Below are 128552 nucleotides of genomic sequence, written 5' to 3' on the forward strand. Positions count from 1 at the left end.
CATTTTGTCTTTTAAAACTAAATTTCCATCTGCACAGGAAGTTAGGTTCTCGCAACAAAACTAATTGATTAGGGTTAGGAAAAGATCAAGGTCGACATTAACTTTACTAACTGAAAAGTCACATGGCCAGCAGATACCAACGAGTCACATGCCTAACGACAAAATAAGTCAACATTGACATTTAGTTTCACATGGTATATGAACAGCGGTCACCTGGGTAAAAGTCCTGTGTTTGTTTGCTTGTTTGACCCATCCAACTCCTCCCCATCACACTCTACACTAACATTCCTCCTCTTTATACTACATCAGTTGCACGAACCGTCTAATACTGACCTGGATTGGTTTACATTGGAGTCAGTTGAAAGCCTGTTGCATCTCACACAGCTGCTAAAGGGTCACTCAATGCGACGGTATCAGTCGCTGAGGGCCACTGACCAGGCGTCGGTAATCCAAGAGCTGGGAGTGTGAAAGGGTCGTATTGTAGGATGCAGATACTGACTCTCTCATAATTGAATAAAAATAAAGTGTTTGCAAAACATCAAACAATTATTAACCACAAGGGCAATGTAGTGAAAATTGAAACTGACTCAACACTAATAATGAGTGGAACAACGAGTGTCTCTCTGATGTCAAACTCTCAAGCTTTATGCGATGTGATCTCCCACTAACAGAATGCCCCATCTCTTGACAGAAATCCATATATACAGCCTTAATGTAAAAGCCATCACATTATGCTACACTGATCAGGCTTATTTAAGATATATCTTTGCAAAGTGCCCATGCTGTCACCTTATTTTCAACTCCAACCTCGTATTAGTGCATATGTCCCTTGAAAATGGGTTATAGTACAGTAGTCTTTGTTTTAATGACGTAAATAATTCCATTGAAATTAAGCAGTCTTATGATGGATGTCAGCTTCCTTACTTCCATATCCAGTACGAGCCACAGCGTCTATAGGTCAGATTACTTTTTCAAATGGTATGAAATATAAATGAACCAAAGCTTTTTCGAACCTAATCACTTCCTTATATTTATATCACAGTGGCGGTGAGGATGGAGGAATGACTTCCCATTCTAATCATATTGTCATACCCTCAGGTTACACCTTCCATTTTGCATACCAGAAGAAAATGGCTTTGAAAGCGAGCCTTGATATACCCTAAGTGTTAAATATATATAGAAAGTATTCCATTTATTCATGTTCAGCGGTGCATTATTTCAAATGTAAACCTATCACTTTTAGACAAGCCAGATGAAAAACTTGGTCAAACTTCTTTAGTCTGTCAACAAGCGTTATTTCAAACTTTCATGTTTTGACTGATTCTACCCAGACGTGAACTGTATTACCTTAAAGCATCCCGAGCATCCATGAGGCAGCAATTTAGTACGAAAACATTTTCTCTAAATTGTCTCACACTTTGACATACCCATTCTTGATTCTTTTCTGGCCAAAACCCAAGTTTCCATTTATGAAAAATGTCTGGTTAGGGATCTATCATTACGGCAATCACTCTCTCACTGTTGTATCATTTTTCCCAAACATTCACCTCATCTGAAAGCGTGTAGACTGTCCCAGGGCCATTATTTCCAGATACACTATTATTTTACACAAACGGTGATCTCCACAGGCAATCTGCATCTAGCTGTGGCGTGCGTTTGCCGTGGGAATAGAAATCAGACACCTGTCGGTGCGGTGGGAGTTTTTTTTTTTTTTTTTTTTTAAAACAGCTTCCAAGCAGCCAGGCATATCAAAACAGCATAGTGAAAATGTCTCCTTGGAGTAAGAGAAAGTTAGGTTGTAAAATAGGAAAGGTATTATGGTTGTCAGGCACTGGGGACTAATATAACACTCCTCCTTGTTGCCTCCATCATCACTGACATCTGGGACAGTAATCATAACCTAAATGGAATCACCGTGATGATGACAGCTTTTTAGGATTCATCATTTTCTTCAAATACCTGAACAGGATATTACTCAGTCAGGACCAGAGGATCTGTTGAAGAGTGAAAAAGCAATATGCATCTCTCAAAAACAATAAAAAAAAAAAGGTGGGACATTTCTGGTGACCCTAAGGTCTTAGACACAAACGCATTGTGTATCGAATCTACATTTGCTTATCATTGTCACTATCTTTTCATGATTCTTGTGCAAAAAAAACAAATAAAAATCACAAATTGGGTCTATACATCCATTGACCTATTTCTCCCTGTTTGTCTTATTCCCTTTTTAAAAGTCTGTTAAAGGCAGCGGTGTGACAGCGAGGTTTGAGTTCCCAGCAGTTTGGATCAGTCTGTTGTCTAAATATCTCCCTGGAGGACAGTTTCAAATATGTGATTCCATGTCCTGGGGGAAATAACAGCAGTTGTAAATGCCATATTGACGATGTTCTTTTCCCCGGTGTTTTCACCATGAGATCTGGATGTAAAGTACAAGAATGTAAAGAAAAAAATGATGTCGTAGGGTCACAAAATTGAATCCATGGAAACTGAACATATGGATCATGTGAAGACCATGTGAAGAAAAACAGCTTTGTGGCTCAAACAGCATGAATGCACCAAAACACAAAAATAAGTTTTACAAGTTCTTATCCGTGTCCTTTTGTGTTCAATTTTCAATGTATCTCTTTTACCATGCTAAATCACTCCATTTTCTCTTCCTGTAAAAAGTAAAAAAAACTCATTTTGATTATCACCTGACAGCTTGTTTGCAGTTGGCAGACAAATATAATTTGTATGTTGTTTACATTTCCTGAGAATGTGGTTAAGGTCTCATTTATTCATTCAACCCTTATCAACCTCCAAAGGTGAAGAAGATTTGGGCTTAGGAAAACAGTCATACAGCTCCATCTCTCTCCACAGCTTGCATCTCGTATCGTTTTTTTAGAGGGAAATATTGTGCTTTTTACTGCAATACATTTATCTGACACTATTTACTTTTTACATTGAAACATATGATGCAGTACTATACTGCTAATCTACCAGTAGTATACCAAGTATCTGATATTGTCTCCATATTGACGAACTAACAAAACACAGGTATTTGATGAAAATAGAATCATTGCTATAATAATACACCCATCATTCTGCACGATGAGTCTCTTTTACTTTCACATTTAGCTGATAACATTTTTGTACTTTGAATTCAGGACTTTTACTTGTTATGAAGTAGTTCTATACTATAATATTTCTACTTTTACCTGAGGATCTGAGTACCTCTTCCACCACTGCTCGCGGTTGTGCATCTGACCGTTCAGTCTACAGTCTACAGATAAGACCTCTATTTATTCTGCAGCATTTACACTGCTTATATTGCATACATAATACTATTAATTCTTGTTGAGCATCTTATGCAAATTCAATTCCGCCCTTATCTCCGCGACTTCATTAATGTGCAGTTGCATCCATCGTGGCCTACTTCTTGATCAGGCTGTGGCTCAATACTCTTCATTAACTGAACCCTTTTCTATGGAATATTCAATCTTCACGCGAGTCAGGTCAAGAAGGACCACACAGCCGCAGATTCTGATTCTAATCATGTAGAGGAGGACACTGTGCACCCATACTTGTCTAATTGGCTCATATACACACATGTTGAGCAGGTGCTGATAACATCCCACGTGTGCTGTTTTTCATAAGTGCGTGGCTTCTCCACCATCACCTTCCCCCTCGCCCAAGAGAAGCAAAGAGGGCAAGTAAGTGGATAGCCTGCTTGAGATATCCTCTGAGTAATTTCATCATGTACATTTGAGTTGCTTCATTTTAAAAGACCCTTCCCCCCTTCCCCCACTCCACACATACACTATTATATAAAAAACATTATTAGTATTCACCAGAAATTACTAAGGAGAGCGGGAGAGGGTTGCCATATCCAGATGGATGCCCCCTTAAATTGGTCTTCAATTAGTCTCCACCAACTTACATCTTCCAGTTGAATTCTGATGAGCTGATCTGGCAATTTACTCAGCCCGGCTGGAGAGCACTTGGTCCCCCCCCACTGAGTGCAACCTAGCTGCTTTTGAGTATTGTGAACCTTTGATCAGTGTCCCCTTATTACGTATAAAAGCCAATACCATTAAATTCTGCATTGCCTCATCTCCTTGTCCGTAGTACTTTCTCCTCTTCTGTATCAAAGATCATAGGCTCATGTAATGAAAAAAAAAATCCAGTGATGTGTAAAAGTAAAGCAGATGATAATACCTTTTAGTTAATACATCTCACATCTCTCCAGTGCTATTATGAACATGTGGCCTGTGTTCTGTCTCTGTAGCTAGCTACTTCCCTCTTGTGGCCAACCAGGACACAGAGACGCCTGAGACACTTAGCGAGGTCAACATTTTCCCTGTCCTGCTTCTTGCATTTTTTAAAGCAAGACGAAGGGGGATTAGAAAATGTGTATTACACAACAACTACTGACATTCATCTTTAGTGCTGGCTATATGCTCCTTTACCCCCCTCCCCACCACCACCACCACCACCACCCTGTCTCTGTAGAAAGTGGATCACCAGGGGAGCTAAACCCTGCCCATTAACATATAGAGTCTTTATTTAAATCCCATTCACTTTTCCATCCATTTAGAAGAGTAATGCCAGCAGGTTACTGCGATGGCATTGCATGAGGCCCTCTGATTGAGCTTCAATTTGATCATTTTATCTGATTGTGAGGTAAACAGTATCATGATGGATAAGATCTCATTACAATGGGAAAGTGAGGGTTTAATTTCCTGTACATGTTCCATCTTTATTAATGTCACAGGCAGCAGGTCGTCAATTGCATTACAGGCCTTGATACTCCAGCAAGGCATCCTGCTTGACACAAACAAGGCCAGCGAGCCATTTAAGAGGGATTACATTTGGCACAATCCTACGGCCATTTTTAATTTGCTTTCGACGTTGATTCTGCTTCTCGCGGTGTAAAATTCTTTTCAACTTCGAGTATAACAAATGTAAGCATCAAGTCTTGTGCCGTTCAATTAATCTGCACTATTGTTGTCTCCTCCTGATGTCTAGAGATGGCTGCTATGAGGGCGGAGGACTAGCTGATGTAGAAAAAGCCCACTTGTTGTCTGTCAAGAAGGAAACTACAGAAGAAGACAGTGACTATCGCACCCCGACACTGCCCATCCAGTGATAGAAAGAACAGGGGGTGAAAAAAACAAACTTCAATAATAAACCTGTCAACACTCCAATCTGAATACCCAGGAGCCACAACTGTCTCAACTCTCCTCCCCTGGCGATAGACATCATCACGGACCCTCTACTGAGAGACAGCATCTCATCTATCAGTCAGTCACACACACACACACATACACATACACATACACATACACATACACATGGCCACTTCATCACATCATCTCTATTTGTCCCATTATGTCCTTAACACAGTCTAAAATACCTCCGCTGCTCCAGGAAGGGAACTGTGGAGGGTGTGTGTGCCATCAGTGGCTTCATTACTAGCGCCGGGTATTGCCTATGCCTGTCGCTAAGACTCTGAGACAGCCTTGTTTGTTTGTTTCCCCCCGCAGTAATCCTCAGTTGAGGTTTGACGTGCAGCGTGGAGCCTTAGCTGTGTTACCCACAGGCCTCTGGGAGCTGGAGCGCCGTGCCGTGTACAAGGAAAAGAGAGAGAGAGAGGCACAGGAGACTTACACCCCCTGCACCTGATCATTACCATGCTAAATTTATATTGATTGCTGTAGCTTAAGAGCTAAATGTGAGTTATTCCCCCGACGCGGCCCCTGTGTAGGATCTGTGGTGGTGGGCTGCTGGTAATCCAAAGAAACCACAACATGTGCACTGTGTTTGGCCATAGATATGGTAGCAGACATTATACAGAGCCAGGGACCATTTATGTAAACCTCACAACCCCCTTACAGCAGTGCTTTTTAAATGATGGGTTGCTCTTGGATTCCGCATTACATCCAACCCTGCGTGCAGAGACTTATATGAGGAACAGACTGTCCTGAAGCGGTGGGCAGTTGGTTCTTCAAGACTTTAACAGCTTTTTAACTGCCCTTGCTCTGCTGGATAAAGTTGTATGTTTGTGGTGTCTCTCCTCTCCTGCAGGCAGCTTTCATCACACATATGCATATGTGCTTTGCCCTTGACATTATCATCAGCAGATTTGTGCTAGGGGCCCCGAGGTTAGGTTGAAATACTGCTGAGGCTTCTGAGAGAGTGGCCTGCTTTAGAGAGAGTGTCCAAGGGCTAAATACGCACCCAGAGACGGAGGCAGAGGAAGGGAAAAAAGCTCAGTTACTGAACCTAACAGAGCGGCCCTCAGGGGACAGCAGTAATTAAACAGTGATTAAATTAAGGGGCAATGCGGGCAAAACGCAGACTGATTGACACTCTGCTGGCTCTCTCTCTTCCTTTTCCGTGTCTCCCTATCTGGCTCGCTCTCCCTCTGCGGGTTCAGCTCTGTCGTGGAGCATTGCTTTCTATTGACCTCCAATTACTCACCCCACTCTCAACTCTTCAAGGTCCAATTTTCAAAAACTATTTTCTTAACAGTGTTAAGAGCACAGATAACTGCAATTTGTTTCTGAAAAGGCTGAGCTGCAGGGACTGGAACATTGAGTAAAGGAAATAAAAAAAACTTAAATACATAGTGTCTTCCAATACTATCAATGTTTACTTCAGATAAACTACAATCACTCTAGCGTTGCGGCCGGAGTACTTTCAGTCTTTACTACAGATAGACTCACAAAAGTACAATCACAAGAAGCTGCCAGTGATTTAGAAACCGTACTCATGCGGAATCCAAAGCGTGTCTCCCCTTTTTTTCGAGCCTGTAGCCGGGCAGCTTTAGAAGTGCCTTATCAAATACTCTCCTAGGGGGTGGAAATACTATAAATTACCTTTGGTGACTCCTTAAACCCAAAGCAAATAGACAGACAGCAGAGCTGAGCAACAGCAATAAAACCAGCTTTAACAAAACAATCAGAAAAACCAAGACATAGAAATTGCCTCCCTGTGAATCAGAAATTCTCCACACGTCCCTGGCTTACCCTGCTTACCACAGTGCCCCAGGTCCTCGAACACACTTTTATCAACCAGTTATTGTGCATATGAAAATGCATACTGAGGGCCCTTAAACAATCTGTTAAGTCTTCTGATAGTGAGGAAGCTCCTCTTAGTGTGTAATACAAATTCAAATAGCTGCATGGAGATGGATTAAGGGGCAGACAGAGAACAGGGGCCTACTTTAGTGGATGAGTTCAAGATGACAGGTATTGATTAAGTGCTCAATGAGAGCACGCCTATGAAAGGCCAGCCACCACACAGCTCATGAAAGAATCATATAGCTCATACACAAGGCGTTCAGCAAACATACAGGCGTGGAGCGAAGGAGCATATTCTAGCCTGTCATATCGTACGCCAAATAGTTGACAACCTGCTTGGTTTTCAGTGGTCAAAAGTCATTAAAAATGTTATTAAACTTTTCTGATGCATTTTGAAAGCATATAAGTACATATATATCTACTTAACTATTGAAGGAAGCAGACATCAACAGCAAGAAGATGAGTGTGCTTTCGTGGATGTGGCTCTTGCCAAGAAGGACAGAGATTATTCTTTATGCCTGAATCCATTATTCTTTGGTTTGAACAGCGCAGTTTGACACCACACATTCCTCTGCTCCTGACACTGGTATTAGAGGGAAAAGTGGAAGGATGTTTTTAAAGATAACATGTGAATTTAATTTTGTGGTGAAACAGCGGAACTGGGAGACTTAGCCCTCCCGAGCATAAATTGTGTAGTCGGCGCGCGGTTGTCAGGGTTTGTGATGATGCTGTGCTAAGACAGCCGTAATCGCAACAGCACTGCCAGCCTGACCCACCTCATCATCCTTGACATTTAGCACAGCTGTTTCTCTCCCTCTCCCTTCCTCGCGGTAAACAAATGTTTTAACCCTGATTTGTATCAGTGTAACCAGAGGACATGTAGTGTCACAAAGTGTGGAGAACTTCTGAGAGATGGGGGGAGGGAGAAAGAGGCAAGGGAAAGGGAAGAGAAATGCAAGAAGTGAAGGGGGGGGGGGGTGATTGAACATAGGGAAAGCAGTGAGAAGAAGAAGAAGAGATAAAGATATAGGGGGAAAGAAAAACAGAGAAAGAGAGGGAGAGAACAGAGCAGCAGGGAGAGAGATCTGGCCAGACTGCAGCGTAACAGGGGGCATCTGAGTGTAATCTCTAAGGAAAGCTGTCAGGTCTCTGCAGACAATGTTCTGATGGAAACTAGGAAATAAATGCTTCTTAAAGCCATCATAAATATGCAGCTTCCTGCCTTACAGTCACTGCTCAGACCCGGGTCCGAGCTCATTATCCTTCGTCTGTACTGGCAGGTGCGCACGCCAAGTTACAGCCAGGAACACTAAAAGCCCCTTAACGTTAGCCTCAGTGGGATAAGTGGCACGCTTCTGGGGCAGGTTCTTCAAATCAAGACTTTCTTTCCACTTCTTTTTCAAAAACATAAGCAGAGTTGAAAAGAAAAAATCCATACTTTACTTGTGAGGTTATGATTTTTTTTCGCATGCACTCAAACAAACCATAATTGTTCAATGAGCGGTAAGACTTTCAGAGTGAAAACCCAAACATTAAGTATGTATGGTTTCTATTTTTTCCTTTACCGTATGGAACCATGTGGTCTAAAGGTGGATCATATGAATAATCAAACAGTATGGAAACATCTCCAGTCAAACCAAATATGTCAGAAAAGGAGTATTTTACAGACCCATCAACCAAATATTTCCAATATACGATTTGAGATCCATGAATAGCATTGACAAAAGGCACATTTGACTTGATTAACTCTTGACATTTACCTCAATGAATGAAGGCAGCGGTAGATAAGGCAATCACTCCGCTGACATGGTGTAAATAAATAAATATGCTCATTTATCCTGGTCTCAAGATAAAGGCATAAGGGCAAATAAACGCATGAATGGACAACGCCTCTCAGCAGCCAGCGGGTCCATGCCTGCCTGCCTGCTTCCCCTGCCTGTCTGTCTGTAGAGGCTGACAGTACAGCGGCGTGCCCTTCATTATCACCGGGTAATGCTCATCACAACGGCCGTGGCTTTTCTCCATAAAAACCCCAAGTCTCACTCACAATGAGAAATAGGGGAGATAAGGTGCAGGAGACCATTTCTCTTGACATTCACGACGGCAAACTCATCAGTCATGCTGTCAAAGGCACTGGTCCTGGCTAGTTTGGGATTTATGAGAAATAATGATGGGTCGAAAATAGCGGGTAAGGGCTTTGCTTTTACCTTTGGTTTGGGAGTGTTGTGTATTGAGGCACGCTCTGCATAAAACCCAATTTCTTTTGTCAGTGACCCTTGCCCTGTTATCACATCCAATCTCACCATGTTTGGGAGCTTTGGCAGGGCTTGTTTGAGTTGGCGCTGACATTTCCACTTCACTGATAAAAGAGTACAGCAGCAAAAGGTTTATTTAAAAGGGAGAGCATCACCGTGAGCATTAGGAATGGGTACAACTCTCTTTCGATTCACAGAAGTGAGGGTCAAGGCCTCTGCGCTGTTAATCACACTTTAATTCATCCTAGAAAAACAAAACAGCTCTGACTAAAGAACATTAACACTGACCTGTCCTCTCCTGGACCCCATCTGAAAATGGGATGACAACAATAATAGCATGTGTCAAACACTCTTGAATTTCCCTTCAAACTAGTGACAGGCAGTGACAGATGCTCCCACTGCAATTCTCTTTGTAAACATTCTGAGACACACTCCCATTCACGTCAGAGCAGCTATTGTGATGTACCACAAGGTCTATAAATTGAATGTAAATTATTAATTCCAAAGTCATTTGAAAGTGGATTTCAATATTGTTGCAAGGGCAACATGGCTGAAGCATATAGCACAACGACAGAACTATAGATTATAGTCAGCAGGACTTTTAATGGGATCCCTGTGGGACCATACTGCAGGGATGTCCTCAAGCACCAAATTATTAGTCCATTTCAGATGATCAAGTTTATTAATTACTATTCTTAATATATCTTATGAGAGTGCCGGGAGATATTATAGCCTAACTACCTAAAAGCCACAAATGAAATGCTCGACATACATTTACATTAAACATATTAATGAAATACTAGATTGGCTGGGCGTCTGGCTCACCTTTTTTACTTGAAAGTTCATGAACCAAAATGAAGGCCCACCTGCAACAAAAAAGCAAAGTGCAACATTGCTTGTAACCAGAGTGTTGAGAAATGACTGGACATGAGAGTTTTGGGGGCAATTTTAATTCAAGTATGTGAATGAGACCTCTCGACACTCAAGGGGGACTCGGATCTGTGTGGAAATGAAGCCATGAGATTGTGGCTGAGAGGATAGTGGATTGACAGCGACATTAGCCCCTCAGCACCTCTGCTATATCACACTATGGCTCTGTAAAGTAGAAGGACAGGAATAGCAAATTAAATCTTCTTAATAGTAGCAAGGGATGTACAGTCAGGTTGGTTTGAACTTGCAGGACTGTACAAGTGCAGCACATGAAGGGTGGTGTTTTTAGTGGAATAAAATGAAGTGGCACTGAAGTGTTTTGGTTAATGGGTCTACTTCAACCAACTTCATACAAAAGGCACTGCCATATTTATATCAATTTGAAACAAGCTCCTTCACAATGCCTTCTGGCCTGTTCTTGAAACAAGTTCATGGGTCACGCTCCATCCTCTGCTGTTAATTTGGATAGATTTATTAAATGCATCACATTACAGACTTACTCAGTGACAACAGAGTGGGAAAACACTCGTAGCCCGGCTCTGAGAGCACTCTGAGCAGATGGCTTTTGTTGTTGCTTTGTTGATTATTTTTCTCACTGGCTGTTTTTTTTTCTTTCTTTTCTCCAGGTTCAATGACACCACACTGCTTTGCCACAAAGACTAACCTTAATGTGCACAAAGCCAAGTCGGCAAATCTTTGCACAAGCAACATGCATGCACGCACACAGTTTTAAAGGAAGGAGGCGCACAGAGGGAGCAAGGCGTTTTTCAATGCATTTAGATGAGACCTTTAACAAAGGTCCCTAATGCAGATATCAATGAACCAAGGGACTGGGCTATCGGAGCGAAATTGGCTGACGGAGGGATGTCACCCCTGTGCATGAAAAATGATGGATCCCATTTGTAAACTTCTCCTCCACCCTGCTGCCCCTCCTCTCCTCGTGCACACGGACACATGCACCCCCCCCCTCCATCACCTGCTCCTCCACTGGTTATTAAACAAGGAAGCGAACCTATGACTTTGCTGACAAAGAACAAGCGGTCTGGTAAAATTGGCACTTTACTGGCCATCTCAACCGACTGTCAGGGAGTCCACAGAGGACCTGTGAGATTTCAGTGATGACAGAATAGATTAACATCGTGGACTTTGTTTTTCATCTTCCTTTCATTTTCCATACTATTCTCCAAGGACATCAACAAAATGAAACCAATATCTATGAACCCAGCAAACAAACAACTGGAGCTTTCAAAATATTAGATTTTGTGTGTTGGATTGGACAATGTACTGTTTCTTTCCACTCACTCCATGGTTGTGCTGGGCTTGAGAAGCAAAGGCAAAACCTAAATACATCTAGTTCAGATGAACAGATTGCTCCATTACAACATGCACTCTTTACACCCTGAAATAAAACAGATTTATGTTTCATATATACAATCTCTCACTTTTTGAAAGCATGGGGCTAAGGTCTGAATGCAAACATCAACACAGGCCATGCATAATACAACAATTTACAGAGCTTGCAGAAATCACGCTAAGCATATAAAGTGTGATAAGCAACATTATATGCATACTGAGCATTCCTAAGGAAACAATGATATATTGCTAATCATCCTAGAATGAATTACTGCCGTTTTAAAAGTGGTGTGTTGAGTCAAAGGTACTGAGGTTAATACAGGCAAACAGGCATCTCTGCTGGAAAATGAAAACTTCCCAGAGGCATGCGGTGGTCGGCCTAAACGCTGACATTGTGCTTTCGGTGATGGAGTGACTTTGGGAGGGTTTGTGGTCTGGCAGTGTTCAAAGCTGTGCCTTGAGGGTAAGGGGTAAATTTGCTAAGTTAATCACATAATGAGGCCAATTAAGCACGAGAGAACCCAGGTGAAATGGGAGCTGCCACGGAGCCTTGGACAAACGAGGCCCTGCTGATTTCTCTGGACAGAGGCTGGACAACCCAGTTTCAGCTCCGATAATCCTCCACTAAGTATTCACTTCAACACTTATACAGTTTATCTTGTTAATGTATGTACAGTATACTGGATTAAGTGTCTGTATGGGATGAATTAATTTAGCAGGAATGTATACATTAACATCCAGGGAAGCCAAGATTAGGGCTGCGACAAACCAATATTTTCATGATCCATTAATGTGTGGATTAGATATTTTTAAATGAGCAAACATTTACTCTATAAATGTCAGAAAATTCCCATTGCAATCCCGAGTCCACAGTGATGTCTTTGAATTTGTTTTGCCAGAGCAACAGCCCAAAACACTAGGATATATAAAGAGGAGAAAAATGTGAAAAAATAGGTGCAAATAAACTACTTTCTCAATCAGCGTCTTACTGTGAGTAATGGGGTTCTACATAAGGACATAATTGACAAATTTAAAACAGTTTTGGTAATTTCAAAGAGACATTTGAATTAATTGTTTTTGTGAATGCACTTGTTTAAAATGGGGATTAATTGGTTGGGATAAAGCAATACGGATTTAGCAATATTTTAACCAAAATCTGATTATAATTGTTTTTTTCTGCTGCCAGTTTGCAGTCGCTCTGATCAAATCTCATGCACAGAGTTCTGAGGAAGTAGATTAGCTGCATCTAGACTGAGTTTTTCTACTGACAAGCTCCTTATCACCTAGAACACTGTCCTAAATAGAGTGCAGATCTCCGCCAGGTGTGTCTGCAACAACCACTCAGTATTGTTGGATTGAATGAATATAACCAACAACTGGCTAACCCCCTGTCGAGACACAAATGAAGACATTGTAAAACACACTTCATTAAAACTCAAAAACAAGCGGAGATGTATGCAGTCACTCACCAAGATGTCTGCCTACGTAGCAGCGGCTAAATGTTACTCAGCACTATAAGTACTGGTAAGTACCATTAGCTGGTAGCCAAACACCAAAAACACTAAAAGTGGGCTAACTGTTTCCCCCCACTGTGTCTCTGGGCACAATATAGCGACTGGGGGTGGGAGATTCACTCAGCTGTGTTATCAATAGCAGCCCCTACCTGCCGGGGGCCAGGAAAGAGTAGTGCGTGCAGAGTAAGCAGGCAGTTAATGGAAGTATAAAACAGGCAATAAAAGGTGTTTTGAGAAAGTGTGAGTCACCGCTACCACGAGAGGTCCTTGAGCATGCAGCCATAACTGGGCATCCAAAATAGTATGCAGTGTGCTGCAGCAATATGTGAGATAAGCTGTGGACAGACAGAGAGCTGCACATCCACTCACAGACGCACATCCACACACAAACGATCCCATGATCTTCCTGGCGCAGACTTGGTTTGGTATTTTTTAATAATTATTTCAGCACTAGACTGGATATATCTTGATTATGTTCAGGAGTAGTGTTACGCAGTCTGTCACTCAAACCTCAAACAACACCAGACCCATTTCACCTGAACGTCTGCTAAAACTTATCAAATATTTCCTGACATTGCACCAAATCACAAACAAGCATTTTGGTGGCTGGCTTGCACTCGGTTCCCTTGATTGTTACTGCTAGGAAGTGTTGTTGACGAGATTATCCGAGTGTTCGAGCGCTCTTGGAGGATCCACAGGAGGATAAATCACTCTGGCAGCAATTAGACTTCCCTGAGTGCTTCCTACATACCTGTTACTTCACCGGCACAGCAGGCCTGAGGTCAAAGATTGTGAGGGTTATGCACTGAACAAGATGAATGGTAGTGAAACAGTATATTACACTGTATATGTGCCATCCTCTTACACATAAGGGTCCTAAGAGCACTATAATCTTGGAGTGTTGCCCCCTTCTAAACCATTTCTACTTCAAGTACAGATTGAAGGGTTGGAGCATCACGACTACTTGCGTTATGATGCAAAAATGTCTACCTTACCTTTTCTTCAACTGAGAGCTAAGGCCTGTGGGTATAAAATGCAGAGCAGAACTAGCCAAGCTGTAGGGCCACCATAAATGAAAAGTTGTATGGCTGTCACGGACATAACACAAAGCAGTAAGTAATTGCAGAAAGAGCCGTGATTTAAAACATGAATACATGTACAGATATATGGACACTAATGAAAGAATATTTCATCGCCATCAAGGGTTTATAAAAAGGCCCACCAATCCGCCCACCACGATCCACTAATCTGGATGTAGAGGATTTGCCCAGAGTAAGATGGACAAGGGAAATTAAGGCAGGCACATTTACACCAGATCATATTGCGATGATTTGTTAATAAAATGCAAAGCGACAGGCTAGATGTGCGACAGCGACTAAAGCGCGCCCATGATTTAGACTTAATCCATCATTATCCCGCCTTTGAAGTGACCTCGCTGTGCGTGTTCCCTCTGTGACCCAGAAGCACACTCACAGCGTCTTCATTAGCCAGGATGAAACAGAGCCACAGCACACGCAACTTTGATGTCCCGTCCCGTCCACACACACATACACACACATACAGATGCACACACAGGACACCTACTCACACATCACAGATATCCTTATCACTGAGGCATGGAAAAACATTATGGTTTTTAATCAATTATGGCTCTCACCTTTGGGGCAGCACATTCATTACATATGATAGGAGTAGCTAAGGGACAATATTCCAATTGCGTGCCGAGATTGAAATGAAAGAAATTGTATGGTTAGAGGGTAGACAAAGACTGCAATTTCACACAGCCGAACATCGCAGGCTGGATTTACATATGTCCACACAAAAGGCCTACACTGCTGATATTTCACTGATATAATTTATGTGTACCCAGTGATTTATCATCCTTAGATCACTGTGTAGAAATCAAGCTCAGATCTCCTAAAGAGGTCCATGCATGCTGCCAGTAAATGATAGCCGTTATAAAAGTTTACCATGGCAATGAAATGGAACGAATCCATCAAAAAGGCACAGATTGCCATCATGCAAAACGGTGTCCAATCAGAGGTAGTTATGTGCTTGGAGGTTAAAAATAGATAATACACATGCAACACAGGTCTTTGTTAAAAAAAAAATCACACAAATCACTTACAAACTTCCTGTTATTAAAAAAAAAGCAGCCAAGGAAGATGTGCAGATAATTAATTATGATGTACATGTACTGTCAATATACAGCTGTCCAATCAGCTAAACATCAGACTAAACAATAACAGAGAGAAAATCAGTTGATGTTTAGGTACTGTACTGAATCATTGTGTGAAACTAAGCATTTGTAAAACAACAGGTTAATTATATGGGACACTACTTCCTATTTGAAGTACACAATCTTTTTACTACAGAAGGTTAAGTATGGTTGTTGTCAGGGTTAGCAGTAAAAGGCAGTTGGAACTGGGCCACATTAGCATATGGGAATTCAAACTAAGCCTAAATGTCGAATGAATAACTGTTCAGTAAAGAAATACATTTGGTAGCTCCTTGTAAGTAAAAGGTAGATTAGTAAGACTTTATAAGTCAAGTTTTTATAAGTAAATGCATACATCACGTTCACATTTTGATAATCTGATTCAGACTCAAAACTCACTCAAATCAAAATTATGTCAGGTACCAGGTAGTGAGTAAATATACATGTATCTTTATTTTTTTGCAGCAAAAACTGATATTTTTACCACTGATTGGGCTGAAGTTCTTCTTTTCTAGCAGGAAATTATATATTTTTTTTCACAAGCTACTACTTTGGAAATAAATACATAGATGTTAACAAAATAAATGACAAACTATGAAAATGAGTGCAGGTATATTGAGGTGTTCCTACAACAAAGTGTGTGATACTTTAAGAGAGAATCCATCTGTGTACTTGGCACTCAGTCTGCTGGAGTCTACTACTTTACAAAAAAGGTGTGAGCACCCATGCGGTTAGCTCCACAACACACATGTTTCTGCACAGAGTAGAAGTAGATTCGTTTCCCCAGGCAATGGTCCCGTCAGGCCAGACAAGCAGGCCGGGTGTTAAAGTGTGAGCTGGGTACACAGAGTAACAACAGGGACATCTGCACTGGGAATGCACACATCCATCTTACTAAGGACAAGCCAGTCTGCGAACAGATAAAGGAAAAACCAGGGGATGGAGCGAGAAAGAGAGGGACAGAAGAAGTAAGAGAGGGGACAGGAAAAGAAAAGGTAGGGAAGAAAACAGAGATAAAACTAATCTGTACACATATGTGTGCATGCACAGTGTTGGTGGTGGACGGGAGTTGCAAAGCAGCAAATGAGTAAAGACAAGGTGACACTAGACAGAAGGGAGAGGTTGGTATGACAGTAATAGCTAACTAAACTGTCCGCACCATCTGCAGACAGTGAAGGCAGAAAGAATTACATAAACACAATATGAAATCGCTTTTTTTCTCATGATGCTGTGATCATTAGCAGGCGTACAAAAGCCTGGAGTGGACATTAACACCTATAATGCAAATTAGTGAAAAGCTGAAACGTTACTGAATGAATGAGACAAAATCTACATTTAAAACTTAATTTTGCGATCTGCTGCGAATAAAAGCTCAGTAAGAACCTTATGGGAATAATGGCTTCAATTTAATATGCACACGTTTGTTAATAACTCAGTATGTATTTTTCAAAAAAACAGATTGCTACTGTCTTATTTAATCAAGCATGACAGAAGGAAGGTCAGTTGAGAGGACAGCAGTAAGTCTCAGCTCCCACCGTCATGCCCGCTTCATTACCATCTGGATATGACCACAAACACTGCAGTCAGCAATCTAGGTGCAGTGATATCATGTAGCATATCAGTTTGTTTTTATTTTTAGACCATTTCCTCATCACTGTATAATCAGTATATATGGTCTCACCGATACAGCACTCCCCCCCTCCGCTCGCTCTCTCTCTTTCTGCCTCCACATGACGTTATCACACTGAGAGAGATTTCAGCCGTGCTCCCAGCCATTAGCTTCAGACAGTGACCAGCTTCCCAGGCTGGAGAGAGAGAGAAAGAGAGAGAGACAGAGAGACAGAGGGGGAGGGGGCTCCTGGTGGATGATGTCAGTGGCAAAAAAGGTCGTTTTATAACACCACCTGTCCATCTTGTCTGCGAAAAGACTCCATACAGGGCTCAGCGCATGTGGAGATGTCTGTATAAAATGACCTTCAACAATTTTCATTTTACTCACACAACATACAAAAGTTCATAGGCCCTTTTGTCCTATTCAGGCTGTGACTGTGAGTGCCCTGTTCAATAGCTTGTATAGGCATTTGTGGTGCATTTACCTGGATAAAGGTTAAAAAGGAAATGTGTTCTGTATAAACTTAACATCAGAGGGGCTGTCGACAATTCGAGAAATTCTTAATCGACTAATCTGTACATGTGATACATCAGACATATCTGTAAAACTACGTTTATTCACAAGGAATCGTGAAAAAGCACGACTTTAAATCTTTTTTTTTTTACGTAACAATAAGTCATTAAGCACGAAAAAAGCATAAAGAACGACTTATCCACTAAAGAATTCTAAGTTGACCACAACCAAAACGATAAGTCGACTAATCACCTAAGAGGGAGCGGCCTTAGCATCAACTATGAATTTGAGTGGTATAAAGTTAACTTCCCACTATAATCCATAATCACTGCAATGACATCACAGCAAGAGAACAGAATTAGTATGTGCCCATTATTTCAAGACAACTTTGCGGACCCCTCACTGAAACAGACCTGACACACTAAGGGCATCGAGCCTCCTGTCAGAGCAGAATAGCTGATTTGACATCACGTTGACAACAACTGTTGGGCTGCTCACTGAAGCGTTTGAGCTGGTCAGAGTGCTCGCCATGTGAGGCGACTGACGTGTTATTGACAGATGGCCAAGCTCCTGGCCTCCACAGGAGACCTCAAAAACCAAACAACTGCTGGATACACCAAGGTGATCCTCACATCGATATCAATCTATTATTCACATATTTGTGCCGGCTCGTAAAAAGCAGCTCAACTGCATTTCACAAGTGCCAGACCCGTATGCATTTTGTAGGAGGGAGCTCAGCTATTAGCCTGCGTTTGATCCTACAGTTGTGGTGAACTACCTTTCGCACTGTCACAGCGTGACACAGAGCTACGATTAAGTGGGTCAGTGATTCGTATTGTCTGCATTAGCAGCTTTTATGGAAGAATACATCATGTGCACCAGTTTCATATTTTAAGTAACACAGAGAGAGGTCAGGTTTATTCATTTGCAAATCTCTTTTCACACAAAACCGAGGTCAAGCATTAAAACTTTTCTGCATACTAAGTGCACTTGATCTGAATACATAACTAGGGATGGATATTTTTCGTGTGGGCGCCTCAGTTATGGTACATGCTGAAGAGGAAGAAGCAACAGTAGCAATGGTGCTGTAGTTATACAAGCGGCTGTGTCTTGTGGTTCTGGCAGTTCTTGAGGGAGATCTAGTTTATTATTCCTTGTTTAGTTGGCCTCTCTGGACTTTTTTCCTTGAAGTATAAAGTAAAGCACCACTACAGTGCGTTTAATATGAGGTGCTTTGGTTTGCTTTAGTACATACCATCACACGCTCTCTTTCTCTCTCTCATGTTACATAGAAATATTAAAGCTGTGCCCCGAGGTCAACGGCAACAGCCCGCACTGTGCCCTTGTGTTCTTCGTAGCCACCGCTATGAGAGGCGATGATTCATTCTTTTGATCCACTCCAATATCATTAAGTTATTAGTTGATTTCAGTGGATTTAATCAGCATAGTAATTCCCCTCCATGGGAAGATAAGTCTCTCTCAAGAGCAGTTATGCCGTTCACTATGCCTGCTGATTAGACACAAGCCCCCAAAATAATTCATCAGAAAACTGCAAAAAATAATTTATCAAAAGTGCTTCTCACAAAACCCGCTCAGGACCTTTGCTTCTTAATAATTAAACTCCGCAATTAGGCATCTTACCATGCACTCAGTGTGAGGCTCCATGTAATATTCATAACCATACATAATTATGCAATATATTCACTGAAATAAGAGGCCATATATTCACGGTGGGGCTGTCAAGAGGCAAGACATTTTTATTTGGTTTATAACACTGTTTCATCTTATACATGAGCAGCTGGCTTCTGGAGACAGAAGAGAGAACGAGGACGTCTGGTCCTTAGCAGTCTGACACTGTATTCTGTGGCTCTGGTCTTGTAGAGGAAAGAGAAAGACAGAGAGAGAGAGAGAGAGAGAGAGAGAGAGAGAGAGAGAGAGAGGGAGGAAAGGGGAGAGAGAGAGAGATAGGCACTGAATGGCGGTGCTCTCGCCGTGGGGAGCACTAATATCAAAGTCTATCTGCTGGACACAACAAAGACAAACCTTAGTGGCAGCATACATTGACCACAGTCGACACAAGATGCATGAAGAAAGACGAGGCGTTAAATTAAAATGGAGCAGAGATGGGGTGCTGTCTCGGGATGTATTGTATGATAAATTATACATAATGCCCATCCCAGCTTGGTGAAGAACTATAGAAAAAAAAGAATAGTCCCGAAGCCCTTGATGGTGCCTGAAGCAAATAAGCAACAGCAGCGGTCTACAGTGGACACACTGTGGACAAGGTTGGCTTTCATCTCGAGACGCGGTTCAAAGCTACGGGCTACGCACAGAACAAACTGGCAATCAAAGCTAATGTGTAACTGGGCAGTGGTGCACTTCACAGAGCCTGTCGTGTTGAGTGCAGCGGAGATCACACACAGACGCCTCGCTCACATCACAATGGCTGATTTTCAACATATGGTCTTTGGAACTTATTATTTTCACCATGTAAATGTAAAAGAAAAAAAAAGAAGGAGAAGAAGAAGAAGAAGAAACGTATTACTGTTGGGAGCAGCTGTCTTTTGAAGGCCTTTTCATGATGTGTGTATGTTGAATGAGAAGAAAAGCATATATTTTCTTACAACTTTATTGTAGTTAACAAAGGCTGTCATTCTCCCTCAGCGAAGTCATCCCCAAGGATGCCATTTGCTCTACAACGATGGGTGAATGAAGCAGAGGATAAAGATGTATTCTGTATCATATGATGTATTGTAGTGGACTAACATGGAACATTTGATTACGTTAGTGTCACTATTATCACAAAGCTATTTGTGGACGGATTTCATAAGCACTTAATATCCACACCAAGCATCTGTAATGCTTGGTGTGGATAATGTTGTTGTTGTATGTTGCAAAATTGTTGAAACATACAACAATAACAATACAATAACATGGATCAAGCTGTATCCCCATATGGCTGATTAACACTGTGGTGCCCTACTGTATATGGAGCTTACAAGTTAAATCATATATACATTTATATTAATTGCATTGTACATACCTTTTGATTGAATTTCATGTTCCTGCAAAATAGACAAAAAAGAAGAAAATTAAATATATAAATAATACAAAATTCATTTAAGAGTCATACTATCCTCTCAAGACTTGTTTTTTTGTCCCCGTCATATGCTGCACCGCAAAACAATGACCTTTCAGGATATGACACAAATTTACTATCGGTATAATACAGATGTGATTAACATAAATAAGACTTAAAGTCAAATAGGCGTAAAGGTCGTCACTCAGGACTAGACTTGGGTCCGCAAGGTGATTTACAACAACTTAATTTGACTGTGTGGAGTAATTTATCTGCGACGGAGCAAGCCATGCAACTCTGTGAATTTCTTGCGCACGTACAGGCGACAATATGCCATGACTACACACATCTCATATCTACCCAATCAGTCAAGATGCTTTACAACTTCTGTCACAGGCCCTAACAGTTCTCGTAAATTACAAGGCCATTGTACATGGTGCCAATAACTTCTGAAGGAGAATCTCAGCCAAACTGAACCCAGTGGTATCTCTCGCTTTTTACTCATGGAAGTCAAGATGGAATACCCCGGTAAAAGTATATGAAGGAGGTATAGAGGAAGTACTTTGATGGTAGATTTGCTTTTATAAAAAAGGCCTCCTATTTTTCACTCAGCTGACGAATTCCTTTCACGGATAAAAACTGTCCCAAATATTGACATTTTGATGCAAAGCAGGTGGCAGGCAGGTTTGATTCTGTTAAAGATCGCTTGTGTTTCCTTTCACATCCCCTCTTTCCTCCACTACGGCTCCGGCGAGTCTCCTGTTAAGCTTTGCATCTGTGCCATCTGCAGATACACTTTGACAGCTTGGGAATGTTTGGCATGAATGATACGGATTCATTCATAAACAGCAACAACAATATCATGCGATAGGGACAGAAAAACGAGTACGAGGGTCTGGAGTCTGCAAGTCATAATGTGCTGTGATTTATTTCAAATGCCCCCCTGCAGTGTCCGTGGATATTCTGCTGGGAAATCACAGCCAGTGCTAGATCATTTTGTACGGCTGCATCTCAACCTCTAGTGAAGATAATTGAGAGAGAATACATGTACATACGTTAAAAGCATGCACACATGTATGATGAAAAACAAATTGAAGTGAAGTGCTGTCTGTTAGGTAAGTCTGTGCTGAGTCGGTGCACGTATGTGTACTTTTATGATAGAATGGATGGCACGTGAGCGAGGTAGGGAGTATGCTGTTAGTGCAGGATGCAGTGATTTTGCTGGTGCGACACTGACCAGGCGAAGCTCAGATTGAAGGGCAGACAGTGATAACCACATGCAGGGATTCACATCCCGTTCCATTTAGTCACCTTCGGTACTTTCACAGGGAACAATTGGGGATGCCTGACTACCAAAGCCTATGTTTTGTAAGTAATTACAATGAAATTGCCTGAACAAGCTGAAAGGCATATACCCTCAAAAAAGGAGAATGTCAAGTTCACATCACTGCTTTGGTTTGTTTTTTAACACTATGTTATCTTTTTTCCCCCATAATCAAATGTGTATAGCACTTATTTTGTATTTTGCCCGGTTTGTTCTTCTCTAGATCAATCAAATAAAAGTCAGACCATGCAATTCTACTTAGAGTAAGAAGTCATGGAGGGGAAGTAAAATGGATTTTCATAAGGATTTTTATTGTAACAGGGTACATCTCATTCTGTCTGAGTGGTTCCAAATTACAAACGACATGGGAAATATAAAGAGCGGTGAATAATCCCGAGCTCTCCGCGTGGCACACCTTGATGTGCAGGTGCCTTTAATACTAGAATAAGTCATCTGAGATTGGGGAGGCAAAAAAACCCACTCAACCAGATGGTCTCCATAAACCACGGGCGCAAAGCTCTCCCAGATGTTGAGAGGTGGTTGCGGATCCGGTGACATGCAATGTGAGGGAGGAACTGGTAATGCAGAGTGTATTAGTGGTCTCTTTATGGGTGCATTAGGTGCTGCGGAGGGGAACGCGGGGACCTGCCGCCGCTGCTGCCAGTGAGCTACTACCAGGCTTTATGCTTTGATGAACCTACCCTTGAAAAAGCAGGACACCCGTGACCGTAACCTGCGGAGCCTGGAAGACACCTCCCTCTCTTTAGCCTCCTGGAAAACATAAATCAGTTTCTCATATCATCATCTAGTCACATTCAATGCATATGCAGCTCTAATCGGTAAATCTGTCAGCTTTCTCCCCTTTTAGTGATATATCAGATTCGTAATACTCTCCCACATATGCAGTAAATCTCTGACAAAGCCTAGGTTTCTTAAACCTCAAAGACAAAGCTGCATGAAGCAGAGAACTTCACTTGAAAATAGACACAGGAAGTGGAGAAGCAGCTCAGTTTAGGATTGGCTCTGCACTGAAAGCTTCAGTGCATTCCAAAGTGTCATCTCTTCTCTTACCACTAAACAGTGGCCCAGACAGGAAACCAGAATACATTTCCCCAGTTCATTGTCCCCGCTGAGGACTAGCAGAACATCTCAGTCTGATTAATGGCTGTACACTGTCTAATGAACAGTAATTGAATGGTATAATGCAGTATGTCCTTAAAAGCCCAGAGGAGTCGTCTTCCTCTGCCTAGCTCTCTGGAAATGTAAGGCGGTGACATTGTCTAGAGTTGATTATAGTTGACCTTGCATAGGGATATAAGGCCTTTGAAATGGCTAACCTGAGCTTCAGGGAATAGGAGCACAGAATAACAGCTGAAAGACAAATGAAATGGACTTTCATTGGAAAAAGGAAAGGAATGGATCAATGCAGCGCTCAATAATTATTTCGATTTTTGATCACAAAATTCTTAAGAAGAGGAAGACAATTGATCAAACATCCCTAGCCGTATTGGCATATCTAACAATATTAATTAAGAAAAAATGCTTAGCTCACTGGTTGATAAATCAGCCAATATTGTTAAATCAAAACAAATGATAGTTGTAAACACAATACCGCACCAGTGAGTACAAATCTACCCTTGTCCACATTTCCTCAAAGTGTATGACATCTACAACATAGACTGAGTCCCTGCTCATGAAATCAATCAACTCCTTAACAGAGTGCACTCTCAAGGAAAACCCAACCTTCAGAAAGCCCAACAAAAGTCAGTCGAGTGATTATAAGAAAAGCTTTGATAAATGTGCATGGGGCTCCAGTCCGCCATCCTTCGCTCTCCTCCACCGAGATATCCTACCTTCACTCCCAGCGGACATCTCCACTTGGCAGAGATGCTGAATCTCGTTATTCTTTATTTGGCCTGGACCACACAGGTCAATATCACGCACACACACAACTGCCTCACCGGTGTACTGTCTGTAAATGTATTCACTATTTAAATTCAATGCTATAAATCATTTAAAGCTTGGGCTGAAAATGTAATCATGTAATTGAATTTGGTCATCAATATCTCCTATATATATATGCACATGTACGGAGTACACAGGGCATTTCGCACGCACATTTGAGCGCCGGAGTGGGAGGAAATCTGTCCGAACTCAGCTCAAAGTATGAGTCATAGCAGTGCAGTTATCCCTCATTATTATTCACAGCCCTCTAAATGATGAGGCTGCCGACAACGAGGCAGCAACAGTCTGTTTGGCCTCAAAGGGAAAATAGGAGAGTACGCATCAATGATGGTTAGATTTTAAGTTCGGTAAGTCTCACCTGCAGTATCATTATTTCTGGTCCAATGACAACTTGTATGAATAAACTGGAAACAAGAATGAACAAAAAAAATAAAAAATTGCCGCAAAGCAAAATGTTAGTGAAGTAGAAGGTCTTCTGATTAAAAGTGGTCTCTTTACTTTAAAAAAGTTGTTTTAGAAAGTAGCTTTAGACGTCCTTAAAAGCACAGAATTTATTTGGACAATTCTAGTGTAAACTGGATTTAAATGCTAAAGATGTGTTCTGGCATGAGGTTTTCAACCGGAGAGTTTACAGCAATAATCCAACCTTCTCCTTATGTCAGTCTTCTTTAGCTAAAAAAATCAAATCGTGCAGGGCGAGACGATTATTGCAAAAAGTAGCTGAGTCTGAACCCAGGGATTATTATTATTATTTTTCATTATCTAATGTACTTTTCCTGCAATCCATAGCCAATCTGAATCAGCAACATTCCACTATGACTTAAAGTGATAAGTAATGAATTAAGCTATTGATGAGGTCTTTAGCCAGGGTCATAACTGGCCCCCAGAAGTCAATAATTACCCCGATAAGAATATCTTTATTGCAAAAGTGCATACGGCAGCAAAACCATCACGACACCAAAACATTCCCCTATGGTGTAATTGCCACTGCTTGAAATTATAGTTTTCATTAAAACAAAATGTTCAAGGTTATTGATTGCTTAAATAAGACTCAATATCTTCTCATTTCAAAGCCGAATGAAATTGCTTGGAATAGTAATATCACCCAACTATTGTGTGCATTCATCACAGTTATGCAGCTTCATACTGCTGTCCCTCGAGGATTATTAGAGCAAAAATAAGTGTATTTAAATGAGTGTAATTTCTAGGAACCACGGATCCATGCAAAAACATCTGTATACACAGCTCAGCCCTACTTCATCACTGGAAGCGTACACAATCACCAGAGTCAAATACATCAAATACAACCACACACTGTTATGGGGCTCTACTCTAATCACAAATGCACACTTCTATGTAATTTCTAAGCTTCGTGCTGTGATACTTGGAGTATCTGTGACCACAGCTAAGCTCTATAAACTCTATAATACTACATAAAGTTGTACCTGGGGCTCAGGTGTCTTTAATCTTGTGTCTCCAGTACCAGTGTTGTGCCCTGTGCCTTTGTCTCCTTGCCCGGAAGAAAGGCTGCGCTGGTAAATGCAGAGTCCACAATACACAGAGAGAACCATGAAGAAAGAAAATCAGGTTACATTCGAATTAGACAGAAGTATAGTTGCTGGAACCAGGTCTACGTGTCGCTCCTGCAATTACGGTAATGCTGATCACCATAATTGCTGGTTAGGCCGTTTTTATGTGACTTAATCCAAAGGCAAATTAAAAAATTGGACATAATAATACAGTTAAAATGAACTAACTTGAAATAGTAACTACATGAAACTCATAATAAGGGTACTTACATTTTTCCTAGAACCTGCAGGCAAAGACCTCTGCAGAAACAAGCTGTTTGAATCATGGATGGAGGCCTTAGAGGGACTTGCAGAACATCTCCCGTCCACATACTCATCGTCAACTATCTTGGCCTCAACCTGCAGGGAGGGAGAAAAACAAGATCCCCCTTGGCTTACACTGTACTGTACTGCTGTATTGATCTTTGCAAAATATTTATATATTTATGCAACTTGTTCTCCTGAGCATTTGTGAGTCTGAGTCTGAACAGAAAATGATGGTATACTGTGCACTTTCCCATAAAACCCAACTAAGCTGGCTGTGATGTTCAACAACTCCCATGCTTCTTTGTGTCTTTACTGTCAACAGGTTCTAAAAGTACAAGTACAATTAGGAGTACATATTTAACTTAAATGGACTAGATATGTGACCAGGTGGCCTATGTTTGTCTATGCTGTTTTTAGACTGGAATCAATCCTTACTTCCTGTCAGATAAATAGGACCAAACAGTTCAAAGGTTGTATGCTAAAGACCTCCTCAGGTTGCAGTGCTGTATGGGGTTGTGTTGTACCTGATCAATAGGCAGGTCCACCTTCAACTGGAGGTCTTCCTGCACCTCTGCCGCTCCTGCTGTCTCACTTCTTTTGTTTTGTGCATTGAACACGCTGCCCTCTGAGAAAAGCGATTAATCACAATTACCTCATCGGCTGGCAGTCACCGTCTCATTCTTGTGCACACTCATTCTCTCCCTCTCTATACCCCTCCATCCCTCACTGCCCTCTCCCTTTGCCTCTCCTGTTCAACTCCACAAGAGATCAATGCTGCTGTCAAGCCATTTATTTATTTAGAGTGGTCCCACAGACTAGAGGGCCACAGAAAGCCACAGCTGCCCTGACACAAATATGGCCGGCCAGCATGAACTTTCAGTCCAGGGTTAGCTGCTGACAGTGACGGGTTGCTCTCGATGCATGTAGGGAATCGCTTATATGGCCACGTCACAATGTTTTTCCTTTGTAAACAAACTCCTTTTTGTTTGTGGCCGCCGGACGGGGTGGAATGTTAATAATTAAACACACTATTGAGCTTGAATCTAGTGCAATAGCCTTAAGTAATTTGATTTAAATAATAAATAAAAAAGCATGGTAGATCAATCAGTGTTAAGACAGAGGAAAACGTATAGAAAAGTGTATATGGTTAACATCTAGTTAAGAGGCAATCATACAGCCACAAAACATGTAGACTTCATTATGTTTTTTAGTGTTGCATTCCACTGTTGGATCTTTTTCTAAACTCACTCCAGTTAGGAAAAGACAAAAATAATTCTTGTGCCGAAAGCTCTAATCCTGCATCATATTATGCTTGTGATCACTACTCTGAGTTACTTCCTGTACGGAAGGTTCCAAGAGGTGATGTGAAGAAGACTCATGAGCTTCATCTTTTCAACTCTTGTGCCTTTAGTTATGTGTTTCGTGGGAGGAAACCGTTACTTTAGGTGTGATCAAGTGTCCTAAATATGGTAAGAAAACTACCCTCTCGCCTAGCAACAAACAACAGCATCATCAGCATGAGAATGTCAAACATATGAAGGGATGGCAGGTTTCAAATTGTGACAATTAGCGCAACTATGCTACCATATCATGTCATGTTATATGTGAGACAGTACAGGATGAGCCACTCTATCACTGTGAGCAGATGGTAAAAAACAAACATCTACAACTGAATGAGGAAGGAGACACACAATTACTGTGTATTAATGATAAACACAGTTTCAACTGCTAATGTTCAAAGCCACCAATCTAAAAGGAGTATTTTGTCACTTTTATGTGCTTTCGTCAGCGTTATTTGTGATTAATAACTTATTACCATGTTGATCTCCGCATCAGGAGAAATTTAGAGCATTTTGTTTCCCCCCCACATACTTAACAAGGCTTTCTGGATACATATCCAACAAAATGGCCTGATTGAATTCATCTATGATTTAAGCCCCCTTGACGGTGTTTGAAGTCTTGTTCTGTTTAATATTCACAGGAAAGACTGGTGATTCTTTCAAAGAGCAGGGAGCTGGGTTCTGTTTGGACTTAAAAGAACAGGTTGACAATCCAAAGAGAGCTCCTTCGCCTGCCAATTGCAAGTCTTTTTTGTTCCCAAATCACACTTCACTCATATCTCCGCACATACAATCACAGAGGAATATATATAATGGTGCATAAGGCTACATACATGTGTGCCCAAATGGAGCCCTATTCATGCACACACATATACTGTAACCACTTCCATACACATTTAAATTGGTCTTTAAAAGCCAACAGGATTCTTCATAACGTCTGAGTGAGAAAGGAGGTGTTGGAGGGGGAAAAATACAAAGAGGACAGGGGGGCTCGTGAGAGAGAGAGAGAGAGAGAGAGAGAGAGAGAGAGAGAGAGAGAGAGAGAGAGAGACGTGGAGAGAGAGAGAGAGAGAGAGATTTCTATAGAATTGCTCTGCTTACCCCCTGTCGAGAACAGAACTGGGATTCTGGACACCTGCCTCTGTTGTTTGGTTCTCTTCGGTTTGGCTTGTTTCTTCATCTGGCCCCTGGCTGTGTGCTCAAGGTCCTCTCCAAAGCCTGTGTGAGCAAACTACATGAAGAGACCAAAGAGAGGGGAAAAACAGGGGCACAGATTAAGGCGTATTCCCTCAGATTTCTCTGTGATTCATCATCGACTTTTTGCTGTTGTTTAGCAAAGAGGAAGAAGACAAAAAGACAAAACACAACAGGGCCAAACTTGTTTCTTCTGTCTTCTCACTGCTTTTTCTTTTACATTTTCCATTGACCTCAATTTTTCATGAGTTGATATGCTTTGCAGCTCCCCCGTGACTCCTACTGTATTGAATTCATCTGGTTCCAATACATCCCGTGCACAACCTATCAATCACTAGGGAGCGTGGCAAACTAATCATTTATTGATGAAATGGGGCAGCCATGAATTTCTAACTGCATTTGTCTTATTTATCAAGCCAGATCAAACAATGAAAATCCAAACAAGCTTAAAGGGAAAGGGAGGCAGTCGTAGGGAATAACTTATTCTTCAGCAGCAGACAGCAGAAGGTTATTGATGGAGAGGGGAGGGGGAAAGAAAAGGGAGGCTTGAGTCTTCTTAGTTGCATGGTGGGGGAGTGAAGGAACGAGAGAGGAACAGAGAGAAAAACAGAGAGAGAGAGAGAGAGAGCAGTGGGGAGAGTTCAGACTGATGTTCAGACAGCAGGGTACACATCTGAATTAATGCTTCCACAAAAGGCAATTTTCTCCTCACAGGCTCCTCATCCGCTCTGTAGGTAGCAAGGTGAGGTACGTCTCCCTCACAGAGACACAGACATAGAGAGCAGGATAGAGCAGACTTAATGTTACTTTGCAGCAACAGTGCTCTTTACTGCAGCTGCCTGGCTGGATCCCTGGGCTGGCTCAGGGGATAGTGTAGTGATCTCAGGCTTCCACTAGAATACACTTCTGGCAATGGTGTTTGCAAGCTCGCTAACATGGCCTCTGGGGAATCGCAGCGTTGTTTCTTCACTTGTTTGCTTTCTTTAATGCAGACAGAGGCAAAGTCTGTTGATATTCTTTTGAATTTCTACAGCCGTTGGTGGGCCGAGGGAGAAAAAAAGAAAGAAAAACAACAAAAGAGAGAGATTGAAGTTTGCCTGGTTTATTCAGCAAAGGAGAGTTGAAACAGAGTTCACACTCCGTCGCCGCAGTGTCCACATAAACACACACGAGATCAAAGACGGAGGAGCAGCGGCACTGTCGCGGTGGTAAGCTGCTAATACCTCGATTCGTCTGTGAGTGATGTGCAACAACTTCACCACAGGGTTGAAAATCAAAATACATCTGGGCAATCAAAAATTGAACAGCTTGTTTTGCATGTTTACAGCCTGGTGGTGAAGATGTAAATAGATCTTATTTAAATCCACAAAGTTAAATCAAGGCTGTCTCACTCAGGGAGGGGAAAGCAGAGGACGAGGGGGCGCCGCGCAGCCGGGAGAGTACAGTACGAGCAGCAGCGCGACTGGAAACACAGCGGTGGAAAAGCTGAGGTCATCTCGCCTCTCGTTCTGCATTACATATCTACAGTACCGGGTCCTGTGGGAGCAGACAACTGTGTGTATCGGGAGGCCCCAGAGAGAGAGACCAAGAGAGAGAGAGAGTGCTAGAGTTAGTGTGAAGGGGGTTCAGGGGGGGGGGGACCGAGCGGCAAATAATCTGTGGCCCTCTCAAGTGGCAGAGAACAAGAGTCAACAAGAGGACACTGTGATATGATAGCCATGGGGAAAACAGGGGGGGTCCCCAACCAATTGGACCGAACCCTTGCCTATGGTATCAGTAGGAGCCACTCCCAGGGCCGGGTCCTCAGTGAGCAGACGCGCTGGCAGCAGTGAGGGGGTATAGTTTTCCACGGGGCATTGCTACTTCCCCTCACCGATGACATCATCCAGAAGCAGCGGAGTAAATGGAGAGCAGCAGCAAGTCATCGCTGATGTCAGGGAGAGTGCAGCTACTAAAAGGTTTAGTCAGCCTTTCTGGGGCTGTTTTTCACAGAATGCTTCTTGTGAAGTACATGTGAGGCACAATTGCACTGCTCATTATCATCACTATGATATGAGAGTACTTTGCTTTGATACACATCATTATTCTCTTTTTCTCTTTGCATTCTGCAAATTAATCTTCTCTTTATGCGACGTCTACCTTAAAAGTTTCTACCTCATCATGTCTGTGAACACCTAACTCAGCATAAATGCTCGCTCCCGATGGGAACATGGTGTGCTGGAGAGTTTCAATATTACACTCTGCAGAGCCGTCAGTTTAGACTTCAGTGGTTGCTCCAGACCAGATGTCGCAGAAACACACCGCCGCCGGTGCAGACAGGACAGACCGACACCGTTCCCATGCAGCGAGGTTGCAGGAGCAAGGTTACATTTTACACAGCCTCAGCGAGTATGTGTAAAGGATCTTTTTTTTTTTTTTTTTTTTTTTACAGGCATTTCAAAACCAGACGGCTGTTGTTTTGTGAGGTCAAACTGAAATTAATGACGGTGATGACCCTATAAATGTATGTGTAATCATCAGTAAGCTAAACAGCCGACAGATCATGACAGAGTGGACGATCTTTGTCACATGTGTCTTCCCCCTCTGAACGGGCCTTATTAACTGGTCAAATCATGTTTACAAATTCATGAGGGTTCGGACACGGAGGCAAAGGGAGTAAAATGCGGCAGCACCGTGTCCACTGAATAACTAATACTACAACGAGCCGGTGGATTCAAAACACGGCCATAACTCTGTCTCTGTCTCCACCTCATGGTGCTGTGTGAAATGGACTTGGCAGTGTTTTCCTACATTAAGACTGCACCTCAGCAAAGTTTGATAACAGTGTGGTATTTCATATATTGTTTGATGATTGGTTAGATTTAAATAAGATAAGGAAATCTTACAACTTTCTTAACATATTCTAATATATTACTGGAAAAACATCCATTCTGAATATAAATGTAATCAACAACAGATACAGCATATAATGCATGGGGGTATTTTTCTCCATCTGAAAAAAATTTTGGCATCTGCCCCGGCATTGTCATCTTTCATGGTTAGAAAAAAAATCAGATGTCGGACACATCTCGCACAAGCCCCCCCAGCTCCACCTCAACTTGCTGAGTGGGCATGTTCTCATCTTCACCGTGTGATTTGGTGTTGAGCTCGGGCCCACAGCAGCGCAATCCTCATATGGATTCAAAGCACTTCACTGTCTACTTAATCACAATACAAATTGTCCCAGTTCTGGTTTGAATAAGAGATTTTTTTTTTTTTTTTTTGGTTTTCAGTCAGTGAAGTCCCCCTGGTGCATATGATCTGTCTATGAGGCTCACTGCACTTGATCAAGTAGGCCAGGCTTTCTCTGTGGGGATTACCCATCAAAGTGGAAAGCAAAGGTAACTCAATGCCTCCCGCAGACAGTGATTGATGATAGCGCTGTTTCATAACGAAATGCACCCCCACAACAAGTTTCACACGTGGGAAATGTTAATTGAAATGCTGTGTGTGCAAAGATACGCTTTTCAAACGATGATACAACCAAGGTGTTACAGCAATAAACCAGAGGGAGTTTAGGGGGAAAAGATAACAACTGAGCATGTAGCGAGAAAGTGAACAACCAGATGGCAAACTGCACCCGACTCTGAAGCAATAGTGCTCACCATATCCTTTGGATGTCTTGTCTTTTTAACAGCTGGCAGGATGTCTTGGCTGCAAGGGGGGGGGGAAAGGAAACCAGAATTGACAAACATGTATTCTCTTTCCTTTTTACACCAAAATAGGGATCTAGTGTTTATTCAAAATAGGTTGATATAAGCAAAAAACAAAAATGATATGCGTCATACCCTTCGATCACGTGGTTTTCCCTGATTCGATCCCCGAAGGGGATGCAGTGATCATATGGGAGAGCTCTAAATTTTTCCGCACCAACTGCAACATAGTACTGGTTGTTCTCCAGTTCAGCGGGGCCGCAGAGAGGACGTCCATCTAATGTGCAAAGCCTGTGAAATCATAGACAGAAATACTGCAAGTTGGAGCAGTGCTTTGTGATTGTTTCAACTTTGCTTATGAATATCATTGTTCTTGATTTTAAAAAAAGACTTAGATGTCTCAAATGTTGTTTGAGTGGTTCAATTTAATATGAGCAAAAAAATCATCAAAGCACTATTTGCTTAACAAGCAGTTACGGATAAACTCTTCACAACTGAGCACATCACACAAGACATCGTCCCAATCACTAATTAATGAGAAAAATCCATCTGCTCGGCAAAATTTTGCTGCATTTAAACTGACTTAAAAGCCTCCAATAATCATATTTCCCAAATTTATATTAGAGCAGCTAATGCTCTACAGAGAAACACAATTCAGTACTGTGATTGGTGAACTCGTCAACTTTAAGTTCTTGCAATCAGATCTGAGCAATAGGAAGAAAATCAAATACCACGATACTTATGACCATATACCTTGAAAAACATGATGAAGGAAATTATTTGGGTCATGATTTATGTATTTGAAACAAAAAGTACCAAAAAAATGTTTTGTCTTGAGATGGGTCCTATTTTTTTAAAACATGAAAACTACAGGTTGTACATTAGCTTGCCCTCACTGGTACATGATCAATTTTAAACTATATGGGGTTTATAATGTTCTAATGTTAGACATCACCTGTACACAGCACCAGTGCGAAGACGCACTTTCTCTGTGACCATGGCTAAAACATTTTCCCAGCTTCTGAGAGTATATTTTGGGATCCGTATTCGAACTGGAGCAACCAAGACATGGCCGTTGGTAAAAACACTATGAAACACACACAAAAAAAAGAAGACAAAAATAATCATCTAACAGCTGAAAAGGAAACAGGATAAAAAAAACAAAACATTATTACTTACTACCTAACACAGCAGAGACAATTCTCCTGATTTACATCCAGGATAACTTGATCTTTAAATCAATACTCACTTTATCGTGCAAGATTCATTGGTAGTTCTCCCCCAGCGAGCAGAAACTACTATTCTGCTGTGAACAACAGGTTGAATCTGAAAGTTTCCAAACTAGAGGTCAGTGGTTAATAAGGAACGAGGAAGGTGTCTGAATCAACTCAATTGTTTGGCTCCAATCCTCATTCAGACCTCTGTATTAGGCTTCAGCTACATGCAACCTCACACTAAACAAAGCTCTATTTAATAGTATGGTCACACATAACAATGCACATGGAAATAAATGTTAGACTTAGTTTAATCATTTTCAGTCAGCTGGAAAAAAAGAATAGTCTTACCTGTTTCTTTTTCTTTTTCAGTGGCTTCTTGGTTGTTATCTGACAATAGCTGGAAGGCAAACAATAATAAATGACGTAAATGACTAAAACCCAGGATTCAGGTGCTATATGTGAAACCTATAAACACTGATGGAAGACATCTCTCGACTTGATGATAACTATTAATAAAACACAGGTTTTACTGCAGAAGGTCGAATAAAAAGTACGGAATGCTTACTAACTTATTGTAGTGGCCAATTGTCCGAAAAATCCAAAAACAAACTTAAATCAAAGGGCCACTGACGCACCATGGGTGTGTTGTTTACGCAGGCAAAATAAGTTATTGTCCAAACAGAATTCCGTGTTGCTGATGATTTATTTGGTCCGACAAAACAAGCAAACAAACAAAAGAACAAAGGTAATGCGCTGGTAAAAAACTATAGGCCCACCCCGGTGCATGCTGGTCCTATACCTGCCTACTCCTATATGGAACCGCAGGGGCCCACAGTGTTACCCAACTCAAAATAAATGACCAAACCCAAAACTAAGTATACTAAACAACAACAAAACTATTATTAAACTAAACGAATGACCATCAATAGAAAAGCTATCTTAATAAATCAAACAATCTAACCTAAATAAGCAAACATCTAGAATAATTAAACAATATTGCTTATGCATAAAATAACTAAATACTAATATCCTATAAATAGCTCCTACACTCATCTTATCGTATCGTATCATAACGTATCTCATCTTATCATAACGTATCATAACGTATCATATCGTAATCGTATCGTATCGTATATCTTATCTATCTTATCGTATCGTATCATAACGTATCGTATCGTATCATAACGTATCTCATCTTATCGTATCGTATCATAACGTATCGTATCATAACGTATCGTATCATATCTCATCGTATCATATATCATATCATAATCATATCATATCGTAACGTATCATATCGCATCATCGCATCATAATCGTATCGTATCGTATCTCATCTTATCATATCATAACGATATCGTATCGATCATAACGATCGATATCGTATCATCATAACGTATCGATCGCATCATATCGTATCGTATCATAACGTATCGTATCGCATCATAACGTATCGTATCGTATCATAACGTATCGCATCATAACGTATCGTATCGCATCATAACGTATCGTATCATACGCATCATCGTATCGCATCATAACGTACCGTATCGTATCTCATCTTATCGTATCGCATCATATCGTATCGTATCGTATCGTATCTTATCTTATCTTATCTTATCTTATCTTATCTTAACTTATCTTAACTTATCTTATCTTATCTTATCTTATCTTAACTTGTCCAAGACAGCACATTAAACCTCAGCAGTTGACTGTAAACCCAACATTTAGGCTTTATTTAAGTGTATATGAAGGCTATTCCACACCTTAAGCACTAAGGTTAATGCAATATAAAACACATTTTTAAAGACTATGAAGTACCAACCTAGGAACATCCCCATCACAGCAAAAGAAACAAATATTACCCAAACCTACTCCAGCTTTTTGAAGGGCTCGTTTCCGGCTGCCACATAGACACTCCCATGGTTCAGGTCGTCCAGATGCTGGACTGTGTGGCCCTCTCTGGGCGTGTACAGCCTCCTCACGGCCCCGAACGGAGGCTCCACCGCCCGGGTCAGAGACGTCAAGAAGTTGTCAAAAGTTGAAAGGTGGCGTGGATTCACAACTATCTTTCTTCCTGGAAAGAAGGAGTCTCCGTTCTTGTAGACAATGATTGTTTTTGTCGGCGGCAGGTCGCCTCTCGCCGCTGTGCCGGGCATGCTGGGTAAACAAACAAACAAAAACAAACAAACAAACAAACAAACAAACAAGGCTCTTGGTGTCAAAGTGACGGTGTCAGTGGAGCCTCCGGAGACGGAGCAGGAGATCTGATCACCTCCACCTGTGTAGACGAACGTTCATTTACTGTTTGCCTCCAAAACCAATGTCTCCAAGGCAACCAACAGGGGGAATTAATCATTAAATCACATATAGTTTACATTATAATTATTAATATTATTAGTAGTAGTAGTAGTGTTTTATATTAAAGGTGTCCTGGGAAATTTAGTCCAATTTAGTCCATATTTCTGTAATGTCTGGACTTTTACACTTTGGTTTGGTCCAACTATGCTTACTTTTTATCTTATTTAAATTTAAACGCCCCCATTTGTTTTTCTTTGTTTTTGTGCTGTGTATGCTCAGAGGGGTGTCCACTAATATGTGGATGTTAATGATAGCCATTGATACACACCCATATGGGCCAACGAAGCTTATTCAGTTCATTTAGCCCCTTTATAACTCCACTTTCCTTTGCACATTTACCGAAAAACTAACTGGTGACTTGTTGACAGCACTCATGTTGATTACTGGAAGACAAAGTTAGTCCGTCTAAGAGGGCAAGCTAAAACAGCACTGCTAGAGTACAAAAATGATATATCCGCAGTGGATATAGTGAATATAACATCAGATGCAGAGTGTTTTTTGTTTTTTTTTCATTTCCATTCACCGTAGCCATATCTCCCATTTGCAGGCCATTTGTTTCTCACCACAGATTATCTGCCAATGTTAGACAGAGCTGTCCAAATTGTTTACCACAGAAGTAACCAGAGATTGCACCAACAACAATGGCACCTAATTGGTTTATGCCAGACAACTCCTGGTCAATTAAATGCATAATTCATCTCAGCATTAATTATTCATTTCTTAAGGGACTGGTCCTGTGCTTTATTGGGAGAACTGCATCATGCATATTCAAATAGCTCTTCTTAGAGGGACTCAATAGGATATCATCTCAGCTGGGATGCCCATCCTTAAACACAATAGCAGCCCGGGCTGTAGGACAACTTCTATTAATCACACAACTAAACCGTAGAGGATTTTCAAACATGAAAATGCAATATTAAGCTGAGGTATACGTCTTGTTTTTGTCATTCAGCAAACAGGGTGCTGTCGTATTGTTCCCAAGTGTAATTTGTTTATTGTTATTATTTTAAAATCTCTTGTGTTTAGAGAATACATTCTTTTTAAATAATATACATGTCACAGCAAAACTGTCAGTGTAAATTAAACTCTGTATAATGTGTTTAGTCCACATCATTAGGTCTTATTAATTGCTTAAAATAGATTTCAACATTTTCTCAAAGATATATTAACACAGAAAAATCTCCAACAATTAGTCAAAATAAATATCCCTTAACAAAAAAGAATCAAGTTCAATTTTAAGCGTACACAATGTGAAGACATCTTTTAAACAGGAGCCTCTTTTACCACAAAATATATATTTTACAGTATAAAAAACACATGTGTGGATAATACAATTAATGTTGGCTGAATGTGTTGCTGCCACAGTTTCAGGGTCCTGTGGTTGTGCAGACTGGCTCACGCTGTGATGGCTTACTGGGACACTTGAACTCAGCCAGCATTAATGTTAGATCCCAGTGTGACTATTTGTTACAATGCAGTACAACTTTCTTCCAATAGGTGGAGTCAGTCTTACACAGCTGGATGTGGTGTAGCTGCTGCAGTAGATAAATGTAGCCAGCTCAGGGGCAGAAAATAATGCACAGACATGGTCTTTCTTTCTAAAATGATCAATGATTTTTTTTTAGTTTACAACAACCAACACATAACTTATAATATGAATATGTATATAGTATTCAATTCTATGATTAACAGCAAGCAACTGGAAACAAAATCTTTAATTTCATATGTTATGCACAAGCTACAGTCTTCTACATTTGCTTATTTGTCTTGTTTGTTGATGGCCCTGTTTGCAGATATTGCTCTGTGGATAGTTTGCATAACATAAAAACTCAATATATGCCTGGCATGCTGTTTGAAACACTAATGCATCACAAAGTATGAGATTAAGGGTGCACTTAAAATGAGTAAATTCTCATAAAAAGAATGGACTTTTTCGTGAGTTAACAAAATAAATAGCTTATGAGGAAAAGTGAAAAGAAAGTAGAAAATATATTTTGCACAACTTGCAATGTCATTTGTCATTCTATTTACACTTTTCAGTCTAACTTTTGCTTCATCATCTATAGACTCAGGCACTCTCCTTGTCAAATTCACAAACGAAATACATGGTCGGCTGGCACGCCACGTCAGTCCACTCCCCAGAGGCCACCATCTCAGCGCAGTCCTCGTCATCGTAGGCATTGTTGGGCTCTCCCTTTCTCCACTTGCTGAACGTGGTCATGGCAGAGAGATCCACGTAGGTGAAAACCCCCTCGCGGCGCAGGTCATTAATGCCGATGTAGACTCTGTTCAGGCCCGCTTCGGTTATGTACCCTGCGATGGCGGCGTTGGAGCCCTCATCTTTAGGCATGGCCAGGTGCCCTCCCCTCGTCTGACAGTAGAGCTCAGCGTCGGAGTAGCGTTTCTCCTCCTTCACCAACAGATAGACCTTACTGTCTGTCTCTTTTATGCCAGCAACAGCTGCAGGGGAGGGCAGTGCTGAAAAATGAGCACTTGTATTTCTATAAATTTCACATTGACATGCCCAGCATTTGCAGTTCTATGAGGATAACAAGTCAAGCAGTAGCGAGGATACAGAGAACTGATGTTCTTAAAAACACACAAAAAAATCATACCATTTTTGATGAATTTCAGTTCGGAGGAGAGCTGTGCCACAAGAATGTCCATTTCACCAATCATCTTTCTCATTGGTGTGCACTCACACGGAACACCTGATAAGGAAATAATGTGGGGGATTACCACACAGGCGTCTTAATTAGCTCTCAAATTTCTCCAAATGTATCTCTCTAATCTGGCATTAATCTGTTTGACAAACTAAATAACATGGTATGATATGTCACCTGGTTCTCCATTAGGGCCCTTTGGACCTGGATCCCCCATGTCTCCCTTTACCCCTGAGATAAGGAATGTAATATTAATTAAAAAGCTTGATATATTCCTAAACAACTATGTGAAGTACATTTCTGTATTTTTCTGATTACCTTTCATTCCACTTGGGCCCACTTTTCCATAATGCCCCATTATGCCTTTCTGACCTTTAAGTCCAGTTTGACCTGAAAAGAAAAAGAGAGACAGAAATATTTTGTTTCAATGCTATCTATTTAAAAAGCCACATGTTTCTAGTTTCTGCTCCTTAGCAGACCAGAAATGTTCAATGAAAATAACTGAAATGATTAAACTTCTGCTATAGGTAAATTAATTAACATGTAGTCAGTGTAATCTCTTTAAAAAGTATGTGAACACCCTCCGCTCCTCATTACGGTCTTCAGTAAACACTTGTCCACAGCAGTGAACTCCTAAATCATTTCTCCTCCAACCTCTCATCCAAATGTAAACACTTGGCCATCTCTGGATGGCCTGGTAGTGATGTAACAGTACATTATCAGCCCAAGCAATGTGATCTTTACCCCAGTTCTTTTTTGTTTGTTTCAGCTTAGTGGTAGCGCTGAAAATATGAGGAGATGCGTATGTACTTTGGATGAATGTGTAATGTTTCCCCCTCCATTTAGAAATAAAATATAATTTATACCAATCTCTCCAGGAGGGCCAACTCTTCCTGGTCTCCCCGGTGCTCCTTTTTGACCTTTTTCTCCTGGTTCACCTTTTGCAGTAAACAAAAATAATAAAGAGAAGAAATTAAGAAGACAGATTCAATTTATTAGATTTTCTATGTATTTTGTGTGTAAGAACGTGTGTAGAATGACTTGCCTTTGAGGCCAGGGACAAGGATCTGAACAGTGCAGGACTCCTCTGTCAAGTGCTGTTCATATGACAAACTCAGCACAGACATTAGTAATATGGGCAATAATAGCTTCTCTCCTATCATCCTTTACATGGGTTGGTTGGTGGGCTTTACTGAAGGAATAAGAGAGATTAAGAAAAGAACAAACCTTTCACACATCATCCAGTTTGCAGGCGACTTAATTCCTGAGAGAACACGCCCTACTGCTTTAAATGAACATCCCATTTTTATATTTTTAACTAAACCACAAATATTAACCTAAAAAGAGCCATGCCAAAAGCATACTTCCTTTATCCTGAAAAACATTTGGAAGTGGCAAAAAAACAAACACATTTGAAGCCAAAGGTCAAGAAATTCATTGTTTTTATCCAATCCAAACATATATTTTAGATGAATAAATGCATTATAGAAATAGTTAAGGATGAATGCAACATACAGAATCACAGTTGCTTAATCCAAAACTTTATTTTTTTTTGTTACAAACTTTGCAATGTCTATATATATCAACAAACCCCTGAAAAAACACAATATTTCCCAGAGGTTTAACAGTATACCGTGTTTCAAAATCTGGCTTTCCTACCTGCAGAGATGTTTCCAGACAAAAGTAGAGAAGGATAGCCAGCTTGTAAAGACTTGCAGGAGCTCTGAACACTGGTGGTCCTACAGAAACATTTCATGTTCCTCCACAGGCAACACAGAATGTGTGTGATAGGACATTCGTAAACAGTTCACAGATAAAGTCCGAAGAATCTGGGGCGCCACAGATAATTGGCTGGGAAAGTAGTGGAGTGATTGACAGCGGAGGGGCCCGGTAAATACACCCACTCAACTTCAAGCTCCATCAAACATTTAGAAACTCATTTTTTATGAAGTGCCTGCGATTTCTACCATGTCATGTCATTGATTTGAAAGGACAAAATAACAAGTTGTTTTAAAAAATAATATACCACAGGAGTTGAATGTATTATGTACAATTTTAATTGGCCTTAACCGTAAATCTGGAGTCTGGAGTCAGTGGGTGAGAGGAGGATGAAGGCCAAACTCGGAGCCATCCTGGACAATCCCTCTCACCCTCTCCATGAGGAACTGTGGCAGCTGGGCAGCTCATTCAGCCATCAGCTCATTCTGCCAAAGAGCAGGACGGAGCTTCAGACGCTCATCTGTGCCCACTGCCATCAGACTGTACAACAACAGCGGAGACCACAGTCTGTCAACATGCTGACCAGCCCCCCCCATGTGGATATACTGTACATTTTTATTCCTGTTCTATTTTTTTTATTTTGTTGTATAGTATGTGTATGTATTGTCTGTGTAGTTGTATAGTATGTGTATTTATTGTCTGTGTATTTATTGTCTGTATTTATTGTCTGTGTAGTTGTATAGTATGTGTATTTATTGTCTGTGTAGTTGTATAGTATGTGTATTTATTGTCTGTGTCTGTGTATGTATGTGTATTTATTGTCTGTGTAGTTGTATAGTATGTGTATTTATTGTCTGTGTAGTTGTATAGTATGTGTATTTATTGTGTAGTTTTAGTATTGTATTTATTGTCTGTCTGTGTAGTTGTATAGTAGTATGTGTATTTATTGTCTGTGTAGTTGTATAGTATGTGTATTTATTGTCTGTGTAGTTGTATAGTATGTGTATTTATTGTCTGTGTAGTTGTATAGTATGTGTATTTATTGTCTGTGTAGTTGTATAGTATGTGTATTTATTGTCTGTGTAGTTGTATAGTATGTGTATTTATTGTCTGTGTGTGTATTTATTGTCTGTCTGTGTAGTTGAGCTGCTGCAACACTTGAATTTCCCCCATGGGGATCAATAAAGGAATATAATATAATAATTCTATCTCCATGAGTCAATCCAAGTTAAGCATTTGGGATTTAACATGAATACAATGCTTTGCTTTTATAACAGTTCTGCCACTATTATTTCCCCAGAGTGCTTAGAAGAGAAACAGATGAACATCTGTATCTCTTCTCTTCTCTTTAATCCTCTTCTCTACCTTTCAGGAAACAAGTTCATCGGTTTGGGATGTGGCTTCATATACAGATCTGCTTGTCCTCTGTGTGACCACCTGAGGGAGCCATTGTCCATGCAGGTTCATTATTGGCCCTCCACTGGCCTGGAACTTAAATGCACAATTACTCATCTTTGTTTTCAGTCAGTAAGAACTATGGTAACTAAAATGAAAATAATTATATATTTTACTTTCCAGCCTTTACATCCAATTTTTGACTGAAAATGAACAAGTAAACAAACGGTGGATCGTGAATAGATGATGTTGGTAGAATATAAGATGTAATGTAGTGCCACAAAAGAAATAATTTGATATTGCCAAGTGGTGCTTGTCTGTGTCGTGTATTATTTAAGACGTCATCCAAATATTCACTTGGACTTTTCACTTAGCGAACAAAAAAAAAGTCATCTTAGTGTTTACATGCTGTCATCTAGTGTCAGTAATCAGATATGGTCCAATGCAGGAGTATCAAATATCCTAATTAGATTTACAAACCCAGTGGTGGCTTTCAATGGTGGATTAGATGTCTCCTTCAAAAATCCCCCCAAAAGTTTTAGATTACCTGCCTCTCAAATATTCATGACTCTCAAGGCAACATTTGCTGTCTTTTCATTGCAGCCAGTGAAATGAAAGTGGGAGGTGTGCTCAATTCATCCTCAAACTCCAGTTTTATGATTAAACAACAAAAAAAATACTGTCTATTCTATGACAATAAAGTAATATATCTCACATTGACATACTGAAAAATGCATGTAGGCTATTATGTTACAACATAGTCACGTGTATACTGGTTTAAAGAGGTTTAAATGTTACAGTGTTGTGTTGTATCTTCCTGTGAAGGGAGGGGGGAATATGTTGGTGATATTAAAAAGTAATTTAGTTTCCCATCAGTGCTGCTGTTTGGCTTCCAGACTAGAACACAGCCAGTAAAAACAACCTGACACAGGATCTTACGAGCAGCACGTCAACGCACCTTCAGACCGTGTACAGTCTGGATGACGTCACGTTGCTGACCGGAGCGCCTGTCATCCAGAAAGCTGCGTCCGTCCTGTCCTGTCCTGTCCTGTCCTGCACCGGGAGGACAGACCGGGAACACAGGGACACATTTGCATCCACACGTCCGTATGAGGGACACCCAACTCATCACGCCCTCATCCTGCATCATTTGACACCCTGAACGTAAGTGTTTGTCTAACTTTTATATTATTAAATAGTGAAAAAGGTGAGGATTTGGACTTTAGGAATACTTTTTTAATATCTTTACAAGTGTGGGAATAAAGTGAGTAGCCTGCAGTTACTGTAGTTCCCTGCGTTTCCTGATTGTAGTTTTGTTTAATTATTAACAAGCCTTTCCTGCATTAATATAGTGTCACTTTGCCCACAAACTCCTACCGTTGGCATAATGATCTATTTATAAGGGACAACTGGCCGGTTGTACAGAAGAAGTTGATGTTTAAATCCATTTCATTATGAGGTTGTCTTTATTTTATTTTATTTTATTTAATTGTCTAATCTGCTCTGTGTGCTTAAATCTACAATTTCCATGTTTGTTTTTCTGAAAGAAACACATCTTTGAAAGTGGCTGTACATCTCTGTTCATCTACTTTAACCTGTCCTTTATATCCAATGCTTTTTCCATTTCCCTTATGCATGGTAGGGAACAGGAAACAAGAGGCAGGAAACAAGAGGCGTGTTTGTGTGTCCTGCTTCTCTTTGAGCCAGTGTCCATTCATTTGTGTGTTCATTTAAGTTTCAATCTCTCTGTACTGCACGTTCTGTTTCTTGGTACATGAGACACCTTCCTGATTTGCATTATCTCGCAACTGTTCACCGACCTTTATTTGTTGGGCTTGAAGCGTCTCACCTCACTGTCTGGATTAGGGTCAAATACTAAGAGGATTTAGGGCTGCAGAGTCAAAGTTACTCATGAGGGACTGGTCACTGTATTCTTGAGAGTAGTCAGCAATGTAAACATCTCCCTAAGTGATTTACCAGATTGTTTTGAGGTTTTCTTTGAAAGTAGCAGTAGAATCCCAAAGCTCTCGGTAAAGTGAGGCCTGCTGTATATTACAAAGACAAATGTGTTGTCGTGTATGGAACTGAGTCTGCAGTAGATCCCCATATACTGCCCTTGGTGTATGACAAATATATTATACTATTGTGTCTTCATTTTGCAGTATATGGGATATTTGTGTACTCATTTAGGCTTTTGAAGGTCATGTACTTTGTAACTGAGGGTATTTCCTGTGTGGACATAATGTAATTGGACTTAACATAGTAGGGAACTGTGGGAAAGCTTTGTTGTTACTAATCTATCAAAGACAGTCTGGAAGATCCCACGTAGCCTTGAAGTTTGAAGATAACAGACTGGGCAGAGTCCTCTTTATCCTCCCTCTTTCTGGTGCATTGTTTAAACTCCTGCATATTTTTGAATGTGGTTTTGGTGTTTGATCATCAAATTACCATCACCGCAATTTTGAATATGGCATCCATGCAGTCTAAGTTACTGAAAGTTACAGATGGGGCCTTTTCACCTGTTGCAGCCAGCTATGGCAAATTATGTAGAATCAGAATTGTGTAATGGCTTAAATGACTGTGCTTTCTAGTATCTTTTTATATACAATTCTGTTATTATGGATCCAACAGATTGCTTTTATTAGTTTGCTTCTCAGAGATTCGTTTGAGTTTTTTAATCAGTTTCTGGCCTTCATGCTGGGTTTGCCCTTGTGACGTTTGAAATAATCTTCTTACTCGGCTGTTGGTCAACCCTGGGCAAAGACATCTATTGTAAACAACATATTTTACATTCACCCTCAGTTGAAGCATTTATAACATTCCGCCCTGCTTTGCTCCCGTAAACGTTCATTTACATTGGATGCAAGCTAGGTTTACATTTGTTTATGCTTATATATACTTACATAAATAAGTTATTAAATATTTAATACATTCTTATATCTGCTTCTTGTGCATTAGAACAGTACACAGTTGTTCTCCAAATCATTCTGTTTTGTTAAAAAGTGACCCGCATTTTCCTCTGCAGTAATAACACATTGGATGACATTTAGAATGGTTTTGCTGAAACAACAGCTTTCTATCAACTGTAGCCTATACCTCCATTTGAATAGGTGCCTTGTAAACCTTGTGTTTGTAAGTTAGTGGAAGTTGCTGTAGCGTATTGAGAAAAGCCAGATGTAGGTGTATTGACCAGACATGACCTTCTTGATAATAAAGTTGTAAAGTTCTGATTGGGGTTATCACTGTAATCACTCACATGAAAGCATCCATCTCTTGTTTAGTGATTAGTGGAAGACCCTGAGAGACTTTCTGAATATCTGATTCCACTGTATTGCATCATAACTTCTTTGCAGTCAACCATTTCCGTGTCAGATGAGCTTTATAAGAATTATCACAAACAATATCACGCATATTATGGAACACAAAATGTTGAATAATGCAGGATCATTGTGGTCCAGCCTCATCTAGATCCCAAAAAAAAGACAGAAAAGCAATGAGATGGTCTCTGCAGGTTACCATCTCCAATCTCTCCCTTGGTTGGAGCCACCATTAAGCTGAATTGATGTACCTGTTGTACCGTGAGTCCTTGCTGAAGGCTACATCAGCACTTTCCAGCACCTATCCATTTTGACATTTGACCTCAATCCCTGAAGCTAATGGGATACTCTGGCATAACGTCAGCACTTTTGCTTTGAAGAACTCTTTGTTTGTAGGATTAACTGTCAAGAACCCATTATGACACGCATGTGAAAATACTGCTTTCACATTTGACTGATGATGCTCTGACATTGTCAGTGACTGATTAGGACAGGAATTATTGACCTCGGCATCTAACAGGGTCCAACTGTCCAATTGCAATTTTAATTTAAGGTTGAATGTAAAAAGCTGGTCGTCTGGCTGTGTATGTCAGGTCACTTGGGGTAGTGTTGTCCTCACTAGAGATTGCAGGACTCATGTCCCAGCAGAAAATCCTCTCTTACAAGATCAGTAGGAGGAAAAACAGGTTCGTGGAAAGCGAAGCAGACAGCGGCAGCCGGTCAGTTCCTGAACACATCATGCAAATGAGTGAGGAATGCCACAGTAGATCAGTTTAACAATGAACTCTTTCTCATCTTTTGTTTTTCTGATGTCACTTATACGCAACTACTTTGACATCAGTCTCCATGTCAAGTAAAAGATAATGTTCACAAACATTACAAGATATGATTGTGTTATTAACAGGATTTTCATTAGGTACCTTGCTTGGTAACTAGTTAAGAGTTTGTATGGTATGAAGGTGTATGAAGGGGTTTGGGAAAGTACTGCCATGCAAATCAGGATCATGTGCTCAACAAAAAAACCGAAAAGTGACACCTAAAAATGACCCTCACATAGGATTAATGTTTTCTCAGTTGTTAAATTAACAGTGCCAACTTTTGATTGTCAGCTGTGAAGGAAAGGTGAGATACATATAGTGTAGCTATAGAAGCCTCAGGGAGCAGCTTAGAGTGTGTTCGAAAAATGCAAAAATGTGTACTCTTCTTTGCATATCTATTTTCATGTTCCTTCTCTTTGCCTTTCTGTCCCTTTCCCAGTTGTGTGGTGGTGCTGATCTGGAGGTAAGCCATGGAGGATGGGAAGCCAGTGTGGGCGCCCCACCCCGCCGACGGGTTCCAGCTGGGGATGATCGTCGACATAGGAGCCGACACGCTCACCATAGAACAACTGAACCAGAAGGGCAAGGTGGGTCATCACACACAAACACACAGGCAGTTAAGACACAGCCCGTCTTTACCTTTACTTGCAAAGTAAGTCTAACTTGGGAAAGTGTTGAGGGGCTGGTGCTTGTTTTCCTTTGTTGCTCTGAGGCTCAGTTGATTTAATTGCTTATTCTTTGAGTGGTTCACATAAATTGGGTGTTGTTTGCCTTAATCCCAGGAGGCTGCTCACAACATACGCACAAATGTATACATCTATAAGCTCATTTTAAAGGCTTTCATGGAGAATTGCAACGCAATGTGTAAGAAATGAAACGTTCTTTTCTGTAATTATATCGCAGTCTGTCTGAAGTGCGATTTTGGGTGGAATGGCGTCAACACAACAATGTGTAAAATGTGAGAAACACGAGAGACCACATGTACAGAGGCATGAATAAATAAAGAGAGCAGCAGCAGGTGCGCTGATAGTGTTGCCTAGGGAGAGCTGTTCATTAGGAGGTAAAGGCCACCTGTTACACCTGAGCCGTCACGTGTCCACAGCAAGCAGGCCTCTGATGTTAACAACAGACAGTCGCCACTGCTTTAGTCTTGTTTGAAGTGTTCTCACTACAGCTAATGTATAGACCTTCCTCACTGCAGACACTTTGGTGTGATAAAGAAAGCAGTGCCAGCGAGCCAGCATGCACAATACAAGGGCCCTGGCACTGGAGCAGCTACATGAAATGCAATCTTTACTAGCATTAAGAGTCAAAAAATGTTTGATAGTTTTACATTTATCTTAATCTTTTATTCAGACAAGCTTTTGTTTCTCTGATAAAAGCTCATGTTCAGTATGAATTCCATGCACTGCAAAAATGTCTCCCCCTGTTAAAGTATCTGCCACTGTAGCCAGAAAACCTTGTGTTTGCATTGCAAAACAGTCTAAATTTGCTTCAAAACTTTTTTGACAGAACAATATTAAAATGTTTCTAAGATTGATACTGTGCTTCATTACTATCTCAAGATATCACCAGTTACAAGAGACCTGTTGAATTAAAGTTGCATTGGGGATGAGCAATTATCTTACCCAACTGACAGATAATGTTGCATAATGTTAAGACTCTGCACCAAGGCATACATATTTAAAGTTGTGCTACACTGGGCTGGAGAAAAACGTGAACGAGTGCAAAGTGATTCTCATGATCAGTTTATTACCAGGCATAAACTCTGTCCAATTCGGTGAGAGAATGAAAGGCCCACTGAGTGACATTTTTTACTGCAGGGTGGAGCTCATTAGTGCCTCAGCCTGGCTGCCTCTTCTTCTTTGTCAATTTTATTGGTTTGGACATTTGTCACATGGTTGTTATTGTGGATGGGCATGTCATTATTGAGCCAAGGCACACAAAGCAGATTCTGTTTATGGTGATTGCTTGTATGTGATAATAAACCATGCATCATAGCACAGACTGGGGCCCATTCACACACACACACACACACACACACACACACACACACACACACACACACACACACACACACACACACACACACACACACACACACACACACACACACACACACACACAAGCAGTGTAATGAACATGTAAAAGGAGTTTATTATTAAGATATACTGTAGGCAATTGATTTCTTTGTTGTGGGCACACATTCAGTACATACCCTGGGCCTGTTTAAATGTTGAGTGTTGAGTTTGGGGTGTTTTTAATAAAACGTGACTTGTTTGGTTCCTACAAGATCAGTATAGAGCACCATATCTGTCTCTTTTCAACACACACACACACACAGCACACTCACACACATGCACATACACTCTCTCACTCACTCACTCAGGTGTTCAGATCCGGTTTCTCTCCCACCAAATTATTCATTATGCTGCCATGTCTCCCCTTGTTTCTCTCACAGCCGGCTTGTTCCATTGAGTTTATTTCCATTAACTCAGACTGTTAAACAATACAGTAAGAATATCAGTAACTAATTCAGCCTGGGAACATGTCACACCAAACATCATTACTGTGATCTTTAACCATGATGAATGATTCTTGTTCATGCATTCTTGCTAAGCTTTTTATTATGTCTACTATGTCTCCCTTTTTTTGGATGCTAATAAACACGTGTTTTTGTGTCATAAGCTTTTCAAAGATCAATGAATAATCTTGCACATAAAGTTGGCAGGGAAAAATAGAAAGGCAGCGCTACCTGTAACGTGCCTACTTATCCTTCAGGTGGCATCATGTGAATGTTATAATAAGGAAAACTGTTTGTGTTGCAGACCTTTCTTGCTTTGATGAACCAAGTCTTCCCAGCAGAAGATGACGTCAACAAGCATGTGGATGACAACTGTAAGTCAACACAGAGTCAATTTTTACATATATTTCCCCCCCCCCAAAATTATATTTTAATCCATCTTCTTTCCTCTGTTTTCAGGTTCCCTTATGTACTTGAATGAAGCCACCCTCCTCAACAACGTCAGCTTGCGGTACAATAAAGACCACATCTATGTATGTTTTCTTCTACTTCTACACTAGTCTGCACCAAACACAAGTTTAAATCCGTTGTTTATGTGCCCTTGCAATGGCTTAAAGTCACTGCTATCCAGTTGCATCATACGTAGATACAGTAACAGGCTGGAGGACAGCAGGAGAGAGGATCCCTGCCCGTGTTTCCCTGGGGAAAGTGGCAGGTGTTAAAGAGGGAAGGGTCACAAAGTCAGACTGACAAACCCAATTCTTATCCGAGACCTCACTCAGGAAATGAGGGACAGCTGGTAGATGGGGAGAGCAAGACAGGGCAACAAGTTAGCAGCCGTCACTGGGCTTGTCTTCGCCTCTGTCGTCTCATTATTCAATAATTCATTTGTGTTTTTGCTATTTATGAACTTTTTCTAAATGCACTGAATCTGTATTTATATCTCTTACAGACTTATGTGGCCAATATCTTGATAGCTGTGAATCCTTACTGTGACATCCCCAAACTTTATGGCCCTGACTCCATCAAGTCATACCAGGGCAAGTCACTGGGAACTCTGCCACCTCACGTCTATGCTATAGGTGAGAGCGCACACCTTCCAATCACTGTTAAGTAATGTGGTAACCGAGCCGAAGTGATATAACTAAGAGAAATAGAGTTGTAATTGAAACAGTTTGCTTTTTATTGATATATTTTTGTTTTTGTTTTAGCCGATAAAGCCTACAGGGACATGAAGGTTCTCAAGATGAGCCAGTCCATCATAGTTTCCGGGGAATCTGGTGCTGGAAAGACCGAAAACACAAAGTTTGTTCTCAGGTACGAGTTGACAGGAATCATCTTTCATCCCATTTTCATCTTCCCTCCACCTTTGGGCTTCTGCCTTCTGATTGTGTGTTCACTGGATATAAAGTGGTGTTGCAAAATCAAAATCCCCCCTCTTTTACCAAATATTTCACCGCAGTACCCCATTGAGAACTACAGCTAATACTTTGAAACACTTTAAAATGGTTGCAATGCTGATAACAAAGCAGAAATGTAGCTTCTCTGCAAGGGAAAGCTATTGTAGGAATCTTTAACATGTGTTAACTGTGCATTTTTTTGTCATTTTAACTGTGCTTATCTCCTTGCGGTACTAAACATAATCATCATACTTGATGTCATCCTGATTTCATTCCTGCCCTATAGATATCTCACCACGACATATGGAAGTGGTCAAGATATTGACGATAGAATTGTAGAAGGTAATACAATAACACCCCTCAAAACTATCAACTACTAGTACCTATCAGTACTGTATGTATCATATGGGGTTTGGGATCCTGATTCTGTTTCATTCCATTTCCCATCTCAGCAAATCCCCTTCTTGAGGCCTTTGGAAATGCAAAGACAGTCCGGAATAATAACAGCAGTCGCTTTGGGAAGTTTGTGGAAATCCACTTCAATGAGAAGGTAATAGATCCTCACTGATCTCATTCTAGGTTGGTCTGTAATTTGCTTCGTGTGGCCTGTGAATTTTAAAATCAGGTTTTAAGACCGATCCTTCCCTCGTGTTTCCAGAACGCAGTTGTGGGTGGATTTGTCTCCCATTACTTGCTAGAGAAGTCAAGGATTTGCATGCAAAGTAACGACGAGAGGAACTACCACATCTTCTACAGGCTGTGTGCCGGGGCGTCCGAAGACATAAAGAAGAAACTGCACCTGGACTCTCCGGACAGCTTCAGGGTCAGTGGGATTAGACAGACACCAGGGTCTGCAGTGTAGCCTGCATACGTTGAATATACTTATGATTCAAAGGTGAAATGATGATGTTTTGAATGAAACAGAAGAGATCATTTTCAAAGATGTTTTTGTATTTAAATATATGGACTTTACATTTTTGTTCTTCAAGTTCACATTGGTTGGCAGTTCCATGGAAGCCCACTAGATGTCACAGAAGCTTATTTATAGTGAAGTCAAGAGGTCCTCCCTAGTGGAATCAAAATCCCCTTTGTGACCAAATGCTTCTCAGTTGAATTATTTCCCTTTTGAATACAATAATCAACACAGCAGGAGCAAAGTCAGAGAGCATAAAGGTGTATACCCCGGCATTTATTTTCCTCTACATGCTCTACAAAACAACGCTTAGTGGAACAACAAGTAGCTAAAGCTGCTCCCCTTGATGTTTATCATGGTATCATTATATCAGGTCCCCTAAGTGACACCCACATCAACAGAGGCAATTACTTTATGCGATTCACTACTAGTCATCTGTGGAGCAATATTGGAAGAGGACAAAGTGAATCTTTTAGATGATGAAAATCAATACAAATATCCCCACTAGGTTTACCGCCACAAGTGAGATGCATTTATACTGTGTCTGAATTTAATTTATCAAAATACTGATTATGTTTGAATGCTGTTGCTGTTTTTTTATTCTCCGTTGCAGTACCTGAACCGAGGATGCACCAGATACTTTGCCAGTAAGGATTCTGACAAACAAATCATGCAAAACCGCAAGAGTCCTGAGGTAATATGACGTCCTGCCCTGTCTGGCTTTAATCCCTCAAACCCGACACATGATTATTTTGTTACATTTGCCTAGTGTATGTCATGCAGCAAATGCAAAGAATGTAATCTAATGCAACACTTTTTGATTCTCTCCTGTGCAATGAATCATTTAGATCCATTATTCTTTTCCCAAAATGAGTTGAGTTAGCACAGACTCAAAGCAAATCCCAGACACATATTCAAGGAAATCAGCTGCAAATGTGAGATCATAATGCACGAACTGGTCAATAAGAATATTTCATGCCAAGAAATTAGTTCAGGTCTATGTATTTGATAAATTATGCATGGCACGAAAAAGAACCAGTGCCTGCAAAGCCTGCAGGAGATGTGTAATTAATATGATGAAAGAATTAGAAGAATATGTGTGACATGTTGCTCTCTCAGGGACTAATTATACATGTTCATTTCACTTCTTGTTTTCTAGGATAGAATAATATCTTCTTTAATGCCAATCAAAGTTTTAGGAAAATCAGGTCAGATAGTGTTTTACAAAGGAGGTGCTTTATGGATTTACTCATGGGTTTGCTTAACCTAGTATGTTAAGAGAAGAGCAATGATTATTTTTATTTTTTTTACCTAAGAGACTAATCATTACCTCCATTCTTTGTTTTCTATATTAAATCCATTCCTACTTGTGCGTTTGCAGTGAAATATTGTAATCACACTGATTTATTTTAGATTGGCTGTGCTTTTGATCTCATTGTCATCCTACCAGATTTTCAACAGCCTTATGTATTAACCTTTGAAAACAACATGTAATTACGTCTTGAAATATGTCATGGTTAAAATCTGTTCTCATGTTCTATTAACCCTTTTTAGATTTGAAGGAGGCATTTTTTTTTACCACAGAATTTAAATAATATAATGTGCTTTTATTATAGATGTCAGTTATGTATTAAATGTGTAAGTTTTTTTTTAACAACTATTTAACAACAAAATATAACAATAACAGTGACTAATAACTTCAGGGTTGATGCTCTATAAGCTGTGTGGTTGAAATGATTAATATGTTGCTAATCAAGTCATTATCGTGTGTCTATCCTCCCATGTGTCTGTGTTATTTAGGACAATAAGGTGATGTTTCCTTTCTTACCAGGGCTTTGTGCTCCCTGCTCTTTATCCTGTGTTTTCCTTAAGTAAACACTGAGACTCTCAGCTTTTACATGCTGCTGTTTATAGCGCAAACAGGAAATGAGGGTGCATGCTTCCTCTTTGTCTGCATGTGTCTGCCAGGTTTTGGGGTTTGGGCTGGATGGTGCTTGGATACAATACAAAGGATGTTTGCTTACTCAGCTTTTTTCAGTCATAGAATACAGGGCTGCACAATTATTGTGTATTTTTTTATAGTTCACAGATTGTTAAAGTTTGACATTTTTCTTTTGTTATTTTGAAAAGTTGCAATTCAAACATTTTGTTCCTCTTAATACAAAAACTGAACGGTTTCTTTTCTTACAGTATCATCAATAGTATACATTTAATAATAGTAATACCTGTGCAGCCCTTGTTTATTATTACTGTATGATGAAACTTTGATGCTAGTGAATATTGAAGTGTGACTGACATTTCACAATGCATGTCTGTTTTTCTGCCTTCTTCATCCCTGAGATATTGATAGTAATTACATTGGCTTTTTTCTTTTATTCTATAAATACACTTGGTCTTGGCTTTAGTTCATAGTGTTTGCTGTGTGCTGCTGGTAGATGCTCTTTCAACACATTGATGTAAAATGTTTTCATTTGCTAAAAGTTTATGTGAACATGTCTCTTTTATAGTTCAGGCTGTTGGGTCCCCCCCCCCCAAATTCAATTTTAAAACATGTCTACATAATATTTGTGATCATGATTTAAATTGAATTCTCACTGGTCTGTCTTTTTTTCCCTGACTCACTCATGGGTTTTGTAGCATCTAAAGGTCGGTGCTCTGAAGGACCCTCTTCTTGACGACATGGGCGACTTCAACAGGATGTGCGTGGCCATGAAGAAGATTGGTCTGGACGACAATGAGAAGCTGGACCTGTTCAGGGTGGTTGCTGGCGTTCTGCATCTTGGCAACATTGATTTTGAAGAAACAGGAAGCTCCTCAGGTTAGAAAGATGCTGTAATTACAAACATTTACAACATTTTGAGAATAATCTCTGAGATTTCCAATACTTTGGTCCTGGCCTTTTTTTTTTGTGTGTGTGTAGTAGCACTCTTTTCAGACACAGCTTTTCTACTGATAGAAATAAGAAAGAAAATCCTCTTTGCCAGAGGATTTTTTCCCAAAAAAGAAAGAAAGAAAAGATGTTATCAACGATTTTGTTTTTCAATAAATGTCAGCAAATAGAATTCCGCAGATGTGTGTCACAAATATTAGATTAATGTAAAATATTGAAGAATACATGCTGTCCCTGGATGTCAACACTATTTACTCTCAAAGGATGATAAAGAGAACCTCTGTTACCCTGGTAACCATGATCCTTCTCTCTCTAACTTTCTGGCTCATAACTTCTCTATGTGTCTCAACGATCAAAGTCTCTTTGGAATGAATAAGTATACTTTCAAAAAAAATTTAAGGAGAGTTTCAGAAGTTTCTCTCTGACTTCGCATTCTCACACACATTTCCTTACACACACTTAACCTGAGTGCCAGCTCTATATTAGGCATTTAATATTCCATTCACAGCTAAAATATTTCACCCTTCATCTTCCACCTATGACTGTAAGAAGTATGTCTTACATTTACAAGTGTTGCTGGTACAAAGGGAAGTAATTAATCTTGCATATTTTCAGAACCACACACTGAAGTAGGATGCTTTTGTTAAGGCTTGTGTGTCTTACTGTGTGTTTCAGGTGGTTGTGTCCTGAAAAATCAGTCGGGCCAGACTCTGGAGTACTGTGCCGATCTGCTGGGTCTGGACCAGGATGATTTGCGTGTCAGCCTCACAACCAGGGTCATGCTCACAACAGCAGGGGGTGCCAAAGGAACAGTTATCAAGTAAGAAAAAGAGCACTCTTCAAAGCGCTTCGGATATCTGTGACTCTTTGCATATGTATTGCACATATTTTGTTTTTGTTGCACCTTAAGAAGTCTCTGTCATAGTGAATGACAACTGAAGTCTTTGTGTGAAGGCTGTACATCCATGATAGGTCTAAAAAGAGCTATTATCCTAGACAGAGATTAACCAACTTGAATGTATTTGACATGGACAGTGGCAAGGCAGTTGTTGCTGTACTTATTGGGACAGTCCTGCAAAGTATTACGATTATCCTTATTGTGCAAGACAGTGACCTTAAACCCTGACCCTGAATTATGTTTTTTATGGTTTTATTATACAGAGAATATGAATGGTCCTATTGTTCCTTGCAGGCAAGTCTTTTGTGTCTCCGTCTTAATCACTCACAGGAGTGTGGAGAGAAGCCAAAACAAATTGGAATTTGCTTTAGTAAACTGTACTATATGACTGTTTGTTGATTTCTCGCAGGTTAAGTTGAAAATGTGGTGCAGTATTACTGGCACTGCTACCGTGTACTTTGGTGATGATGTGGTGTGATGGCGCCAGGTTCGATGGATTAATATTTCAGGAGGGCCAGATGCTGGCCTGGCCTGAAAGTGTTTTCTCCACATAAATAATTCAGCCTGTATCTGAGGAGGCAGGCGAGCATGGCTGCAGTACAGTAAAGCGCCCGTGTTTGGGGAGCAGGTGGAGCGAAGGGGGCCTGGCTTTGTCATTAAGCCCCAGACAGATCCACCCTACCCCCTAGAGAGTTGAGGGTTACAGAGGGATTGGTGGATGTGATTGTATCGGGGATGAGTTGAGTCTCTAACTAGTGTGTATATGAAACATTGCAATGGATTAAAATGCCTGTCTCTGAGATGAAAGACCTTGTGTGCATTTTAAGTTTCACTGCATACTATCATAGTGAAATGAAAAAAAGAAAGCCTATTATCTGGCTGAATAAGCTACCTTAGATTTAGCATAGGTGGACTATTACTGTTTGAAATGGATGAGAGGTTTTTTTTCCCTTTTCTTATGAGGACTGGCTGGGGAGAATATCAAAAGAAAAGTAACAAAAGCCAAACCTTCTCATTTTGAATTCACCTTCCTCCCAGCTGGGACACGCGAGTTGAACTCTGGGTCACTGTGGAACTGCACTTTGACCACAGAGTCCACCCCTCTAAATATTTATAATAAAATGTTTTAAAGTGCCATTACAGAATGTAGTAGAGTTCAAGGTTCATGTTTTAGTTTTAATACCTCATCTTTGGCTCAGAAACCCTCATTTAAAAATGATCGCCATGCTTTACTTTGAGATCAAAAGGGGAACTATGCGGCATAAAAGTGTCACATCAACACAGTAGAACTTTTGCTGCCGCATGAAAATTGGGTTAATTAGGAAAAAATACAAGGGGGGTTTGTTGGATTGTCTCACACTGCCCCATTTTGTGTGTCCCTCCAGGGTGCCTCTAAAGGTGGAACAGGCAAACAATGCCCGCGATGCCCTGGCCAAGGCAGTATACAGCCGCCTCTTTGATCATGTGGTCAAACGAGTAAACCAGTGTTTCCCCTTCGAGACTTCCTCCAACTTCATCGGGGTGTTGGACATCGCTGGGTTTGGTAATAGAATGCACTTAATGTTCAATGAGACATGGAGGTTTAAATTAAACTTAAAATGCATTTTGCACATCATTGGTTCGTTAGAATTCAGTCCACTAAAGAGACACTTATCTGTGCATTATGTTTCTTAATATAAGTACCCTAATGCATACACACACACGCTCCATTACCAGGGATCCTGCTTTAGAATTAATTTCCCCAGACTGCACAATCAACACAGGCTGCTCCTTTTGTTTTTTTCTCTCTCTCCTCTTAGAATATTTCGAACACAACAGCTTTGAGCAGTTCTGTATCAACTACTGCAATGAGAAACTGCAGCAGTTCTTCAACGAGCGTATTCTGAAAGAGGTGGGTGAGCAGCGTGAGGATTAACGTGAATTGGTGTGGTTTGCTTCTTTGTCCTGGGAATCCTGCCATATCCAGTCACTCACAAGCCAAACTTTCTGACTGTTTCACAGACCTGGAGAAGCAGCTGGCGCATTAAGCTTCTCTGTCTTTCCTCGTCTCTTGTTTTCGCACTTATATTTTCCCACTGTCTCTCCTGGGCCCTCTCATTAGAAGGCTAACTTCTTGAGGGGCATGATGAGGCATGTTTCTCTCCTGTGATCTCTGAGCGTTATTCTCTGCCAAGGTCTCCAATTAATGTGCCACGAATCTGGTCGAAGCCTGTTTCTCATTATCTAAATTGAGTATTGTCTTTTTGAATGGTTTTTGTTTGTTTGTTTTTTGAGGTTGATGATATTCTGAAGCCACTCAGAAAAATGTAAACTCATTTCATATGAGGACATTTTTAATAATCTGTTTTTAGTTTTGAGTTTTGACGCTCTGCCTTGTCTGTGCAGGAGCAAGAGCTGTATCAGAGGGAAGGCCTGGGAGTGAATGAGGTGCATTATGTGGACAACCAGGACTGCATAGGTAAGTGCTACGCCAACTTCCCTCCTACAGTAGCAGCCTGTTGATCCTGAAAAACTGCAGCTTTAACATTTCACCATTTCCCTGTCACTCCTGAAAAAGTTTACTATTCTCCTGATAAATGTCACTGTTGAAAATGAAAAGATATCTCAGCCTTGCATACTACATAATAAAAGAAAGAAACAATGCCGGACTTATAAGCTGATGAGATGCTTGACTTGAGCTGGTTTCAAATAGCCAAAGGCAAAGGTGTGTTTGTGTATTGATATCTACATATTTCTGTGCCTTGGGTGATCTTCGTGAGTGAAAGCAGGACCATCGAGTGACACTCAGGGACATCATTAAGATGAAGTGTTGCCTTTGAGGGCTTGTGCTGCAAAACATAAAATATGTGTGTCGGCTGTCTGTTCAGCCCACACACCACAAGTTTACTGAGGTTGGTTCAAGTGTGACATCAGCTCACCCACATGGCATTCATTTGGGCCATTACTTGTGCTCTGGGCTACACGTCAGAGCAGCGGAAATATACCTGTCAGGGGGACAAAAATACCAACTTCTCATTATCCACGGCGATGGCATATCCCTGTGTCTGAAGGGAGCAGGCGTGATGAGCATTTGTGGGTTTTACGGCCTCTATTTTGCAACAAAACCTGTCCTCGAGTGAATTTTATTTTGAATTAATGGGATGAAGTAGTCAGTGTATCGAGGTGAAGCAGTTTGATTTGTATTTCAAAGGCTGTGATTATTCAGGTGCGAGGTTAACTGACAGCCGTGGATAACATTTATGACTTGCAAATGACCGTTTGGGTTGGCCATTAATTCACTCATCAATCTCCAGGATTTATGCACAGGTGCTTGTTCATGCAAATTTTTTTGCTGAGGTCCTTGGCTGTCGGATTATATTCCAAACAGCATGCTGCATGAATAATTCAGATTCATGGATAAATGAGCATCCTGATGAACATGTTTTGTGCTTTGAATATTCACATACAGAAAGAGTAAACAGTGGAAATTTCCAATAAATGTCATTTTCACAAACAAATGCTTAGTGCTTTTCTAATTTCTGTATAAAAATGGCCACCGTGTTCTGCTGTCTCTAAAAACATCTGTGAGCATTAGATGATAGGTTATAGTGGCATTTTCGACATGAACAAATTTTGTCACTAATATTTTAGACATTAGGATATTACTTATACTGGTGTGTCCCTGTACATTGTAGAGCTGGACTTGACTGAACATGAATCATCATTTTATGTAGCTGATACATATATATAATTGTTGTTTCCAGACCTAGTGGAAGCAAAGCTGGTGGGAATCCTGGACATCCTGGATGAAGAGAACCGTCTCCCTCAGCCTAGCGACCAACACTTTGCACTGGCTGTTCACAGCAAGCATAAAGACCACTTCAGACTGACGGTGAGACCTCTCAGACGTGCTCTCCCTCCCTCTCTCATCTTTCACCATGCTTCTTATTCCCTCTCTCCTTCTGTCTTTGATTTTACTCTTGTTTTCTGCTATAATTTTCTTTCTTTGTGCACAGATTTCTTTTATTAGACCAGGCAGTGGTGTGACTGCACACTGGTTTTGTCATTGTGATCTATAGTTTTGTGAGTGACGCACAGGCCCAGTCCCTCCCTCTGTCTCTGTCATTGTCGCTATTGTTTGTCACTCTGCCTGTGTCTCTGATTGCATGAAATCCTTTTAGAAATGTAGCCTTGATACAAATTGTATCTTAAAATTAGAGATTGGCTGGCTGCACCTACACTGAGTTATTATACAAACAAAGTCTATTATATACATTTATTAGGGTGAAAAACATTAATCTAAATCTAAAGTGCTTGAATGTCCTGCCAGCTCACACTTCTGCTCTACAGTTTTCACTCTTCAATGATAATTTTGTATGGTTCTCCTCACTGAGAAAGCTAATGGAGCTTAAAAGTACTGGCTGCTACATTTGTTTTCCGTAATGGATTTTTTTGGAGTCCTTTATCATTCTTGAGCCACATAAGATGAAAATGGCATTATAAATCTATCCCGTCTGCATGCAGTTATTATTTCCTTGCAAGTAAACATATTAAACAACTACAAATGACCCAGTAGATAGCTTGTGAGCATGTGCATTACATAGTTTTTGGCTTATTTGGTTGGATTTCACTCCACTTCATGGATCCAAACGTTTCATTCTTAAAACCAGCCCACCTCATTCAGTAATGGGGTCGATAAACAAGATTCTGCTGTAGAGGTGGTGATGGATAAGATAAGAGAGAAATCAATTCATATGAGTTTTTGCTCCGTCGTGAAATATGATTTGCTTTCTTCTTTTCCCACTTAGGTTCCCAGGAAGTCGAAGTTGACCATTCACAGGAATCTCCGGGATGATGAAGGCTTTATCGTCAGACACTTTGCTGGAGCAGTCTGCTATGAAACGGTAATTCTTAACACAGATCTTATTATATAGGGATGTATGGACTGGCTGGCCTTCATAAAACCCAGTATTGGAATATTTTTCACCAGAGACCTCTAGTTAAAGTGTGTTCTACTGTTACAGTTACATAAGATAGTGAAGTTATTAGCAGTTAAAGATAACTAAAATCCCCTAAAAACTTGACTAATCGTTCCAGCTGTAACACATTTGCTGCCCTGGTACAAACGACACTACACATCATTTATTGTGTGCTTTGTTGTTGGGTGTTGTTGGGTGTTGTTCGCTGCAAGGATTGGGACATTCCTCATGTGGTTTTGCATTTCTTAAATCTGTATAAAAGTCTGCCACGGCTACACATAAAGGTATGCATTTGTGTGTGTGTCCACAGATTCGGTTTGTTGAGAAGAACAATGATGCCCTGCACATGTCCCTGGAGAGCTTAGTGTCTGAATCGAAGGATAGATTTGTTCGGGAGCTCTTTGAGAACTCAATCACCAACAAGGACTCCAAACAGAAAGCCGGAAAACTCGGCTTCATCAGCGTCGGCAACAAGTTCAAGGTCAGAGTTATTGTTACACAAAGGCCCTGAGCATTCAAAAAAATGCTAATTTTCAGTTTATGATAATCCTTTCAAATCACATATAATGATAATATTTTCATACTAGTGATTAATTCACTGAATTGATGTTGCAATAATTTGTGTTATTGTGAATTCTAACGTCTTTTATTTTCAAGGACATGTACATTTTATTTCAAATAGCGTAATATAATTGAACACACTTTTTTACAAGTTTTGCCCAACTGTATTGTAAATAGTTCAATACAAAGATGCAACACATAAAACCAAATTAATTTTGATATTTGGTTGTTCAGAAATTTTGCAAAATGTATAGATGCAATGATGTAAAACTCACTTATGTGCTGCTTACTGGTATTTAAAAGTGTACAATTTTGTAAGATAGTTCACAAAACTCCTTAATCTTTTTAGCATCTTTTCAGACTTTTCTATCTCTAATCTCCAGTCCTTTTCTGTAACTTTTCACCTTTCCACTCTTCTTCCCATACTTCTTTCTCCTCCCTATTCTGGGTTCCCCTCCCTTAGATTTCTTCCAGCCTCCCACCTCTTTCTTCTGAGAAAACCTTCCTTGGTGGATACAACTGGATAAAGTCAGCTTGAGGTATCATAGAGAGGAGTTAGAAAACGGGAGGATTGAAAAAATAGGAGGAAGAAAGAATTAAACCTTCTCACAAAACTTTGTGAAGAGAGCCAGAAGTGCATTTACTCTCAGCTGTAAGTCTTCTGTTTCAGCAGCAACCAAAAAATCTACGGGAGTTATTTTTATCTCTAATTTAGCTTCTTTGCTTTCATCACTAATGCACCAGACTTTGACTCAACCACAAATATGATATGTGTGTTTCAAAAGGCCTCTAACAGCTAGAATGCGTTATATTTAGAGGAAATGTGGGACTTCTTCTTTTCTACAGTCGGTAACATGTTGAAATACATATCATCTGTCAAAATGAGCAGTCTGTGAGGTGCAATGTTAAATCTAAGAATAGTGTTAATATCTTGAATGACATCAGCTTGAACACAGACAGTGGAAAAGTTCAGTCTTCGTATTATATGATGAATCTCATGAATCCCACAAGCGCAGCTCATGGAAAACAACAACATATCTTCATCATCATCATCATCATCATCATCATTTTGCAGACGACACATAGATTTATAAAACGATATCACCAGGTGCCTATGGTCCCATTCAAACAGAGTAAATGTATCAAACAAATCAATGTTTGGATGTGCCAAAAACTTCTATCGGATTTTAATCTTCTTTTTTACTTGGTTTTAATCCTTCTAAATCCTATGCATGTTTCTTTTTATATTATCTTTCATATTGCCCTGTGTATCTTTTATATCTTGTCTTGATGCCTTTTACGTATTATGGAAAGCAACTTTGTGTTGTCTTGTTGTTGAAAGGTGCAGTACTTAAATTTGCCTTGCCTTGCCTGTTAACTCTGGTTTCTCCCTTCCTCTACCTGTGACAAGGAGGTGTATCATTGCTACATCATTTGAAATGTCTGTCTGGGCTCCAACCTTCATCACAAATATTAAAATCAAATCGACATACTTTTCCTTTCTTCTGCTTGCACACACAGACTCAGCTGAACCTGCTGCTGGAAAAGCTCCGCAGTACTGTGAGTAGTATGTCAGTTATATGTCAGGTCCATTGTATTTTTTCTGGAAATAATTTTTTCCTTCCTGCTCAGAACTAATAAGCACTTATTATTCTTTGTGTGCGTAGGGCTCAAGTTTCATCCGCTGTGTAAAACCCAATCTGAAGATGGTCAGCCACAAGTTTGAAGGAGCTCTGATTCTCTCACAGCTGCAGTGCTCAGGTGGGACCAAAAACAATGTACACCATGTTCTGTAGAAAGTTGTTATATTCACAATTTATTATTTTTCTGGATGAGTTATCATACTAATGATCTCTTCACACAATTTACCTTAACTGTTAGTGGAGCAATTTAAGCAGGTTGACCCCACTTACAGTATATTCATTGAATTCTGGAGAAGGATACTTGCACTCCCACAAACACACACATTAGACTTTGATAAGGTACTTGTCATGTATGAAACCGGATAGATTATGCTGTATCTACACTAGCAGATTTCAGCCTGCTTAAATACTCATAATGTTCCTCTGATATATTATCAGTAGTGGACATTTTAAACCTGTTGTTCTCTTTGCTTGTGTGTAAATCTTGATTAGGAATGGTGTCGGTGTTGGACCTGATGCAGGGCGGTTTCCCCTCCAGAGCCCCCTTCCATGAGCTTTACAACATGTATAAACAATATATGCCTGACAAGCTCACACGCCTGAATCCACGACTCTTCTGCAAGGTGGGAGAACATAAATGTAATAGTTTTCTGCTTAACTGGAGAAACACAAAGTGTCCTGTTGGTTTAGGATACTTATGATATAATTATTATCTATTTAAAATAAAGCCTAATTAGTTTAGCAAAAAGAGCCTATACCCACACTGACCCATTTGGGAAATGATTAACTAACAACAGATTGGCGCGCTACATTCTTACTACAATATTGCTGTGTCACTGATTGTTTATTTGTTCCTCTGTAGGCTTTGTTCAAAGCTCTTGGACTAAATGAAAATGACTTCAAGTTTGGACTGACCAGAGTGTTCTTCCGCCCTGGAAAGGTACAGAGGAGTCAACAGAATATATTATGCATTAATGTTACATGTCAATGTGCAGAATTCTACCAATATACTTTAAACTACAAGGACCATAGCTTAATTTGTGTTTTTGTGTTGTTTGTGTCGTTGCGCGTGCATCAGTTTGCTGAGTTTGACCAGATCATGAAGTCGGATCCAGACCACCTCGCAGAGCTGCTGAAGAAAGTCAACCAGTGGTTGGTTTGCAGCCGTTGGAAGAAGGTCCAGTGGTGCAGCCTGTCTGTCATCAAACGTGGGTCGAACAGCAGAGCTTGTGATGTTTAACTTAAGCAGCCACGATATGAGAATCTGCTGTGTTGATTAGAAAGTATTTTGATTGGCTTCCTGCTTTTTTAGTGTATTTTAGTTTGTTTTTAGGATTGAGATCAGTCAGTCCTTTCTAAATAGAGAGGTGACACTAGTAATAAAAACATATTGGCCTCTCCAGGTCTCCAATACGCCTCCATGAACACATCACATGAGATTTCTACACAAACTGCAAATAAACGGAAAAAAGAGTTATTTTCGTTAGTAAAGCTATCTCACTTCCCGGTGGATGATGTATAAGATGCTTTGTCATTCCCTCACAGTTTATTATGTAGCTCTGATAGCTATACTAAATCATATTTCACGCTTTTCCATTCATTCTGAAATATTGAAAGCAGCAGCCTCTAGCAATATTGAATAGTACTCTAAAAGCGGTTCCTTGAACCATTACACTCTGCCAAGTTATTGATTTCCACCATTTAACAAAGTGCAGGCTGGCTTCGGGTTATTTGTGTAAAAGCATCAAATGAAATTACATTAGAGTTATAACAGAACACCGCCTCTGCTTGACCACAAATTTCTTACATAAATGACCTGCGGAAATTTATGCCCCTGGTCACGGTCATTAATTTCTTTCAACACCTCATCTTATTATCGCAGTTTCATTTGTGTGTGTGAGTGTGAGAGCGAGAGAGAGAGAGCATGCATAGTGTACATATGATATGCACTACAACTTGCCTGATCTATATTACCCAATATAGCAACATTAGCTGTAGCAAAATGTACATTTTACAATGACATTTTCTCATGCCTTTCTGATATACATAATTATATATAATCTTCTAATGTTTTATATTATATTTAAATCTACAATTAAGCATTGCTTAATTATTTCAATGAGATAGCATTGGTTTTTGTAGATGAGCATCTTCATGCACTGAAGAATAAATAAGTTTGTAAATGATCTAAGAGTTGCAATGATGAACAATCTAGAAGCAGATGCAGATGTGTTTTCTTGTTTGGGTCTTTTCTGTTTCTTTTTTTTGCCTTTATTAGAGGGATATAGAAGAGAGATGACATGTCACAACTATACGTTGTTTTATACATCTGTTTGAATCCTCTTTCGGTTTTTTCCTCCCCGTCTTCAACAGTTAGGAACAAGATGCGTTACAGAGCTCTGGCCTGCATTAAGATTCAGAAAACTGTCCGCATGTGGTTGTGTAAGAGAAAGCATAAGCCACGGTGAGTCTCTTCCCCTGGCCAACTCACACACATTCATCATTCATCATCTTTTTGTTTGTCTGTGCCATTTGCTCTTATTTTTTATTTCACCCTTTACTCTCTCATGCCTTTTTATTTAAACTGATTCACGCTTGGTGGGTTTTGATGGCTTTCCCATAGTGAGCATTTAGGAGTTCAAATCAATCTAGAAAGTCATCTTTGGAGAAATGATGTCTCGCTGCACTGCTTTGGGAAAAATTGCATGTCTTGCTGTATTGGGTTGCATGTATTTTGAAAAATGGCTCTAGTGGAAGCAGCCATCCAGATGATGAGTTTTTTTAGATAGTTTTTCAGAATCAGATTTTGATTGTGATTGGTAAAATGTGATGCATGAGAAAATGTTTTATACCCCCGTACACAAATGTAGTTCAATATAAAGGGTGCTTACCCAAACAGTAATTTATCTATTTTTGGTTAAAAGTAAATAAAAGAGGAAAAAGGTACCTAAGGTCCTCTAAAGTTTTAGTATTTCAGAGTGAACCAGAAGGTTGTCAGGATGCAGTTTCTTTGGGATTTAAAATGCTCAATATTGGACATGGCATTTTTAACTTTGCCAACTGTTATTTAAACACACACACCTCTCTGACCAATGATGTTTCTCTGCTAGCCTCTATGACCCACAAGCTAACAGTCAAGTGTGATTTGAGACTGTAGGATGGTTTGGGTTAGCTTGTCCTCCAAAATCCCATTTGACTGGAATCATTAATGTAAATATTCCTGTGTTCAAGATAAGCGCTCAAAAATGTTTTCACGTTTTACAGGAAGAGAAAAGAGACATTGTTGACATATAATTGGCTTAAAATATAAAACATAACTTAAGTTTGCATGTCTCTCATATAGCATCGATGGTATGGTCAAGGTTGGAAACCTGAAGAAACACATGGAGCGGTTCAACAAGGTGGTGAGCGGTCTGAAGGAGGGCAAGCAGGAGATGGCCAAACAGGTTCAGGAGCTGGCTGCCTCCATAGACGCTCTGTTTGCAAAGATAAAGGTGAGTCTGTGTTCACCTCCTTCCTGTAAACCGAGGTTTGATGCTCTGGTGATTCTAAAGCTGCTCATGTCAACCGTTTTCTTTCAGGTGCTTTGAGCTTGATAGAGTGTGAGCAATGAAACATGTTTCTCTGTTTCTCTGTGTGTTAATCGGGGGTAGATTTTTTTAGAGCATGTACGTATCTTGCTTTAAGCATGACTTCCTCAGATTTGTGTGGTTTTTCTACATCTACACCTGTAACTCCCCGGCACAACCAGTCGTCTCCTGTTCTACTCTCCTTCGCCCTTTCCTAAGTGTGCTGTGCCCTTTTCTCATTCTTTCTCTCAGAATCAATATTTTCAATCGCCTCAGGATAAAAAGGAAGAGCTGGGCGAAGAAGAAATCTTATCCTCTCCAATAATATAACTTATAAAGACTGCTTTGCTAAATTACCAAACTTGGTTAGTGATCTCCCAGCTCTCCCTTTGCAATAATCACCGGTCTTATTGGACCCTGCAGGTACGGCTTATCATCACAAACACATCAACATGCTATCCAGACATCAGGGCACTGACTCCCCAATAGTGTTGAATTTCTTGAAATGTTGTACTCTATAGGTACCTGTATGCAATCCACCGATATGATTAGGGTGCTCACAGAGTGAAGCACCTTTCTCTGCCCTCTACCCCAACCAGCCTCTCCCACCTCTCAATCTTCCTCTGTTAGCATATTAGCATATGTCGACAATCATTGCATTTTAAGTGCTTAGAAATTGCTTCTGGCGGGTCTGTGAATGAATAATGCATGGGATGCCGATGGCTGTCATTTAGACCATGGGACAAGACCATGTCATCTTCTCTCCCTGTGCCACAGTTAGAGACTCACTCTAATGAATCTTCACAATACGGTGACCTCTTCTCCCTCCCGATGATTGTCTGACAAGCATAGTGGGGAATTGAGCATTGTGGCTGCAGTGTGTCAGTGTATTTCCTCGTTGCCACATGAGAAAGTTGTGCCATGGTAACGGTGGAGTCTGTGCCGAGTCAGGCCTATAGTGGCCTATCCCAGAGTGACTTCTGGGATTGAAAGAAAGCAAATGCAATCCTGAGTGAATCTCGTCAGTTTTTATTGTGGATAAACATCTATAAGTAATTGTGTAAATAAAAAGTATTTCTTCATTTTGAGACCTGCCATTCTGATCTTTCTCTTGACCCCTAGGCCACAGTGATGACCAGGAAAGAGATTGACACAGAGTACCAGGGGCTGGTGAAACGCTCAGAGCAGCTGCTCTCCTCGATGCAAAAGAAGAAGCAGGAGGAGGAAGAGGGCGAGAGGCTGAAACGCATCGAGGAGGAGATGGATAAAGAGAGGAAGACGAGGGAGAAAGAAGAGCAACGACGCAAACAGGAGGAGGAGGACAGAAGACTGTAAATTATGGTTTGGGGGGGATTATTAGTAGAAATTATGGAAAACATTTCAAACTATAAATTCTCTGTCAGTCTTAGTAAAAATGTATTTTCTCTAAACATTTTAGGAAATCAGTGATGGAGCTGAAGAGAAAGCAAGAGGAGGAGGATAGAAAAAAGAGAGAGGAGGAAGAGAAAGTAATACAGGTTTGAACCACCTTTACACATTATATGTTTACTTTATGGTCGACTGTTATAATGTCCTGCTAAAACATTAGGAGGCCCAGGGCAGGTATTTAAAAAGGTGACCTGGAAAATGAAAACTAAGTTGTGTATACTGCTTTCTACTTTAAGTAGATTTGATTTATTTTAGGTGCACATATTTATTAACTCATGACTCACTGAAGTCTCTTCTAAGCTTCATGTTTACTTCAGATAAGGTAACCGACCTTTACACTCATAATCACATTCAAGCAAGATGGTTTCCTAGACTTAATCCTAATCCTAGACTGAGCTTGGACTTCATTGGATCGGTTACTACAGTATAATGAGCAGTATTGTTTGTGAAAAAAGAAAGCCTGTCACTGAGTTATTATGATTTCTCCCCCTATTTCCAAGTTTTAAGAAAAATGAAAAGATATGCTGACAGATATACTGTGTTTATCACAGGAAATCTTTTCAGCAGAGTTCAATCAATTTATGAAATTAAAGTGTTTGTAATTTTTTTACTTAACATCAATAGAGCTAAAACGACGAGTGAATTATTGGCTCAGTAAATCAACAGAAAATAATTTTGATAATCAATTAAAAATGCCAAAAGATCACCGGTTCCAGCCTCTGGACATTTGCTGGTTTTCTAGGAATCTCTGTCAACATTACTGTATTCTGACCTCAACTACACACCAGTGAACGTTTGTGGCTGTGTATTGACAAAATCTGTCTACAGACAGAAATATAACTGCCTGGCAAAGTACCAAAAAAGTAGATAGTTTTGTCTTCAGGACCACATTTTGCCACAATGACACACACACAGACCCACAACCTGAAAACAATACCAGCCGCACATTGTCACGGCTACTAATGATTACCAGTGAGACCCAAAATGGCAACAAACTAAGCAATTGGAGTAGGGCGGTTAAACATAGCTCCACCATATGAGACTTCACATGGACTTAAACGTGGACTGTACGTTTTCTATATGAATTTGAACACAACAAGAATGTTTTCAACAGTCCTTGTTGTAACAGCGTCCCACTATCTTAACTTCAAAAGTTATTTTATTTCATCCCTTGGGGTTCATTCTCTACTGGGTATACAAATGACTCCCATGGCTGAAAATTATGTAGTATATAGTTCTTGAAAAATCACACAAAACCACCGTTATGGTTCTAATATTTCCTCTATGTGCCCCATCTCCCTTGGCAACAGCTGGGTCATGACATTGGTCAGATTCCCAGTGGGTTTCCCACAGGGTGTTGATTTATGATTCCACTTCCTGTCAAGTTTCTCCTAACTAAGCTACTTTATCGCTATCATTATTATCATGCCTTCTATTCTCATCCACACATTGTCACCTCTTTCCATCTCTGCCTGTTTCACTCACTCTCCTCACATTTGTCACTTTTTTGTGTTATTGCTATTCCTTTTTCTTCTCTGGTCTTATCATCATCACACACACACACACACACACACACACACACACACACACACACACACACACACACACACACACACACACACACACACACACACACACACACACACACACACACACACACACACACACACACACCTGTTCCGCCTCAGTGTTGCCATTATGTCCTCTTTGGAAAATGTGAGTTAAGTAGTCAATGCATCTGATATGCCTTATAATTAGATTTTACTTTTGTGCAAAAGATACTCAGATTTACTGGGTGAGTGCCAATGGAGATTTGGGAGTTTAGCATAAAATCTGTGTAATAAATCATTTTTGAGCAGAATGCAAGGTAATAATCTATAAAACCTGCTTACACAAGCTATATAGCAGCTCAACTTTCATACTGAGGCCATCACAATTTAAAGTTTTTGTTCTCATGCTTCACTGAGATCATGTGTCACAGCTGCTGATTGGACCATTCTACATTATAAATAATATATTATTAAATGGAGGGGCATTCATATTTAAAGCCCCTCAGAGAAAAGTAGCCATTGTGGACTACATTAGTGGCTTTCTATAAGGAGATGAATATATCTTTGATACACATACATATTTATTGATTTGTATATGTATGCCCTCTAGGTGCCTTTTGGCTGTATAGTAAATTGTGTTCTATTATATATCTATATTATATATCTAAGTTTCTATTCTAAATATAAACCTGGAGTTTGAATCTGGGTCAAACTTAAATAATAATAATAATAATAATAATTTTTCCAACTGTTTGTTGTTGAGTGTTTGTGTGTTGTAGGCCCTGTTGTGTCTAGACAAATGACCAGTAAAGCTTCATGAGCAGCTCTACAACCTGGATAAATATGTCTAATCAGGCTTGGGCTCACAGCAGAGCTCCAATTGTTATGAAAGGGTCTGGCCCACAGTCCAGACGCAGTATTTAGACAGATCTAGGTTTATGTAGATTTTGTAAAGTTACATAAAAAGTTGCAATGTGTTTGTGTGGTTTTTTTACAGGCTGAGTTGGATATTCAGTTGGCTCTGGAGCACCAGGAGCAGGTCCAGCGCTCCACCATAGTGGAGCAGGAGAGGAGAGACAGAGAGTTAGCCATGAGAATCGCTCAGAGTGAGGCCGAGCTCATCACTGAGGAGGCCCAGCTGGACGCAAGCCTGCGCAGGTATTTCATGATTTAACACAATGGACAGTAAACCTCTGATGTATAATCTGCTTTTGTGCACAGTAAACAAACAGCGTGACCAATAACCTCCAGGTTAAACAAAATGTCATTTTGATCACCGCATGCGTGTGTAACTTTTTCCTGTTGCTGTGTTTTTTCCCCCAGTGACGATTCTTTTTCAGATCTTCCTATCTCTTCATCCTCAGCCAGAGCCATGTAAGATATCGACACAGGTTTCTGTAACCGTCCGTGTCCAAGTGAACCTAACGCAAACAATAATCAGTCACTCCCTCGCTGTCTGTCTTGTCCTCCGTCGTAGTAACACTTCTCAGTTCCTTAGAATAACTGCAGGATTATACCAGCAATGCAAAGCCAAATGAAGATCCATTGATTTAAAGAAATCAGTCAAATTTAGATGTCTTGCATGTGTTATTTTATGTGGCATGAATCATAACATATGCAATTTAGAGGATGATTATGAGTGATCATTTCTTACTCAAAGATGAAGATGACACACTATATCATAAATGAGAGCTGGATCAGAATGTGCAGTATGTGATCTTTTTGTTTCACTGATCTTAATTGGCTCGATACAGATTGTCTTTGTCCTTTAGCAGTGCTGGTACACAGAACAAGCTCATGGGCTTGACTGTCTATTTGCTTCCTGTGACTCATACTCTGAATTGTTAGACATTTGTTAGGTGTTCATGTCCTCACAGATACATGTGTAGTTTATATGTAGTCTGAGAATTACACAAGATGTCTTGCTGTAGGTCTTAGCCTCAGATTCCCAGGATTTCAGCTGATCGAAAGAATCTGGAGTTCAAAAATATTTACTTAAGGAAACAAATCTAATGTGTTCTCACAATAAAGAAAATGTGTCCTTAATAATAATAATAATGAAAAAATACATCTTCCTTTATAAGAAAATACCTCTTTGATAATAAGGAATGGAGCATAAAAGGGTTTTAATGAGATAAACCAATAAACAAAAATAAATAAAGCTTGTGGGCACAAACGAAAGGTGTTCTTTAATATTCATTCCAGATGGTTTCGGAAAGCTCAAAATCACCCCAGTCAGAGAAGTTAGGAGAAGCAAAGAAGTCTCAAAATGGCCTAAAGACCTGAGTTTCTAGCTGACAATATCTGCTGAAATGAGATTTGCATTAAGTCAAGGAAGGATCAGAATGCCCAACCTCAATCAGAAAAGTTAAGACAGCAAAGAAGCTTCAAAAGGGCTAAAAGACCAGAGCCTCCGGCTTAATATGCTAAAACAAGGACCAGAAAGTCCTGAGTTTGTGATTTCCCAACTCTCTTAAGCCCAACAGAAAGGCCGTCGCCACACCCTGATTGGTCAAGAGGGGAAAGGCACCAAGCTGTACTAAATTCTTAATTAGGAGCCAGTCCCCACAACCTGTTCAACAGGTGATCTGAATAACCCTCCAATCAACTCAGTGGAATCGTGACGTTCAGCTAAAATGAATTGGGAAAAGGGAAATGACAGCAAGTGCCAAAGAATGAGGGACTGATACTACAACTAAACTAAACTTCTAACTTTAACACCATTAATGATATCAGTGGCTTTTGATGAAGACAACTGACAATGTTCCAATTTTTCTTACAACTGCTATAAAATATGTGATGTACTATATTAACAATGATAAAAATAGTACTATATCTAGTCCCTAATGTTGAGAGCACAGAATGAACTCAGTTCTGTTTTTAAACACTCCAAGTTATGTACAGGAACATAATACGTTGTACTGTTCCCATGGTTACTTACAGTTTTAAGTGTAACTTTATCCCCGGGTCTAATGGCTGCCGCTGGCAACAAGCTTGCCATTTTCTATAACCAGTGTAACATTAGCATGAAAGCCTGGTGGAATTAGCAAGGTAACACTAGCTAGCTAGAGAAAATTAAATATGAACGTTCTTCATGATTCATGATTGGGAAAAATCATATTTCTTAATCATACAATATTAACAAACGTGTTTCATCAAAGTACAGATATATAATTTGGTGTATGGCTTTGAATAAATGTTTCACTTACTCTTTGATGTACCTTTCAAACTAGCTGTGCTCAAAATCCCTTGTTCACCCATCCATTATTCCCTATATAATAGACTCACACAATAGTTTAGTCAAGGTGCACTTTGTTCTCATTGAGCAGTGTGATTGAATCTCCATAAAGCCAGGAGAAGTTTTCTCAAAGCCTGCATGAGCCTGATCCGCAGGTCCGGTGAGCACAGAATTACATTTGATCCAATAGGCTGTAATCTTGTCAGTGTCGGCTCAGGCATCCAGGGGCCATGTCGCATGTCCGCCGCTAACCCTGTCAGTCACCTGACCCCCTGAAACCAAATGGAGATCTGTTGCAGGAAAGAGGCTCCAAAGGTCACGTTACCTGTTACATGTGCGTACCATTTAGCTTAAATGCATTAAAGCCTGCGTGCAGTAGAACTACATGCACTTGCTGCCATTGCTGGTGTAGCGGCCGGAGGACCACTTCCTTCTTTCTACAGTTATCAGTTTTTCTGTTCACCTACTGCCAAAAGCAAAGAGCTGGTCGAAGCTTTGCCTCCACTTCATCTTTCCGTGCTGCAGCAAAAAGTAAAGCCTCAGCCCCTGGTTCCTCACCATCACACACTGGCACATGTCTCAGCCAGACTGACGATGATCCTGAATCATCTTTCTAGTCAGTATGAATTATAAATGGTAATTGTAATCTGATGATTCGTAGATCAGTAATCCTCTTCTCTGAGACATTAGCAGCTATGCTGACTGTAAATAGAGGAGGTAAATCCTTTGCATGATTGAATTAGCAGCCTCAACTCAGCAGGGGAGCTGGAGACACAGCTGACATGAGCTCAGACTTCATGCAGAAGTCATTCAAGTAGCTGAATCTCTGCAGCACCAGTTTGATTCATATAATACAGCGCTGCACCATTTCACCTTCATTTTTCAGTCATCTCGCAGTCCTGTTAAGATAAACCTGGAATAAAACACACTCATAATGCAAGCAGATGTAAACCAACATCTGGCAAGTTTTAACATGAGGAGAACTTTGCATCATTTTAAGTGGAGTTGAAGCATAGGCTGCTGCAATGATACGGACAAACTCTACTCTTGGGCTCCCCTGCTGACCGGCCCCTAATGTGAATTTAATCGGCTGAGACAATGAGGGGCTCTTGAAGAAGTGAGGCATCCGTTTTCATTTCTCACTGAGGGCGATGAACTTAATCAGTCATGATTCTTTTAATATTCATCTATTTTGTCTGCCATTGGAAATTCACATCACACTGTGCTTGAAAATGATTAGATCCAGTGTAATTACACATCAAATGTTGAACTTAGTGCTGTGTTTCTCCCGTTCTTTTTTTTGATTGTAAAACTTGAATTATATATTCAGCGTTGAAAAAAAAGCATCCTCCAACCTTTAATCTCTGTTACTCCGACCTTGTCACCCCTGTCTTCACACTTCTTTTTCTTTTTTATCTCTCTCACACACACCTACGTTCATCTGTTCCTTGCCTACAGGGGTCCTCAAGTGCAGGCGACTAAAGCTGCTGCTGGTGTGAAAAAGTACGACCTCAGCAAGTGGAAGTACGCCGAGCTGCGAGATGTCATCAATACTTCCTGTGGTGAGAAATCCCAAACGAGTTGAGCACAATGCCACCTTTATTAACTAAACAGAGTGTGTGTGCACTCAACCAGCCTTTTACAAACAGATTAAGGTGGCAGAGCTCTTGATGAAATGCATGATTTAACTATTTTCCCTCCTTCATCCCAAATGTATTTACAGTTCTCAGGGCCAGCATTAATAATTCAGCAGCAGCTCATGTTTTGGCACCCAAAAAACATTTAATCTGCACTCGCTGTCGTTTTCGCTCTCCGTGATGTATTGAACAGCCAAAGTGTTAAAAAGCTGAGGCTGCAGCTGTACAGACTGGAGTGTGGACACAAGATATCTTGCCTGAAAAAATCAAAAGACCAATCTGAGGATGTTCCCACAGCTGCTACGACTCATCAGCATGCATTTTATTGGTGGAGAGAGGAAATTATCACCATTACTGCCCTTCCTAGTCATTCCCAGCCAACCCTCTCATGAAAAGAGGGTTGGCTGGGAAAAGCAGATGCCTTTCTGCCTTCACACTTGTCGGTGCTTTTATAATTGCCACTGTATACAGTACTCTGATCTGTGGTAGGGACTCTGATATCCCCTGTGGGATTCCAAGGACATCTGGCTAATTTGTGGAACCCATTTGCTTTGGCGGTGCTGGTGGTGATACCAAAAAGCTGTGTTTGAAGTCTAACTGATTATAGCCTTATGTTCACTTAAATAACTGCATGCTATGAATGGTTTATATCTATTGCTTTATAGAGGAGATAACAGTGTGAGCCACTAAACTACTCATTATCCTGTGTTATATTTCGAGTGTAAAAGGTACAGTTCGCCCCAACATAAAAACAATACATATTTTTTCTCTTACCTGTACTTTTTATCAATCTAGATCGTTTTGGTGTGAGTTGCAGAGTGTCGCCCCTCTGTCCGATATAAAGGGACTCTACGGCACTATATACAGCGGGTAAAATAAGTATTGAACACCTCACCATTTTTCTCAGTAAATATATTTCTAAAGGTGCTATTGACATGAAATGTTCACCAGATGTCGGTAACAACCCAAGTAATCCATACATACAAAGAAAACCAAACAAATAAGTTCAGAAATTAAGTTATGTGTAATAAAATGGAATGACACAGGGAAAAAGTATTGAACACGCTTACTGAAATGTATTTAGTACTTGGTACAAAAGCCTTTGTTGGTAAGCTTCAAGACGCCTCCTGTATGGAGAAACTAGTCACATGCATTGCTCAGGTGTGATTTTGGCCCATTCTTCCACACAAACAGTCTTCAAATCTTGAAGGTTCCGTGGGCCTCTTCTATGAACTCTGATCTTTAGTTCTTTCCATAGATTTTCTGTTGGATTCAAGTCAGGTGATTGGCTGGGCCATTCTAGCAGCTTTATTTTCTTTCTCTGAAACCAATTGAGAGTTTCCTTGGCTGTGTGTTTGGGCTCATTGTCTTGCTTAAATGTCCACCCTCGTTTCATCTTCATCATCCTGGTAGATGGCGGCAGATTTTTATCAAGAATGTCTCGGTACATTTTTTCATTCATCCTTCCTTCAATTATATGAAGTTTGCCAGTGCCGTATGCTGAAAAACAGCCCCACACCATGATGTTCCCACCTCCAAACTTCACTGTTGGTGTGGTGTTTTTGGGGTGATGTGCAGTGCTATTTGACCTCCAATCATGGTGTGTATTATGGCATCCAAAGAGTTCAATTTTGGTCTCATCTGACCAGACTATATTCTCCCAGTATTTCACAGGCTTGTCTAAATGTTGTGTAGCAAACTTTAAACGAGCTTCAACATGCTTTCTCTACAGCAATGGAGTCTTGCGTGGTGAGCGTGCATACAGCCCACGGCGGTTGAGTGCATTACTTATTTTTTGTTTTCTTTGAAACAATTGTACCTGCTAATTCCAGGTCTTTCTGAAGCTCTCCACAAGTGGTCCTTGGCTCTTCTGATAATTATTTTCACTCCTCTGTCAGAAATCTTGCGAGGAGCACCTGGTCGTGGCCGGTTTATTGTGAAATTATGTTCTTTCCACTTCCAGATTATGGCCCCACAGTGCTCACCAGAACATTCAGAAGTTTAGAAATCTTTCTGCAACCAATGCCATCAGTATGTTTTGCAACAATAAGGCTGCGAAGGTCTTGAGAGAGCTCTTTGCTTTTACATATCATGAGATGTTTCTTGTGTGACACCTTGGTAATGAGACACCTTTTTATAGGCCATCAGTTGGGACTGAACCAGCTGATATTAATTTGCACTGACAAGGGGCAGGATTGCTTTCTAATTACTGATAGATTTCAGCTGGTGTCCTGGCTTTCCATGCCTTTTTGCACCTCCCTTTCTTCATGTGTTCAATACTTTTTCCCTGTGTCATTCCATTTTATTACACATAACTTAATTTCTGAACTTATTTGTTTGGTTTTCTTTGTATGTATGGATTACTTGGGTTGTTACCGACATCTGGTGAACATTTCATGTCAATAGCACCTTTAGAAATATATTTACTGAGAAAAATGGTGACGTGTTCAATACTTATTTTACCCGCTCTATATGATGGTAGTCAAAGTGCCCAAAAAAATACATTAAAGAAAATTCAACATGTCTCTTTCCAGAAATCCATTCATTATAAAGCTACAGCCAGCAGGTGGTTAGCTTAGCTTAGCATAAAGACAGCTAGCCTGGCTCTGTAAGGTAACAAAATCAGCCTACCAGCATGTCTGAAGTTGTTATTTTAAAATAATGTTTCATTTCTTTCAACAGTTGACCTCATGACACATGTATTATTTTATCTGATGTTGAACATCATGTTCACCGAACATAAAATAACTGTAGTGTAGTAAAACTGCATCTGATGTTAGACATAAGTTAACTTTGAAACTTGACCCACACTAGAGACAAATAGTTTAAATATCTGATGCCTCAATTTTAAGTTCAATTATTTATCAAGTACTCTTTTAACATTTTACATAAAAAGAATATGATTTTTTTTTGGAGGCACATGCAAAGTTTATTTCAAACTCTTAATATCAAATTATACTTATTTTTAAAAACAAGTGACAGAGACCAGTGTTGAGACCAGTCAGCATTGCATGGAGACAAATACTCTGGTCTTTGCTTGTTGCAATTATTTCAATACTCACTGTTGTCATGTTGTGTTGACAGACATTGACCTGCTGGCGGCCTGCAGAGAGGAGTTCCACCGCCGTCTGAAGGTCTATCACGCATGGAAGTCCAAGAACAAGAAACGTACCGATGACGGGAGTGATCAGAGGGCCCCTAAATCTATCACTGACTACGGTAGGTGGAAGGATTATTCCCGCTATCATTCCTTTGCTCTAAATTACATTCATTTAATGCATCATCTGAGGATATGAACACAAATCTGTATATTCACCAACACAGCACATAAACATACCACGCACACCTCACTTCAGAAACATTAAGTTACGGGCGACAAGTGTTCAGTTCCTCCACTTGTGCCTCTCGCTGTCATTGGCAGGAAATAATGACCTGCACACAAATAACCTGCCTGTGTTTCCTAACATTCAATTAGCCGACGAGACGCCAGGGCCTGAAAATGCAGCTGCCTTCTGTCTGGCTCTGTCAGAAATATTTGTTCTAATTAGCAAGTAACTGCCAGCCATGCCTCGTCGGGTTCAGTAGCTGCTGGTACGACAGCTCACTGCTTTGCTCATTTTCATTCTCAACTCAACCAAGCATGGTCTGTTCCACAAACACACACAAATACGATTTAGCTTCTTCAAAGATTACCATTGCTCTGCATTTTGCATCATCTTAAAAAACAAATATTAAGTTTGATGGAGGAATGGGAATATTAGATTCACTGTTGCTTCGACTTTCGCTATATTTACTCGCCTTTCTCTTTTGATATGATAGCTCCTGAAAGCTGTGCCTTGTTTGCCATATACTTGGATCCTGTTCTTGGTCTCTGCTGATGAAGCAGGGTTCTTATCGAGGTCATTTCATAAGAGGCTAAAAGCTGCTTTACCTGGCTTTTCCATGTAATATGTACAGATTTGGACATTTCCTGGGTCTTTATTGATCTTGTATGTTTTGAAAGCTTTATACTTTGTTCTGTGTGGGTGTTATATGGTTATTTAAGACCCAATGACCCTGGAGATAAACAACAATCTAATATAATATCTTAACGTTCACACTCCCACTGCAGCTGAACAAAACCCAGCTCCTCCGATGACGGCCCAGCATCAGGAAGGGGCCATGAACCGCCAGCAGCGATATTTCCGCATTCCCTTCATCCGACCGGCAGACCAGTACAAAGACCCGCAGAATAAAAAGAAGGGCTGGTGGTACGCCCACTTCGATGGGCCGTGGATAGCCAGACAGATGGAGCTTCACCCGGACAAACGACCCATAGTGTTGGTTGCAGGTGAGTCGGCAGCTTTTGCTTTTTGTCATCTCATAACAGAGAGAGCATCTCTTGAAAATGCTTTTTTTATTGTTGATTAAAATATATTTTATTTCTTAACATTTTCAGTTAATCATTTAGTTCAGTGGTTCTTGACCTTTTCGGCTTGAGACTAAAATGAAACGATCTTTATTTGTGACCTCACCGCAGGTCAAGGATATCAGTTTAGTTTGGAAAAGAGTTAGGATCTTTTCAACCAAATACTGATTGTTTTTTTCCTTTTCAGATAGTTGAATTGAAGAGTTCATGACTCACAAGGAAAATGCAAAATGCAAACATTAATGATTCACATAAAACATACTTTTGTGTATGTCTTTAATGATCATTTGAGGGTTCCCAATCCTCTGGCACTGCTGGTTTAGTCCATACAATGTCAGAAAAGAGAAAAAAAAGCCTTCCAATTACTTTTTTGTCTTACAAACATTCCAATATCCAAAGATATAAATACATTTATGAATATACATAAATCAAAGCAACAAAATCCTTAAAATTCCAAATTTTAGATTATGTAAATCAAGTGTTTCGATGTTTCAGTACTACTTGATATGCTTTGTATACAGGAGTTAGGAGAGTAAATTTGCATTAAATGGATGACTGACTAAAGATACAAGTAAACGTCCTTTTCTGTCCTCATTGTTCACCTCTCAGGGAAAGACGACATGGAGATGTGCGAACTGAGTCTGGAGGAGACCGGTCTGACCAGGAAGAGGGGGGCGGAGATCCTGCCCAGGCAGTTCGAAGAAATCTGGGAACGCTGCGATGGAATTCAGTACCTCAAAAAAGCCATCGAGAACAAGCAGGCCCGCCCCACGTACGCCACCGCCATGCTTCAGAGTCTCCTCAAGTGAACCACAGCATCAAGATAAGCGTCCTGAAAAACAACACTGATACGCAGACTCCCAAACATAAACATGCACATTCAAGGGGGTGCGGTGTACCTGTGGTTTGTGGGATGAAAAGAAGTAACCACAGAGAAAGATGCTCTCTATATAATCTTACTGTAGGAACGCAGTGTTTCGTCTCCTTTTTAATACCTGTATGTTCTTTGTCTTTTTATATCTTTAATTTTGCAGTGTAACACCTAATTGGTGTAATGTTAGCATCTCTGTCTTCTTCTAAATGAATGGAATATCCCACTGTGAGGCCTTAAATTAATAATATCACTGCACCACTCCCAGGAAGTCTTAATTAGCTTATCTAGCTATTAACCGGAAACCTTAATGGTATAGGACTCATAACAGAAAAGAAGACAATCATTTGATGGTTTGATTTGCATTACTTTTTAATGACTGCACACAAAGTAGTCCATGTTGTCATAAAATATAATTTTTAAGAAAGATAAATTAATTTAAAGAAGTGCTGGGTTTATTACCATCTTAGAGGTTTCATCTTTTTATCCCTATATTATTTTTCCTGCTGTGTATAAACTCTTAACTGTTAAAATCCTTGAAAAGAGAATCTTTTTTGTATTGTTGTTCATTTGCTATGCAAAAGGGGAAATGTAGAAGTTAGTTTTCATGTTTGCAGTTTTGTTGGTTTCGGGTTGTTTTACAAACAATAATGTAATTTGTGTGTGTGTGTTTATTCATCTATTATTTTATTAAGCTGATTACTTGACTTTGTGTTGGATGGCTCATGAACAATTCAGTCATCTCGTTGGACAATCCTGCTTTACCATTATTTACAGGAGGTTCATTTCTTTACTGAAGGATTCCGTAGCCGACTGTAACTAATGATTTACTTTAAAAATTGGATCTAGTTGTATGTTGACCTTTTCACTGGAATACTGTAGAAAATAAAAGTACGACCTCATGTTCCTGAATGCTTTTTCTTACTGAGTTACCATCGATAACCGACAAGTGAGAACACGTTAATTCAGTAATCAGTGCCCTATAAACGGATCTGACATCCGGATGGTAACAGCAGCTAACAAGATTAGTTTGTAGATTAATTAAACAAAGGCTAATGTGCAGTTGATGGCGTCACTGAGTCGAGGCTCACTCGCATTAAGTGATCAAGCGGAATAAAACAGAGGTTCTCTTTTGTAGGTATTAAAGGTGTTTCTGCATTTGTGGTAAATTAACGACAAACAGTGGTAGATGACTATAAAAACACTGATAACCCAAATAAAAACTTCGAACCACTTCGTCGTTCGTTAATAAATCGCTTGTAATTTGTCAACCACAGACATGTTTGAGCAGTCAAAAAACAACAAAACTAAACTTTTTAATGCAAAAAACATTTTATTTTTTGCTTTTAATTGCAAAATGTGTAAAAAAAAAAAAAAAAACTCCAAATCTCAAAACACAAATGATTAGTTGGAAGAATTGTTTTGAATAGGACAGACTAATAAATAGAGCTCAGCAGCCAATATTTCTATAAACAATGAGTCATGACCCAAGTCAGCAGCTTATACATTCATTCTCTTTTTTTTTTTACAGTCTAAATTCAAGATACCACCATGTGTATCCGTTTGTTAATAATAAATACCTCATTGTGAGGAAACAACGTCCTTTGCCAAGGCTATACAGGAAATGTTCCTACCATTCAATATATAGAATAAATATTGGGTTCCACTTTAATATCCATAGCTCTCTGTCTAAAAAGACGCTTTGATCACTATGAACAATTTATCTCAACACTTTTAACACCTTTTGACTCGTCTACCGTACCATAGCGTCCCATGTACAGTTAAACAACAACATCAGCCTTTTCTACCTTGTGTTTTTGCACTGTGTCACTGTGTCAGCTGAAGGTCCCATCAAAGAACTGTGACTTCAAAACATTCGTTATCTGATGCCCTTAAAAGACAGCATGTTCTGTATTCATTTGGTGGTCGCCACGTCTACAAGAGGCAAGAGAGAAAATGAAAATAGCTTATTTCAGTTGGAATTATACAATAAATGACAGAATTTCCTTGTAATTATGTCTTCAAGATATTTGCTTTGTATGAATAAAATATTTACTTAAACTCAAGCGAGGGATCTTTCATTACAGAAGCATTGATCAACACCGAACATGGAAATCATTCCAGGTTAATATTTGATCATTTTTCCATAATCATGTTAAAGCTATTGTTTTTATGCTCAAAAGTCAACAATGATTTGGTTTGTAAGTGAAATATCAGCAAGGACATCATGCATGGGCATTTTACCTTTGCACGCATCATATAGCTGTAAAATATTTGATGTAAAGGTTATTGTTATTGAATATCAGCAACACTTAAAATGCATGTTGAATGTCTAAAGTAAGAGGAATCTGAAGTTACTTTATTGTCCCATTTTCTGAATATGTCTTAACAAAGCGTCCAAAAACGTCCTCACATTTTCTCCCTTAAACTTTTCTGGTTAGATGTTTTGGGATTTAGGCGCGAGTGTATCTATAATTCTTGAATATTAACAACCAGATTTAACTTTTCGGTCCTCACCTCATTGTGTGGTATACACTGATGGAAGTCCACCATTTCTGAGACTAACTTTTCTGATCTTGTTGTGTAGAGTTGTCTGGGGATCTGTGGAGACAGAGAGTAGACAGAGTTTAAAGTATGCTTCATTAATATATTGTAGAACCAGAGGCAATGTGAACAAAAGCAGGCAACATCATCGATATAAGGATCTGCCAGAAAGAGAGATCTACCACAGGAGATTAAAGCTACAGCTGCTACTGTAGAAGTTTAAAAACTTCATCCCTTTGTTGGATTTGGCACAAAGCCTCTTCAAATATGTGGATAGTGTGCAACTTTAAAGTTATAAGGAAAATGTGTATGATTCTGTGTATCAAGGCCTTTAAGGAACTACTGAATAGTTTGTCAACTATGATGGGGAATGTAAAGTTCTAGATACAAAACAAAGATGAAACCTATGGAGGATAAGAGGAAGGAAAACTAGCCAGTTGAGCTTTTGAGAGAGCGTATTAGTTTATATTAATTGAGAGTGTCTTAGAGCGCATTAGTTTATATATGAAGTTTGAAGATTTGAGGTTAGTAGTTTAGTCATTTGTGCACATACAGCACAGTGTACCTCAATACTCAGATGTATATTTTCAATTGAGGCAAAATATTCCTGTTCAGACTGTTGGGATTGGGATGAAGAGGAACTTGAAGAGTACGGCAATGTGGACACTTGAGTTAAAACACCGTCATCGTTCTCAAATACGGGGTTCACCCTCAAAGTATTCTCAAAGGCATAGGGAGCGAGGGTGGGCCTACAACGTAAAGGAGATGAGGTGGTGAATATAAAAATGCTTTCAACACAAAACATCACAAAATCACTGCAAAAGCAGCGCAATGAAGCTAAAACGGTTCGAAATATGAAGAATAAAAGGGCTTGTACTTACACCAAAGTTACAGCCTTTCTGGTCTTTATACAATTCTTGTTAATGAATATCAAAATGCCGATGACGGCACAAACAAAGCAGAGGCTTCCCACCAGGCAGGTTATAATGAGCGGAGGGTCTAGTGGCATCGCCACCAGCTCGTTGCAGCGTTCTCCGTGGTAGTGCCAGTATTTACCTACAGGACATCTGAAAGAGATGCGAAAACATATGCAGGTCAGAGAGAAGCACCCTGTAAACACAACATCTTTCACTTTGATTGCAAGGAAAAGAGTTAAACTTTAATAAACACATCATGATATAGTCATAAATATACATACAATTTCCGATTAATTAAATCATAACAGATGTTTTTTCTTCATAATTCCAAGCTCTCCAATTCAAATAAAAACAGTTTTCTAATTAAATAACTGAAGGATCGCTCTAGATGCTTTTTCGTATGAAACATTGTTGTTGTCACGGTTTAATTCATATTGGTGTATTCAAGAAAAGTCAGACATCCAATATTTATGAACTGGCTGCTGAACAGCAATAATAATTGTGAGAAACGAATGCTTTACATTGACCTGTGTGAGAATGCAAGTTTTTTCATAAATCAACTCTCAAATCTTGAATGTCCTTGAATGCGTCATCAAAGAAGGGTTTTCAATACAGTCAGTGTTTGTGCTTTCAGAGAGTTGTAAATTACAACAGTGAAATGAATGCAAAGTAACGGCTATCAAACAGAAAAGGATATTGTAAATACTTTAGACTGGTTTTTGAAATGGTTAGCATGGGTTAGCAAATTGGTACAGTCTAGTACAATCTGTAGTTAAAATGCAAAAACCCTTTAAACAAGCCCAGATCATGCTGTTGTGTTTTCTGTCATTCGTCAGGTTCTGTGTACCTGCAGGTGGCTCCGTGCCCTGGGATTATTTCACACTGGCCTCCATTCAGGCAGTATTCCGGCTGCAAAGCACAAGTGCTCTGACACGGCAGGCCATCCACGGTGCTGTAGCCCTGATCACACAAACACTCTGCCTCTTCTGTCCAACTGTTTACAACGCAGCGTGAAAACTCGTTGCAGGCCAGGAACTTGCAGGGGTCCGCTTGGTCAGCTGAAACCAGGAGAGAGGAGAGAGGAAAGAGGGACCAGAGAGAGGAGGATATGTTAGTGCAGTGACCACCTCTACGTCAAATGATTCAGAGCAGAAACTAAAGGGCATTTTGATTTATGTGAATAATGGTGTTTGCTTTTAATAAGGGTTTAATGAGGTCACATGCAGTCATGAAAAGGTGCATCGCATTTATGCTGCACATCACCTACAGACTGCAAAAGACAGCAGTGTGAGGATATGTGTCTTTGACCTTGTCGCATGAATTAACATGTAAGAACAGATCTTATTGTATGTTTCGTCTGCATGAGATGTCTGCATCCTTCAATCACATCGGACAAAACAGTGATTCAACTGTAAGGACATTTCACCTTGTTCCACTTCCAACGAGCGACTGTCGATCTCGATGTCGAGACGTTTAGAAGCCGCGCTGCAGAAGTCTTCGAGCACACAGTGAACAGCTTCTGTGAGATTATAAGGTACCGGTTTGTCCAGCTTCATCTTGCTGTTCACCACAACGCTGCCGTTCCTGAAGTTGAGAATTTCCAGCTGCTTAAATCCAGTCAAATTGGATTGTAGATATGGCAGAAGCTGTGGGGAACATAGAGGAAAGTAAATTATTTTTTTATATTTAATCTCTTCGTTCAACTGTTCTCTTAAAAATTTTCAGAGGATGTACTGAATGTCCTCATTTTAAAAAGATCAGCTTTGTGCAGTTAATGATCAGTGAGTGAATAGAGCGTTCCTGGAAAGCAAAATTGATCTGATCTTATAGGGCGAAGAGGGAGTCATTTGCTTTCCTCAAAGGACAAAATATTCCTTCTTGGACATTTAGGATAATGAAATGATGTCAGATTCATGTCGTTGTCAAGTGTTAGTAAAGATCCGTGTCCAGGGCAGCAGAGAAATAGTTGACCTGTGGTTTAACTTCCACGATGAAAGTATTGAGGTTGTCGAAGCACAGCAGACTTTGAATTATTCAGGTCACATTTGACAGTGTGAATTGCTATGAATAGTTCATAATTAAATTTTGATGCAAGCATGAAATCCTGCCATTACTGCGCTGACTGTGTAATTGGATCAAGAACAAAATTAGGTTTAGTTTTATAAGCATTGGTGTAAGAACACAGAACATGCTATTTCTAGTCTACGAGAACAAAAGGTGAACAGAGCAGAACCTAAAAAAGACTTGCATGACATTAAAGCTATCCCAAATCCCAAATGAATCTATGTTCAGTGATGAAACACTAAAGTAAGTAATATGCATGCTATATTGTCATGTCAAGTGTTATAAACCAGGCTTGCCAAATGTTGGTTAGCCTTGCTTAGCAGAGTAGCAATAACTGCCATCTCTGCAGCCTCTGACTCCAGTGGAATTAACTTTTTTTTTGTGGTCATTAAATCACATATTAAATGTATTGGCAAAAAGGCATTTATTTAAGGTTTACAACTTTAATTTCTGGTAGTTAAGCTAAGTTTGTGTAGTTGCTTACTGCTTTTGCAAGGCAGTAGGAGTACACAGCATCACCAACTCCTGGTTTATAAAAATCAAATCCATGCAGCCAAATATTAACTCATATCTTACAATTTTCCAGATGGTTGCATTGAAAAATATTCCCAACAGACTCCGCCTTTCAACTCAAATAACTGGGAAAGCAATCTTTTAAGACTATGGACTCGAACTGATGGCGGTGGTGATGTATAGGCGGGGAGGAAGTCAACCAGCTGAAGTAATGGACCCACATCAATGTTCATCGATCTGGACCGCTCTCCTTCCAGCCACTTCACATTCACCACAGACGAGTCCAAACATCAAACAGCCACAGTGTGAGAGGGAGAGATTAGGGTGCCCTAGCTGGCCTGGCTGTCAAGCGGGAGATAAGAGGCCTGAAAGAGCTCTGCTCTGATCGGGTTACTTCACTTATCACTGGCAGACAGTTTACTGGGGGCTAGTTCCCTACAGCTAATAGTCTCTGAGTGAGTACGAGGTTCCAACATCCCAAACAAATGGGCAATGGCCTGCAGTACAACTGGACACACGACTTGCTGTTTGTCTCAATGCAAAATGTCACGTTCTTGTAGACTGTAGATTAGATACCAATCTGTACAGTTAGCCCTGTTACTTTCCACACAAGGTCAAAGCCCAGTTCCTTCACAACAAACCTCAGGGCAGTCTGTATTGTGGACTAAGGAACAGTAGACATAATGTAGTCAGCAAAACAGAAAACACAACCACGTATGCTTCTCTGAGGTTACACATGTATCTACTGGTTCTTGTTTTGGAAAACCTGATTAAACATCCCTTCTCTGATATTGTGAAAAAAAAAAAAAAAAGTCACAAAGAATATTATGCGGCCATAGAAACGTTTTTTTAAATGTTTTTACGTTATAAATAAAGTCGTTCCAACCTCCATGTCCAATTTTATTGGTTGCTTTACAAACCAGTAGGTACAGGAGTAATGGAGGCAAACAGGGAGAATGGCAGGCTGCTGTAGGCTAATGGTTTATATATATGTATCCATATATATGAGACTGAGAGAAAGTGAATGTACAGTATCACAAATGGGGTCCAATATCCACATTACATAATGTCCATTTAAATGGGCTGCGGAATATATATTGTTTGACATTTCTACATTATTCTATCTGCTATTTTTCATTGATTTATGAGCCAACTGAGACCCGTTTAAAATGTTTTTTTGAAAGTGTCCTCTGCCTAGGTAGCCCATTTAAAGGAAGATATGTTCACTATTCCTAATGGGATAGTGAGAATATTAGATAGTATACGGTAAATACTTACCACTTCAAACGTCTGACCACATTAGTTTTGCCAGGAAGCTAAATACATCGATTAATGAGGAAAGCTGCAGTAACCACGGTTTGGGCAACCATTAAAGGATTGGAGATGGAGTGTTATTTTCATTATTGTTTTGTATTTTTGTATGCATTTCTGTCAACATATCCCTACTAATTCATATTGTACTCTGTAATCCAGTGCAGACATAGTTTTTTTCAATATATGCCATGAAAATGAATTGGAAATGTAAAACTTAATAGGGAAAATTATGCATTCTGCACAAACATGAAAAATTTACTTTGCACAGTCTTTTATATTACTATAACAAATAAGTGAGATGTACTGAGAATTAGCTAAATATAACTATTTATCTTAACCCATAGGCTGTATAAAGGAAACTCAGATAGCTAATCCCACCTGTAGTAGCTCACATTCCCTTTGCTCCTTGGCATTGAAGCAAACACGCAATCCAATTTGTATCGATGCACCTTCTCAGTTTGAGGCTGAGGCCTTTACATAACACAGAGCGCAGAGCACAAGCCTAAAAATATGTCCCCTCCTTTAACCTCGGGGTAAGCCTTGAACCTAAATAGGGATGTCAAATGATGATTCTTTCGTTGATGTATGCTAATAAGGCACAGTCCTCAACTACTTGCCAGCAGCTAATGCAAATGTAAAACTCTTATTTAGACAAAAAAGAGCAATAAAGCAAAAAGTACAAAAGGAAACATCCCAGCAATGATTTAAAATACGTGCATTTACACACAAATGCTCCAAAACTAAATGACCTCCACCAGTCTGTTATCTATTTTATTTAATGGTCTTGATGTCTCTAGTAGTACATACAAATAGTTTGTGTTTTTAACATCAAATATCCAACACAGTTATTCTACTGCAACATGCATACAGATGTGACCTGACTGATGTCGCACTAAGCAGATTGGAGTCATTAATAGCACAATTTGTCTGGTGATGGAACAGACCAGAATTACTTAAAGCTTCTTACCACGATTCACAAACCTCTGAGTCCTACAATGACGAAGGCAGACCCGGGTCTCATGATTCAGACTACCCGAGGCTAGTTTGCTCTCTACCAAGAACACAATACAATTTTAGCAACACACAAAATGCATGAAGCTGCATGACTTTCCTTTTAGTTTTACGAAGCCTATTATCACGTCATTCTGCTCCACAATAATTAATTTATTCATTCACTCACTCTGCAAATGTATCTTTAAGGCTTCAAAACATGCACAAACACACAGGTCAATGTCATAACATACATATGAGAAACAAATGTAGTTAATTAAACTCTGGATTTTGCTGGTGAGAAACTAACTAGACTTACACTGTTCACATAAAAACACACTTATAGTCCCACAGCTGATAGATATTGAGTGTATGCTACCGTATGATACAAAGCAACTTCAACAAGCAGCATCTATATATTATATCACACCAGAGAGTGTGTCTGTTCAAAGACACCAGAACAGATGTTTTGCTTACAATTTGACATTTTGGGAAACATTTTTGCTTTCTGCCAAGAGTTAGATGAGAAGATTGATACCATTCTCATGTGTGTCCACTTAAATATAAGGCTAGAACCAGCAGCCAGTTAGCTTAGCTTAGCATAAAGACTGCAACAGGGGGAAACAGCTACCTTTGCTTTGTCCAAAGGTAACAAAATCTACCTACAAACGTTTTACAGGGGTATATGTGTCAGATCTGGTTAGGGTCTCTGGTTAGAGACCACAAAGAAGGTCGACTAGCTTTGGACAGAGCCATGCTAGCTATTTCCTCTTGTTGGCGGCTGTGGCACATGAGGTAGAGCGCTTGTCCCGTAACCACAAGGTTGGTGGTTCAAACCCCTCTACCGGCAACATGCCGAGGTGTCCTTGAGCGAGACACCTAACCCCAAGTTGCTCCCCGGGCGCTTCATTGCAGCCCACTGCTCCTCCGGGATGGGTTAAATGCAGAGAAATAATTTCCCCATTGTGGGACTAATAAAGGCTTAATTATTATTATTATTATTATTGTTTCGTGTCTTTATGCTCAACTAAGCTAACTGGCTGCTGGCTCCAGCTACATATTGAACATATATAAATGAGAGCGGTTTAAATAATCTCATCTGTTTTACTTATACTACTATTTTTCATGTCTAGCTCTTTAAATTTCCACTTAATAGCAGAAGCCTCTTTTGATTTTATAGCCCAGAACTTTGGATAAATTCCCTTACAAACACAAATTGGACAAAATGATGTACTGATATACAAGACAAACTCAATCTAAACAGTCCCTGAAAAAGCTAAAAGTTGAACACAATTCAAAAGAAATTAAGGCAAAACACACTAAGACAAAGTTGCCAACATTAGAACCAGATTCAGATAAAACCAATAGACATGAGTAGCTGCAACAGGAAGGTCTAATGTCTAATGTAAGGACAAAAGCAAAGCTTAAAACTAAAGCTGATTACTTTAGAATTGTTAGGTGCTTTCAGATTGTTAGATGCGTTTTCGAAAAAGTTAGTTAAGAAATAGAAAGGTAATGCTCTCTCTGAGGCATTGGAGATGTAGTTCCAATATGGAAAAAAATACCGGTATGGAGGCTAACGTCTTCTGTCTCCCAGGCCCAGATTTACTGGAAGCTCCAGGGTTTGGCGAGTTTCTGGACCCAGAGTGCTGTGTCTAAGTGAAACAAAATGATTTCTTTATACTGCTGACACGATGGCCCCTCTGAAATTAAAGCCTAAGCATACTGCAGATTTGATCAAGAATTTGGCGATTGGTCACAGCCTTATCACACTTTAACATTTTATAAAAAATACAATTTGTTGAAGAAATAATATAAATTTATAAGAGTTCACTGTTCATTTTAGGATTAAAAAAATGTGAGGATAAGGCTTGTTGCAAAGTGCGTCACTTGCACAGGATAACAAGATTTAGATTAAGCACCAACTTTGGGCTACAGTAAAATATTCATACACTCACTAAAAAAATCATCTTAGTTTAACAGTATATGTTGCACAAATGTACTTTTATCACAGTTCAGATTGGGCTAAAAAAGCAAATACGAGAAAGAAACATGGAAAAGCATGATATCCAGCACAAATGCTTGTGTACCTACCAGCTCAAGAAAGGTATTCTCCAGTGATTTATACTCTGGGGAGCTCTTGTTGAACAGGCCATCAGAAAACAGCATGTTAGTGACCCTCAAGCTAAAGAAAACCACTAATTCTTTGCCCTTTGCCGTGGATTCGTACGGGCGTTCGTCAGACTCTGAGGGGAATCCGCTACCGCTCTCTTCTTCCAGAGACTCTGTCACTTCAGCCTCCATCCCGTTCTGACTTGACCCTACATCGTCTTGAATGTTTGGGTTCTCAGGATACAGGTCTGTTGAGACCGGGGTCGCTCCATTGTGCCCTCCACTGGACTCATCTCTGTCGTGGGGGGCTTCGCCGCTCTCCACAGGTGGTGGCATAAACTCCACATCCATTTCTGGTTCAAGGCCTTGGAACAAATCCTCGTGAAGTGATGTTGTAGGGACTGGGACTCCTGCTTCTATGACAGATATCTCAGAAACTGCGGTATCTGCAGACCCTGGCAGGTCAAGGTTAGCCTCGACAGGTGTATCAGTAATTACTTCTTCTGGTTGGGAGTCCGGAGTTGCAAAGGGAAGGTCCTCATTCTGTTGCGCTGGATGGTCCTCAGTGAACCCGTCAGCTGGTTCATGTTCTTGTAAAATAAAAGACAACAGAAATTACGTTCTATGACTAGAAGGAGTTACTTTATGTATGAAAGAAATAAACAGGTACACTAATTGTTATATACAGGTATGATTGCATAAAAGCAGGACACTCATGCATTATGTTATATAGGGCTGTACCATAGTTCAGAGCGTAATTTATTACATTGACATGAAAATGAATGAATGATATTATGTTTAAACCTGGTATTTCTGTATAGTTGCAGATAAACATTAGGCTACACTAATCATTGTTTCACCTAGATCCACCGCTAATTAACATCCTCTTTGCTTCACATCTCTCTGTTTTACTGAGTGCAGGTCTTAGCCTCACCACACACACAGAGAAGCACAGACAGGTGAAGTGAAAATAACGTTGTTGGTACCGGTATGGTTCAGCTCGTTACATTTGTAGAATTAGATTCCAACCAGTGGTGGTTGCGTAGAATTGTTTCCAATTCCTGGGATCCAAACATGTCCAATAACTCAATAGCGTAAGTAAGTTATTCTAGTTAGTGAGTAAGATGTAAGTCCAGTATTATTGGAAAGATGTTTTTATCGAATAAAATTCTCTGCTTCAATCTACATTTATTGGTGTTTAACCTTTCAAAAACAACATTTTCACTGCTGAAAATGTTGTTTTTGCTCTTCCTCTTGCTTTAAAACAAAGGGTGGCAGCACTGACGAGTTATATTCAATTAAGAATTAATGAACATAAAAAAATAGCTTATTTAATCCAATGAATCACTTTATTTAAATTGAAGAATTTGTTCCAGGAATTTTTTATTCTATAATTTTTAGGGTAATGGCATCACAAAATAATGGAAAAAAGTTTTTTGTTCGTTAACTACAGACTTGAGGGCAGATTAGCTTGGAAGCAGAGAGAAACTGGATGTCGTCACAGTGAATCTGCCAGGCAACTCTGTTACAAATTTAAACCAAGTTCACCTTAACAAACCGACAACATTTCATATCCCTGGAAATCGCACTAGAGTTTCAGATAAAGTTCTGCAGGTTTGAACAAAGTTTGACTGCACAGCATGAGTTTGTAATGAGTCGACCACCAGCAGGCCGCTGCTTGTTAATGGGGTTTAATATGATGTATTGCCTCAGCAGGGAGCATCTCCATGCGCAAAACCAAACCCTCAAGTCTAATTGTACTGCCATTTCCATTTCCCATGAGATGTGAGTGTTATGTGCCTATATGTGTTAGGAAAAGCAAAACAAATAGGTCACTATTTATTTGTGACTTTAAAGTTTCATGTGATGCTTTCAATAGTGTAAAAATTAAGTTGAACATTTATCATCCAGTTAAAAATACTTTTAAATGGGGCTGGTGTTACATAATGTATAGACATATAGAAAAAAGGTACTTCACCACCCAGTGTGGATCAATACTAGACGAATCAATTAATTGTTGGTAAATGGTAATAAAATAAATATCAGCATTGTTTAAGTCCAATAAGTAAGATAAATATAAGCCGTAATGGTTTTTCATCTCCTCCTTCTTTCCCCTATAACTTGGCTCATTTCTATTTTAGAACTTTCTATTTAGACATTTAGCAATTTCTTTGGCATCAACAATTAAGGCTAAAATGTAGACTCCCTCTTACCTTTCTAGCTGGGGATGATTTTTTTTTTTATATAACACGATCAGCTGGACCTTACCCTGTGTCTCTTGACCATAACAGCATCCTCCCACCACTTTCCCAAATTCTCAGCAGAACCAAATCTTAGAGACCAGAGTATGACAGCAGAGTGTGGGCTAAGTTGTGGTTCGATCCTGAGGTTCTTCGTGTTTCTGTCAATAGCTCTAAATGAAGTCCAAACCTCAGTCTAATGTTTTGCCACTCAATAAAGCTTTGACTTCGTAAATGTGTCTCTCCTGATTGAACTTCAACATCCTGCTTTAAAAACAACATTTAACCTAAAGGAGCCTTACCGTCTGTCACCTGCTCTTCAGGTTCAACCTCACCTACGTCATCATGCTCAGTTGTTGGTATCTCCTCCACCCCTGGCTCTGCTTCCTCTTGATAATCTGTGAGAGTTTCCAGTTTCGTGTCTGGTGTTATAATGTCACCGGGCTGCTCGGCAGAAACTTCTGTGGATTCCTCCTCTGCTGATGACATCAAAGGAGTCTCATCGGTGTCGGCAGAAGTGCTTTCTGGGAGGACGATTGGGATGAACGGCACAAAGGTGTGTGTTTCTGGTTTGGTTGTTGATGCTTCCAAAGAGTTTTCCAAGACTGCCGCCGTAGGAAGAAAATTTGGGGTTGGAGTATAGTCCGCTGTCAGCACCTGTGCGGTGTCGTTCACGGATACGGCGCCCTCAACAGCGTTCATGCCGAGCTCGGCAACTGGATACACTGTGGTTACTGTAAAGAAAAAGTTAAAAACATTTATACAGCTTTAGAATCTTATACTGAGCACTAACCTATTATTATATTCAGTTATTGTTATATTATGCTTACCAGCCTCAAAGCTGAGTGTCTGTAGGTCAAGCGGTAGTAACAGTTCCTGTTTTAAGGCCTTTACGATAATGTGCTTCAGTTTAGGGCCGTTTACGTCCTCGTCCTTCTCAGGCTCCTCAAGACCATCAGGTTCATCATTGAGCTCCGTTTCTCCATTAAAGACCACAGCGTAACGCACAGACACATCCTCTGATCTGATCAACACAACAAATCATGTCAGAAACCCTCATAACAGACAGACCTCACTGGTAATGGACCATTTCTGAGTCATATCCCGATAAAGGACATTTTTGGGGATGTTGTAGTTTCTCTTAAAACTTTATGATAAAACGGTTCAATAAATGTTACTTCATGGGAAATATAAAAGAAAAGTTTTTTTGGTCTCTTATTGACTGTGTGCTGTGATGTCAAAATCAATCATTATTACAAAGCATAATTACAGTCCCAAACCTTTAAGAAAACCTTTAAGAAAACTAAACCCACCGAAAGCCAAGAACACGAATCTCTTTAAATCCTGGAACTTTTTCAAACACACGAACCATCTAAAGAAAAGAAAAAACAAGAGAATAAAAACACATTCACATTTTCTCACAATTTCGTTTAGAGTATTTTGCTGTCCAGTAAAAATCACATATTTCTATATTTAGTGATTTTATAAGTGAAGGAATGAAAATTGACATTTTGAACACAAATCAGCCAAAAATAAAAACAACATTGTACATTTGATTTTACTGCATTGTATGCTAGAGCTGCAACAACATGACTATCGATTAGTAATCCACACATTTAATAGTGATTATTCTGAGCAAATTGGCAAACACTTTTTCCAGTTTCGTAAATGTGAGAATTTTTGTGCTATTCTTTCATTTTCCCCAAAAAGCAGTCTTATGGTCATACCAAGCAGAAAGTGAAGATAAAGTATGGGTCAGTGAGTTGATTAGGGGATTGGGAACAGGTGTGCATCTGGGTGCAACAGGTGTCAGGTGAAAGCTAAAGGTGGAAAGACGGAAGGCTACTGCAGGGCGGAGGGGGGGGTGCAGTCTCTGAAATGACGGGAAGAATTAGTGGCTGACAAACTCACAACAGGTACACAGAGTAAGAAGTAGTAAGAATTGGTATTAGCCATGTTTCTTAATCCAGCAGGCTGAGCAACAACAAAAGCTTGTTGTTTAAAAGAGCAATCATTTACATGCAGGCTTCACAATAAAGTTGAACCTGAACCTGATCAGTATCAGTGCACACTGTTCGCATTTCTCTGTGATCATATTTAAAAAAATAAAAATGCATGGTGGAATATTTTGCCTTTTTGCAGTGTACGATCAACATTCAGTTGTTTTAAAAAAAAGAAAATGATATACTAGTGGTTTTACACAAGTAGAAGTGATTCCTATCAGCTGTGTTAAGAGTCTCGGTCAATGCCTTCTAAATCAAAGATAATCTACAAGATTAGATCTTACTATTTCAGGCTTGTGGTCATTTAGAAGTCTTAACTAAAGTACCTTAAACATGTGCACAGGTGAGATTTACACCTAATGATACAATGCCCTAAAAGCTGTAAATTAAATTGATCTCATTGCAAGACATCTAGCACCATGAAATATTGTGAAAGAAGGACAGAGTAAGGGGGAGAGTAATTGAAGCCGAGACAGAACAGGAGGTTTTTTTTCCCCCAACAGGTTGTAGGTGATAAAATATACAATGCAAATAAATCTCACTTGCTTCTTTCCCTATAGCATTTCAGGGTTTTATCCCCATCAGTAAGATCTTAAAAAGCTTTTAAAAGACAGCTCTACTATCAAGGGGTATTTTGTGTTTGTAGAGGGGAAAAAAGGCAGACTGCTAACATTTACTGTGGGTCTGTGAACTCACACTCTGTTCTCACCTTTTCTGTGAGCTCTCGTGTGATGTCATTGTAATGCGCTGCTGGGTCACTGAGCAGCTTGCTGTATACTGGATCCACGATGTTGACCCTGAACTCGACAATGTACTCCTCATAGATCTCCTTTATCATGTTGTTGTCTTCGTGGATCTGGTAAAAAAAAAAAGCCAAATGGTAGTGTTAGACTAATGCCACCTGATTCTGATGTGCTTGGATTGTTAAAAATTCAAGATTCAAGATTCTGAAACTTTGTGGGTAACTTACCTCCTCACCCTCCGTCGGTAGCAGAACCAGTGGGGGTGTCCAGGTGCCTGAGGCAAAACAGGGACTTACTAGTTAATTTAATACGTTGTTATGTTAATGTTTTGATAGCTATTAAGTTCATTAAGTAATTGACTTGCTTTCATTGAACAATATCGATGCGTTAGTGTTCAACTCACAATCAATTCCTGCCTCTGTGGTTCCAGCGATAAATCTAGAAATCAAATAATTTTGTTACAAATTCAGTTAGACGGTCATCAATATTTGCTGAACTAAATGTGTGAGTTAGTCAGGAACTTTAAACCAATATTTATTTTTGCATAATATCCCAAATATTCCATTTTCTGGCTGGAATGTCCAAGGTTTTAGATTGTTCGAACATCCTCGAACATTTTGAGCAGAGGTGCAAGTAATCATATACCACTTTGCAATGCTAAAACCAGACTTTTTTTTTTTCATCTGAATATATTTTGGTTCATAGGAAACAGGAAACTCACATTTAGCACAAGATTTAAGAAGGAAGTTGGCACCTACCCTTCGCTTTCAGCTTGCTCTGCTACTCTCTAGAAATAAGAAACAAAGTATCAACTATTACAGATTTACACTTAAGACTGACGAGAAAACTACCTCGCAGTATGAACATATGGCTATAAAAGTGGACTTGTCTCTCAAGGTAGCTGTGTTTATGTGCTTGACTCACTTTGGCCACCATGTCCAGATGTTCCTGAGAGCTGCTGAAGTTCTGGGCCAGGTCGTCCATGCAGAGGTTTTCATGCTGGCAGGTGTAAAGCCAGGCTCTGTACTCCTCCGAGTTTGGGACTCTGTCCAAGAAGATCCGAAACGCTTCCCATATCGCTTCCTGACAAACTGAAGGGATGTCACATTATATTTGGGATCTTTTGTTTTAGCCTTTTCACAGAAGATTTGAGAAATAAGTATGAATGAGAACCAATCTAATCTAATCTTGTGTTTTAGAAAAGCATAAAGGATGACTAGACATGGCATTACTTCTATTTGCAACAAGGGCAGGATGGAAATTACAGCATGGCAAAATGAAATGAATGAGGATAAAGAGGATTGCTGGTATTGATCTTGGCATCTCTGCACAGGGGGAGTTTGCTTTGATTGAGCGATTTCAGATTATTGTTCCCCTCAGAGAAACATTTCAGTGCAGCTTTACATATGAATACACAGCACATAACCGTCTGCAATGGCACAATGCTACAAAAAAAAAATCACAAAATATATGTAACAAAATACATTTGAGACGGAACAAAAAGGTAGGAATGCCTGTTTCAGTAAATGTCAAATAGTACATTTAAATCTTTGCATGTCCATGACAATGTTGTGAATATTAAAATCATGAGCACAAAGACCCCCTGAAGCTACAATATGTTTTATCTGCCTCTGTGGGGGAAACACGCTGCACATTGTCTAATACCTTGATGCCTGTGGGAAATTTATTCTCTGACAAACTCATTTCTGGATCGAAGCGATTACCTTGGATACACCAAATTAATCTGCCTCATTTTAAAAATCATATGCCAGAGCAGCTGTTGTGGAACAATTTGTATTACTTTTCCATTGTAACAGCCAAGGTGGCAATCTTCTCCTCTTAAATCATCCACAACTCATTTCTCTTGGACAAAGAATATTTGCATATAACTTCATTATCTCAAGTGCTTCACTATGTGTAAAACTGCAACATTAAGTGGCATCATGTAAATGTAAATGTCCCCAAATAACAAACATCTATTTTAAGCTTCATGTATGCTCATGCACATCAATTGAAAACATTTATAGAATAATACATATTTGAGAGGATTACAATTTCTTTTTTTATCATCTTTGCAAAAAGTTCCAGCTGCACAAAACATCAAAGCAGACGGCTATTTGCCCAACTGTTTAAGTGCTTTGTTCAATTTACAGACTAAATGTTTTGGGAGCCATAAGATGTCATTATTTTCCATAAAGTTACACATCAAAATCAAAACAGTTTACCTCTGAGCTTGTAATATGCTCGATGGCTGCCGATGACTGCTTTCATCGTCTCCTGTGGACACACTTTGACCCCCGTGCTGAGGAGCGGCGACCTCTTCGTCCGGTGCCCGTCCTGCTCCGCTCTGACATTTGTTGTGTGTCTGATCGGTCTGGAGGATTCTAGAAAGTGTCGGTACTTCACATCCCTGAGTCCAGAAAAGCCGTGGTCATGTAGGTCTGCAAGAGCAGTCAGTGAAGTTGTAAGTTCAGGAGGAAATATAATATTTTTTACAGTATTCAGCACATAAAGTTTGATTAAACAAAACATGTATTTCATTCAAACAGTATCATATGTGTGTATGTGTCTCTTGTCATTTTTCCCAGGTAAGTCCCAGTTTGTGTAACAGACATATACTGCAAATGCAAGGGTTCTCATCAATTGGCCATAGGCTCAATCACCATTGTGTTTCCTCATCCTGCAATATATAGTGACATAACATCTGCCAGATGCTTACCTCGTCTCTATGGTTCTACATGGGCTTGCACTTCCCTCACTGAGTCAGTTCATAATGTGTTAGAATAGTAGCGGCTACGTAACAAGGGTAAATACCAGAGGGGACTGTGTTGTACAATACAGACGTAGCAAGTTTGGGCAAACCGTCTTCTCAGGCAGAGCCATCCACTACTGGGACAGTCTTCTTATTTAATTAAGAGAGAGCACTAATTACCTAACCTTTAAAGAAAAACTAAAAAGTGGGCTTGAAGCAAACCAAACATAGAATCGCCATGAGTCAGTATACTAACTCATATCTGGCACTGCCATTATATACTCAATTTTTTTTTACAAATCTGCTACTTTTGTAATGTATTTATGTATTTTATTGTATTGTATCGTACTGTGTTTTATTGTACCGTACAGTGCTGTACTATAGTGTTTGCTGTAGCATTGTTCTGATATTAGGGCACTAAAATTGTAATAACCTGCACAGGCACTACAGCAGAAAATTAGGTATCTAGCTTACTTTGATTAATATGCACTCTCCCTGGTAAATACAGGAATCAATAAAAATAAATGTATACCTATATTTAAATAAAAATCTTTGGGATTATTAATTAAAATCAAATAAATAATGCAAACACAGTAAGTAGACACTCATCTAAGACATTTGCATTTGCATTGTCACAAGCAAAGAAAATGGTTGTTTTTTTAAAAAGTGTCACTTCCACGATTTCACACATACAGATCATCTTAATTGTCACAGGGAGTTATACTCATCCTGTGAAAAAGGCAACAACCCTGAAGATGTCACAGTGATGTCATCTCATATTGGCCTTGAGACTTAAATATCGACATAAACATTGTCTTATGAACTTAGTTGTAGAAACATTCGCATTTGTAGGTGTAATGAAACATGGAATCGAGCTGCCCACCCTTGTCCAATGACATTTTGCTGCAGCACTTCACTGTAAAATTGATTTGGCCTCTGCTCCATACAGAGGCCAAATCTGCTGCATTTTTTTGCAAAAAAATGGTCTGTCTCTTACTTGTCCCCCTTATTTATAGAAGCGAAATACTAAATGGCTGGAGTTCCCTTTAAATATCTACCTGTGTTAGTCCTGTAGTGTGTATCCAGGATTCAGGCCGTTAACACTAACTACCACAGATGGGGATTCAATTTGACAAGTTACCCAATGGCATTTGTCCAGCTCTCTAACTGTCAGTTAACGACCACATGCTATGCTGCTGCCTATAAATAGCATCTGGCTTTGCAGTAAAAAGTATATTATACACAGAGGATCCCTGAGAGTCTATTTTGGGACATTTGAGCAGAAACAAATCATCTTTATGTGTAATGTTGAGTCCCTTTATGGTGCAATTTGTTACATGAGCTTCTAAATTCACTGTAGTGTAAAAATGTCTGGGGCTTGAAGCTTTGAGGAGCTGGTTTGTTACTGGAAGGTTGTCATTTTGAAGGCTATGAAAGTGCACAGATGTGTAGAGAAAGCAAATGAGTAACACTCTCTTCCCCCTAAGGAGCAGTTGCCGAGATGCCCTTGGGCGACTTGCCCCACGTTTCATCACTGAAGCTGCTCAGTGGCCAAAGGTGCATGGATGAAGAAATGTCCAGAAATGACCGCATGAGGATTACAACTGAAAAAAGGATGTGCGTGCAAAGCAAACCTTAAAGAGATTAAAAAGAGGTACAGGTGGATACCCAGCTGATTTTAGTGATTAACAATCACGCCACAAGAAAAAATTCAAGCAATAACAGCCACAAACAGGACTATTTCCAAATCACTTTGATGGTGCAGACGTTATGAGGAAAACTGCCCTAATTTTCTGATCACCTTAGTGAACAAAACAAGATCAGCCACTCCGGCATTACAGGAAGTAATTCCACACCACAAGCCAGTGTGCCAGTCAACTTTTTCTTTCACAGTCATCCCATTGCGTAAAGCTGTTTTAGAAGAAAGGGACTCATTGTGATGCCAAGTGGTAAACCTCAGAGGTCTTTCTAGGACAATAAGCAAGGATTTATGAGCCTCAAAACACAGACTCAAGGTCATCGGACGAAGAGAATAAAGGTAAAAGGAAAATATAAAAAGCAAGTGAGTGTTATTTAATACAATCAATATTACATTGGCATCAGACGGAGAGCTTTTAGCTGGAGGTGCCGCATTTTCATGAAGATAAACAAGACAAGAGGGAAATCTTTGTGCATTAATTACGCATCTTCTCAACAGTCATTAAGTCATGCTAACTACAGGTAGTCATGGACAGCATGCTGAACAATGGACCACAAGCAGAGGAAGAACAATACAGAAAAAGAGTTCAGAGATTGTCAAGCAAGAGCATGCTGCATGTATGTTCCATCAGTGGACACAATATCAGTAACACTTATACAAGCTAATGCAACACATTAGCTGCAATATTAACGAATATACACTATATAGTATTGCAAGAATGATAGTGTTTCTGGATGTAAAACATGAATGGAAATATAATAATGCAATAAACTAGAATTTTTAACCATTGGTCACCTTCAGCTATGGGCTATTGGCTTTTTGACTATATTTTAATCAAACACAAAATAATCAAGGGATTTACTATTAGTTAGAGCAATAACAAAGATAATATTGAAATAATTATCTTGATGATTACTACAGTTTAACAGATTTAATCTCTCAGTTTGTTTGTCGTCATGGTTTAAACAAACAACCTTTATGAAGCCTAAAATGTGTCTTTGACAGAGACGTGTGTGCAACACTAAAGCAAATTATATAAAGAATATAGGTCACAGGTTGTGGTGGTTGTTGGATTGCATTATAGATATAGGTGTGAGTTGTTGACATAGCGTCCACCTCCTATATGTTGTGTGTCATAACGGAAGTAGGACTGTGCATGCCCGCTGTGCTACTTGTCATTGTACTGGAATTATAATTTTTTTAAAAACATAAATGGTAGAGCAGGATAAGAAAAAAAAAATGTTAATCACGGTAATACACATATATAATAACCTCTACAATGACCAATATTGTTTTCTCAAATCCAAATTTGGCTCGGCACCAAGAACATTCAAAGAATGTGTGGGCATTGACATTGCCGCCTGTAGCTTTGCTGGCAAATATCCCCCAGTTTAGTGTTTGACAGACGGACCCATTCACCTGACAAACCTCTCACTTCCAAACATTTCAGCAGGTCAGGAGGGGGTCTGAAATTTATCCAAATAAATCATGTGCGTTTCCATTATTAGTCACACCAGCAAGACAACACATAAATGTGTTTTTGGAATTCGGTAAGCTTGAAGCCTTGACTTGCACATGCAGGGACACGAGGGCCTGAGTGAGAGGAGGGAGTGTATGCGCGAGCTTTAATGCCCAGTGCAGCCGCAAAAAGGCCTCACAGCAGAATTACAAGCCAGAAAAGATTAGCGTCCTGCGACACTTGGAACAGAATGGCTTTTGTTTCCTTCAGGATAATGAGCTCACCCCGGCACATCACACTGAACAAGACAACCAGAGCGGACGCATTTGCCATGACTGGTGAAATGATGCTATCTTTCTCCATTATATGACTATGCCCATTTAATTCATATTGAATATTCATGACCTTAAAAGAGGCTCGCTGGGTGCTCGACATTTATCCCAAAAATTAAAAGGATGATAAATAGCACATTCACACACAATATTAACTGTTGCCCTTGAAGTGGATTACCACCCCTTAAAGTCTTCTCTCGTGCAGAACCTTATTGATAGGAAACCTGCAGGAAGGTCTTCACATCAAGGAATAATTTGCATTAACTAAACATAAAGTAATGTTAACGGTGATCATTCAAATTTTCCAGGTTTACAAGTTAAGTCCTCCTTGAGGCAGGTGTATTAAGTGCATGTAGAAATATATTTGCTTTACTTCTACATTGACAGAGTTAGATTTAGGATTTTAGGACAGAATGATTTTAAAAGAGTTAAATTGTTGAAGCTTGCTAACATGCTACTATTGGAACCTTGTGTGTGAAAACAAACCACATTTTTTTTCACTAAACATAACACAATCTCAACTACGTAACAGGAATACCAGCCGCCTTATAGGATTCTTACCTTTGATTCGACTTGCTTGGAGGGTAAACAGACACAAAGTGAAGAATAGTCCTGATTTCAAAAGCATGATGGGCTAATTTATGTGGTTTTCAAACCCGAAGCTATCATTTGTAAAGAGACTATTGCAAACAACAATAAAATCCAGGATCTCTTTATCTTGAGTCCATTAGCAGAGTGTGCAACGGTCTTCTCATCTGTGCTTACAAGGTCTTCTACTTGTGAGCAAGTTCCAAAGGAAGGTGTCAAGGCCAGTCCACTCCTATCTGTGCTGCAGCTCAGTTCTTCAGCAGCAGTTTAGTTTTTTTGCATGCTGCTGGATCCCTATTTACAACTGAGGTGGCTGCATGGGTGGATGAGCAGCGGGAGAGAGGATAGCTAGAGGAAAGACGGACGGTTAGCGGATGGTATTTTGGCTCAGGAGTTTCCTTGTGCGCTGTCAGTGTGACAACAGTGACGAGGTTAAAAAAGCAGGCTCCGTTTTGAGTCTAATCCCTTTACCTTCTTCTTGCTGCTTGTAATCCCTGCGGGGCCACGTGGACGCTTGGCCTCATCCTGTTAAACCACCTTCTGGACCCTCATCTGTCAGCTGAACAAACTTGGGGATCAGCCAACCAGCATAGACCAGATAACTACTTCCCACAGTGCCCCGAGTTAATCACCCAAACACTTTGTGTGTTCTTATCGGCCTCTACATATCACTGACTGCCGAGCTCTTACCCTTCTCTCTCTCTCTCTCAGTTTAAATTCCTCCTTCCTGGGTGCGCACAGCAAATCCCTGCCTCTCAGGCCAGCAATTTTGGGTGCCAAGTGATGTCAGGGTTGCAGTTTTGTTCTGCATTGTTCACCCAGCTTCCAGTCCAACAATGTGCCTCATTCCTACTCGAGCTGCACGACCAAGTTCGGGCCTCTTCTCTTGCGGTATCTAAATCTAACCCTGCCCTTTTTCTCCTGCTTGCTGTCTGTTGGAGATGCACCCGTTTGATCCTTCTTCTCTGTTATCTGTACTGTTTTCTGTGAGATGGACGAACCAATGAACCCATCTGCACTCCCTGAGGTGTCTTTTTGATTCTCTCTTATTCCACATTTTCCCATATATAAAGATATATTCTAATGTTGCGTCACAGAAAGAAAAAGCAGGATCAGGATAGTCTCTGTTCCTTTACATGTCTTCTTATCCTCTCTGCAGGTTTGGGTGCTGAAGGTGATAGCTGTGCTGACAGAAGCGAGTAGAGACAGTGGAAGCATGTTTGGCCTCTCCTGTTAAAGTGTGTCAGGGCCTAAAGGCTCCATGTTGTTATTCTCCACCCTCGCCTCGTTCTGTGAAGAGGATTAGCTGCCCTTGTTAGTTGTTAACAATTTGCTTCAGTAAATAAGCCTCTTCAAGAGCAAACTAATCCCCCCAAGCTTTTTTCTGACACAGTAATCTGAACCTTTAACTAATGATTGTAGTGACACAATTTGAAGTAGTATTCAGTTTTTTGGCCACTTGAAAAAACAGTTTTCAACGTGCTCCTGCCAACCTGTTTGTAATAATAATAAGTTAACCAATCCTCTTGCAAAAACAATTATCTCAATTCCTACAGTTTATCTTTAAAACCAGTCACCTACCCATGCACTGAATTCAAGTTTATGTGGTTATATTTCACGGGTTCATATTCATTATCTATGTGTGATACTGTGTTGATAACTGAAGGATACATTTTGCTCACCTCTCTCCAATGCTTGCTCAGAGGTCAGGGTAATTACTGTCTTCTGAAGTTGGTAGAATATAACCTTGATGCTCTACAGCTCCACTCATGGCCAAAAACTCACTACAGTACTTATTACTTTGCATTCATTAAGCAAAATGAATGCAAAGTTAGAAGTAAAAAAAAAAAAGAAGAAAAAAAGAAAACACATGGACATTCATTTCAGTTGAATTTGAAAAGGGTTGATCAAAATATAATATTTAAAGCTTTAGTTACATTTTCAAATAATCTAACCCGACCGTTCTAGGAGGTGACCCTAAACCAAATCCTTCAGCATTAGGGTCAGATTCAAAGATCAGGTCTTGGTCAAGCTAAGTCAAAGATTTTTGGCTCAGGGTGAGGATTAAGAATACATTTGACATTCACCCCTAAGCATTATTATCAAGTTTAAGTCTAAAATAAGATGACACTAATGCAACATCCTTGTTGAATTTTAGCATCATTTATGCATAAAAGCAGCCTAATCGTGTAGCTGAGTCTTAATAATGTATCCTCTGATTCACTGTATATTCATGAGTCACTATTTTTCCCAAGATAAACAAATCCCTGTCAGTCTTAAACAGGATTTTGCTCGGACAAGTTTGACCTTCTCCCGCTGGCTGATGACTTGAATCACTGTCCAATTAGAGGGGTCAGTTTAAATTATGCAACAGAGGGAAAATGGTACTTGCAATCTGTCAGAAGGGGTTATCTCATTCGGGAGGCTAGGTGTTTCTGGCTGGCAGAGTCTGGCCACAGCAAAAGACACCGCTGCTCTTATATCTGTAATATATCTATTGCCGTATCTATGTGTGCAGTTACGTTTTAACTGTTTTAAACAGATGAAAAACCAGAAAATTACACAATAATACTATTTGATATAATGCGCTACTACACCTTTCCACACATAGTTAAACATATGTTAAAATCCACTGGGCACACACCTGTTCTTCAATTTGCTGTTATAACTTCTTTGCTAAATTACCTGTTGTATGCCATGTCAGTTTGGGTAATGTCAGCTACAAGCCCCAATTTACTTTGTTTTTATGCTTGGTCATCCACTCAGAAATATGCTTGAGATCCTGAGAGTTCATTCTTGACCATCCCCTCTGTACTCTCTGACAAGCTAGCAGTTGAATTAGCAGTTAGGCTTCTTTTCCCCTGAAAAACCATTTTAACCAGTGGTTTGGTTTATAACAATGTCCCTGGTGGGCACAGAGGTGTTCAATCATGAATCCAATGGGATTTTGGGATAACCCAAAAAAAACTAAATAAATTAGAACTAGATCAAATAAAACATGCCAGGGGTCAACATAAATTAAACTGTGAGCCCAGTTTCAAAGTTTTTATAACTTTTTTTGTTTTCAGCACAGACACACCAGATAGGATAGCATCAAATACTATGGAGAAACAGGTATCTGATATTGCTGAAGAAATTCCTTATGAATAAATAAAATGCCATTACTTTTGAATCATTGATGCGCCCAAACAATGTTATTTTTGAACCATTCCTTGACAAATATGGATCTGCTTTGTAAAGTATATCTATTGTTCCATAAAGAATGGTGGAATAAGAAACACGACAAGGACTATTTTCAATATAATTGCCCAACAATAGAAATTTGAATCCACTAATTTCTGAGAATATATGATTAGAATTACAATTATACAATAAATTTGGATTTTTTTTTTTAACAACTTCTTGATCCAATGAATCTTAAAAGTGTTGTTCAAATGAATGAAATGTTGCCCCCAATGTTTCATTATCTATATACATTTTTTGACAAATCCTTTTTAGGAAGGAAAGTACCACTAAAGTCTCACTTTATTCTGCTGCCAGCAGGTGGGGACTCTACTGCTTATGCAATCACAAATGTAAATCAGAAATAAAAAAGCATGAATCTCTGATTGTCAGCCATGTCATTTGTAATTGTATTCTACAAATAAATCAGGGTTGCCCTTACAAAGCCAACGTGAAGTAGCAGTAACTGCCATCCCAGCTTTTGACTCTATTGAAATTCAAGCAATTTGGTGTGCTAAAGCTACTTTTAAATCACATATGAAATGTATTTGATTATATTATCGTGTACATTATATAGGCATACCTCAAAAAAATCCAAACTAATCTGAAGCCCTCTATTCATTTACAGTGAGAACCCAGCTCTTAACCTTCCCTTGGAGAACTGAGAAAGACGAGTGCCTCAGGGCTACAGTCTAATATTAGAGTCATGTTTGTCGTTGCAAATCCACTCTGGGCTGATTATTGGTGTGATCCACTCTACTAGACCTGCAGCAGTGAAAGTGCCATTGCCAATGTGAAGTCTAAGGGCCTGTGCCAACATCAACCCTGTGACCTGGTACTGCAGTTCAAACGACAGGATGTCCTTAGTCGTCGACCATCCGTGACTAAGATCTGTTCATAAATGTAGTAGCCGTGAGAATAATACCACTAAGCTTGTGATGCCTTTGAACCCGTTAACACTCATGTAGACACATACTGATGCTGTGTGGACATCGGAAAGGTCAGTTCTGGCTAAATGTATTCATTGATAACCATCAGGTTGTAATGTTTACAGTGCCAGTAACATATCTGATATTTGGAGGCTGAGATTTCTGCATTCAAGGGAAATTAAAATAATGTGTTTATGTTTGGCAGGCACTTCCACTATCTTGCCCAGTCCCCCAGGAATGTCAAGGTCATGCAGAGCAAGTGGATTGAACCATTAACTATGGCCTGTGGCCACAATAAGTTGTGGCCACCAAATATCCCCTTTAGGTGGCCCCCTGTGACCACCTAGTTTAATCAGGTATTTATTGTGAACGAGACTGTGTCTAAAGAGAATAAGGTGTCTGTGTCCTAACTGAATGTGATTATTTTTTATTGGAGTATCCTAACAGTAGTCCAGTAGTCATCAATATTAGTACCTTACCCTGGACTTGTATTTCTGACAGTTCAGAGTAGGGGTTGAAACAACATTTAGTACTTCATATGTACAGGGAATAAACTTAATTATTTTGATATTTCATATTACATTTATTCACTTAACGGTAAATTTAGGGCTAGAGGGTGAACTGGGGTGATTCATGACTTCAGTGTCTTTAAAATCCTGTCTAAAGCCCTGCTCTGCAAAGTCAGTAGTATTCTATCCAGCATTAGAGCGCATCACAGAAGGTTTAATAGCTCCCCATTCACGTCCAACTGTCCTCGCAGGAGGCAATGCCATAACTGTTTGAAGTCAGGGAGGAGGAAAAGTATGTTCATGCTCTGCAGATGCACAAATAACTCATTCAGGATAAACCTCTTATTTCCCAAGCTACTTTTGACTAAAACGCATGACCCACTCCCTTTTCTAAACACTTGATAAAAGGACCTATTTTAGGAAAATGTGCAAATCATTTATTTCTGTTGAATAAATGAATTTCAGTGGATGGATTATGTGAAGTGAAAATCGGAAAGTACATGCTCAAAAGGATGAAGTTGTCAGGAACCTGAAGCAATGCATGTCAGTATTTATTTCTCTCTATACAGTATATTTTGCTAATGGAAATCTGGTGATTATTGATGCACATATGAGTGTGTGTGAACAATATAAAATACATCAGTCCTCTCTTCCTGCATTTTTGTCCTTTTGTAGAGAGTTGGTAATCGTTAACAGAAAATAAAGAAAGGGAGAGGGGGGAGTAACATGCAACAAAGTACCATGTCTGCATTGAAATCATCCATTTTGATGGTGAAATGATTGTCACAGGTGTTGTAAAAGCTATGATCAAACTCAAGGGACCATCATCAAAACTCAAAATGTCTTCCCCCACCAACCCTCCACATATTTCACTAAGGTGTAAAAAAAAAGCACTGATCACAACATCCTATGATTCAAGTGAACATTTTGTCAGTGTTACATTATTTTTGTGAGGTAATGCACGACTATGAAAACAATTCTGACATGATGGTGATTGTGATGGATTACAACTGTGTGCAACTTTGAAGTCTAATGGCTGATTTTAATACCAAACATAAATTAAATGGAAACAGAATATTCTCTGGAGTGTGTCATACACACCACGCTTTGTTTTGGAAAATGATCAAAACTATCGAAAGAGTATTTAATCTGTAGTGAACACTCTTAAACCTGCTCTTTAAATGACTGTCTGACTCAGTAAACAATAAATTCCTTCCTAAAATGCCCTCTTTACTTTAATGGAAAGTAGCTGAAAACGACTCTTTATGCAGGTAGTCTCAGTGTAAATAATGAATGCAATATACTCCGTTTTGTTGACAGCTAACAACTTCAAAATGACAACTATGTAGGTCCTGCCATTAACAACACCCCCTCACAATCACTTGTTCTTTAAATTTTGGAGGAGGAACAGAATAAAAACAGATTGTCCCTATGAACTAGTGGTCTAAGATGCATACCATGTATATACATACGGGGAGAGGAGCAAAACAGAAAACAGTTTAACTAATCATTTAAGCCATGTCAGTTTTGACTTGTCTCACTAAACACAAGTTTCATCTAAATGTATCCATGTGCATGCAACATGACCCTAAACTCACTTATAGGTCTCAAAATCACATCAAACTTTTATCAATAGACATACAGCAGTGAACATTAAAGGCTCGTATGATAATGTTGTACAAGGACAAATCATAATGGGGGGGGGTGTCAACCGTGCAGGTAGAGAACAACAATCACTTATTAGATTAAATATTGAAAGGCTGCAGCTCTGAAAAGACGCTGATGACTGAAGTCGTATCTCTCTCCTGAGGAGATATCTGCATATCATACATGTGATGGAATATGAGATTAAGGCAGATTTAAGATCAGTCTTAAAATGACCTATTAAAGATGTCACATGCAATCAGAGCTTAAAAGGCCCATGGTCTTGTGAGAAATTACATCCAAAGCTCTCTATAGTTGACAGGTGGAAGTAAAGATTAATCACTCATGTCTTTGTTCTGCCTAAGATGGGGATGTGTAGATGCCCAGGAGGGTTTCCCTCCAGCTGACCGAGCTGAAGTGAAGTTAAAAGGCTGCGTTCCCATGCTGGTAGAAAGAAGATGGAACCGTGACTCCTGGTCTCCATTGAAATGGAGCCTGTTTGTCATGTTCCCCATGGGCAGGGTTCATTTCATCTGGTGGAAATGGAGTAAAGCAGCATGAGAGACAGTGATAGAGGGCGGGAGTGGGAGGGAGGCAGAGTGAGAGACAGACATGGAGGGAGGAGAAGATGGAAAAATAGTTTGATGAACCTGGAGAAACAGCATTGCATGGCAAGGGAACAAAGAGGGTGAGCAGCAGAGAAGGAGGTCAGGTCAATTGACAGCCTATCAGGGATGCATATGTGTCCTGGCATATTAATCCGCACCTGTTTACAGCCCCCTGCAGCACAGAAACCATGTCTAAATCCACTGCAGAATATAAACCTGTCAAAGCTACATCAGCCGCAGGCCGACACATGTATCACTGTCATGTTGCTCTGGTTCTTGACTGATGTTAAACCCTCATATTTTTACATCAAAGCAGACAATGAAACATATATACAACATCTAATGCCATGAAGGTTATCTGCACTTTTGTTCCTGTGTGCATTCGCCTGTTTGTGTGTTTACTTTGAGAGTAAGTGGATCAGACATTTTTAATCATGTCAGGGCGGCTTTACTGAGAGCAGAGGGCTCTTGCTTTGTCTGAAGATGCTCAGCTTTCTCCACGCATTTAAATTCCGAAAGATGAAACGGCAAACGTGGAATTTCTCATTTATGGAAAACTGCAGAAAACCAAGAACCGGAAATAACGGTTCCCTACATCGTAACCTTTCAATGAACATTTAAACCGCGTTTTCTTGGGGGGTTGTCAAAGCTCTTGGTTTACCATGAGGTTGGGATAATGACAGGAACAATTCAATCAGGCGTCACAGAAGGAGTCACACACATCAACGCATCAACTTCCCAGTATGACTAGTTTAATAGCCCTTATTTAAATCATTAGGTCCAACAATTTGTAAAATGCACTAATAGCCAAATCCAGAATTGTATCACTCCAAGCCATTTTTGCTTTATGTTGCCACTGAGCAACCTTCATAGGAATGAACAGGAGCCTGCTGCCAATGCTGTATCCAGTTCTCTTAATACATCAGTGCTTCTACTCAATTTTAGGTCATTTCTTCTTGGCCCACCTGCCTTTTTAAGTAATGACAAAATTGATTAAGTAGTCACCAGTCATAGTCAGAAAATGTGTTATGGAGGAGCGCCAGGGTCGGCCAGTTTGGATTTCAGTGAGGCTGGTAACACCTCTGACCCCCCAGGACACCACCCCTGCCGGTTAATTGGGCTGGAATGAGTTTTCTCTGCAAGGTGAGCTCGCCTCATTCTAATATGGGGTGACCTGCACCTCCAAAGTGAGACACGAAATTTAGGATGTTGTGGCATCTGGTAGGGATGAATTTTTGGACTTTGGGAATGGGAGGAAGTTGACCTGTATACGCAGCTATTGATGGATAGTTAATAAACCAGACTGATTTTATGGCACACCCACCAAAGACACTGATATCATAATCTTTTTATATTACAATGAAAACAATTGTTGGTGGTGGTATGGACGCTTTGGGTGTGTAGGGGGGGTTGGTTGTGGAGTCTCTGGTTCAGTCACAGTCACCACAGTTTGAACTCCAGATGTAATGCGGCTGTGAATCCATGCAGCTACGTTTGCCTCAATAGATGCAAAATGTCCATATGATCTCACACTGAAAGCTATAATTCATGCTTCATTTAATGATTTCCCAATAGTCCATTCTGTTTTTATGGTATAGCTGCAGGAGTTTTAAATGAATCTCACTGCACAATTACAAAAGGGGAATCAAATGCAAAAAAACTTCAACAGCTGCCATATAATTGATTTTTTTCCTGCATTGGACACAACAAAATCATTTATGGATTTCTTTCAATGAAAAAAAGTTTGCCACCGAGAATTTTATTTCAATAAAAATAGAACAATTACAGTAAGTGGAAACTATGTCAATAAATCCATCAGTTTAAGGTAATTGATAAGAGGTACAGTTTATAATTAAACAATTTACACATCGATCTTTATTTAACATGTGAATGTATTTAATTGTAAATTAAATGTAGCTTAAAACACACCAAATTTGGAACATCAGAGTCAGAGGCTGAGATGAGGTTAATTGCCTTTTTATATTTAAATAAATTAGTCTGGCTGCTATGGGATTTATCTGCTGTCTTGTTTAATTTTTAGAAAAAAAACTAAACTACCATGATGGTTACCCAGAAGTGATATATTTCAACTTCAGGATCCAGTTTGAGGGGAAAAGTGAGTAAATTAATTTGGCTCTGTTGCTTTAACTGTAATTGGTTTGGGTTTTAGCTGTGTTTTGTTGCATCTACATATCTGACATGATTCTTTCTTTGAATTCATACATTTCTATGGCATGAAAAAATCTTGATAGACCGATGGCAAAATAAATGTCAACCAGTCAGATTGTGGTCTCAACTTAATTTTGACTAAAAGTGTTGCTGCATTTTGGCTTTGTAGGGCAGTATTATTGATTTCTGCCTGAGCTGGGGAGAACTGGATTTTCTTGAAGGAGAAGATATGATTGGCAATGGTCACCTTGAAGCATTGTTTTGACACATTGATCAACGTCTTGTACTGAGAAGAGAAAGAAATGTCACTCTTTTCTTTCATCCCAGGAATTGTTTGACAGCTTTAGGGCCTCTCTTACCCACCCTGTCCTATTACGAAAACGGATAAAGAAACAAAAAGTTTGGTGGTGAATGTTTAAGGTTAACAGCTGCACGGTGGTGTAGTGGTTAGCACTGTCGCCTCACAGCAAGAGGGGCCTGGGTTCAATTCCCGGGCTAGACAACCTTCTGTGTGGAGTTTGCATGTTCTCCCCGTGTCAGCGTGGGTTCTCTCCGGGTTCTCCGGCTTCCTCCCACAGTCCAAAGACATGCAGGTTAGGTTAATTGATGACTCTGAAATTGCCCGTAGGTGTGAATGTGAGCGTGAATGGTTGTCTGTCTCTATGTGTCAGCCCTGTGATAGGCTGGCGACCTGTCCAGGGTGTACCCTGCCTTCGCCCATTGACAGCTGGGATCGGCTCCAGCACCCCCGCGACCCTTAACTGGATAAGCGGTTACGGAAGATGGATGGATGTTTAAGGTTAACATTAGCATACTCAAGGTAAATCATTCCTGATCCTGAACTTAAACACTAAACCTGTGATAAAATGAGTGACATGAGCAGGAAGCTTGTTTTAAAGCGGGGTCGAGGTAAGAGGGGGTACGTGAGGAGAAATTTGCTTATTAGAGTGACAAGAAGCTCGGGGGTTTGTAGACAAGGAAAAAAGGCTGAATTAGGGTCAGGCAAATTTCATGCTAATCTCTCTTCAGTGACATTTTGTTATTGCTTGTGAAAATGGGAAATTACAAACATGCTAGTCGTGTTTCCATCTCAATGCACCTTCTCATGCTTAATATCAAAAGGTTAATAGACAATATGTAAATTATCCCTGAGGTGAGGTAAAAACCTAATTTATATTCTTCGAGGCTCTTCATGAAATAGAAATCCATCTATGTGTGATGTTTTTATTCATGTACATGTTGCTTTGTTATTGCAGGAAATGTACTTCTGACAAAATGGCCCATTGGTGCAGCCAAATAGCTATGACTCAAAAAGTGACTTGTGTGTGACTGCATGTGAACGATTACTTATTTTTATACGAAACTAATGTATCACTAAATGCAAATTTATTTGAGACAGTGCTAGAGAAGGTAATATACAGAGAAGTAAAATGACCTTGTGTTGAAATGCCCTCTTCTCTGTTGTAGAGGTCTCTGCACTCTGCCTTTTACATGAACTGAATCAAGTTTAGTGAGCTTGACCTCTGAGCAGGGGCATCTCAAGTTCAGCACAAATGTCAGCCAAGAACAAGACAACCAACTCCCACCAGCTCCTTAATAGAAAACAGTTTTCTGTCTTACTTTGTGAGCCTTTTAAGTCTCAGTAATGGAAAGCACAAGTATTGGCAGGGAATTTGTTATAGGTAGCAAATTAGGCTTGGTTGAGATTGGTTCTTTTTGGATGTTTTGTTGCTTTATGGAAAGTATTTGTCCCTTAAAAAGAAAATTCCAGTATTTAAAATACTGAGTTCAAATTGTTTGTCAGCGACTCACAACCAGGTAGTTTAACCATTAGAAATGATTAAAGTAAAACTTAAGCTCATCTGGAAAGATTTAGAAGACTTGCGCTGCTTGCCGCTCTACGTTGTTGAGAAACATTTCCTGAATCTCAACAACAATATTGATGAGTGCAAAGTTAGCATGACTCAGTCAAAGTTAGCACAACTATGGGGAGAAGACCCAGGGTAACAATTTACAGAATATTCCTACAATAGGTATATTTTTGGAATAACATCTCGGTATGTTTAAACAGCCTGTCAAGTTAGAAGAAGGATACCACTCTCATATCTGTCCATCAGATATTATAGCAGCTATAGCTTTGTCAATCATAAAGACTGAGAACATGGGAAAATACTTAAAAAAGTAACAAATCCACCTACCAGCACCTCTAAAGCGCTTATATAAATTGTATTACAAGTCAATCACAGTAGTGGGCGGCAGAGACATTGTAGTGGAATAAACATTTTATATTTAACGCTCTGAAAGACAGTGTAGAGGCTTATTTCTGTCAAACTGTTCCTTTAAACATGTTAATTGAAAGCACTCAATCATACATGCATTTTTATTACAAATATCTATATTTGTGGCACCCCAACATGAAATATAATACAAAAGTTGCGGAATACAATTTAAGACTGTTTGAGTTTAGTTTTACCAAAGTAGGTGCCGCGAAGGTTTAGCTGATTTGGGTAAAACTAATAATACCATACCCTAGAAAACTGTCAGACTTACCAGTGGATCTATTCAAGTGGACTATGCTCTATTTGAAATAACTGACCCCAAACAAGTATTTGAAATGAAAAGGTGTAACAGTTTACTGACTGCTTTTCAAAATGTAAAAATAACATTTAGAAAACAAAAACACAAATATCCCAAATTTGACTAAAGTTTTTACAAACAAATAGTTAGCCTTAAAAAATAATAGTAAACAAATTACCTCAAACTTAAATAAAATCAATTACCTGTAAACAATATTCAGAATGGAATTGGCAAAATCCCTATTTTTCAGCCCTATAAGCACTACTTCCTCTAGAAAACTTAGCTCAAATAGCCTCCAAATAAAAAATACTCACACACATATTAATAAGAAAGATTAAGGAAAGTTGCAGGCCAGGGCGTTACTGGCATGCAATACGGCCGACAAAAATTGCTTATCTCCAACAGAGCAAAAATACATAAAGTCGGGGTACAAGCTCACACTCCATTCCTTCATTTTTTAATTAAATTTTCACAAAAGCTAACTTTAAGAAACTGCTGCTAACCGTTGCTACCAATCCACTTGGACCAGGTATTGTTATGCATGTTGGTGCCTAGTGCTACTATTTTTCCATCATTTACTCGACCTTTCTCTCTTTTTCCTTCCCTCTGCATGTGTCTTCCTGACCTACGACCAATTACGGTAGGTGACACTGACTGGTAACCACAGCAACCAATCAAACGAAGTAACTAAAACTAAAGTCACAATCTGTGCACTTTTTTAAATCAGTTTACTCACCGTTAGCCTTCAATATTGTTTAAAACTGTTTAATTACATCCTACCTTGTTTAAGACTTAATTATATTAATCTCTCTGTTAACCATGTTCCTTCTTTATCAAACTAAATCACTTGATGTCTGATTATTTGAAATTGCTATTTACATTTTAATCCCTTAACCCCTTTTACACCTTCATATTTATTTCCCACTTGAAGGATTTATAGAGGAACAACGATACAGTATGTGTGTATATTTTGCCAGCGTGAAAGTATATTTTGGCACTATAAATCTCAGCATCTCCACCTTCAAAATAATTTACATTTCCTACAGCTGATAAAGGATTTCTGATTCTGTGAAAATGCATGATATTGCGTGCCATAATCCAACCACTCTTCATCACTGCCAAGTGAAAACATTGTCTTGGTCTTGGACATCTCCAAAATGTCAGGTTTTTAGGAGACTCGTTTGCAGGATCCGTTTTAATGTGCTTTAACAAATCCAAGAGATCACATTTTCTCTATAGATTTATGACTAAACATAAAAAAGACAAGGTAATCTGAGTTATGAGGTTTCTCCGTGAACAATATGCAGGTACACAGAAGACACCCTTCTCTTTCTCTCTCTCGTAATTAATTGGGAGCCCTTGATGCACACACAGTATGGATGGATGGATGGATCATATAACAGCATGCACACGTCCTCTACCACCACTACATATAACTGCCTAATTTGGTGATATATTGCTTGTCAGGCCAGAGTGGATGTTAAGTGTGATAGATTCACAAAGCCCCACTAGTGACGGTCCCACAGGTGTAAACACATTCAGCCAATCAGATCACCAGTATGGGTGGATTATTTTACTCAATCATTAGGATTCTCTAGCAAAAGGCAAACCCAGAGTGTCTGCTATTTGGTTTGCAGGGAAATGCCATTTTATGATTCAGAGATAGATATTATTAGACATATAGGTGAGCCGGAGGAGAAGCTAATGTAAAGTGCTGTGAGCCTTCAAACTAACCCACTTTCTTGAAACTGCTTGTGGCCATGGATCTGCTGCGAAGCACGGGAAGAACACGCATGACTGAAGGCATTGACAGTAACACGTAATGTTCACCTCTCAGTGAATACCTCATCCACGCATGAGCTGAGGTGTGTTTAGTGTTTGTGGGTATAAATAAGGCAGGGAATTAGCTCCACCTTTGACTCCACCAACAAATTTTAGCTCCATATCATCTTGTTATCGCCAGGTATTGATGAAAGTAGAGGATGGATTTATGGGTCTGTCAAATGGTAATATCAGAATTATTTTGTTATATGATTAATTTCCACAATGTATAGGCTGTTATGTCTGTGCAATTAACGTACCTACAATGCAAGTGGATGGGTTAGCCATAGGGGGCTATTCCTGAATGACCGTAACTGTAATTCAATGGTCAAGATTGTAAAAATCACACATAATGGGAATAACTAGATGGAAGAAAATAAATTACAAAAGGTAGATTTTTACAAGAAAACCATACTGGCTCTTATTTATACCAATTAAAGGTAGATGTAAATGATACAAAGCCACAGTAACAACAGCACATTTGCTGTGTACAAGAGGATTTCTTACAGAATAGTAATTAAGTAATTAAGAATGTCAGAAAACAGATATCTAATTGTTATTCACCCTCAATCACCTCACCTCCTAGTGTTGCCTATTTAGGTAACTTGCTGACTGGTTTTCTTCCAGGTAAAGGCCAATTGTTTTCACCTTGATAAGGTCATTTATCAACAGCAGATGGGCCCTTGTGCCTGCATTTTTTCAGGTGATGAATGCTCCCCGCCTTCTCCAACCAGAAAGGGTGAAACAATAAAGCTCTTAACCAGAACTACATTCAACGACAGAATATTTTATAGGTTCATTATCCATGTGTTCAGCCTCACTAGCTGTTACATCAGCAATGTCCTTCACTCCACAGCAGACCTGTGGCAAACCAGTAATGCAGAACATTCAGCCAATAGAAATAAAAAGTGGTTGTAAAATGAATGTATTTTCTCGCACAATGCAATCATCACGTGTCAACAAAGGGATAATGTGTTCTGTTTTGCTCTTGGAGGTAAAGCAGCGTTACCTACATGAGCCATGCAGTACTTCTTTGGATACACAAAATCATAAACCCTATTATTAAACATCAACAGTCTATAGTTAAATATTTAGCTGCTCCCTAATGGATCAGCTATCAATCTCTTCATGCATTTAGAAGGACTGTGTGACATCTACAGTATGAACACCAGTGCTATCCTTTTTGTGTCATGACATGGAGTAAAATATTCAAGCTCAAAAATGTTGAAGTGGAGCGCCATCCATCGAGATGTGTTTACATGTCTTGGGGAGTTCTACTGCATATGTTGAAAAATGTGTATAAAGCCTTTTGTGGCTCCAGAGGGAGCTGCATGAAATCTGATAAACTGCCTCAAGTGATGTCACTTGAGTCAACATCGGTTGGATCTTAGGAGCTTGGGTGCGTTTGTAAATCCGATCTGATGCTCTACACTAAAATGAGAGCGCTGTTGTTCAAGGAAACAGAGCGCTCTATTTCTATGTGAATGAACGGCAGGGTGAGTGAATAAAAATAAAATGTTCCTATCGATATGTGTAATACAAAATAGCGCATGTTGTGAAGTGAGGATGACAATGATTATAATGAGACATAGGACTGTAATAACCTTTAAAAAATAACCTTAGGAATGAACGAAAATGTAACCTAGTTAGCTTACCTAAACATTTAATAAAATAGTATGGTACACAAGTAACTTTCACACATTCACTGCTTTTGGCGCTTTGCTTCTCCGTCTCCTCAGAAACAGTGCGCAGAGTTTTGCTCTGCTTCTCTGACAGCGTGGTGTTCTGAATAACCAAATGACCGACTATTTACGAACGTACCCTTCCCTAAGTTTGAAGATGAAAAAGATCTGGGGGTGTGGAGATAGAAAGAAGTGAGCTTACTAAACTTTGACATTTTGTTAGGCTACATTAGCCGCTATCGTTACACACCTCAATCTACAACCAGACTTTTTGCAGTCAGTTTGCATTGTGGGTAATGTAGGTGCCAGGTGTTGATAAGAAAAAAATAAAGATCGTATTTCTGATTCTGCTGCATTGAATTTTATCTATTATTTTTGACTGTCCATTGTGATTCCAACAACAATGCAGGAGTGCAATGCTAAATCAGTGGAGTACTCAATGCAATGTTTCAACCTACAAGGTCTTTGTCAGATGAACACCCATTTGAACAAAAAACTGGCTTGTATATATGCAAACAACTCCACCTATAGTTAAGACAAGTTGTCTTGTATCAGCTGATACAAGACAACATCCATTACCCCAAAACAATTGCCCAGATAAAACACAAATATCCCAAAGAAATGACTGTGGACCAGAAAGGACATAAGTGCTTCACAATCCTTTAGCATTTATAAATATTATACACGTTTAATAAATGCTTTATACTATACTATAGTGGCAGATGTTTGTGTTTATTAATGTATTTGTCGAAAACGTGGTAACATATAGTTTTTAAACAGACAAACAAATAATGGAGACCACTTGAGTCTCTTCTCATGTATAATCTCAACATTGTAACAGTTGTTTCTCTCTTTTTAATGGCAATAACCTTTGCATCACATATGACACCTATATGGGCTAGAGTTTGCTAACATGTTACATTATATATAGTGAGTCTGTGAGCATGTTTCTTCTCAGACCAATGTTTTCCTGATGTAGACCTTAGACTGTAGCTAAAACATTGGATTAAAGTTTTGTGAGCTTGAAAATGTCAGTGTGCAGACAACTTCTTCTTTTCCATTGTTTTCTGGGTTTGATTTTTGCCACAATGCAAACAAACAGAAAAACTGTGAATTTATATTGTTTATCTTTTTTCTCATTATTATGTTGTGTCATTGAGGGAAAATATGTTTCATGTGAGTCTTTAAAAATACTTTTCTTAATAATAATTAAACATCCATCCATCCATCCATCCATCTCCTTCCGCTTATCCGGGGCCGGGTCGCGGGGGCAGCAAGCTAAGGAGGGTCTATGCTCAAACATGGTGTTTGTTATGGACAGTCCATGACTAGCACAGAAGTCCAACAACAAAGCACCACTCGGGTTCAGATCGGGCAGGCCGTTCCTCCCAATCACACCCCTCCAGGTTTCTCCATCGTTACCCACGTGAGCGTTGAAGTCTCCCAGAAGAACTATGGAGTCCCCAGTCGGCGCCCTTTCCAGAACACCACCCAAGGACTCCAAGAAGGCTGCGTACTCCGAACTGCCGTTTGGTGCATAGGCACAAACAACAGTCAGAGACTTTCCTCCTGCGATTCCCAGTCGCAGAGAGGAGACCCTCTCGTTCCCTGGGGAGAACTCCAGAACAGCGGCGCTCAGCCGGGGGCTTGTGAGTATCCCCACACCCGCCCGGCGCCTCTCACCCTGGGCAACTCCGGAAAAGGAAAAAGTCCAGCCCCTCTCCAGGAGTTTGGTTCCAGAACCAGTGCTATGCGTGGAGGTGAGCCCAACTATATCTAGCTGGTAGCGTTCCACCTCCCGCACCAGCTCCGGTTCCTTCCCCGCCAGAGAGGTGACATTCCACGTCCCTAGAGCTAGTCTGTGATGCCGGGGGTCAGCACGCCCAGGTTTCCGCCCCAGCCTGCCGCCCAGCTCACATTGCACCCGACCCCAATGCCTATCCCTGCGGGTGGTGGGCCCACAGGGTGGCGGCACGATGTAGCTTTTTCGGGCTGGGCCCGGCCGGGCCCCATGTGCCAAGGCCCGGCCACCAGACGCTCGCCGGCGAGCTCCCCTACCAGGTCTGGCTCCAGGAGGGTGCCCCGGTTTCCCTATTCCGGGCGAGGTGCCACAACCTTGTATCGTCCGATTCATTGAGGTTTTGTGAATCGCTCTTAGTTAATTTTGTTCAGGAGCTACTGTTAACATACTTGTGTACGCGAATGATCTGCGAGGAGTTTGAACCTGTAACTCAAAATCCAAACGGCTTGCTATTGCACAAAGATACATGTACATTTTTATATATCTATATCATAAAATTAGCTTTTATCAGTCTTTCAACATGCTGTTAACTGCTGCAGAGAATCCAGGAAACGCTTTGAATGCCTACTCAGGTGCGCTCATCTTTCATGCATGATGAGCCATATGAAAATTCATATATGGAAAGCTTGTGTGTATGCATCTGTGTTGACAGTATGAGTGGCCCCTTCTGTGTGTGTGAAGTACACCATAAGAGCATAGCCCACTGTCACTCTCATGACTTATTGAGGTGTGACAGCCGTTCATGAAGTAAACCGGGTCCTCCTCTGCCTGCAGGAAGGCAGCAGAGAGACGGAGAGGGCAGAAAGATGGTGGAGAGTTCAAACCTTAGTGAGAATCTCAGCCAGAACAGACTGTCATCGTGACATTAGAGAGGAGCGTAAAGAGGAACTCATGTGAAATGACACACATTCATCCAAATTAATCTGAGTTGTTTAATGCTCTGCCACGTTCTGCAAGTGCCTCAAGAGGTTGTTGGCTTTCATAACGACATCATCATTATACACTGGGGCCATTAACTCTCATTTCAATTCAAGGTAACACTTTTCAAATCATGCCAGTAATAATTAAAGAAATGTTTTTTTGACCAGAGCCATGAATTAAACTGCATTAAAACTCCCACTCATAGAACAAAATAAATACTTTAAAGCCTTTATTTCACAGCATCTCTGAATGTGAACAGATAAATTACTAGAACATCATATATTTATTTCACATAACACTGACAAAATCCTCAGCATTATTTTTGGAGCTCTGCAGGCCAGTGTCTATAGCCAGGAGGTGGCAAACCGTTTCCAACAGGAACATAAGGAACTGTAGATTTACAGATTTAATGTAGCAGCAAACAGACCCACACACACAGTAAAACAAGGTGCTGTTCAGCAAAATTGAACTTATGATCAACTTTCAGCTTTGCTGGGTAAATATCAGCTACAGTTCTTTGTTTGACACTGATATGAGTCTTTTCTCTTTTTAACTGCATGAATGTGCATTTCTAAATAACAAACGACAACCATATAGGGTGGCAGCGAGCAGCCATTACCATAATAAGAATGTGTTCCACTGGTATCATTTCTCTGAATACACACACACACACACACACACACACACACACACACACACACACACACACACACACACACACACACACACACACACACACACACACACACACACACACACACACACACACACACACACACATATATATATATAACTTTTAAAATAAAACTAACATATTTTAACACATAACGAGAAAAGGATCCTGGGTAGCTATTTTATAAAAAATATATTCTTGACTCATCATGTCAAGATGTTTATGATCTCTCTCTGGGAATACGCACTAATGCATACTATCCAAACATGTATCCATACAGATAATAACAACCCATCACTGAATTTATCCTACAATTTATCAAATTTGCTCATCAAGAAGAGCTTTTATGGCGTTTAAGTGATTTTATGAGGTGCGTAAAGTTAGATTTCAAAATAAAATCTTTTTTTTAAAAGTAAAACAAGCTTATAGAGTTTCTTTAGTGCCTTGTTTTGAGCTTTAAATCAATGGGAATTATGTTGAACAATGTATCATTTAAAATGTATTTACTAAAAGTTGTCATTTTAAATCTGGACCAAATGACTAAAGATGGATGTTGTTGTTTTTTACTTTTGCATGCATATGTTATATGTTTACGAGTCCCCAACATGTATAGTGTTTATGGCACTCTTACTTACTCTTTTTTATAGTCTCATACACTTTTTAAATTCCATATCCAAAAATACATAAAACAATCTTATTGGAGACTGAAGGAACATTCGTTTACAACCGGCAGCATCTGAGGCGCACAAGTTTATGGAAGGCTTTCTTGAAGTCCTCATTGGACATTGTGTATATGATCGGGTTGATGAGGGAGTTCAGATATCCCAACCAGGTGAAAAAGTCAAATAACTCGGGGTTAAAACATGAGTCACACATGGCCACCACCAATGTGTAAATGAAAAACGGCAGCCAGCAAACGATATAAGCACCAAGGATTATCCCCAAAGTCTTGGTGGCTTTTCTCTCTCTGGCTGCAGAAATGCGTTTTTTCTCCAAAAGTGCATCCGACACCGACACCTTCACCTGGTTCTCGCTTGTTGAAGTGTCGCTGGACGGAGTCGTGGACCACCCAGGTGAGCTGGTGACCAGGTGAGCCGAGGTCAGTCTCTTCCCCATCTTCTTGGGTGACTGCTTTAAGATACGTTTCCTCGCCTCCACATATATCCGTCCATAGAGGACAATAAGCAGCAAAGTGGGGATGTAGAAAGCCCCAAATGTGGAGTAGATGGTGTAGAAAATATGATCAGTGTTGACGCAGCAGCTGGTCAGCTCATCCGCCTTCACCTGTCTCCAGAAGAGAGGAGGCAGGGAGATGGAGATGGCGATGACCCAGGCTGTGGCCACCATCCCGGCTGCTCGTCCAGGTGTGCGCTTCTTGGAGTACTCCACCGCATCCGTGATGGCCCAGTACCTGTCCAAAGCGATGACGCACAGGTGCAGGATGGAAGCAGTGCAGCACGTTATGTCCGAGGAGAGCCAGATGTCGCACACGATTTGGCCCAGTGTCCAGCTGTGGATGACCGTGTACAAGACGCATATGGGCATCACCAGGATGGACACCAGCAGGTCGGTGATGGCCAGAGAGGCGATCAGAAAGTTTGCAGGTGTTTGCAGTTTCTTGGATTGAGAGATTGTTGCAATGACGAAGGCGTTGGATAAAGTGGTGGCGAGTGTGATGCCGGAGAGGATGACAGCCAGACTGATCTGAGAGGCCAGGCTCTCAATTGATGCATTTGTAATAAAACTGTCCTTAGTGGTGTTCACCTGAGGAGTTGGCTCGACTCGCTCCATCACTTTCAGTCACTTCTTCTCATATTTCTATGTCGCCCTCTTGAGATGTCTGACATTTAAGGCGTCCTTGCTCCTGATGGACGTGTCTTAAACCGTGCCATCCAGTCAGATAACAGGCATAATCAGTCTGAAACAACACATCAATTCCTTTCAATCCCATTTTCTTCTTCTCCATCAGGTTTTAATGTGCAGATGCCACATTGTGGGAAGCAAATATCCATTCCCCGCCTATTCAAACTTTTCCTTTTTGTAGCCATAAAAGAAAACCACTCAACTGTTTAAAAAACAAAATATTAGACCGAAAAGGTTTGTGTGTAAATATAAATGATAAGCAGAGCGTTGTGATATCACAACATCTGGGAAGATGTCACAGATAATCCAAATGAAGGGCAGAAGTTCTCCAGAGCTGCTTTTCCCCCAGACCCCCTGTGGTTGAATGGTGAGCCAACCCAAAGTCTCACTTTTATACAGACTCTGACATCAAGCAAGCACCACTGATCATCACAGCCCTGTTTTCTCTCTCTCTCTATGAAGAGTAGGCTATCTGCTGGGTCATAGTGCCCAGTGGGTCTCATTTGTCACAGTTGTACACCATAATGTTAGAGAATTGAATTGGTCTTTTATATCCCAGAATGCAAAATATGCAACCACAACTTTCCAATAAGTCACCCTTTTTTTAAGGGGTTATAATAAGTTACTAATGGTTTTGTTGATGAGAACAAGTATTAAGCCATTAACAGTCAAGTCATAAATAAAGCATCAAAACTTTACACCTTTTTAATAAGTCATCAAGGCTCCAGTTATTGATATTAGTAAAGGATTAATTAAGGATAATAACACGTATAATACAGCTTAAACACCTCTATAAGGAGTGCTATATCGGGAAGTTGTGCCACCATACTTCATAGCATCATTTTTAATAGAAACGTTTTCAATAGAGAAAAAAACACTGCATTCAAAATACTGAAATAGATCATCATAATGATAACCATCTTTGGCTATGGCTCTGCTTGCTGGTGTTCTCAGCAGTGACATTCACCTTTGCTGTAAACCTCCGACAAGCATTTAAAAAAATAAATGGCAAGAGCATTTGTGTATCTCACTGAGGTGCATATTAACGATGCTTTCATCTGAACTGGTTGAAGTTTTAACCAACAATCTATGAGACGAAAAGGTAGCAGACCATCAAAATCTCTAAACAACGTGTGCTGCTGGGCGGATCTAGTGTATGTCACCAGAATCATAACAGTATCAAAGGCTTTTTGAGTGAATACAGATATATATCTCTGTAACAGTGCATTCAGTTTTCTTGAATTTAATCTTCATATTATAAGCAGTGTACACTTGCACTCATGCACATGGAAACACATTACAGACTCTTTTGTTGACCTAAACCCAAAAAATAATCCATAAATCACATAAATACGTTTGAAAATCAAATTAGCAATGTGCTTTCTCTCCCATCCCAGATAATTGCTTTTGAGGGGAGATTGCATCTTTGGAGAAGGCTGCCATCGACTTTGCATTTTAACTTAATTATTTTGTATATTTTGGTCACGTTGACCATCGAAAATTGTCAAGTCAACAAAAACTTCTGTAAAGTTATTCTGTGTTTTGCACTTGAATTCCAGTGACAGTGACAAACAACAATCTTTCTCTGCATCCGGACCCAGCAGAGAGTATTAGTGAGGCAGTACTCTGTGAAACGGACCCTCATGGGAGTTCACAATTGGACCCCCCATGACTGACCATGACCGCCTGGCAATGCTAATGCATGAGAACCGGAAACAACACGGCCACCATTACCACCGCTTACACAAAAACACATGCTCTTTTCTTTCACCCTAATGTGATACAATGTTTTTATTCCTAGTTGTAGTTTCCTGTGTGAAAAGGCTGTGGTGTGAGTGATCCAGTTCAGTGGCAGCAGCAGCAGCGTGGGGGCAATTTCTGTGACTCTGGTTCTGTTATCTCCCCTCATCACACAACACATTGCAGCACAGCTCAGTAGCTGGCTACATCCAATCTCACACTGACCCTGAAAGTCCTATTTTTAGTCAGGTAATAAGGTATCCAGCAAGCCCTAAAGGTGATGTATTACACCACATACAAGCACAGGATGATGTGGATTTAAAATAAATACATTTTGTTGATGAATATTTAAAACAAATTGGTACTCAAAGCAATCAAGTATGCACGCACATCCAAACTAAAGAGGGCAGGTGCTGAGCCAAAAGTGAGCAGATTATGAAATACACAAAACACATAATTAGCTCTAGATGTAATAAATGAGATGGAGCCCTGCAGTGTGCAAACTAATTATTTGTTTTAGTCATACCCAAATAATTCCCCAGATAGTGTAATGAAAAATGAATTTTTGTTTTACAATGAAACCTTGCAGTGAAATGTTGACATCAATTAGAAATGATAATTAGAGCTTTAAGAAGCGTACTTGTATTTCAATTCACCATCTTGAGCTGATTCAAATTCTAACGATAACTTATTTGCCTCTTTATACTGGATGACAAGGAAAAGGCTGTGTTATTTACATGAAAACTGTGTTGTGATGAAACCTGAGTTGGTCGGTTAATAAATGGATCAAGTTCTTGCCAAGAAGTTTCCACAGGAGATTAGTTGGTAATGAATATTAGCTGTAGTAGGGCTGCATCATAGGATGTATGAGATATTCAAAGTACATTGTTTTCCAGGTGTAGTTCTACATCAATAAAACAACGAGATCACACCTTAAACCTCGCTTGTGACTTGAGTTCAACAATCTAAACCAAAACAATAAGCTAAAAGAGCTGATAAAAAGCTGAAGAGTTGAGTGATAATTCTCTGTGGGTTTCTCACTTTGTAAGTTACATTAGAAAGAAATAAGGATTAGACTGAGTTTCTACAAACAATTGCAAACTTATTTACACTATTACACTGTCTCCGACTGAAGTTTAATCAGCACCAATTTTAACACATTTTTGGAGTGACCTTTTAGTTATGGTGGTCATCTATTTTTGTATCGTTAACTGACAGCTGAGAGACTGAGAACAAATAGGGCAAACCCAAAATCAGGGCAGATCCCTTGTTAAGAGATTCAACCCTCGCTCTCCACCTCCCTTAAACCATCGCTGTAGGGAACGGCTCCTTCTTATCCAAGTGTTTACGTGATGGGACACGGGAGAAATGACCAAACGGAGCAGCTAGGTCAGTCATGTCTTGAACCTGGATCCTAAAAGTATCTCATGTGTACAGCTGTGTCGCTGTAGGAAGGCTGCATTTAAAAAGCATTGAATCTGTTTCTCGGTTGACACATTACGAGCTGAAGTGACTCTTAAGGCTGCAAATTAAAACACCTCACTGACAGTGAGCATTAATAGGTTAATGCTATATAGTTTGAGGCCATTTACAATAAAATCAAAAGTTAAACTCTTCTCTGTTTATTTACAATATACTCCTTGTATTTACATTTTAGGAGTACAATGAATGTACATTACAGTTAAGATGCTAGAGATGTTTCCAAGAAAATGAAAATATAGTGTTGAATAACATTAAAAATTAAAATATTCTGGTGGTCAAGATTCAGAAAGAAGTAAGTTTGCCAGAACTCTGTGGCCTCCAAATAGTCGAATTGCATTGTGGGTAATGTAGGCGCCTGGTTTTAAGGAGGAAGAGGAGTAATACGATTATCTCTGGTTCTGCTGCAACAATTTCGATCCTTTTTTTTGTGCATCTTGAGTCAAAGTTATAGAAGTTCAATGCTAAATCAGTGAAGTAGACTACTATTTTAAATTCCTGCTTACAAATCAATGCATTGTAATGACTATCCCATAATATACAACTGACACGGCCGTGCACCTGTTTCTCCCTTGTGTTTCCCTCTTCCTCCTCCTGTTTGGATACGCTGTGGTCGTGGCTCCCTTCCTGGCACTCTTCCAGCTCCTGATTACGGCTCATTCACCTCCACCTGTCCAGTCAGCACAGCTGCCAGCCATTTACTCATCAGCTCCACAGCACATCAACTCTGGCTCTCCCACCACTCATCGCCAGAGTGTTGTTTCAACTCTAGTGGTAGTTACTTGAGCTCGGGCCATTCCTAGTGATATTTCCTACTGTAAATTATCTCTGCCATGCTGCCACCTTTTTCTCCTACACCTCATCTCCACCTGTTTCGCAGCCAGTCTGATTGCATTAACTGCCCGCTCACCAACAACCTTACCTCTGCCTCAGGCCTCTTTCTCCATGCTCTGCTGCTCCTCCACCATCCTCATTCCCATCTGCATACCTCCGGACATTCCCCCATCTCCATCTTCCAAACTCAGCATTGGATCCCACTGTGCGTTTCCAATAACCAAACTTACATACTATTTAGTATGCTGGAAAAATACTCCCAATACATAGCGTGTCAACTGCAGTATTCAAAAATACCAGGATGTCCTACTACATCCTGTTGTGCTTTCTGTCTATTTTGACCCACAATCCTCTGCACAGCCGATATATAAGCAAAAGGGTCAAAGTTCAAGGTGCAATGTAATGAGGAAGTATGATGTCCCAATTGAATCCAAACTGCATGCAACAGTACGTTACTTTGTAAGAGCAGCTGCAGTATGTACAACAAGTAAAGAGAAAGTTATAAATAAATACGCAGTCCCATTATCTTAAAACCCATTATCTTACCCCCTGTAGGTATGAGTCCTCACTTACTGATCATAACAACTACTTTTACTTTCTATACTTAAATACATTTTGCAGTTAACGCGTATGTACTATGTATTTTAATGCTGGACTTTAATTGTAAAGGAGTATGTTTTTACTTCAGTAAAGGATCTGAATACTTCTCTACCATCTGAGAGCTGCGTACAATGAGAGAATCAAAAATAGGACACATGTTGAGTAGCAGAACCCGTCGCATTGCAGTGTGCCCGAGCCTGGTCTGATGGCATATGGTGCCTTCTGCTCGGCCAATCAGCCCCCGAAGGCCCTGTGCTAAAAATGATTAGGAAGAGATATGGGCTACTATTTACAACTGGAGCGCTTTAAGGGGTTCTAACTTTCCAAAAAGCGATGATCATATAAAGGAGCTGGTGCCACCATATAAGCAGGGGACTGTGCCACTGTTTGGAGGGCTTGTGCCCCATTTTTGGGAGAACCTTACTGTAAATATTGTGTGGGTCACAGGGCTGCTCTCGCCCTTCAGCACACAGCTAAGGAGAGGGTGGAAAAGTGTATACTTAAATGCCCTATTTAGGGCAGAAGTATATTCCCTGGAAGAAAACATGTGACAGGAAAGAACTAAGTGGTGGTAATGACTGACCGATTGATAGCAGGCCTGTTTTTACTGCGGTCAGACCCATTTTGGCTTGAGTGGAAGTCCATTTGGAGACTTGCATGGTCAGATGGGAGACTGACTGCAGGCAGTTATGAGTTTTATCAGCATTTTTTAAGAGCTGGAACTGGTCCACACTTTGAGGAGGAAAAAAGGGGAAGCGTAGAATTGATTTATTAAGCCCTGGCAATGATGCTGCAGTGATACCATTGTGTCAGTCACTGAGGTTTTGTTGCATAATGCATAACATTCTCTCTCTAAATATTCACAGCATGCTGCTACAGTATCACAGATGGCCTCATTTTAACAATCAAAGGAAGATTACCTGGCGGTATAGATTGCAAACATTGTAATTGATATGGTCCTCTTTGATATGAGGAGAATAGGACTTGATTATGTGAGCATGAAATTGATTTACTGCTCCTGGAGATATAAGCTGTCTGACTGTGTGTGTGTGTGTGTTTACTTATATACTGTATGTGTGAGGTTTGTGTGTAGGAGAAGGCAGTGGGTGATAGAGAGAGGAGGCGATCAGCCTTTTCCTGAGTGGACGGACAAGTGCTAATAGCACGCATCAGTGCTGGTGTGGGTGATGGCTCGTGGAGTGTGAAAAGGAGAGGTTATTTAGAAGGACGGGCACGGGGTGGAAGTCAGGAACAACCATCACTGAAATTCATCACCCTGTCATCAATATGCGAAAATCAATGTTGTGGATAATCCTGGAGGGACATTATATATGGTTATGTAAGTAATGTATATGTAAATGTTAGAAATGAAGGATGGCGGTCGCAGCTGCTGCTTCATTTAAAGAACAGTGTGCAAAAGAAGTGCAAGAGCATATGATTTATTGGGTAAACACTTCTCCCCTAACTTCCCATGAAGAGTTCTATCAAAGAAAGTGAGCACATGTCGTATCTTTCATGCGACAGTGCTGTTGAAGTGATGAGAAAGGATGCTCCGCGGACACTGTTCTTGCTGGTATAATGAAGTTTATTACAAACAAGCAACACATGTCATGACGGACGTCTAGAGCGCCCGGAGGTCTCGAGTCGAATGTGAGAGTCCTACCTTTCGGGCGCTCACACCTTCTTATATAGGGTACATGTTATTCACATTTGGGCTGAAGTCCAGACCATGTATGGGGCTCCGTTATTCTACACATTTGCCCTTTTGGACCCTGGTATCCTGCATACCTGCTTCTTATCTAAGACAAAGACACGTGTGGCCTTCGCTGTATTGTGCAAGACCTGAAAATATACCACACACACTTTATCAAAACTGCATGTGCTCAAAGTTTACTTGACATAAAAATGTTGTCTTGGTCTATGCGATAAAGTGCTTTTAGCCCTAATGAACTCTAGAGTGGAGAGAGATTAAGAGAACGGGGAGAGTCAGCGTTCCTCAAAGGCTGGAGGAACCCAACATCACTGTCTGTGTGTATATGTGTGTATGTATGTGTGTGTGTGTGTTCACACTGTGGCCTCATAAGTACAAAGCCATCTGTGCAACTATGTCAACTACCGTGTCAAACTGCACAAAATGCAACCTTTAGCAGTTGTTATAAACCAAGTGGAGATTTTGAATGTTTAATTTATGAGGATTAAAACATTTGGGAGTCACAATGCTTCTCTTTGAGACACCTTTTAGATTTACCTTTAAGTGTTTTAGTCCCAGTCTCTCCACTAAGGGGTGCTGCTGGGTGAGGGTCACTGTATTCAACAGAAAGGACAGATCAGTAAGGCCACTTTTACAGATTGTAGAGTGTGGTGATTCATGAGTTCAGCCATGAAAAACAGGAAACTCTTTATTTTTTGGAACCCCCTTAATAAATGCAACACATATAACATCAGATGTCGGAGAGTTGTATATTTTGTATGTGACCTATTATCATGATTTTGTAGAAAATATTAGTATTTTTTCAAATTACACACATGGAAAATTAGGGAGGGTGTAGAAAAAAAATACTGACTGTAAAAGTCTAAATTAGGAGCTGCTAAATTAGAATAATCACACACTAAGACAACCTTGAGATATAAATTACGAGATACTTAATAATAATGTTGACTTTTTTAGTCAATGTTATACTATATATCTTTATTCCTTATAGATTTGTTCAGAGGCTACGTGGAAACATGTGATTTACCGTGACTCCCATGTTTTCTATCCAATATACCCTGAAGGGATTCTCAAATTGACTTATGCATAAAAAAATACAGATTGAATTTCAAATTCACATTGAAACAAGAAACTTAGAGTTATTTCAGAAAAAGTAAGAAGATACTTCTGAAGTCAAAACTGTGACTTATCTATCTCATACTGTTAAATGTATCAACATTTTGACTTACGGTACTGTTATCGTGTAACTTTAGCCCCACTTTCCTATAAGGAAGCTTATTGGCAGGTTAAAACCTCATTCAGTTATGATAGTGTTACTCAGGCTTATATTAGGCCTGTCTGCCTATGAGCTCTTTTCTTTCTTTTTGTCTCTTCATGATTAGTTTTTTACTCTATGAGTGCCTCATGTTTTTAGTTATTTTAGTAGCAGTTGCAACGGACCTATAGTAAAGTTAAATGTATCGCATAAACTTTGAGATAGGATATGTAAAGATTATTGTTCCATTAACATATTTGGTTCAAAAGAGATACTTAGGGAGGGTATTGACATTGTTTCAAGTCAAAGGGAGGGTCTAAATATGAATTACCTGGGGGAGGGCCTTGCTTTTCTTTTCTTTTTATCAAACACTAGGTT

At 39.9% G+C, this 128552-nt stretch overlaps 5 protein-coding genes across 6 annotated transcripts; 1 reads left to right on the forward strand and 4 right to left on the reverse strand.

The window, feature by feature from the left end:
• Positions 1–20104: 20104 nt before the first annotated feature.
• On the reverse strand, positions 20105–35295 carry LOC129103927 (doublecortin domain-containing protein 2). The gene is made up of 12 exons (XM_054614567.1): positions 34981–35295; positions 33454–33502; positions 33138–33214; positions 32844–32975; positions 32024–32179; positions 31841–31889; positions 28104–28233; positions 26187–26287; positions 25627–25755; positions 22564–22633; positions 20503–20524; positions 20105–20152 (listed from the first exon to the last, which is right to left on the reverse strand). The coding sequence occupies exons 1-11, from the start codon at positions 35262–35264 to the stop codon at positions 20517–20519; spliced, it is 1185 nt and encodes a 394-aa protein (XP_054470542.1). The 5' UTR covers positions 35265–35295; the 3' UTR covers positions 20105–20152; positions 20503–20516.
• Positions 35296–36269: 974 nt separating this feature from the next.
• Positions 36270–39894, reverse strand: colec11 (collectin sub-family member 11). Of its 2 annotated transcripts, none has more exons than XM_054614067.1 (7): positions 39789–39894; positions 39175–39321; positions 38996–39067; positions 38448–38519; positions 38307–38360; positions 38082–38177; positions 36270–37944 (listed from the first exon to the last, which is right to left on the reverse strand). In XM_054614067.1, the coding sequence occupies exons 2-7, from the start codon at positions 39290–39292 to the stop codon at positions 37535–37537; spliced, it is 822 nt and encodes a 273-aa protein (XP_054470042.1). In that variant the 5' UTR covers positions 39293–39321; positions 39789–39894; the 3' UTR covers positions 36270–37534. The 2 variants fall into 2 exon arrangements, with proteins under 2 accessions (XP_054470042.1, XP_054470044.1); XM_054614069.1 differs by having other exon boundaries at positions 36272–37926.
• Positions 39895–42299: 2405 nt separating this feature from the next.
• On the forward strand, positions 42300–78742 carry myo6b (myosin VIb). Its single transcript, XM_054613646.1, has 33 exons — positions 42300–42407; positions 45818–45965; positions 48207–48276; positions 48362–48435; positions 48855–48984; positions 49114–49219; positions 49589–49644; positions 49755–49852; positions 49961–50125; positions 50829–50909; positions 52853–53033; positions 53781–53925; positions 55389–55546; positions 55803–55894; positions 56389–56461; positions 57747–57874; positions 58791–58886; positions 59272–59442; positions 61044–61082; positions 61190–61283; positions 61658–61788; positions 62028–62105; positions 62244–62373; positions 63539–63629; positions 64509–64659; positions 65857–66065; positions 66173–66251; positions 68710–68870; positions 69036–69086; positions 72409–72512; positions 75672–75806; positions 76699–76917; positions 77605–78742. The coding sequence occupies exons 2-33, from the start codon at positions 45849–45851 to the stop codon at positions 77802–77804; spliced, it is 3813 nt and encodes a 1270-aa protein (XP_054469621.1). The 5' UTR covers positions 42300–42407; positions 45818–45848; the 3' UTR covers positions 77805–78742.
• Positions 78743–79496: 754 nt separating this feature from the next.
• Positions 79497–100192, reverse strand: impg1b (interphotoreceptor matrix proteoglycan 1b). The gene is made up of 18 exons (XM_054614075.1): positions 100110–100192; positions 95532–95747; positions 94231–94397; positions 94065–94093; positions 93710–93744; positions 93534–93580; positions 93273–93419; positions 91874–91932; positions 91391–91584; positions 90896–91294; positions 88303–88910; positions 87774–87863; positions 82754–82973; positions 82175–82385; positions 81292–81477; positions 80976–81159; positions 80384–80467; positions 79497–79801 (listed from the first exon to the last, which is right to left on the reverse strand). Exons 1-18 carry the CDS (start codon positions 100174–100176, stop codon positions 79718–79720), a joined length of 3027 nt encoding a protein of 1008 aa, XP_054470050.1. The 5' UTR covers positions 100177–100192; the 3' UTR covers positions 79497–79717.
• A 19220-nt stretch (positions 100193–119412) lies between these two features.
• Positions 119413–120489, reverse strand: htr1b (5-hydroxytryptamine (serotonin) receptor 1B; the record flags this gene model as incomplete). The annotated part of the gene is made up of 1 exon (XM_054613276.1): positions 119413–120489. A coding segment is annotated over one exon (1077 nt), but the record flags the coding sequence as incomplete, so codon positions are not given.
• Between the last annotated feature and the right edge of the window lie 8063 nt (positions 120490–128552).

This window comes from Anoplopoma fimbria, chromosome 15 (assembly GCF_027596085.1).
Source record: "Anoplopoma fimbria isolate UVic2021 breed Golden Eagle Sablefish chromosome 15, Afim_UVic_2022, whole genome shotgun sequence".
NCBI classification, from domain to species: Eukaryota; Metazoa; Chordata; class Actinopteri; order Perciformes; family Anoplopomatidae; genus Anoplopoma; species Anoplopoma fimbria.

What these genes read in the sequence shown, in the direction of transcription:
- LOC129103927 (XM_054614567.1), bottom strand. Translation starts at nt 35,264, where the DNA reads ATGCCCGGCACAGCGGCGAGAGGCGACCTGCCGCCGACAAAAACAATC. An exon ending in GAGCCCTTCAAAAAGCTGGA is followed by an intron (nt 33,503 to 34,980) that starts GTAGGTTTGGGT and finishes TTTGCCTTCCAG; the next exon opens with CTATTGTCAGATAACAACCA. An exon ending in CTGCAGGTTCTAGGAAAAAT is followed by an intron (nt 22,634 to 25,626) that starts GTAAGTACCCTT and finishes TATGTTTTCCAG; the next exon opens with GAGGCTAAAGAGAGGGAGGT.
- colec11 (XM_054614067.1), bottom strand. Translation starts at nt 39,292, where the DNA reads ATGATAGGAGAGAAGCTATTATTGCCCATATTACTAATGTCTGTGCTG. An exon ending in TGGCCCTCCTGGAGAGATTG is followed by an intron (nt 38,520 to 38,995) that starts GTATAAATTATA and finishes TTTTCTTTTCAG; the next exon opens with GTCAAACTGGACTTAAAGGT. An exon ending in GGGCCCTAATGGAGAACCAG is followed by an intron (nt 38,178 to 38,306) that starts GTGACATATCAT and finishes TTTCCTTATCAG; the next exon opens with GTGTTCCGTGTGAGTGCACA.
- myo6b (XM_054613646.1), top strand. Translation starts at nt 45,849, where the DNA reads ATGGAGGATGGGAAGCCAGTGTGGGCGCCCCACCCCGCCGACGGGTTC. An exon ending in AACTGAACCAGAAGGGCAAG is followed by an intron (nt 45,966 to 48,206) that starts GTGGGTCATCAC and finishes TTTGTGTTGCAG; the next exon opens with ACCTTTCTTGCTTTGATGAA. An exon ending in CAGCCTGTCTGTCATCAAAC is followed by an intron (nt 62,374 to 63,538) that starts GTGGGTCGAACA and finishes CGTCTTCAACAG; the next exon opens with TTAGGAACAAGATGCGTTAC.
- impg1b (XM_054614075.1), bottom strand. Translation starts at nt 100,176, where the DNA reads ATGCTTTTGAAATCAGGACTATTCTTCACTTTGTGTCTGTTTACCCTC. An exon ending in TACCGACGGAGGGTGAGGAG is followed by an intron (nt 93,420 to 93,533) that starts GTAAGTTACCCA and finishes TTTTTTTACCAG; the next exon opens with ATCCACGAAGACAACAACAT. An exon ending in AGAATACCTTTCTTGAGCTG is followed by an intron (nt 87,864 to 88,302) that starts GTAGGTACACAA and finishes TGTTTCACTTAG; the next exon opens with ACACAGCACTCTGGGTCCAG.